At 36.3% G+C, this 144179-nt stretch overlaps 20 protein-coding genes across 22 annotated transcripts; 13 read left to right on the top strand and 7 right to left on the bottom strand.

Moving 5' to 3' along the window:
- Positions 1 to 79818: 79818 nt before the first annotated feature.
- Positions 79819 to 80121, top strand: BDCG_16989 (uncharacterized protein; the record flags this gene model as incomplete). The annotated part of the gene is made up of 1 exon (XM_045426162.1): positions 79819 to 80121. One exon carries the CDS (start codon positions 79819 to 79821, stop codon positions 80119 to 80121), a length of 303 nt encoding a protein of 100 aa, XP_045280963.1.
- Positions 80122 to 85795: 5674 nt separating this feature from the next.
- Positions 85796 to 86008, top strand: BDCG_16988 (uncharacterized protein; the record flags this gene model as incomplete). Its single annotated transcript, XM_045426161.1, has 1 exon — positions 85796 to 86008. One exon carries the CDS (start codon positions 85796 to 85798, stop codon positions 86006 to 86008), a length of 213 nt encoding a protein of 70 aa, XP_045280962.1.
- Positions 86009 to 88970: 2962 nt separating this feature from the next.
- On the top strand, positions 88971 to 89315 carry BDCG_04648 (uncharacterized protein; the record flags this gene model as incomplete). The annotated part of the gene is made up of 1 exon (XM_045420296.1): positions 88971 to 89315. The coding sequence occupies one exon, from the start codon at positions 88971 to 88973 to the stop codon at positions 89313 to 89315; it is 345 nt and encodes a 114-aa protein (XP_045276430.1).
- Positions 89316 to 92840: 3525 nt separating this feature from the next.
- Positions 92841 to 94336, bottom strand: BDCG_04647 (uncharacterized protein). The gene has a single exon (XM_045420295.1). It carries the CDS (start codon positions 93911 to 93913, stop codon positions 93707 to 93709), a length of 207 nt encoding a protein of 68 aa, XP_045276429.1. The 5' UTR covers positions 93914 to 94336; the 3' UTR covers positions 92841 to 93706.
- BDCG_04646 (gluconolactonase) lies at positions 92981 to 96310 on the top strand. Its single transcript, XM_045420294.1, has 2 exons — positions 92981 to 95142; positions 95261 to 96310. The coding sequence occupies exons 1-2, from the start codon at positions 94743 to 94745 to the stop codon at positions 95959 to 95961; spliced, it is 1101 nt and encodes a 366-aa protein (XP_045276428.1). The 5' UTR covers positions 92981 to 94742; the 3' UTR covers positions 95962 to 96310.
- A 48-nt stretch (positions 96311 to 96358) lies between these two features.
- Positions 96359 to 99415, top strand: BDCG_04645 (ABC transporter). Its single transcript, XM_045420293.1, has 2 exons — positions 96359 to 97312; positions 97395 to 99415. Exons 1-2 carry the CDS (start codon positions 96448 to 96450, stop codon positions 98930 to 98932), a joined length of 2403 nt encoding a protein of 800 aa, XP_045276427.1. The 5' UTR covers positions 96359 to 96447; the 3' UTR covers positions 98933 to 99415.
- Positions 98745 to 101894, bottom strand: BDCG_04644 (exocyst complex component exo84). The gene is made up of 3 exons (XM_045420292.1): positions 101367 to 101894; positions 100008 to 101280; positions 98745 to 99917 (listed from the first exon to the last, which is right to left on the bottom strand). Exons 1-3 carry the CDS (start codon positions 101785 to 101787, stop codon positions 99554 to 99556), a joined length of 2058 nt encoding a protein of 685 aa, XP_045276426.1. The 5' UTR covers positions 101788 to 101894; the 3' UTR covers positions 98745 to 99553.
- Positions 101895 to 102274: 380 nt separating this feature from the next.
- On the top strand, positions 102275 to 102968 carry BDCG_04643 (mitochondrial import receptor subunit Tom20; the record flags this gene model as incomplete). The annotated part of the gene is made up of 3 exons (XM_045420291.1): positions 102275 to 102332; positions 102417 to 102662; positions 102745 to 102968. 3 exons carry the CDS (start codon positions 102275 to 102277, stop codon positions 102966 to 102968), a joined length of 528 nt encoding a protein of 175 aa, XP_045276425.1.
- A 1287-nt stretch (positions 102969 to 104255) lies between these two features.
- BDCG_04641 (F-box and WD domain-containing protein) lies at positions 104256 to 110499 on the bottom strand. The gene is made up of 2 exons (XM_045420289.1): positions 109990 to 110499; positions 104256 to 109922 (listed from the first exon to the last, which is right to left on the bottom strand). The coding sequence occupies exons 1-2, from the start codon at positions 110351 to 110353 to the stop codon at positions 106897 to 106899; spliced, it is 3390 nt and encodes a 1129-aa protein (XP_045276423.1). The 5' UTR covers positions 110354 to 110499; the 3' UTR covers positions 104256 to 106896.
- Positions 104317 to 106054, top strand: BDCG_04642 (beta glucanosyltransferase Gel2p; the record flags this gene model as incomplete). The annotated part of the gene is made up of 5 exons (XM_045420290.1): positions 104317 to 104325; positions 104418 to 104545; positions 104628 to 104733; positions 104794 to 105078; positions 105167 to 106054. 5 exons carry the CDS (start codon positions 104317 to 104319, stop codon positions 106052 to 106054), a joined length of 1416 nt encoding a protein of 471 aa, XP_045276424.1.
- A 141-nt stretch (positions 110500 to 110640) lies between the features above and the next one.
- BDCG_04640 (double-strand break repair protein MRE11) lies at positions 110641 to 116242 on the top strand. Of its 3 annotated transcripts, XM_045420287.1 has the most exons (4): positions 110641 to 110859; positions 110929 to 110959; positions 111027 to 113434; positions 113490 to 116104. In XM_045420287.1, exons 2-3 carry the CDS (start codon positions 110944 to 110946, stop codon positions 113363 to 113365), a joined length of 2355 nt encoding a protein of 784 aa, XP_045280960.1. In that variant the 5' UTR covers positions 110641 to 110859; positions 110929 to 110943; the 3' UTR covers positions 113366 to 113434; positions 113490 to 116104. The 3 variants fall into 3 exon arrangements, with proteins under 3 accessions (XP_045280960.1, XP_045280959.1, XP_045280961.1); XM_045420286.1 differs by having other exon boundaries at positions 111027 to 116242; XM_045420288.1 differs by having other exon boundaries at positions 110648 to 110959; positions 111027 to 115906.
- Positions 113193 to 115780, bottom strand: BDCG_04639 (uncharacterized protein). Its single transcript, XM_045420285.1, has 3 exons — positions 115496 to 115780; positions 115114 to 115427; positions 113193 to 115029 (listed from the first exon to the last, which is right to left on the bottom strand). Exons 1-3 carry the CDS (start codon positions 115557 to 115559, stop codon positions 113503 to 113505), a joined length of 1905 nt encoding a protein of 634 aa, XP_045276422.1. The 5' UTR covers positions 115560 to 115780; the 3' UTR covers positions 113193 to 113502.
- On the bottom strand, positions 115962 to 117917 carry BDCG_04638 (Hsp90 cochaperone SBA1). The gene is made up of 4 exons (XM_045420284.1): positions 117699 to 117917; positions 117240 to 117568; positions 116986 to 117168; positions 115962 to 116900 (listed from the first exon to the last, which is right to left on the bottom strand). The coding sequence occupies exons 1-4, from the start codon at positions 117721 to 117723 to the stop codon at positions 116817 to 116819; spliced, it is 621 nt and encodes a 206-aa protein (XP_045276421.1). The 5' UTR covers positions 117724 to 117917; the 3' UTR covers positions 115962 to 116816.
- An 81-nt stretch (positions 117918 to 117998) lies between these two features.
- Positions 117999 to 119130, top strand: BDCG_04637 (vacuolar protein sorting protein 24; the record flags this gene model as incomplete). Its single annotated transcript, XM_045420283.1, has 4 exons — positions 117999 to 118046; positions 118231 to 118332; positions 118418 to 118790; positions 118868 to 119130. The coding sequence occupies 4 exons, from the start codon at positions 117999 to 118001 to the stop codon at positions 119128 to 119130; spliced, it is 786 nt and encodes a 261-aa protein (XP_045276420.1).
- Positions 119131 to 125754: 6624 nt separating this feature from the next.
- BDCG_16987 (uncharacterized protein) lies at positions 125755 to 126189 on the top strand (the record flags this gene model as incomplete). Its single annotated transcript, XM_045426160.1, has 2 exons — positions 125755 to 125830; positions 125924 to 126189. The coding sequence occupies 2 exons, from the start codon at positions 125755 to 125757 to the stop codon at positions 126187 to 126189; spliced, it is 342 nt and encodes a 113-aa protein (XP_045280958.1).
- Positions 126190 to 132344: 6155 nt separating this feature from the next.
- Positions 132345 to 132638, top strand: BDCG_16986 (uncharacterized protein; the record flags this gene model as incomplete). Its single annotated transcript, XM_045426159.1, has 1 exon — positions 132345 to 132638. The coding sequence occupies one exon, from the start codon at positions 132345 to 132347 to the stop codon at positions 132636 to 132638; it is 294 nt and encodes a 97-aa protein (XP_045280957.1).
- A 2033-nt stretch (positions 132639 to 134671) lies between these two features.
- Positions 134672 to 135019, top strand: BDCG_16985 (uncharacterized protein; the record flags this gene model as incomplete). The annotated part of the gene is made up of 1 exon (XM_045426158.1): positions 134672 to 135019. One exon carries the CDS (start codon positions 134672 to 134674, stop codon positions 135017 to 135019), a length of 348 nt encoding a protein of 115 aa, XP_045280956.1.
- An 854-nt stretch (positions 135020 to 135873) lies between these two features.
- Positions 135874 to 137630, bottom strand: BDCG_04636 (uncharacterized protein; the record flags this gene model as incomplete). Its single annotated transcript, XM_045420282.1, has 4 exons — positions 135874 to 136233; positions 136297 to 136833; positions 136891 to 137101; positions 137475 to 137630. The coding sequence occupies 3 exons, from the start codon at positions 137628 to 137630 to the stop codon at positions 136595 to 136597; spliced, it is 606 nt and encodes a 201-aa protein (XP_045276419.1). The 3' UTR covers positions 135874 to 136233; positions 136297 to 136594.
- Positions 137631 to 138638: 1008 nt separating this feature from the next.
- Positions 138639 to 139405, bottom strand: BDCG_04635 (uncharacterized protein; the record flags this gene model as incomplete). The annotated part of the gene is made up of 3 exons (XM_045420281.1): positions 138639 to 138671; positions 138724 to 139176; positions 139331 to 139405. 3 exons carry the CDS (start codon positions 139403 to 139405, stop codon positions 138639 to 138641), a joined length of 561 nt encoding a protein of 186 aa, XP_045276418.1.
- Positions 139406 to 140170: 765 nt separating this feature from the next.
- On the top strand, positions 140171 to 142302 carry BDCG_16984 (uncharacterized protein; the record flags this gene model as incomplete). The annotated part of the gene is made up of 5 exons (XM_045426157.1): positions 140171 to 140398; positions 140467 to 140496; positions 141678 to 141842; positions 141914 to 141984; positions 142059 to 142302. 5 exons carry the CDS (start codon positions 140171 to 140173, stop codon positions 142300 to 142302), a joined length of 738 nt encoding a protein of 245 aa, XP_045280955.1.
- Between the last annotated feature and the right edge of the window lie 1877 nt (positions 142303 to 144179).

The following is a 144179-nucleotide window of genomic DNA, read 5'->3' as shown; positions in this document are numbered from 1 at the left end:
ATCAGTCTTAGTATAAATGTATAAGATTATATCAGTCTGTTAGAGCTTAACTGATTCAAATGTATAATCAGATCAAGTGATTCAAATTGTAATATAATAAAACTGAAGCAGTGACTAGTCAGTGATATTATATAGAGATAGTTATTTAAGAAGCTGTATGAGTGAGCTTGACTATCTTACTTAAATAGCAAGCTTATAGACTACAGAGTTATTATGAGAATATCACAGATATAATACTTAGTATACTAAGAAGATTGTATGAGACACACAGTAACTCTTATATATATTTCAGTAGAAGAAAAATGAATTGCTGACTTCTTTTATAAGAAGTCAGCATCTAGCTATTCTATATAGACAATGAGTGAATACTCTTCTCTCATTTCATGAGTAAGAATAGTCAGAGTGATATCTCAGCAGCATCTCACTGTCAAGGAAAAGTAATCTGCTGACCTTGTATAGAAGCAGAGTTCTTATATTCATCAATTGAATCTTTCTATGATATATCTGAATGATGTCATAGAGTGGTTGGAAACTGGTTCGAACAGGATGAAATCATCCGCATGGAAGCGATGGGCCGTGTGGAACCGCAGCGGGGCCTTGGCGCGGCCGGGAGCATGACACAGAGAAACACTTCTCTTACAACATTCATCTCTAACTTCAACATCAAGATTCTAGAAGCAGATGATCAATCTTGAAAGAATTAAATAAAGATTAGCATGCTTAAGAAGACATTAACTTTTGAACTCTTACAGACTTTTGTAAGTGTAGACAAAGATCAGACTTATAAAGACTTCTACACACAGCTTCAGATAATAAATGACTGTCTTATCAAGCTCAAGAATATACAGAACAGTGGCAGAAGATATTACATCTCAGTGACTTATACACCCGCGCTGAGAAATAACAATGATGCAGATGCTATGAATTGAGTAGACTCAAATATCTACATATAAGCAAGAGTCTTTATTATCTGAACAGGCTTTCAAGTCTCTGAGATCACTTCTGAAGAAGTCATTAATCAACATCAATGTGAAGTATACATCAACTGTAATAAATCAGAATACATTGCTTTCAACTGCTGATCAATCTATGTGTCTTTATATTTGAGAGAAAGATCAGTGTCTTCTCATTCAAAGAATGAATCAGTGCCTGTCCATGTCAATCATATTATATTAGAGAAAGATTCAGAGAATAACTATGAGAATACTCTGATGAAACACAGAAAAGATTAGCTTCTGTTCAAATTCACAAACAGAAGCTTGAAGAGGTCAGATAATCACAATTTGAAGAGAAGATAATAATGAATGTAATTCTTGTATTTACTGTGATTAATAACATGTATAATATGAAGACCATGATAGACAGTGATCTATGTCACTATACAATGATAAAATCTTCAGTTGTAAGATATTATAATCTTTAGCATATTTCTCTATCAAAATCTCAACTTCTCACAGAATTTAATGATTTAAAAGACATTTGTATCTGTTACATAATAAAGCTAATCATAGATATAAAAGAATATTAACATAAAGATGTCTACATGTATGAAGTTGATAATCTTGATTACAATCTTATGTTAGAACTTGTCTGACTATCTGAACAAGACATCTTATTAAATACTTGAAACAGAAGCTTGATATTTCCTAACAATAATGAAGTTCATGAAGATGATATTCATAAGATCATGAATTTGACACAGATCTCTGTCAATGTGTATGAAATACTCTGAAAAAGAAGTTATTATCAAAATCACTGACAGAGTCACTGATAGCAGAATTATATGTCAATCTATTTCATCAGTCTGACTAATATTAAAAAGACTCTAGAAAAGTTATCTCATGTTATAATAACAGATTTTCATACAAAACTTTCTCAATAATATCATGAATATCTAGATATCTTCTGATAAGATAATATTATAAACATACTTCTCTTATAAGATTCTAAAGTAAATCACAGTATCAAGTTAGAGAAAAAGAATGATAAGAATCTTAAATTATTGTAAGACTCTCTTTATAATATATTCTGAGATGAACTTCTTCTTCTTTGAAAGACACTCAATGATCTGTTGAATAAAGAATTCATACACATTAGTAACTCTTTCATCACAGTCTCTATTCTCTTTGCAAAGAAATCAGATGAAGAACTCTGATTCTGCATGAACTATTGAGATTTGAACAGATTGATAAAGAAAGATTGATATCTCTTATCTCTCATCAATGAAACTCTAGCAAAGATCAGACAAGCTTAATAATTTATAAAACTAGATATCATTGCTGTGTTTCATAAGATTCATATCACTGAAGAAGATGAATGACTTACAGCATTCTGAACATATTATAACCTCTTTGAATGAATAGTCACACTCTTTGAACTGACTAACACTCTCAGTACATTTCAGAAGTATATCAACTGAATGCTCTGAGATTTTCTTAAGAAGTTTGTATCTACTTATCTAGATAACATCCTCATCTTCATCAATGAATTCAGAAAAGAATATCAAGAATATGTATGAAAGATATTATAATAACTATAAGAAGCAGAACTACTGATAGATATTGATAAGTATGATTTTAAAGTTAAGAGTATCAAGTATCTGAGTTTTATTATAGAAGCTGATAAGAGAATTTAAATGAATTCTGAGAAAGTCTTCATCATTCTTGAATGAGAAGCTCTGCATACTGTGAAAGATATATAAAGCTTCATCAGATTTGCTAACTTCTATCAGTGATTTATATAAAACTTCTCAAATATCATAAGATTACTTACAGATCTTACTAAGAAAGACTCAGTATTTTAATAATCAGCAGATGCTGAAGCTGCATTTACACAGATGAAGAAGATGTTTATTAATACCTCTCTGCTGATAATCTTTGATTCTGATTGTAAGACAGTTGTTGAAGCTGATTTCTCTGACTATATAACAGAAGAAGTGATATTATAATATAATGATGAAGATGTTCTACAATTATATATCTTCATATCTAAGAAACTGAGTCTCACTGAATGCAATTATAAGATCTATGATAAGAAACTTCTCACAATTATACACTGTTTAGAAGAATGAGACTCTGAACTTCAAAGTATCTCTGAGTTTGAGATAGTCACAGATCATAAGAATCTCAAATACTTTATAACTATCTATAAACTTACTGAATAACAGATGTAATAATCTGAGTTCTTAAGCTGCTTTTATTTTACAATACACTACTATTCTGACAGTTAGAACTTGATAGCAGATGCTCTCTCACAATGAGAGTAAGATATATCATTCAATGTAATAGATACTCACTGAATGAATCAAGAGCACTGACTCTTAAATTCAAAGATATTAGTGAATCAAGATAAAACAGCTCACAGCACTATACATACTTCTCTGATTAGAACTGTCACTGATATCTCAACTTCTTTCAAATCTATATTAGATGAGCTATAACATACAGCAGCTCAAACTGATGAACTTCTTTAAGTACTCACTGAAGCAGTATAATAAGAAGCACTCTGATTTCTCTCAGAATTATAAGTAAGAACTGACATCTCAGAATATTCAATCAATAATAATAACACTCTACAATTTTATAAACAATGCTGAGTCTCTCACTCTGAATTCTTACACATCTGAATAATGCAAGAGATATATAATTCATGTATAACTGATTATTCAGACTGTGAATAATTGTATAGAATAATCTTCTAAGAGTTCTATTAATCTGAGATATTAAACAGTATCAGACACTTTATATGAAACTGTAATCACTATTCTTTCATTATCTTATGAAAGAACTGTAGAAAAGATCTACTGAAATCACTTAATATTTCTGATAGAATCTGATAAGATGTAGTAATTGATTTCACTGTTAATCTATCTAAGAGCAAGAGTTGTAGAAACATTCTGATTATCATAATGTGGTTCGGAAGAACGTACGACCGTCGGATAATAACGCGGCCGCTTCCGAACTACTAGCGTACGCGGCCGCTTCCGAACTACTAGCGTACGCGTACGAGTGTAAAGGGGCCATAGCGGCCGCTAATTAAATTAGCATACGATATTACAATATATAAGAAGCCGGCATACGCCTGTAATCGTACACTGGCTTAAGCAACCTTTGAATCACATCTGATAGCATGTCTAAAAACTGGTGAGAAGTGCAGGCTCCTCCAGAGCATGATAATTCCATCTACAAAGTGATTTATAGTTATCATGTCAGTGTGGTTCTAGAATGTCTCAAAAGATAGTATATGAAGAGTAATAAGCAGAAAAGCATCTGATTAATACTGCTTCACTTATTGAGAAAAAACTCCACACTCAGATGAATACCACATATGTGAACAGATAAGATGTGAGAAAAGAGATGAGAGCAGTGAACCAGATTCAAAAAAGATCACTCTTCACTCAAAGAGATAAAAGAGAGGAATGACTATCACTGAAGTTATACAATGATAACAGAAATTATATAACAATATAGTGATATAGTAATATAGTGATAGAATAATATACTGATATAATAACACAGTGATATAATAATAGATATCATATGATCAATGAGAAATCACTAAAATGAATATCTTCTCTAGTTAATACAAACAACATTCTTCTCTGCTATCTGAACTGAAAGATATGCAGAACCTCTCAGAGAGTTTACTTGAAGCAGTAAGAAAAGCAGCTGAAATCACTGAACTGAAATCAAAGCTCTGTACACATAGACTGGCCGCTGGGACCATGAATTTCACATTTAATTCTATTTGATCTGGTCTCATACATTTCTTGGCGTGAATCCCGCTGGGACTGGCTATCAAAAAAACATGCAAAGTGACTATATATCAGATTTTAAAATGAGACCATGACTTGAAAAAAATGAGAAAGTGATCCCATTTGGTCCCATTTAGTCTCATTCTTGGCATAAAGTTACTATTTTTAGACATTTTAAGGTTTTTTTTAGACTATTTTTAATTTTTTAAAAAGTAACGCTTTTTGGTAACACTCAAATGAGATTTAAAGTCATTTAAAGCAATAAAAATAATTTAAATTGAGAAGTGGAAATCATGGTCCCATTTGGAAAATGTGACAAGAGTAGACAGTAAGTTTCACTGGGACAGTATGAGACTACTATCTAATGTTAAAACTGTGTAATGGGATCAGTCGAATTGGTAATGAGACTATCAAAAAATCTGGTTCTGATTCCAGACACGGTCACACGGTCAGTCTATGTACACATACAAGAATTCTAAACAAGATCAAGACCTTGTGTATGCAGTAGCAGACTGAGATGAAAGTCAAACAACAATTAGCATTCACTGCAGATCAGGTATTCACTATGAAGAGCTTCACTGATGTAATTATCATTATCAATAAGAATAGAGAAAACCAGATCTTAGGTCTGCAGTGAGAGATTAAATGTTTACACAGATAGATGACTACATCAAATCTGAAGATCTCATCATAATTATTCACAATCTCTTCAGAAGTGTATACATCATCAGAGATCACTGTACAGAATGAGAATCTGAGCATGAGATACATCAAGCTGAAAGATCTGTCAGAGCTATCAAGCTTTAATAGTGACTGAAAAAATAATGCTGTAATCAGCTGGCTAAGTCAGATGTAATCATATTATCAGATCAAACATGAACTCACAGACAGACAGTTAATAGAATTCTAACAAGTCTTAAGATCTACTGTATTTCTACATGAAAAAGCAAAGTCATTATGAATGACTGATAAAAAGATGAATCTCACAGACTCAGAGTGATATTCATTGTCATGAATATGAAATGAGTTTTTCAAATGAATCTTGCATAACTTTGAGAAAGTGAATACATGAGATAAGCATTATAAATACTTCACTGAGTGTAGACAAGTGAGCAATCTTACATTATACTTCACACACTTCAGTTTACACTATCTTATGTTGAATGAAGAGCTTTCAATATCTTTCTGTTTACAGATCTTCATTCATAATCTTACACCTGAGTTGAGAGTGAAATGAAAATGCTTAACCTCATAATCAGGCATAGTGAAAGAAGCATATAACATTCTCATTATATGAGAATAAGTAAGTCAATTGTAACAGAAAATACTACAATCAAGTATATCTCAGTGAAGAACAGATAATCAGACTTCTATAACACAAGTCACACATCTGAACACAATGAATCTAGATCTGAATACTATCACTAAAGTACTGAATCCTCTGAAAAAGAAATCCCCTGAATGAAAACCTTGATATTATAAGCATCAAGCTTGCTTCAACTGCAGACATTAAAATCATAATGCAAAAGATTGCACCCAGTATGCACAGTCAAGAGAAGCAAGAGAGTCAAAAAACTAGCAGAATCAGTGAGCTCAGAGACACTCACTGATATTCTATGAAAAGCCTTCAAAGTGAAAGAGATGCCTGTGTTAGATGATTCTCTGAATCCTGCAAATGCAAAGAGAAAGCAGACTTCTGACTGAGGTGCAGGCGAGGAAGTGAACACTCATCTCAATGCCTTGAGACTTGAAATGTTAATGTATAAGAAGCACTTGAATAAGAATTGAGAGATGACTATAAAAGTGTTAGTGAATACAGAAGCTTTAATACAATATATTAATGATTATATAATCTGAAGATTGAAAGAGGTTCACTGAGTGAAGAATCTCTGATGTATAAGATTATCTGATAACTGATATTTAATATCATCTGTAAAAGAAAGAGTTCTCTTGCACTTCAGAGAATGATCTTGCTATATTTAAGCATGAGAGCTGTAGAACATGAAATATGACCTTATTCTCAGACTTAATTAGTTTCAAAGATTCAATTCACAGATTCAATGATGTACATGTCATATACAGTTGACTGATAGGAAGAAAATGGTTCATACAATTCTATCAACTGATATGAGAAGGACATTCCACATCTCTGATATAGAAGGATTAAATCTGCTTACACATCAATAAGCAAAGAGAATGATTTGCAAGACCTCATCTGAAAGCATTCTGTATATCATACAGGACCTGAAAGTGAAGAAAACTAAGATAAAAGATATACAGAAGAACAAGCATATAAAGAAGCTTCTGAAAAAGCATGAGAAGGTCTTCTGAACAGATCTTTCACTGGAATTGCTGCTGAAATGAGAATTTGTACATGAGATTAACACAGGGAATGCAAAATCAGTCAATCAGAATGCATACTCTCTGTCACAAATGCATCTTGAAGAACAGAAGTATCAGATCACAGATCTTCTAGAACATGATCTCATATAATTCTCATCAAGTGTGTGAGACTTTTCAGTTCTATTCATGAAAAAGACAGATGAAGAGTGACAGATGTATATTAATTATTAAGCACTCAATAAGCTTATAATCAAGAATGAATATTCACTGCCATGAATTCAACAACAGTTAAATATAGTCAGAAACACCTGATATCTATCAAAGATTGATCTTCTCTCAGAATACTGACAGATCTGTGTAGATGAACTGTCAGTTCTGTGAATCACATTTAATACACAATGAGAGAAGTTTAAATTCCTAGCAATGTCATTCAGTCTGATAAATGCACTCACTATCTTTCAAATGATGATGAATACAATTCTTTATAAACAGAATAAAACCTCATGTCTCATATATCTCAATGATATTCTAGTCTTTTCAAACTCATATAATAAATATCTGAAGCATCTCAATGAAGTGCTTATAACTCTGACAGAGTATAAGCTCTACATCAAATCAATTAAGTGTGTGTTTGAAATGAAAGAGTTGAAGTTTATGAGATATGTAGTGAGTGATGACTGTATACATCACATTTCAGAGAAATTGAATGTCATAGTGAATTGATCACAGTCAAGAAATGTACATCATGTACAACAGTTTCTTAGATTGATCTCATACTACTGCAGATTCATCAAGAATTTCACATGAATATCTGCATCACTCTCAGATCTCTTAAGAGAAATAGATACAAATCTGCAAAAGAAGAAGTTTCATTCAATCATCTGAAATACTGTGTGCAAAGAGACTTTTCTCACACTGAGAGAATATGTAATAACATCTTCAGTGCTTATTTAATCAGATTGTAATAAACCTTTCTACATTGAGACAGATGCATCTGAATGAGCTATCAGAGACACCCTTCTACAGATAAGCAAGAACAGCAAGCTGCACTCAGTGATGTACAATGGTAGAAAACTATCAGATGCTGAGCTCAATTATTCAGTGTATGAAAAGAAATTACTAGTAATCAAGCACACACTAGTATTGTAGAATAGATATATCAATAACAGATATACAATAACAGTGATCACAGATCACAAAAGCCTCATCTATCTATAATCAATAATAAAATCTTTCAAATGCTTAGTATATTGAATCTCAGAGTTTCAAGTGTACAATCTTCATATTAAATACTGAAAGAGATCAGACACAGTGATATCTGATACAATCAGTCACAGATCTGATTTCATGAATAAGGATTCTGTGAATCAGGCACAAGAGATGTTTGTATTAAACATGCTGAGAGAATGCAAGGAATCAGAATGAGTGAACATCATAATCTCTCACTTAAAGAATGACAAGATGTTGAATGATAAGCATCTCATAAGAGTAGTAGAAGAGATGCTTCTGAACTTCAAGCTGAGAAAATTGAGAAAGAAAAATGATATTATACTTTATCACAATCTAGAATACATAGAAGCTCTCTATCTAAAATCTTCATTTCAACACAACTTGATGACTCACATGCACAAAGAATTCAGTCACTTAGAAAGCTCTGAACTCATAAGTATACTCAAATCAAGAGTATACTGGTCAAGCATGACTGAGGACATTCAGATGTATACTCATGAGTGCCTGAATTATCAGGTCACAAAAGAATCTAAGAAAGAGTTAGAATATAAGAAAGTACAATATCAGATGAAGTGTATAATACAACTATTCAAACAATGAGAAGTGAATCTCATAGACATATTACTGCAAACATTAAATGAAAATCAATGAATAATCACTGCTATTGATTACACTACTGACTGATCAGTTATGAAAGCAGTTTCAGAGGCAACAGAGAAGATGATGATGAAGTTCCTACATGATGAGATCTATGTCAACTATGAAATGCTGTGTGAGATTCTAACTGATAACAGTGTGAATCTTGTAGAAGAAGCATTGAGGCATTTTATAAGCTAGTTACAGACAAGACATTGTAGAACAACATCATATCACTCATGAATAAATAAGAAGATGAAACACTTGAATGGAATCTTGAGTAACATGCTGATGAAATATCTAGTGAGCAAGTCTACAAGATTATGAGATGAATATCTCAGACAGGTGCTATTAGCTATATGAATTTGACAGCATGCAGTCTTCAAGTATTCATCATTCTATCTGTTGTATGAATTGCATTCATGCATTCTGAAGAATGCTTCAGAAAAGGTGAGAGGGAAAGCAGTTGCAGATGCAGCAGAAACAGCAGTTGCAGATGCAGTAGAAACAGCAGTTACAGACACAGCAGTAGCAGTTGCAGATGTAACAGTCATGAATGCAGAATCAAGATTGAAAGAGATCAGTCATATACATATAAAAGCTAACAAGTTACTTCTGAATCAAGCAATTCAATTGAAAAGAATACAAGACTCACTTGTTAAGAAATCAAGTCTCAAGATGAGAACATGAGTTCTTGTATACAACAAGAGTTCTGAGAAGTTTCAATCTAGATGATTTGAGTCATATAAAATACTCAAATCATATTCTCTGAAAATGTATACATTGAAAGAATCAGAGAGACAGATCTTACACAACTTAATCAATGATTTATAACTTATAGAAGCAAAGATATAAGACTTGAGTAGATTATGATTATTCACAGCACTATCATCAGCATTGAAAAAGAAGAGACTTATAATTGAAAAGTCTCATGAAGTAAGAGAAATCATAGACACTTATGAATCAGATGATCTCACTTATTTTAATCTTTTCATAATTACAAGAAAAGAATGAGAAGAAATGAAGAAATCAGATAAATATCATACTCTGATAAGTGATGAGACTGTAGCTGATCATATGATAACACACTGCAGATAGCAGATGCAACACAGTAAAAAGCAGTCTTAAAGTAGCAGACTTACATATGAGTCAGATTGCAGAAGAAAAAGGAATTCAGAGTTGAATTCAACTGTTTACATCAGTTCAATTACAGAGATTACAGAGAATGAACTATCTGAAATATCTGTGAATATGTGAGACCAAGTCATCTTAACCCCTGAAGACACTCAGAGATCAGATAAGGTTAGTTTTGATGAGCTGTTCACTGTAGTGATCTGAGTGAGTGAAGAGAGACAGTATAATGTATGAGACAGAATCATAAAAGATGAAAGCTGCTGAATCTAGTCACTGAATACTGTATTATATAGAGGTCATGTAAGAGTAGTGACTAGCAGATAAAGAAAAAGTGTAAGAAAAGAGATAATGAATTAATCATCAATTATAAGAGTCAGCTGTAAAAGACAAATATTATTATACACACTTCATTCATTTTCATACATCATACATTAATCTATTTCCAATACCACATCATCTGAAAAACATCAAAAACAAAGGAAATCTCAAAACTCAAGATCTGTAAGAAATTCAAGAGCTGCAAGCTGCTCTTGTAACAATGCTGTGCATGTCTCTGATTCCTCTACTGCTCTGTATATGACATTAATGTCATTTATTACAAGATTGACTGGAATGTTAATATAGAAATGCATACATATATATGTAGAGAAATTGGAGAAGAGCGCGGGACCTGCAGGACCAGAAGTCAGAGCAGAGAGAATGAAGACAGAAGAAACAGAAGAGAGAGATGCAGGACTGAATGAACAATGAGAGTCATCTGAGACTGAATACTTATAACTCAGTGTGTACACAACCTTTCTCACAGAGAAGGGAGAGAAAGTGATGAGAGAAGCTTAAGAGTGAAAGAGAGTAGTCTCAGCAGTATTATCATCTTCAATCAGAATGACCTCTGACATCAGAGTAACTAAGAACTATTGTTAGTATATGAAAATTACAAAATCAGAGATGAGAACAGTTACTGAATGAACACTCACTGGCCTTAGAGTTATACATGCAATTACAACACGCATAAGGCTTCTCAGAAAGAGAGAGAGAGACACAGAGAAATGCAGGAAGCAGAATACAGTGTGTGAACAGCTCATTCTCATGATGATATCTCAGACAAGATGTATAAGCCTCATGCCTGTAGGTGTAAAAGAGTATGATATTCATATTCTCATTTCTGAAAACACAGATATTCTTCACCTGCATTATGAAGTTGAATAATAAATATCAGAGAATAGACTGATACAGATCAATCATTTCAAAGATATTCATCAGAGTAAATATACTTATAATATTGAATTTAATAGTTGTGAAAAGTTTCTTGATATCTGTGAACATCATGACTTCATATACAGTAAAATCTATAACAATTTTCTCTAAGAACAGAAAAATCAGCATCAGAAAGAAAAGATGAAAAGAAAAAGACTTATAATCTCAATACTGTTGAGAAGAGAAGTGATTCTCTGATATAAATGAACAATTTCTTTATCATGAATATTTAAAATGAACATAATAATCAGCATCTGTGACTGAGCTTCAGATAGTCATATCATACACTGTCTTTATACAATAAATTGTTCTGAGAGTCAGCAAGAAGGGTGAAAGTGTATGTGCTGAGAGAGGTGATTTATTAAGCCTATATAATATCTTCTTGAAATGAGGAGAGCTAGTAATGAAAGTAGAGATGATAAAACCAGAAGTAGCAGAAGTGAGAATCACAGAAACAGGGGTAGCAGGAGAGGAACCAGGCACAGAGACAGGTGTAGAAGATTGAGAGAGAGTGACAGAGAAAGAAACAGAAGAGACAGAGAAAAATACAGAAGACTCAGTTATACATAACACAGACAATTTCTTCATTATCATGTTCTTCAAGTTCTTGATCAATGATTCAACACTGAGTTCACTATCATAGATGAATATAAATCTGTCAATGTGTGAAGATTCTATATAAATAAAAACAAACATATCAGTATCTGTGTCTATGCAAAATTGTGTCAGAAAACATGATCAGAAACTCACTGAGAAGGAAATGATTGAAGGCATATGAGAAGATGAAGAAGATATGTTATCATTCATAATAATATGTTATTCTGACAATCATTAAAAGATAAACAAGTTCTGATTATGTTTTACAATGTGTTACACTTACTGTTAACAAACTGTCTGATATGAGCACTACAATAATACTTGTTATAGAAATGAGAGATTATTGTCAGAAACATGTATAATATAATAGATGAATAAATAGAAAGAGTTGAACAGAAGAAGAGATAGAAATCTTGAATGATTGTAATATTCAATGATAATGAAATGAAGAAGATGATTGAAGAATGAGAAAAGTTAGTGAATGAGTGATGTAATATAGTGAAAGTTTCTTTGTGAGAGTGTATGCAGAATGCTAGCCGAATCAGGGATAGATCACATGATTGTGAAACACTAGTGGTGAGCTAATCCACATGAAGCTAGAGTGTATGACATGATCATGTGGGCGTGACTGAATCTGGTGAGAAAGAGTGTAGTTCGGAAGAATGTACAACTGTTGAATAATAACACGGCCGCTTCCAAACTACTAGCGTACACAGCTGCTTCCGAACTACTAGTGTACGCGTACAAGTGTAAAGGGGCCATAGCGGCCGCTAATTAAATTAGCGTACGATATTACAATATATAAGAAGCCGGCGTACGCCTGTAATTGTACGCTGGCTTAAGCAACCTTTGAATCACAATAAATTGATTAAGCAAAGATATAATATTGAAATCTTATAATAAGATAAATACTGAACAAGTCACTGAAGCTTTTCTACAGAGCCTGTTCTATTAAATATATGAATTACTGAGATTCATAGTATCAGATCAGAGCTGTTAATTCATGAGCACTCTCTGAACTAGAATCTGTCAAGTTCTCAAGATTACACATCATCTGTTAACTGCTTATCATCTCAAGATCAATGATGTATCAGAATAGATAATTCAGACTGTAAAGAATTATCTTTATAAGTTCTGTAATCACTTATAAGATAATTGATATGATCTTCTTCTACATACAGAGATCACTATTAACAGTCAAGATGCTGTTTTAACAGATATAAGCCTGTTCTTTCTTATATATAGATATTATATGAAAGTGTTAAATCTTCTAGAGACTACACAGTTCACACTGAACTCTCACAGTTCAATTCAGATCACTGATAATATAGTAATAAAGCTCTGAGATATCTGTGATTGAGTAGAGATCTTCATAACAACTGTGAAACAAGATTAAGAGAATTAAATTAATATTCACTGAGACTTCACTGAATAATATAAGATAGAAGATCTGATATGATTGAATCTTAAGAACATATAAATTACATGTTCATTTCATACACTAGATTATCATCATATCAGATATAAAGTAATAGAAGTTTTAGATAGTTACAACTATCATCTTAACACATTATCAGAGATTCATGATATATTTCACATAAGCTTGCTTCACTGCATTATCACTGATTTATTCTCTTCTCAACTCACTTCTGACTGACAACTGTCAGAAATTATAGAAGAAGATAATGAACTTGAGTGAGTGATTAAAGAAATTCTCAATAAGAGATCATATAGTCACAGCTGATAATATCTTGTGAAATGAGTCAGCTACAATCAACTGATCTGAACTTCAAGTTTCACATTATCTGAAACAGCAGCTCTTGACTGATGAAAACTGCTTCTGAAAAGAGAGAGCTAATGTGACGGGCTGCGCCTGATCAATTATATAGACTATTTCATTACACTTCACAGATTTCATATACACTTCAATTCTCAGTTATTCTCAATCACTGATTCTCAGCTATTACAAACACATATACTCTGATTCTCAGTCATTCTTGATCATCAATTCTCAGCTGCTACAAACGCGTGTATATTCTTCTGCTCTGAAGCTCCACCGCGTACATCATTACATACACATATAAATATTCATCTTGATCACTGATTCTTGCACTTTCTCTTTCTTTCCTTCTTTAACATTTTTATCTTTGTTATATAAGACCTATAATATTATACTGATCTATTCGGCGTAGACCTCTTATAAGAAACAATTATTCACACATTATCTTCTCATTAGAAACAATTACTCACTGAGATATCTGAATATATAATGACATGTAAGAAATAGAGAAACAGTTAAATAGTTAAGTGAATACTGAGTTCTTAGATAGAAGCTTACTTGCCAGTTACTCTGACCTTATAATAAGATCTTATAAAGAGAATGTCAGTGAAAGACCTGAGAGTTCTGATCTCAGATATATGAGATATTTATATGATTACACTTCTACAGATATCATATATCTGATAAAGTGATATAATCATATCTAATAATAATATGAAACTCTCAAATATGAGCATAGATGTAATGTCACAGTGACTCTGAGCAATGTTGAAATTATAATAATAATAGATAGCAGATATACACGCAACTCAGCAACTTCAATATAAAGAAATTCAATAATTAACTCATGTAATTTCAACATCTACAGAATTGAATAGAAAAGCACTGAAAGAATGCTTAGATACTCTTATATATTTCAATACTTTCAATCTCACTCTCTACTCATCATGGAGAATGAAAATGCTCATGAAACTGAATATAGATAAAGATGTCATCAGTTCATTAATCAATCAAGATTAGTATATCAATGAATAATTGAAGAATCATGTGAAACAGAAGTTTTATTCATAAATGAAAGCATGTGAATCAGTATTATGAATAGCTGATAATATTAAGAAATATCTTGATATTCTGTTCTGAGACACTGTCATGTAACAGAAGATGTTAGATTAATTACAGAGTGTTTAACAGAGAAATATTTCTCTTATAAGATTCATTTCTGACTTCAATATCAAGATTCTAGAAGCAGATAATCAGTCTTGAGAAGATTAAATGAAGATTAGCATGCTCAAGAAGATATTGACTTTCAAAGTCTTACAGACTCTTATAAGTGTAGATAAAGATCAGACTTATAAAGACTTCTGCACACAGCTCTGAACATTAAATGATCATCTTATCAAGCTCAAGAGTATACAGAACAGTAATAGAAGATATTACATCTCAGTTACTTATATATCTGCACTGAAGAGAAGTAACAGCAATGATACAGATATCATGAATTGAATAGATTCAAATGTCTATACATAAGCAAGAGTTTTCATCATTTAAACAGGCTTCTGAGTTTCTGAAATCACCTCTGAAGAAGTCACTGATCAACATTAATATGAAGTGTATATCAACTGTAACTGATCAGAATACATTGCTTTCAACTACTAATTAGTCTACATATCTTCTCACTTGAAGAATGAATCAGTGTCTGTTCATGTCAATCACATTGCAGTGAAGAAAGATTCAGAAGATAACTATGAGAATGTTCTGATAAAACAGAGAAAAGATTAGCTTCTATTCAAATTTATAAATAGAAGCTTGAAGAGGTCAGATAATAATGATTTAAAGAGAAAATAATAATAAATGTAATTCTTATATCTACTGTGATTGATAATATATATAATATGAAAGTCATGATAGACAGTGATCTATGTCACTATACAATGATAAAATCTTCAGTTATAAGATATTATAATCTTTAGTGTATTCTCTTATCAAAACTCTGAATTTAATGATTCAAAAGACATTTGTATCTGTTACATGATGAAGTTAATCATAGATGTAAGAGAACACTAATATGAAGATGTCTATATATATGAAGTTAATAATCTTAATTATAATCTTATGTTAGAACTTATCTGACTATCTGAATAAGATATCTTATTGAACACTTAAAACAGATGCTTGATATTGTCTAACAATGATAGAATTTATAAAGATGATATTCATAAGATCATGAATTAAACACAGATCTCTGTTAACACATATGAAATACTCTGAAAAAGAAGTCACTGACAGTAGAATTATATAACAATCTATTCTATCAGTCTGACTGATATTAAAAAGACTCTAGAAAAGTTATTCTGTGTTACAATAACAGATTCTCATACAAAACTCTCTCAATAATATCATGAATATCTAGATATCTTTTAATAAGATAATATTATAAATATACTCTTCTTATAAGATTCTAGAGTGAATCACAGTATCAAGTTAGAGAAAAAGAATGATAAGAATCTCAAACTGTCATGAGACTCTCTTTATAACATGTCTTAAGATGAACTTCTTCTTCTTCAAAAGACACTTAATGATCTGTTGAATAAAGAATTCATATATATTAATAACTCTTTCACTGCAGCCTCTATTCTCTTTACAAAGAAATCAGATAAAGAACTTCAGTTCTGTATAAATTATTAAGAATTGAATAGATTAATAAAGAAGAACTGTTATTCTTTATCTCTTATCAATGAAACTCTAGCTTACATTGAACAAGCTCAATGATTTATAAAGTTATATGTTATCACTGTATTTCATAAGATCTGCATCACTGAAGAAGATAAGTAGCTTACAGCATTTCAAACATGATATAATCTCTTTAAATAAGTAGTCACACTCTTTGAACTGATCAATGTTCTCAGTACATTTCAGAAGTATATCAACTGAGTACTCTGAGATATTCTTAATAAGTTTGCATCTGCTTATCTAGGTGACATTCTCATCTTCACTGATGAATTCAGAAAAGAGTATCAAGAGTATGTATAAAGAGTATTACAATAACTATGAGAAGCAGAACTATCAATTGATATTGATAAGTATGATTTTGAAGTTAAGAGTACTAAATACTTAGATTTCATCATAGAAGCTGATAAGAGAATTTGAATGAATTCTGAGAAGATCTCTGTCATTCTCAAATAAGAAGCTTTATATACTGTGAAAGATGTATAAAGCTTCATTGAATTCACTAATTTCTATCAGTAATATATATGAAACTTCTCAGATATTATGAGATCACTTACAAATCTCATTAAGAAAGACTCAGTATTTCAATGATCAGCAGACACTGAAGCTGTATTTACACAGATGAAGAAGATATTCATTAATATCTTTCTACTGATAATATTCAATTCTGATTATAAGACAGTTATTGAGACTGATTTCTCTAGCTATATAATAGAAGAAGTGATATTGTAATATGATGATGAAGATGTTCTATAATCATGTGTCTTCATATCTAAGAAACTGAGTTCTGCTGAATATAATTATAAGATCTATAATAAGAAACTTCTTGTAATTGTACACTGTTTAGAAGAATGAGATTCTGAACTCTGAAGTATCTCTGAATTTGAGATAATCATAGATTATAAGAACTTTAAATACTTTATAACTATCTATAAACTCACTGAATAATAGATGCAATGATCTGAGTTCTTAAGTCACTTTTATTTTATAATACACTACTGTCTCAGTAGTCAGAACTTGATAACAGATGCTCTCTCATAATAAGAGTAAGATATGTCTTTCAATGTAGCAGACACTTATTGAATGAACTGAGAACATCAGCTTCTAGATCTGAAGATATTAGTTAATCAAGATGAAATAACTCATGATACTATACATACTTCTCTGATTAGAATACTCTCTCTCTGAACTGACACTGACACTGATATTAATATCTCAACTTCTTCTGAATCTACACTAGATGAATTATGACATGTAACAGCTTACACTGATAAACTTCTTCAAGCACTCACTGAAGCAGTACATCAAGAAGCATCTCAATTCCTCTCAGAACTACATATAAGAATCAACATCTTAGAATGTTCAATTAATGATAATAACACTCTATAATTTCATGAATGATACTGAGTCTCTCACTTCAAACTCTTATACACTCAGATAATGCAAGAGATGTATAATTTATATATAACTGATTATTCAGACTGTGAACAACTGTATAGAATAATCTTCTGAGAATTCTACTAATCTGAGATATTAAACAGTAGCAGACACTTTGTTTGAAACTGCAACTATTATTCTTCTATCATCTTATAAAAGAACTGTGGAAAAGATCTGCTGAAACTGCTCAATGTTTCTAATAGAATCTGATAAGATATGATAATTAACTTTACTATTAATCTCTCTAAGAGTAAGAGTTGTAAAAACATTCTGATCAGTATAAATTGATTAAGTAAAGATGTAATACTAAAATCTTGTGATAAAATGAATACTGAACAGATTGCTGAAGCTTTTCTACAGAGTCTATTCTATCAGATATATAAATTATCAAGATCTATAGTATCAGATTAAGACTGTCAATTTATAAGTACTCGCTGAACAAGAATCTGTCAAGTTCTTCAGATTATATGTCACTTGTTAACTATCTATCACTCTGAAACTGATAATGCATCAGAATGAATAATTCAGACTGTGAATAATTATCTTTATAAGTTCTGTAATTACTTATAAGATGATTGATATAATCTTCTTCTACATACAGAGATCACTATCAACAGTTAAGATGTTATTTCAACAGATGTAAGCTCATTCTTTCTTATATATAGATATTATATGAAAGTGTTAAATCTTCTAGAGATTATACAGTTTATACTGAACCTCTGCAGTCTGATTCAGATCACTGATAATATAGTAATGAAGCTCTGAGATGTCTGTGACTGAGCAAAGACCTTTATAATAACTGTGAAACAAGACTAAGAAGATCAAATTAACATCTGACAAGATCTCACAGAGCAGTATAAGATAGAAGATCTTATGTAATTAAATCTCAAGAATATATGAATCACATGTTCATCTCATACACTAGATTACTATCATGTCAGATATAAAGTGATATAAGTCTTAGATAGTAATAACTATTATCTTGACATATTATCAGAGATTTATGATGTTTTTCATACAAGCTTGCTCTATCACACTGTCACTGACTTATTCTCTTCTCAACTGACTTCTGACTGACAGCTGTCAGATATTATAGAAGAAGATAATAAGCTTGAGTAAGAGATTGAGAATATTCTCAATGAGAGATCTCACAGTCACAGTTAGTAATATCTCATGAAATGAGTTGACTATAATTAACTGATCTAAACTCTGAGTTTCACATTATTCAAAATAGCAGCTCTTGATTGATAAGAACTGCTTCTGAAAGAAAGAGACTAATATGATGAGCTGCACTTAATTAATTATATAGACTATTCTGTTACACTTCATAGATTCTTTCACTTCATTCTTGAATATATACACTTCAATTCTTAGTCATTCTTGATCACTGATTCTCAGCTGCTATGAACATGTATAGATTCTTTCATCTTGAAGCTTCACTGCTTACATTATTACATACATGTATAAATATTCACTCTTATCACTGATTCTCACACTTTCTCTTTCTTTTCTTCTCTAACATTTTTCTCTTTATTATATAAGATCTATCAATATTATACTGATCTATTCAGCGTAGACCTCTTACATTTATCTTATACACTGAATTACTGCTATGTTAAGTATAAAGTGATGAAAATTCTAGATAGTTACAACTATTATCTTGATATATTATCAGAGATTTATAATGTCTTTCATACAAGCTTACTCTGCTACACTATCACTGACTGATTCTCTTCTTAATTGACTTTCAACTGACAGCTGCCAGGCATTATAGAAGAAGACAATGAGCTTGAGTAAGAAATTGAGAATATTCTTGATAAGAGACTTCACAGCTGCAGTCAACAATATCTTATGAAATGAGTTAGATATAATCATCTGATCTGAACTCTGAGCTTCACATTGTTTAAAACAGTAGCTCTTGACTGATGAGAACTGCTTCTGAAAAGAAGAGACTAATGTGACAAGCTGCGCTCAATCAATTATATAGACTATTTCATTACACTTCACAGATTTCAATCATTTCATTCTCAAATGCATACACTACACTCTGATTCTCAGCTATTCTCAATCACTGATTCTCAGCTGCTATGAACACATATAGATTCTTCCGCTCTGAAGCTTCACTATGTACATTATCATATACATGTATAAATATTTACTTTAATCACTGATTCTTATACTTTTTCTTTCTTTTTCTTCTTTAACATTTTTCTCTTTGTTATATAAGACCTATCAATATAATACTGATCTATCCGGCGTAGACTGACCGTGTGACCGTGTCTGGGACCGGGACCAGATTTTTTGATAGTCTCATTACCAATTCAACTGATCTCATTACACAGTTTTAACATTAGATAGTAGTCTCATACTGTTCTAGTGAAACTTACTGTCTACTCTTGTCACATTTTTCAAATGAGATCATGATTTTCACTTCTCAATTTAAATTATTTTTATAGCTTTAAATGACTTTAAATCTCATTTGAGTGTTACCAAAAAGCGTTACTTTTTAAAAAATTAAAAATAGTCTAAAAAAAACCTTAAAATGTCTAAAAATAGTAACTTTATGCTAAGAATGGGACTAAATGAAATCAAATGGGATCACTTTCTCATTTTTTTCAATTCATGATTTCATTTTAAGATCTGATATATAGTCACTTTACATGTTTTTTTAATAGCCAGTCTCAGACTCCCAGCGGGATTCACGCCAAGAAATGTATGAGATCAGACCAAATGAGATCAAATACGAAATTCATGATCTCAGCGGCTAGTCTAGTCTGGGACCAGGACCAGATTTTTTGATAGTTTCATTACCAATTCAACTGATTCCATTACACAGTTTTAACATTAGATAGTAGTTTCATACTGTCTCAGTGAGACTTACTGTCTACTCTTATCACATTTTTCAAATGAGATCATGATTTTCACTTCTCAATTTAAATTATTTTTATTGCTTTAAATGACTTTAAATCTCATTTGAGCATTATCAAAAAGCGTTACTTTTTAAAAAATTAAAAATAGTCTAAAAAAAACCTTAAAATGTCTAAAAATAGTAACTTTATGCCAAGAATAAGACTAAATGAGACCAAATGAGATCACTTTCTCATTTTTTTCAAGTCATGATTTCATTTTAAGATCTGATATATAGTCACTTTACATGTTTTTTTGATAGTCAGTCCCAGCGGGATTCACGTCAAGAAATGTATGAGACCAGATCAAATGAGACTAAATGTGAAATTCATGATCTCAGCGGCCAGTCTAATCCGGCGTAGGCCTCTTACACATGCATATCAGCTATTTATTATTATTGTAATTTCAACATTACTCAGAGTCACTGTAATACTGTATTTAGACTGACTGTGTGACTGTGTCTGAGATCAGAATCAGATTTTTTAATAGTCTCATTATCAATTCAACTGATCTTATTACACAGTTTTAACATTTAATAGTAGTTTCATACTGTCTCAGTGAGACTTACTGTCTACTCTTATCACATTTTTCAAATGAGATCATGATTTTCACTTCTCAATTTAAATTATTTTTATTGCTTTAAATGACTTTAAATCTTATTTAAGTATCATCAAAAAGTGTTACTTTTTAAAAAATTAAAAATAGTCTAAAAAAAACCTTAAAATGTCTAAAAATAGTAACTTTATGCCAAGAATAAGACTAAATGAGACCAAATGAGATCACTTTCTCATTTTTTTCAAGTCATGGTTTCATTTTAAGATCTCATATATAGTCACTTTGCATGTTTTTTTAATGACTAGTCTCAGTGAGATTCATGCCAAGAAATGTATGAAATCAGATCAAATGAAACTAAATATGAAATTCATAATTCCGGCGGTTAGTTTAACTGTGTCTATACTTGTATTCAAGAGTTCTTCTATACTATTATTAGACATGATTATATTAATCATCAGATATATCATATCTGTGAAATCAGAAGAAGTCTAATTGTATGAATATCTCATATATCTGTAGTATTAGAACTCTCAGATCTTTCACTGATATTTTCTTTGTAAGATCTTGTTTTCTTTATAAGATCTTATTATGAGGTTAGAATGACTGATAAGCAAGCTTCTATCTGAGAACTCAGTATCTGCTTAACTGATTGACTGTTTCTCTATTTCTTACATATTGTTATGTGTTTAAATATCTTCTCAATGAATAATCATTTCTAATAACAAGATGATAAATGTTTTTCAAGTATAAGAAGCCTACACTGAATAGATTGATATAATATTTATAGATCTTATATAACAAAGTGAAAAATGTTAGAGAAGAAAAGAAAGAGAAAGTGTGAGAATCAGCAATCAGAGTGAATATTTATACACATACATAATGATATACATGATGAAACTTTAGAGCAGAAGAATAGAAGTTTTTATATACAGTGAAGCTTCAGAGTAGAAGAATAGAAATTCTGTAAATTTTCAGCTGAGAATCAGTGACTAAGAATCGGAGTGATAGAAATCTATGAAGTGTAACAGAATAGTTTATATAATTAATTAAATGCAGCTCATCACAGTTCTGATCTTTTATAAAGAGAAAGATAAAAGAATCTTGTTTAAATAAGTGAAATAAAAGCTGATAGAAACAAAAGAAGAGCATACATTATTCAAGATTTAAGATAAAATCAAAGTGAAAATCTTGTTTAATTAAATGTAAAAAGAAAATATTCTCATTTATAATTCAGCTGAAACTAGAACATGATTATTTTAAATTCTATATATAAAGATTTAATAATAGATTTGATTCAACTGAGTGCTTATTCTGCTGTGATTCAAAGGTTGCTTGAGTCAGTGTACGATTACAGGCGTACACTGGCTTCTTATATATCGTACGCTAAATTAATTAGTGGCTGCTATGGCCTCTTTACACTTGTAAGCAAGTTCAGAAGCGGCCGCGTTATTATCTGACAGTCATATGTTCTTCTGAACCACTGTACATTCTTCTGAATCACATTCTTTCTCACCAGATTCAGTCACACTCACATGATCATGTTGTACATTCTAGCTTCATGTGAATTAGCTCATCACTAGTATTTCACAATTATATAATCTATCTCTGATTCAGCTAGTATTCTGTGTATACTCTCACAAAGAAACTTTCACTATATTACATCACTCATTTACTAACTTTTCTCATTCTTCAATCATCTTCTTCATCATTGTCATCATTGAATGTCATCATCATTGTATTCAAGATTACTGCTTCTTCTTCTGTTCAACACCTTCTATCTGTTTATCTATCACATTGTATACATTTCTGGCAATGACTTCTCATTCTTATAACAAGTATCATCATAGTGCTCATATCAGGCAGTTTGTTAGCAGTAAGTGTAACATATTATGAAATATGATCAGAACTTATTTATTTTCTAACAATCATTAGAACTAGACTGACCGTGTGACCGTGTCTGGGACCAGGACCAGATTTTTTGATAGTCCCATTACCAATTCGACTGATCCCATTACACGGTTTTAACATTAGATAGTAGTCTCATACTGTCCCAGTGGGACTTACTGTCTACTCTTGTCACATTTTCCAAATGGGACCATGATTTCCACTTCTCAATTTAAATTATTTTTATTGCTTTAAATGACTTTAAATCTCATTTGAGTGTTACCAAAAAGCGTTACTTTTTAAAAAATTAAAAATAGTCTAAAAAAAACCTTAAAATGTCTAAAAATAGTAACTTTATGCCAAGAATGGAACTAAATGGAATCAAATGGGATCACTTTCTCATTTTTTTCAAGTCATGGTTTCATTTTAAGATCTCATATATAGTCACTTTACCTGTTTTTTTGATAGCCAGTCCCAGCGGGATTCACGCCAAGAAATGTATGGAACCAGATCAAATGAGATCAAACGTGAAATTCATGGTCCCGGCGGCCAGTCTAATTAGAACATACTATCATGAATGACACATCTTCTTCATCTTCTCATATGCTCTTAACTGTTTTTCTTCACAGCAGGTTTCTGATTGTGTTTTCTAGCATGATTTTACATAAACACAGATGCTGATATGTTTGTTTTTATTCACATAGAATCTTCACATGTTGACAGATTCACATTCACTGATAATAGTAAACTCAATGTTGAATCATTGATTGAAAACCTGAAGAACATGATAATGAAGAAATTATTCATACTATGTGTGACTGAGTCTTCTATGTTTCTCTCTGCTCTTTCTGTTTCTTTCTCTGTCACTTTTTCTTCTCAATCTTCTACACCTGTCTCTGTGTCTGATTCTCCCGCTTCTGCTACTTCTGCCTCTGTGTCTGATTCTCCCGCTTCTGCTACTTCTGCTCTCTCTGGTTCTGCCACCTCTGCTTTTGTTATCAGCTCTTCTCATTTCAAGAAGATATTACATAGACTCAGTGAACTGTGTTTCTCAGTGTATACACTTCTATTCTTCTTACTGATCTCTAGAATGATTTATTGTATAAAGATAGTATATAACACAACTATCTGAAGCTTGATTATAAACACTGATTATTATATTCATTTTAAATATTTATAATGAGATAATTATTCATTCATATCAGAGAATCATCTTCTCTCTCAACTAGACTGGCCGGCGGGACCATGAATTTCACATTTGGTCCCATTTGGTCTGGTCTCATACATTTCTTGGCGTGAGTCCCACCAGGACCAAGCCTCAAAAAAATCTGAAAATGGACCATTTCTGAGAGAAATGACGTGAAAAATGACCAGATTTAATTCAAGAACAGTGAAATGAGAGTAATTTTCCAGAATAAACTGTGAAAGATGATCATTCTTTCAAAATCAGAATGAGACTGAGACTGAAGATCAAAATCAGTCTCATTCAGTTCATTCAGTGATTGCTTATATAATCAGAATTTGGTAACAATTATTGATAACACTCATGAAACAACTAAATACATTCTTGTGCAAGTTTATTCTTCACTTTCTCATGAAAACTACACTTCTCTGATATACTGTGATCAGAGGTATTAAACTATCTGATAATTTCATGTTTTACAATCATGAGTTTCTTGATTGTTTCTCCTTGTAATTGTTCTCAGTAATAGTGATAAATATCTCAACTTGAGTTGAACTTTCACTCCATTCTCACCCCTGTCAATGAAATTGTCAGAATATTACACACCATCAGTGCAACAGTTGAATATGTACTCTCAACAATTTTCTATAACTCTAGAATTGATTTGGTGTGTAAATTCATCAGATCATCTTGAAGATAGCAGTCAAATTTAGTTTTACAAGCATGTAGTTTTGCCTGATTTTCAGTTGTAATCAATGTATACAAGTTCTGTTTCAAAGTTAGTATTATAGTTCTATGTGATATGAAGTGTTATCAAAGATTGTTACTTACTAGAGAATTGTATTTCACTGTCTCCACATCTTGAATATCTGCTCATTCAAATCTCTGATAGTTGGCATTGTAGTAGTCTCAGACTAATTTGACATATGAGTCTCATTTCTTCTCTGTTCAATCTTGAGAAGTGTAGATATTAACTCAACAGAAGAGATCTAGTAGAGCTGCTACAGCATAGTACTCTGCAAAAGATTGTTCTATTTTGCTGTAGTAATATGCCAGTTTATTTCTTACAGTAACAATAGCCTGCACTATAGCATCATCTCAGACTGAATTTCTTTTTGAGTGATTCAACTGCTTCTCAAGATGAGTAAATAAACTGTTATACATTCACCAGACTGACTGCAGCATTGATGTACAAGTGATTGAGACTGTCTTTATTATCTTATAAAACTGAAACAGTAAATCAATCACATATTTTAACTGAGTTCACTTCATATTAGAAAGTTTCAATATCTGAATCTTTTCTCAATCAGAGTGTTGCACTCAATGATCAATTATCTGACACAATTGAAGAGTCTGAACAGTTATCTCATATGTTAAACTTCACTGTGTTCTAACATTCTGTATCATATTCAGTGATGTGACTGATTTATTTGTTTATTGAATATCATGGAATCATTGTTGTTGTTTAGAAGAGATACAAATCACATTAGCAATGTTTCAAATCTATGATATTTAAATTATTAGTCAATCTATTCAAAATTAACAGTAGCATTATCAAAAAGCATTATCAAAAAGTAATATCAAAAAGTGTTGTCAAAAAACATTATCTTTTGCAAAGTGAATGCAAAAGTTACTTGAGTAATCACTTTCATCTCATTCTCATCTCAAGAATCAGCCATCTCATTATTCTTCATCTCAATGTTAAGATTCTTTATCAGTGTTTGTATCACAAGTTGAACCACATGAGCAATGCAGAGAATATGACCTTGTTTATCATTTCAGAAATGCAAAGTCAATTTTTGCTTCAAGCTCTTCATCATAGTGTAGTTATTCACAGCATTGTCAGTTGTAATTGTAAGAAGACTGAGACTAATATCTCAATAGTCATTTTTAATCACAGTCATTAATATCTCTGTTATATAATCCTCAGTATGACTACTGATCAATGATTCAAATTCAATTAATGTCTCTTAATAAGTTCAGTTCTCATCAATGTAATAACATGTAACTCTCATAAATGCAAGATTGTTTGTACTAGTTCATACATTCACTGTGAGAGACACTCTTCAATGATTCTTCAACTCTGATCCTAGATATTGCATATTAACTTTATAGTGTGTCTTGAGGTTGAACTGAAGACAGAATCAATGTGAAATATGAAGATTTGAATTAAGCATTTAAAGAAGTGTTCAGAATTCAGGGTTTTCAATTAATCAAAGAGAAAGATTCAGAGATATACACATGCAAAGTAATTGTTCATGAAAGTTATCAGATGAGAGTTGTGAAATCAGAGTACTGATATAAGATCATTTTCACATGATTTCCTTCAAATTAGAAAGTTAGTGTTATCAAAAATTGTTATCTGGTAGAGTAACTTACCAGCTCAGTAGTAATTTTCTGATTATTTTTCTTTTATTGTCTGTATTCTGATGACTTCAGATGTTGAAAAATTCCTTCAGAATCATGATCAGTTTATGATGAATGTTTCTGAATAAAGTTGCAGTGATTGTAGTAAAGAGATGACTCTTCAGTAATCTGCAATACAACCTGTTAATAATTATTTCATAGTTCATCTTAATATTTGTGTTGAGTTTTTCATAAATTTCATGACCTGGAATCAGATGTGAAGAATGAAGTGATCATTCATTATAATTGAAAGAGAGCATTCTGTGTTGAATTGTAAATAATATAGACTTTGTGATTCACAGTGATTTCTTGAAGAGTTTATGAATCTTCAATAGAAGTAAAAGAAGTGAAAGAAGTGAATTCAGAAGATATGATAATAATTTAAGAAAGATGACAATTTATTTTCAATAACTGATCACTGATGTGTGTAAGAAGAATTAATATAAGAGAAAATAATCTTGTTTCTTAGCTTAGTTATAATTTTAGTACTAACTCAGATTGAATATTATTGATGTATAAAAGTAAATAAACAATCTTGATTAATCTCTGTCATATTTCTTGAAATATATTAATATTGTAAAAGAGAGCATTATTAAATTGTGTTATCAGATGATATCATTAAAAATATATTAATATTATGAATATCAATGTTGAAAAAATGTTGATACTTATACATTATAGTGATTTGTGAATCATAATAGTTAAATATATATATATATATATATCATTCCTGACTTGATTACAACTTGTACAATAATTTTTGAAAACTCAAAATTAATTTTAATTATTAATAATTAAAAACTTAAACTTATAACTAACTAATATAAAAAGAAAAAAATCTACTTCTTCTCTTTCTCATTCTTCTTATCATTCTTTATAATTCACTTCTTATTCTTCTTCTTCTTCTTCTTCTTCTTCTTCTCCTCCTCATCTGAGATAATAATCATCTCAAAATCTCTCTCTGCTACCTTCTCAGAGAAGGGTTCTCACTGCTCTCTCTCAGCCAGGTCAATCTGCATCTCAAAATCCTGCATTTTCTGATCTGCTGTCTCAGGTTTCATCTCAGTGATAAGCAGATTGACATGCTCAGAGAGCAGAGCTGTCTTCTCAATATTCTGAATCATGAAGTGCATTCAAGACCTGAACAAGGCCTCAATTCCCTCCTTCTCTGTCAGCTCCTGCTAATCAATTAGAGAACAGAAGTGTTATTAAAAATCATTATCTCTTAATAAAAAACTTACCAGTTTTGACTTCTTTGTCTCTCACTCTAATATCTTCTCAATCTTCTTCTATCACTGCTTATTTACAGTAACACTCTTCTTCTCTCTCTCTCTCTTTATCTTGACCTCAAATCATTCTCAGAACTTCTTCTAGTTCTATCACTACTGCATGAGACTCTTCACTGTCTTCTTTTTCAATCTCTCACAGGCAGTGTCATCTGCATTATTTCTATACTTAGTTCAGTCTAAATCTATCAGAAGTATTACTTAAAATCATTATCATTCTGCTTTCTTACAGAGTCTCTTCAAGGCATCATAACATGCCTTGCAATCTGTCTTTCCATGCTTGAACACCTTCTTCTCCTCTCCCTTCAATCTGTGACAGCGCTCACGCGCCTTGATGGTCCACAGGACTGCAGAATATTTGAAGAGAGATGACATGATTAATTTTGATAAGTATTGAGAGAGAAGTGAAGGCAGGCAATGATATAATAATGATAATAATGATGATAATGATGATGATGATAGTGATGATGATGATGATAATGATAATGATGATAGTGATAATAATGATGATGATGATAATAATGATGATAATGAAAGAGAGAGTGCATCGGAATATATTATTGACTTATCAAACATAAAGAGATAAAGAAACTATTAACAGCTTTCAGAGATGTACAGAAACAGCTACAGTGTTGCATAGCAACATTATTTTCATTCAATACATGCACTATTGATATTCTTTATATACATTTATCATATAATCTATATCAGAAATACATGCAGAAAACAGATCTTTGTTATTAGAGAGAATGATTGCAGTGATTCTCTGTTTTTATATTATAAAGATAAGTTATTCTCATTTCTTTCTTCTCTCTTTTCTCTTCTTCTTCAATTCATCACTAAGTTCAAGCTGGTATGAAAACTATTAAAACACTCATAGAAATCCTCAAATTAAAGAGTATAAACTAATCAAATTTTAAATACAGATGAACTAAATTAATTTAATAATACTAATTATTCATCCTCCTCTTAATAAAACAACAGTCATGTCTTTCTTCCCCCCCCCTCAAATGAAACATGGCTCGTGAAAAGTGAGTACCACGCCAGGCCATAATGATCAACACAGTTCCAGCACACAGGGCTGTATACATGCAGTGTGTGCTGAACTGAAAGACTGTGTGAATTGCAAACTGACAGCAGCATTTCAGAGAGAGCTGTGCAGCATGAGAAAGTCACAACTCTCAGTCACATGCACAGAGAGTGAATCATCACAGTAAGTATATATGCATTGTATGAAAGTAACACTTTTTGATAACACTCAGTCTCTGATATTATGAAAATAGAGTCTCTCTGTGAGATTCATTTTTATCAGAAGTCAGAGAATTTTATATTTCTCAAAACCATCTTTACATGTCTTGTCTGTGAAATTGATGAGAGAAATCATTGATTTCAGCATTCTGCTCTTGATACTATTCAAGTGGCAGCAGAGTCCACCCTAGTCACACTTTTTAAGTGTATATTTTCTAATTATTCACATTTATACAGATATATACTGATTATTTATTAGATAATGTTAAGACAATAACTCATCACAGCTGTGTTACTCTCACTGTGAGAGATACATGATTGATGATGAATATTGCAAAGACTCTGAGAAGTGAGTATTTTGAGAGTGCTGCAGCTCTGCAATCTTGATTTTTATTGTTTTTATTTTTTGTTTTTTTCTTTTTCTTTTCTTTTTTTTTTTTTTTTAATGTGATTTTTTCTTGTGTTTGTTTTGTTTTTTGTTTTTTGTTTTTTTTTGTATTTTATGTTTTTTTCATAATTAAAATTATATGAATTATGATCTGTGTTCAGAAAAGTAATAATATTTGATAATACTCTCTGTTGAATTTTCAACAAATAAGTACTATGTTATAATATTATGTAAGTGAGAAGTGATTTCATAGTCTCATTTAATGTCATTCTCAATAATGAGATCAGAATGAAAATGTGACTAAGAATTCAAAACATATTCTTTATCTGAGACTAGATTTTTATTTGAAAAGTGAATCTGGGATCTTTAATATTTGAAATAACATGATTTAGAATCAATGTGATGAACACAAATCATGACCAGAAGTAATGCTTTTAGGCAACATGATAACTGTAAAGTTTGATCCTGGTCTCAGACACGGTCACACGGTCAGTCTACTCTCAACAGTGTTGAGATTATAAGTCTTTTTCTTTCTATCTTTTCTTTCTGACACTGATTTTCCTATTCTTAGAGGAAATCATTATGAGTTTTATTATATATGAAGTCATGATGTTCACAGACATTAAGAAGCTTTTTATAACTGTAAAGTTCAATATTACAGAGATATCTGCTCTGATAAATTTCTTCAGAATGATAGATTTATATCACTCTATTCTCTGACATCTGTTATCTGACTTCATGATACAGGCAAAAGATATCTGTGTTTTTCTAATTGCAAAGAAAAACATACATCTAGCTCAAAAGAATGTATGTTTGCTCCAAGAACTCAAAAGAACTGGAGAAAAGATGAAGCTCAGAGTAAACCTAGAACTGAAGAGAATAGTCAAGCCAGTAAACTCACAACTGCAAGCTCAAAAAGAAGAAACTCTCAACTGTCTAAGTCTTCAAACTTCAATTCTCCAGCTAAATGTAAACAGAATTTCAATCCTCAAACTTCTGTTAAGATTAGAGAATTGAGAAATGACTCTGGTGATAAACTAGATATAATGCAAGCAGTTGAGATTCCTACTTTTCAGAACAGTTATAATCTACTATCTGATGATAGTGATTAGATTCTACTCTACTCTCTTTTAGTATGAATATACAACAAAAACAACAAAAAAAGTTTAAAAACTCTTCAAAAATTACATTTATTCAAAATAATGTGAATAGAAACTCAAATTGCATTTATTCTTGTCTTCAAATCACATTTGAATAAAAAGTTGATTTTGTACTGCTTCAGGAGCCGAATTTTGATGCTGAGCAAAAATATATTATTTCTCATTCAAGCTACTACTGCTTTTTATCTCAAAAGTCTGAGATAAAGTCAAGAGTAGTGATCTATGAAAGAAAGAGATCAAGATATTAATTTAATCTAAGATTTGATATCATGTCTGACCCTGATATTCTGGTGAGTGATATTATAGATAAAGAAAATGAGTTTGATACTATACAGCTCATAAATATCTATAATGAAAAGTCATTGAAGAAAAATAACAATATCTGAACAATTGATAGAGGATTTCTGAACATAACTTCATCAAGAAACTCTATAATTGCAGAAGACTTCAATGCACATCATCTCTGATGAAATTCAGAATGCAAGAGAGTAGTGAGAGCTGATAATCTGATTGAATGAATCTTTGAGCATTCAATAGATTTGGTTAATAAGTCTGATCAACAAACATTCTTTAGAAAAGGCATGAAACAGAAGTCTATTATAGATCTAATCTTCATGTCACAAAATCTAATGAAAAGAAGACTTGTAAACTGATTTATTAATTCAAATGAGACATCAGGATCAGATCATGAGATTATTCAATTTGATATTGAACTGAGTGAAAAATAAATGAGTGAAAATCCTCTTCTCTCTAATCAGTATAACTTTGAAAAAGCTGATTGAAAAGCAGTTGAAGAAAGCATAAAACTGTTAAAATCTGAAAGACAGAATGAGCTATATTAGAATTCTGATCAAGATATCTCAAATGAAATGCTTAAGAATAGAGTGAAGCTTATTACATCTATTATTCTAACAAGTGTTAGAGATAATATTTCAAAGAGAAAATCTTCTGAGTATTCAAAACCTTGATGAAATGAGAATATCTCATCTAAAAGGAAAGAATTAGCTACTGCTAGAAGAGATTGAAAGAATGATATAATATCTGATGAAGAGTTCAAAGCTGTCAGAAATGAATATTTTTCAGATATTAAAAGAGCTAAAACAGACTGCTGGAATAAATTTCTTGAAGAAGTATAAGAGAAGGAAGTTTTTAAAGCTTTTAACTATACTAAAACAAGAAGTGTAGTAAAACTTCCAGCCTTAGAATATGAGTTTCAGAATGAATCATATACAGTAAACTCTTTTGAGGAAAAATGTCAAGCTTTCATGAGAATTCTCTTTCAGAACTCACCAGATTCAGATTCAGATTCAGAGAAAGAGAATATATCACTTCTCAACTACATTGATGAAAATGACTGAGAATGGCCTGATCTTACACAAGATGAATTAGAGTCAGCTATCTTCTCAAGTTCTGTTAAAACTGCTGCAGGTTCTGATTCAATTAATCACTTGATTATTCAGAATACATATTCCTACTTAAAGAATGAATATTTTGAGCTCTTTTTCAATCTCTTGAAAAATGAATATCATTCTGAATGCTGAAGAGAAGTCACTGAAGTGATTCTTGCAAAACCTAATAGAAAAACTTCAATTCCTAAGTCATATAGAGTAATATCTCTATTGAACTGTCTAGGAAAGGTTTTAGAAAAGATAATAGCTACTTAACTATCTTTTATAAGCTCTATAGATGATTCTCTTTTATTCAGTGAATAAATAGAAGATAGAAAACAGTGTTCTGCAATTGACACTGTTCTCTCAGTTATTCATGATATTCAAATAGCAAAGCATGAGAGTCTGGTCTCAACTGCAGTTTTTATTGATATAAAAGAGGCATTTGATCATGTTTCAAAGTCAAAGTTAATTCAGATATTGAAGATATTAAAACTGCCACTTTTTCTAATAAAATGAGTTAACTACTTTATATCTAAAAGAAGTATACAACTCTTCTTTGATGAAATGAAATAAGACAAGACTGAGATAAAAATAGGAGTATCACAGAGATCTTCAATTGTGATTCAAAGGTTGCTTAAGTCAGCGTATGATTACAGGCGTACGCCGGCTTCTTATATTGTAATCTCGTACGCTAAATTAATTAGTGTATGCTATGACTCCTTTACACTTGTACATGTACGCTAGTAGTTTGGAAGCGGCTGTGGTATTATCTGACAGTTGTACATTCTTTCAAATCACATCCTCTCTCACCAGATTCAGTCACACTCATGTGACCATGTTGTACACCCTAGCTTCATGCGGATTAGCTTGTCACTAGCATTTCATAATTGTGTGATCTATCTCTGATTTGGCTAGTATTCTGCATACACTCTCACAAAGAAACTTTCACTATATTATATCACTCATTCACTAACTTTTCTCATTCTTCAATCATCTTCTTCATCATCATCATCATTGAACATTACTATCTCATTCAAGATTTCTACCTCTTCTTCTGTCTAACTCTTTTCATCTGTTCATCTATCACATTGTACACATTTCTGACAATGACTCTCTGTTCTCATAATAAGTATCATCATAGTGCTTATACCAGACAGTTTATTAGTAGTAAGTGTAATGTGTTGTGAAACATGATCAGAACTTATTTATCTTCTAATAATTATCAGAACAACATATTATTATGAATGATGATATATCTTCTTATATATTCTTGACTATTTCTCTTCTCAGTGAGTTCCTGATCATATTTTCTAGCATGATTTTGCATAAACACAGATGCTGATATGTTTGTTTTTATTCATATAGAATTATCACACATTGACAGATCTGCATTCATCAATAATAGTGAACTCAATATTGAATCATTGATTGAGAACTTGAAGAATGTGATAATGAAGGAATTGTCTGTGCTATGTATGACTGAGTCTTCTACATCTTCTTCTTCTCTCTCTATTTCTTTCTCTGCTGCTCTCTCTCAATCTTCTACATCTGTCTCTGTGTCTGATTCTCCCACTTCTGCTATCTCTGTTCCTGTGATCCTCACTTCTGTCACTTCTGATTTTACTGTCTCTGCTTTTATTATCAGCTCTTCTCAATTCAAGAAGATATTGTGTAGACTTAATGAACTACATCTCTCAGTGTGTACACTCTTACCCTTCTTATCAACTCTCAGAATAATTTATTGTACAAAGACTGCATACAACATGACTATCTGAAGCTCAGCCATGAACATCAATTATTATGTTTATTTTAAATATTTATGATAAGACAATTATTCATTCATATCAGAGAATCACCTCTCTTCTCAACAGTGTTGAGATTGTAAGTCTTTTTCTTTTCATCTTTTCAATCTAATACTGATTTTTCTGTTCTTAGAGAAAATTGTTATGAGTTTTGCTGTGCATGAAGTTGTGACATTCACAGATATCAAGAAGCTTTTTATAATTGTAAAGTTCAACATTGCAGAAACATTCACTCTGATGAATTTCTTCAGAATGATTGATTTATATCAGCCTATTCTCTGACATCTGTCATTCAACTTCATGATGCAGGTGAAAGATATTCATATTTTCAGAAACAGGCATGCAGATGTCATACTCTTTTACACTCACAGGTGTGAGGCTTATACACCTTGTCTGAGATGTCATCATGAGAATGAGCTGTTCACATGCTGTGTTCTGCTTCCTGCATTCCCTCATATTCTTCTCTCTCTTCCTGAGAAGCCTTGTGCATGTTATAATTGTATGTACAATTCTAAGATCAGCAGATGTTTATTTGATAACTGTTCTCATCTCTGATTTTGTGATTTTCATACACTAACAATGATTCTTAGTTGCTCCAGCATCAGAGATCATTCTGATTGAAGATGATAACATCACTGAGACTACTCTCTTCTATTCTCAAGCTTCTTTCATCACTTTCTCTCCCTTCTCTGTGAAGAAGATTGTGTGCATATCAGATCATAAGTGTTTGATCTCAGATGACTCCTGTCATTTATCCAGTCCTGCACCTTCTCCTTCTTCTGTTTCTTTCACCTCTGTCCCTCCTGCCCCAGCTCCTGGTTCTGTGAGTCCCGCGCTCTCCTTCAATTTCTCTACACATACACATGTGTATTCCTATATTGGCATTTCAGTCAATCTTGTGATCAATGATATTAATGTTGTACACAGAGTGATAGAGAAATCAGAGACATGCATAGCATTGTTGCAAGAGTGACTTGTGACTCTCAAATTCCTTACAAATCTTGAGTTTTGAGATTGTCTTTGTTTTTGGCATTTTTCAGGTGGCGTGGTATTGAAAATAGATTAAATATGTGACATATGAAAATGAATGAGATATGTATGATAATATTTGTCTTTTGCAGTCAACTCTTACAGTTGATGATTAATTTATCATCTCTTTTCTTACACTTTTTCTCTATCTGCTAGTCACTACTCTTACACAATCTCTATATAATACAGCATTCAGTGACTAGATTCAGCAGCTTCTAACTTTTTGTAATTCTATCTCACACATTATACTGTCTCTCTTCACTCACTCAGATCACTACAGTAAACAGTTCATTGAAACTAACCTCATCTGACCTCTGAGTGTTCTCAGAGATTGAGATGGCTTGGTCCCACGCGTCCGCGGATGTTTCAGATAGTTCATTCTCTGTGATCTTCATAATTGAACTGATATAAACAGTTGAATTCAACTCTGAATTCCTTTTTCTTCTGTAACCTGACTCACATACAAGTCTGCTGCTTTAAGACTACTCTTTGTCATGTTACACTCACTGTCTGTGATGTGTTATCATACAACCAGCTACAGTCTCATCACTTATTGAAGTGTGATATTCATCTGATTTCTTCATTTCTTTTCATTCTTTTCTTATAATTGTGAAAAGATCAGAATAAGTGAGATCATCTAGTTTATAAGTATCTATGATTTCTCTTACTTTATAAGACTTTTTAATTGTAAGTCTCTTCTTTTTCAATACTAATGATAATGCTGTGAATAATCATAATTCACTCAGATCTTACATCTTTGCTTTCATAAGTCATGAATCATTGATTAAGTTGTATAAGATCTGTCCCTCTGATTCTTTCAATACATACATTTCTAGAGAATGTGATTTGAGTATCTTATATGACTCAAATCATCTAGATTGAAACTTCTCAGAACTCTCATTGTATACAAGAACTCACATTCTCATCTTGAGACTTAATTTCTTAATAAGTGAGTCTTATATTCTTTTCAATTGAATTACTCAGTTCAGCAGTAACTCATTAGCTTTTATACATGTGTGGCTAATCTCTTTCAATCTTGATTCTGTGTCTGTGACTGCTGTGTCTGCAACTGCTGTTCCTGCTGCATCTGCAACTGCTGTTCTCTTTTTCACCTTTTTCAAAGCATTCTCCAGAATGTGCAGATGCAATTCATATAACAGATAGAATGATGAACACTTGAAGACTGCATACTGTTGAATCTGCATAACTAATAGTGCCTGCCTGAGATATTTATCTCATAGTCTTGTAGACTTATTCACTAGATATTTTATCAGCATGTTGCTCAAGATTCCATTCAAGTGTTTCATCTTCTTATTCATCCGCGGATGATATGATGTTGTTCTACAATGTCTTGTCTGTAACTGGCTCATGAAATGCCTCACTGCTCCTTCTATAAGGTTTGCATCATTATCAGTTAGAATCTCACATGGCATTTCATAGTTGACATAGATCTTATTATGTAGAAACTTTGTCACTATCTCCTCTGTCACCTCTGAAACTGCTCTTGCAACTGGCCAGTCAGTAGTGTAATCAATAGCAGTGATTATTCATTAATTTTCATTTGATGTTCGCGGCAATATGTCTATGAGGTCCATCTCTCATCATTTGAACAGTTGTATCATACACTTCATCTGATGTTGTGCTTCCTTGCATTCTAACCCTTTCTTAGATCCTTTCATGACCTGGCAATTTGAGCACTCATGAGCATATGCCTGAATGTCCTCAGCCATGCTTGGCCAGTATACTCTTGATTTGAGTACACTCATGAGTTCAGGACTTTCTAAGTGACTGAATTCCTTGTGCATGCAAGCTATCAAGTCACATCTAAATGAAGATTCTAGATAGAGAGCTTCTGTGTATTCTAGATCACAGTAAAGCATAACATTATTTTTGTTTCTCAATTTTTCTAGCTTGAAGTTCAGAAGCATCTCTTCTACTACTCTCACAAGATACTTGTTATTCAATATCTTGTCATTCTTTAAGTAAGAGATCATGATGTTCACTCATTCTGATTTCTTACATCTTCTCAGCACATTTAACATGAACATCTCTTGTGTCTGATTCACAGAATTCTCATTCATGAAATCAGGTCTACAACTGATTGTGTCAGACATCACAGTGTTTAATCTCTTTCAGTATTTAATATGAAGATTGTATACTTAGAACTCTGAGATTCAACATACTAAGTGTTTGAAAGGTTTTATTATTGATTGTAGATAGATAAGGCTTTCATAATTCATAATCATCATTGTTGTATATCTGTTATCAATATATCTATCTCATAACATCAGTATGTACTTGATCACTAGTAATTTCTTTTCATATACTGAGTAATTGAGCTCAGTATCTGATAGTTTTCTATCATTATACATTATCAGATATAGCTTGCTATTCTTACTCATCTGTAGAAGAGTGTCTCTGATAGCTCATTCAGATGTGTCTGTCTCAATGTAGAAAGATTTATTACAATCTGATTGAATAAGTACTGAAAATGTTGTTACACATTTTCTCAGTGTGAGAAAAGCCTCTTTGCATGCAGCATTTCAGATGATTGAATGAAACTTCTTCTTTCACAGATTTGCATTCATTTCTCTTAAGAGATCTGAGAGTGATACAGATATTTATACAAAATCCTTGATGAATCTGCAGTAGTATGAGATCAACTCAAGAAACTGTTGTATATGATGTACATTTCTCAGCCACAGTCAATTCACTATGACATTCAATTTCTCTGAAATGAGATGTATACAGTCATCACTCACTACATATCTCACAAACTTCAACTCTTCTGTTTCAAACACACACTTGATTGATTTGATATAGAGCTTATACTCTGCCAGAGTTATAAGCACTTCATCAAGATACTTCAGATGTTTATCATATGAGTTTGAAAAGACTAGAATGTTATCAAGATATATGAGACATGAGGTTTCATTCTGTTTATAAAGAATTGTATTCATTATTATTTGAAAGATGACAGGTGCATTTGTCAGACTGAATGACATTGCCAGGAATTCAAACTTCTCTCATTGTGTATTAAACACAGTTCACAGAACTGACAGTTCATCTACACAGATCTGTCAGTATTCTGAGAGAAGATTGATCTTTGATAGATATCAGATGTTTCTGACTGTATTCAACTGTTATTGAATCTGTGATAGTGAATATTCATTCTTGATTGTAAGCTTATTGAGTGCTTGATAATTGATACACATTCATCACTTCTCATCTGCCTTTTTCATGAATAGAACTGAAAAGCCTCACATGCTTGATGAGAGTTGTATGAGACCATGTTCTAGAAGATCTATGATCTGACACTTCTGTTCTTTGAGATGTGTTTGTGACAGGGAATACACATTCTGGTTGACTGGTTTTGTGTTCTTCATGTTAATCTCATGTACAAATCCTCATTTCAGTGGCAATTCTGATGAAAGATCTGTTCAGAAGATCTTCTCATGCTTCTTCAGAAGCTTCTTCATATGCTTGTCCTTCTGCATATTCTTTATCTTGGTTTCCTCCACTTCCAGGTCCTGTATGACATACAGAATGCTTTTGAATGAGGTCTTGTGAATTGTTCTCTTTACTTGTTAATGTATAAGCAGATTTAACCCTTCTATATCAGAGACATGGAATGTCCTTCTCATATCAGTTGATAGAATTGTATGAATCATTTTCTTTCTATCAGTCAACTGCATATGACATGTATATCATTGAATCTGCGGGTTGAACCTTTGAAATCAATTGAGTTCAAGAATAAGATTGTATTCCACATTCTGCAGCTCTCACACTCAAATATAGCAAGATCATTCTCTGAAGTGCAAGGAAACTCTTACTCTTGCAGATGATATTAAATATCAGTTATCAGATAATCTTATATATTGAGAATTCTTCACTCAGCAGACTCTCTTCAATCTTCAGATCATATAATTCTCAATATATTGTATAGAAGCTTCTGTGTCTGCTAACACTTTTGCAGCCATCTCTCAATTCTTATTCAAGTGCTCTCTATACATTAACATTTCAGGCCTCAAGGCATTGAGATGAGTGTTCACTTCATCATTCTCACTCACATCTCATTCAGAAGCCTGCTTCTTCTTTGCATTCATAGGATTCAGAGAGTCATCTAATGCAAGCATCTCTTTCACTTTGAAGACTTTTCATAGAATATCAGTGAGTATCTCTGAGCTCACTGATTCAGCTAGTTTTTTGACTGTGTATGCTGAGTGCAATCTTTTGCATCATGATTTTAGCATCTGCAGTTGAAGTAAGCTTGATGCTCATGATATCAAGATTTTCACTCAGAGGATTTCTTTTTCAGAGAATTCAGTGCTTTAGCAATGACATTCAGATCTAGATTCATTGCATCTGAGTGTGTGACTTGTGTTATAGAAGTCTGATTACTCATTCTTCACTGAGATATACTCAATTGCAGTATTTTCTGTTGCAATTGACTCACTTGTTCCTGTATAATAAGAATATTGTATACTTTCTTCACTGTGCCTGGCTGTGAGATTAAGCATTTTCATTCTGCTCTCAACTCAGGTGTAAGATTATGAATGAAGATCTGTAAACAGAAAGATGTTGAAAGCTCTTCATTCAATGTAAGATAGTGTAAGCTGAAGTGTGTGAAGTACAATGTAAGATCACTCACTTATCTATACTCAGTGAAGTATTCATAACACTTGTCTTATGCATTCACTTTCTCAAAGTTGTGCAAGATTCACTTAGAAAACTCATTTCATATTTATGAAAATGAATATCACTTCAGATCTGTGAGATTCATCTTTTCATCAGTCATTTATAATGACTTCACTTTTCTGTGTAGAAACATGACAGATCTTAAGACTTGTTGAAATTCTGTTAACTGTCTGTCTGTGAGTTCATATTCAATTCAATAATATGATCACATCTGACTTAGTCAGCTGATTGCAGCATCATTTTTTCAGTCACTATTAAAGCTTGATGACTTCAGCAGATCTTCTGACTTGATATATTTCATACTTGAATTCTCATTCTGCACAGCAGTCTCTGATGATGTATACACTTCTGAAGAGATCATGAACAATTGTGATGAGATCTTCAGATTCAGTATAGTTATCTATCTGTGTAAACATTCAATCTTCTGCTGCAGGCCTAAGATCTGATTTTCTCTATTCTTATTGATGATGATAATTGCATCAGTGAAGCTCTTCATAGTGAATGCTTGATTCACAGTGAATGCCAATTGTTGTTTGACTTCTGTCTCAGCCTGTCACTGTGTACACAAGGCCTCAATCTCATTTAGAATCCTCATACACATACAGAGCTTTGATTTCAGTTTGACAGTCTCAGTCACTTTTCTTACTGCTTCAAGTAAACTCTCTGAGAGATTCTGCATATCTTTCAGTTCAGATAGCAGAGAAGAGTGTTATTCATATTGACTAGAGAAGATATTCATTTCAGTGATTGATTTCTGATTGATTGTACAATGTCTATCATTATATGATTTCTGTTATCATTGTACAACTTCAGTGATAGTCATCTTCTCTTTTATTCTTCTTTTGAGTAGAGAGTGAACTTCTTTGAATCTGATTCACTGCTCTCATTCTCTTTCTCACATCTCATCTGTTCATGTCTCATATGTGGCATGTGTCTGGGTGTGGAGTTTTTTCTCAACAAGTGAAGCAGTATCAATTGAATGCTCTTTCACTCATCACTCTTTATATGCTATCTTTTGAGGTGTTCTAGGACCACACTGACATGATAACTACAAATTACTTTGTAGATGGAATTATCATGCTCTGGAGGAGTCTGCACTTCTCACCAGTTTTTAGACATGCTATCAGATGTGATTCAAAGATTGCTTAAGCCAGTGTACAATTACAGATGTACACCGGCTTCTTATATTATAATCTCATATGCTAAATTAATTAGCATACACTATGGCCTCTTTACACTTGTACGCGTACGCTAGTAGTTCGGAAGCGGCCGCGGTATTATCCGACGGTCGTACGTTCTTCCGAACCACACAATCTCACTCATTTTATTTACAATATACACTGCATATCTATTTAAAAATAGAAATATGAGAATAGTGCAATCTCTAAGTTATGTGAATGATATTGATCTAGTCTACAGCTCAAAAACTATCAAAGAGAATTTGAAAGTAATTGAAGAAGCTGCAAAGAAAATCTTTGTTAGAGCAGATATCAATCAAATTCAATTTGATATGAATAAAACTGAGTTAATTCACTTCTTTCTGAGATTCAATGAGAAAGAACTATCTCTAACTGTTTTAAATAGAGAGATTAAACCCAGTGTAAATGTCAAATGATTAGAAGTATGATTAAACTTCAAGTTGAATTTTAAATATCACATTCAACAAAGAACTGTCAAGGCAGAAAGACTATTGAACAACATAATCAGACTATCAAATACAGAGAGAGGTCTATTCTTCCAGGCTATGAGACAGTTATATATAGCCTGTATTACATCAGTAGCTGATTATGAAGTTCAAGTTTGATGAAATAATTAAGGGAATTTCACTGAACTCTTTCAAAGTCTGCAAAACAGAGTCTTGAGAAGAATTCTGAAAGCATTCAAATCATCTTCTATTAAAGCAATGAAAATTGAAGCTTCAATTCCTTCTCCTGCTATTAGATTTGAAAAGACCTGTATGAACTATGCTCTGAGAGTTGTAAAGATGAGCTCAAATCATATAATCAGAGAAAGAGTCTCTTCTTCATTTCCATCAAGTAACTCTGGAAATGAACTGAATTGAAATAGATTTCTTGATTGAAATGAAAATAATTCTTCAAAGAAAATGCCTTCTTAACTGTACAGACTATGCTCTCTGATTAAAAATCAATTTTCTTCTTTAAATGTTGAAAAAGTTGATCATGAGAAGTTATCTCCCTGAAGAGAAAAGCTTGAATCTCTTATAGACTTATAAATAAGTGAACTATCAAAAGAGAAAGAATATGAATAGTATTTGAAGAGAATTTCTACAATCAATATAAAAGACTCTATTCTGATTTATTCAGATGGCTCAAAAAATGAGAACTTGAATAGATTAGGCGCAGACATTGCTTATACTGAAGATAATATCAATTTTATCTCAGATTTCTGAAATCTAGGCTCTGAATGTGAAGTCTTTGATGCTGAACTATTTACAATAGTGAAAGCTTTCAAACTCATTGAAATAAAATCTTATAAAAGAGGAAATTGTTTGAAAGAGGTATGAATATTCTCTGATAGTCAAGCTGCTTTAAAAAGACTTAGAAATAGTCAGATTCATAATAATTAAATGAATCTTGAACTGATCTTAAACTCTATTTTGAAAATTCAAAAGAGAAGAATATCAAAGCTGATAATTCATCTGCACTGAGTTCCTGCTCATATGAATATTCATGGCAATGAATTGACTGATTCAGCTGTAAAAAAGAGTGCAGAATTAAGCAGATCTATTCAAAAAATTGTGTCCTGGTCTTTTATAAAGAGAAAAATAAAAGAATCTTGTTTAGATAAGTGAAATGAAAGCTGGCAGAAACAAAAGAAGAGTATACATTATTCAAGATTTGAAACAAAACCCAAGTGAAAATCTTGTTCAATTAAATGTAAAAAGAAAATATTCTCATCTATAATACAGCTGAAACTAGGACATGGCTATTTCAAATCTTATATATAAAGATTTGATGATAGATTTGACTCAATAGAATGCTTATTCTGCAATACAAATGAGAATTCTGAGTATATTATAATGCACTGTGCATTATACAATAGTCTCAGAGCCAGATTGAAAGAGAAGTATAATCTAAATCAATTAAATATGAGATTCTTATTCTCAACTGAGACAGGAATTAAATACTTAATAGACTTTCTATCAGAAACTCAAGCAGCTACAAGAAAATGGCTAAATTCAGAATTATCTGAATATGAAGAGGAAGAAATCAATCAGATATAGTCTGTTAAAACAGCTATATACTATCTTTTAATAATTTGTTTTGTTACAGTCTTTCTTTATTTTATCTTTTTCTTTCAATTTCTTTCTGTCTATCTATTTAATGTGTCTATCTTTAAGACTGTGTTCTCTTTTCCTTTGTCATGATATTGTCAAATGGTTTCAAAGTATGAGATGATGTTAAAACACTGCAATTTGTAAACAGTTTTTGTATTCTGAGCTGGAATTTTCTGATTTTGCATATCTGAAATTGATGAATGTATAATAGTTAACTTTACAGATATAGGAAAAACCCTGAGAACTAAAAGTTCTCAGGTAGATGTCATAGTCTCTGACTGCATACATCTATAATTGAAGAATAATAATAATAATAATATATCTGTGTTTTCAGAAATAAAAATGCAGATGTTGTACTCTTTTACACTTACAGACATAAGACTTGTACATCTTGTCTGAAATATTGTCATAGAAATGAGCTGTTTATATACTGTGTTCTACTTTCTGTATTTCTCTGTGTTTCTCTCTCTCTTTCTAAGAAGCCTCATATGTGTTGTAATTACATATACAACTCTAAGATCAGCAGGTGTTTATTTGATAACTGTTCTCATCTCTGATTTTACAATTTTCATATACTAACAATAATTCTTAGTTACTTCAGTATCAGAGACTATTCTAATTAAAGATGATAATATCACTGAAACTATCTCTTTCTGTCTTTAAGCTTCTTCTGTCACTTTCTCTTTCTTCTCTGTGAGAAAGATTGTATGTATACTAAGTTATAAGTGTTCAGCTCTGAATAACTCTTATTATTATTTATTCAGTTCTGTATCTTCTTCTTCTTCAGTTTCTTTCATCTTCACTCTCTCTACTCTGACTTCTGATTCTGCAGGTTCTGCACTCTTCTTTAATTTTTCTATATATATGTGTATGCATTTCTATATTGACATTTCAGTCAATCTTGTGATAAATGACATCAATGTTGTATACAGAGTGATAGAGAAATCAGAGACATATACAGTGTTATTGTAAGAGCAGCTTACAGCTCTTGAATTTCTTACAGATCTTGAGTTTTGAGATTTTCTTTGTTTTTGATGTTTTTCAGATGATGTGATGTTGAAAATAGATTAAATATGTGATATATGAAAATAAGTGAGATATATATAATAATATTTATTCTTTGCAGCTGACTCTTACAGTTAATGATTAATTCATTATCTCTTTTCTTTTCTTACACTTTTTCTTTATCTATTAGTCACTACTCTTACACAATCTCTATATAATACAGTGTTCAGTGACTAGATTCAGCAGCTTTTATCTTTTGTGATTCTGTCTTATATATTATACTATCTCTCTTCACTCACTCAGATTACTACAGTGAACAGCTCATTAAAACTAATCTCATTCAATCTCTGAGCATTCTCAGAGATCAAGATAACTTAATCTTATACATTTATAAATGTTTCAGATAGTTCATTCTCTGTGATCTCTGTAATTGAACTGATATAAACAGTTGAATTTAACTCTGAATTTCTTTTTCTTCTGTGATCTGACTCATGTGTAAGTCTGCTACTTTAAGACTGCTCTTTACTGTGTTATACTCACTATCTACAGTGTATTATTGTATGATCAGCTACAGTCTCATTACTTATTAAAGTGTGATGTTCATCTAATTTCTTCACTACTTTTCATTCTTTTCTTATAAATATGAAAAGATCAGAATAAGTGAGATTATCTGATTTATAAGCATCTATGATTTCTCTTACTTCATGAGACTTTTCAATTATAAGTCTCTTCTTTTTCAATACTGATAATAGCGCTCTAGATGATTATAATTCACTCAGATCTTATATCTTTACTTTCACAAGTTATAAATTATTGATTAAGTTGTATAAGATCTGTCTCTCTGATTTCTTCAATGTATAAGTTCTCAGAGAATGTGATTTGAGTATTTTATAGAGTTTAAATTATCTAGATTAAAACTTCTCAGAACTCTCATTGCATACAAGAACTCATGTTCTTATCTTGAGACTTGATTTCTTAACTAGTGAGTCTCATATTCTTTTCAATTAAATTGCTTAGTTCAGAAGTAACTTATTAGCTTTTATATGTGCATAACTGATCTCTTTCAATCTTGATTTCATGTCTGTGACTGCTGTGTTTACAACTGCTACTACTGTGTCTGTAACTGCTGTTTTCTTCCTCATCTTTTTCAAAGCATTCTCTGAGATGCGCGGATACAATTTATATAACAGATAGAATGATGAATACTTAAAGACTGTATACTGCTGAATTCATGTGACTAATAGTGCCTGACTGAGATATTCATCTCATAATCTCATAGACTTATTCACTAGATATTTTATCAGCATGTTGCTCAAGATTTCATTCAAGTGTTTCATCATTCTATTTATTCATGAATAATATGATGTTGTTCTATAATATCTTGTCTGTAACTGACTTATGAAATGTCTCACTACTTCTTCTACAAGATTTACACTATTATCAGTTAAGATCTCACACAGTATTTCATAGTTAATATAGATCTCATTATGTAGAAACTTTATTATCATCTTCTCTATCATCTCTGAAACTGCTTTCATGACTGATCAGTCAGTAGTGTAATCAATAGCAGTAATTATTCATTAATTTTCATTTGATGTTCATGATAATATGTCTATGAGATTCATTTCTCATTGTTTAAACAGTTGTATTATACACTTTATCTGATATTGTACTTTCTCACATTCTAATTCTTTCTTAGATTCTTTCACAATCTGATAATTCAGGCACTTGTGAGTATACATCTGAATGTTCTCAGTCATACTTAGTTAGTATACTCTTGATTTGAGTACACTCATGAGTTCAGAGCTTTCTAAGTGATCAAATTTCTTATACATATAAGTCATCAAGTTATATCTAAATAAAGATTCTAGATAGAAAGCTTTTATATATTCTAGATTGTGATAAAGCATAACATCATTTTTTAATTTTCTCAGCTTGAAGTTCAGAAGTATCTCTTCTACTACTTTTATGAGATGCTTATCATCTGATATCTTGTCATTCTTCAAGTGAGAGATCATGATATTCACTTATTCTGATTTCTTGCATTTTCTCAGTGCATTTAATATAAACATATCTTATGCCTGATTCACAGAACTCTTATTCATGAAATCAGGTCTGCAACTGATTGTATCAGATATCACAGTATTCAATCTCTTTCAGTATTTAATATGAAGATTATACACTTAAAACTCTGAGATTTAACATACTAAGTGTTTAAAAGATTTTGTCATTAATTATAGATAGATGAGACTTTCATGATTTATGATCACTGTTATTGTATATCTGTTATTAATATATCTATTTCATAATATCAGTATATACTTGATTGCTAGCAATTTCTTTTCATGTACTGAGTAATTGAGCTCAGTATCTGATAGTTTTCTATCATTATATGTCACTGAGTGTAGCTTGCTATTCTTGCTCATCTGTAGAAGAGTGTCTCTGATAGCTCATTCAGATACATTTATCTTGATATAGAAAGATTTATTACAATCTAATTGAATAAGCACTGAAGATATTATTATATATTCTCTCAGTGTGAGAAAAGCCTCTTCACACACAGTATTTCAGATGATTGAATAAAACTTCTTCTTTCACAGATTTACATCTGTTTCTCTTAAGAGATCTGAGAGTGATGTAGATATTTATATCAAATTCTTGATGAATCTGCAGTAATATGAGATCAACTTAAGAAACTATTATATATAATATACATTTCTCAGCTGCAGTTAATTTACTATGATATTCAATTTCTTCAGAATGAGATGTATACAGTTATCACTCACTATATATTCTATAAACTTCAACTCTTTCATTTTAAACATACACTTTATTAATTTAATGTAGAGCTGATACTCTGTCAGAGTTATAAGCACTTTATCAAGATACTTTAGATATTCATTATATAAGTTTGAAAAGACTAGAATATCATTGAGATATATAAGATATAAGATTTCATTCTGTTTATGAAGAATTGTATTCATTATTATTTAAAAGATAACAGATGCATTTATCAGACTGAATGATATTATCAGAAATTTGAACTTCTCTCATTGTATATTAAATGCAGTTCACAGAACTGATAGTTTGTCTATACAGATCTGCTAGTATTCTGAGAGAAGATCAATCTTTAATAGATATTAAGCATTTTCAACTGTATTCAACTGTTGTTGAATCTGTGATAATAGATATTTGTTCTTGATTGTAAGCTTATTAAATGCTTGATAATTAATACATATTCATTACTTCTCATCTGTCTTTTTCATAAATAGAACTGAAAAGCCTCACACACTTGATAAGAATTGTATAAGATCATATTCTAGAAGGTCTGTGATCTGACACTTCTGTTCTTCAAGATGTATTTGTGACAGAGAGTACACATTCTGATTAACTGATTTTGCATTCTCTGTGTCAATCTCATATATGAATTCTTGTTTCAGCAGTAATTTCAGTGAAAGATCTGTTCAGAAGATCTTCTCATACTTCTTCAGAAGCTTCTTCATATACTTATTCTTCTGTATATTCTTTATCTTGATTTTCTTCACTTTCAGATTCTGTATGATATACAGAATGCTTTCAGATAAGATCTTATGAATTGTTCTCTTTACTTATTAATGTGTAAGCAGATTTAACTCTTCTATATCAGAGATGTGAAATGTTCTTCTTATATCAGTTAATAGAATTGTATGAACTGTTTTCTTTCTATCAGTCAACTATATATAACATGTATGCTATTGAATCTGTGAATTGAATCTTTGAAATTAATTAAGTTTAAGAATAAGATTGTATTTCATATTCTGCAGCTCCCGCGCTTAAATATAGTAAGATTATTCTCTGAAGTGCAAGGAAACTCTTACTCTTACAGATAATATCAAATATTAATTATCAGATAATCTTATATATCAGAGATTCTTCACTCAGCAGACTTCTTTCAGTCTTTAAATTATATAATTATTAATATATTGTGTAGAAGCTTTTGTATTCACTAATACTTTTACAGTTATCTCTCAATTCTTATCTAAGTGTCTCTTATACATTAACATTTCAGGTCTTAAGATATTGAGATAAGTATTCACTTTATCATTCTCATCTACATCTCATTCAGAAGTCTGCTTCTTCTTTATATTCACAGAATTCAGAGAATCATCTAACACAGACATCTCTTTCACTTTAAAAACTTTTCATAGAATATCAGTGAGTGTCTCTGAGCTTACTGATTCTGCTAGTTTTTTGACTCTCTTACTTCTCTTAACTGTGCATGCTGAGTGCAATCTTTTACATCATGACTTTAATATTTATAGTTGAAGCAAGCTTGATACTTATAATATCAAGATTTTCACTCAGAGAATCTCTATTTCAGAGAATTCAGCACTTTAGCAATGATATTCAGATCTAGATTCATTATATTCAGATATGTAACTTGTGTTGTAGAAGTCTGATTATCTGTTCTTCACTGAGACATACTCAATTGCAGTATTTTCTGTTATAATTGACTCACTTATTTCTGTATAATGAGAATATTATATGCTTTCTTCACTGTATCTGACTGTGAGATTAAGCATTTTCATTTCACTCTTAACTCAGATATAAGATTATGAATGAAGATCTATAAATAGAAAGATATTGAAAGCTCTTCATTCAATATAAGATAGTGTAAACTGAAGTATATAAAGTATAATATAAGATTACTCACTTATCTACACTCAGTGAAGTGTTTATAATACTTATCTTATACATTCACTTTCTCAAAGTTATACAAGATTCATTTGAAAATCTCATTTCATATTCATGAGAATGAATATTACTCTAAGTCTGTGAGATTCATCTTTTCATTAGTTATTTATAATGACTTCACTTTTCTGTGTAGAAATGTGATAGATCTTAAAAACTTGTTAAAATTCTGTTAACTATCTGTCTGTGAGTTCACATTTGATCTGATAATATAATTGCATCTGACTTAGTCAGCTGATTGCAGTATTATTTTTTCAGTTATTATTAAAGCTTAATAACTTCAACAGATCTTCTGACTTAATGTATTTCATGCTCAGATTCTTATTCTATGCAGTGATCTCTGATAATATATACACTTCTGAAGAGATTGTGAATAATTATAGTAAGATCTTCAGATTCAGTGTAGTTATTTATCTGTATAAACATTCAATCTCTCACTACAGGTCTAAGATCTGATTTTCTCTATTTTTATTAATAATAATAATTATGTTAGTGAAGCTCTTTATAGTGAATGCTTAATCTGCAGTGAATATCAATTGTTATTTAACTTTTATCTTAGTCTGTCACTGTATATACAAGATCTTGATCTTATTTAGAATTCTTGTATATATACAGAGCTTTGATTTCAGTTCAGTGATTTTAACTGCTTTTCTTACTACTTTAAGTAAACTCTCTAAGAGGTTCTGTATATCTTTCAGTTTAAATAGCAGAGAAGAGTGTTATTCATATTGTGATTCAAAGGTTGCTTAAGCCAGCGTACGATTACAGGCGTACGCCGGCTTCTTATATATTGAATCTCATACGCTAATTTAATTAGCGGCTGCTATGGCCCCTTTACACTTGTACGCGTACGCTAGTAGTTCAGAAGCGGCCGTGGTATTATCTGACAGTTGTACATTCTTCTGAACCACATTCTCCCCCACCAGATTCAGTCACGCTCATGTGACCATGTTATACACTCTAGCTTCATGCGGATTAGCTCATCACTAGTGTTTTATGATTGTGTGACCTATCTCTGATTCAGCTAGCATTCTGTATACACTCTTACAAAGAAACTTTCACTATATTACATTACTTATTCACTAACTTTTTTCATTCTTCAATCATCTTCTTCATTTCATCATCATCAAACATCATCATCATTCAAGATTTCTACTCCTTCTTCTGTTTAACTCTTTCTATCTGTTCATCTATCACATCATATGCATTTCTGGCAATGGCTCTCTGTTCTCACAACAAGTATTATCATAGTGCTCATATCAGGCAGTTCATTAGCAGTAAGTGTAACATGTTGTGAAATGTGATCAGGACTTGTTTATCTTCTAATGATTGTCAGAATGTACTATCATGAATAGCATATCTTCTTCATCTTCTCATACACTCTCTTCATCTTCTTGTACACTCTTGACTGTTTCTCTCTCAGCAGGTTTCTGATTGTGTTTTCTAGCATGATTTTGCATAAATGCAGATGCTGATATATTTGTTTTTATTTGTGTAGAATCTTCACATGTTGACAGATCTGTGTCTGCTGATGATAGTAAACTCAATGTTGAATCATTGATCAAGAACTTGAAGAATGTGATAATGAAGAAATTGCTCATGTCATGTGTGACTGAGTCTTCTACATTTCTCTCTGCTCCCTCTGTTTCTTTCTTCACTGCTTTCCCTCTATCTTCTACACCTGTCTCTGTGTCTGGTTCTCCCACTCTCACTACCTCTGTTCCCATGACTCTCACTCCTGCTACTTCTGGTTTTACTGTCTCTGCTTTTATTATCAGCTCTCCTCATTTCAAGAAGACATTATGTAGACTTAATGAATCATGTCTCTCAGTATGTACACTCCTGCTCTTCTTGCTGACTCTCAGAACAATTTATTGTACAAAGACTGCATATAACATAACTATCTGAAGCTCAGTCACAAACACTGATTATTATATTCATTTTAAATATTCATGATGAGACAATTATTCATTCATATCAGAGAATCATCTCTCTCTTTAACAGTGTTAAGATTATAAGTCTTTTTCTTTTCATCTTTTCAATCTAATGCTGATTTTTCTGTTCTTAGGAAAAATTGTTATGGGTTTTACTGTGTATAAAGTTATGATATTCACAGATATTAAGAAACTTTTCATAACTGTAAAGTTCAATATTACTGAGACATTCACTCTGACAAATTTCTTCAGAATGATAGATCTGTATGAGTCTATTCTCTGATATCTGTTATCTGACTTCATAATGCAGGTAAAAGATATCTGTGTTTTTGAGAACAGGAACACAGATGTTGTACTCTTTTACACTCACAGATGTGAGGCTCATACATCTTGTCTGAGATGTCATTGTGGAAATGAGTCATTCACACACTGTGTTCTGCTTTCTGCATTTCTCTGTGTTTCTCTCTCTCTTTCTGAGGAGCCTTGTGCATGTTGTAATTGTGTGTACAACTCTAAGATCAGCAGGTGTTCATTCAGTAACTGTTCTCACTTCTGATTTTGTGATTTTCATACACTAATAATGGTTCTTAGTTGCTTCAGTGTCAGAGGCCATTCTGATTGAAGATGACAACATCACTGAGACTACTCTCTCTCACTCTCAAGCTTCTTCTGTTGCTTTCTCTCTCTCTTCCTCTTCTGTAAGGAAGGTTGTGCGCACATCAGATTATAAGTGTTCAGCTCTGAGTGGCTTCTGTTGTTCATCTGATTCTGTACCTTCTTCTTCTGTTTCCTCTGCCTCTGTCTTTTCTTTCTTAACTTCTGATTCTGCAGGTTCTGTGCTCTTCTCCAATTTCTCTACGCGTACACGTGCGCATTTCTATATTGATATTCCAGTCAATCTTGCAATAAATGACATTAATGTTGTACACAGAGTGGTAGAGAAATCAGAGGCATGCATGACATTGTTGCAAGAGCAGCTTGCAGCCCTCAAATCTCTCATGAACCTTGAGTTTTGAGATTTTCTTTGTTTTTGATGTTTTTCAGGTGGCGTGGCATTGAAAATAGATTAAATGTGTGACATATAAAAATGAATGAGATGTGTATAATAATATTTGTCTTTTACAGCTGACTCTTACAGTTGATGATCAATTCATTATCTCTTTTCTTTTCTTATGCTTTTTCTTTATCTGCTAGTCACTACTCTTACACGACCTCTATATGATACAGCATTCAGTGACTAGGTTCAGCAGCTTTCATCTTTGTGATTCTGCCTTGCACATTATACTGTCTCTCTTCACTCACTCAGACCACTATAGTGAACAGCTCATTAAAACTAATCTCATCTGATCTCTGAGTGTCTTTAGAAGTTGAGATGACTTGATCTCACATGTCTGTGAATGTTTCAGATAGTTCATCCTCTGTGATCTTCATGATTGAATTGATGTAAACAGTCAAATTCAACTCTGAATTTCTTTTTCTTCTGTGATCTGACTCATGTACAAGTCTGTCACTTTGAGACTGCTCTTTGTCATGTTGTGTCTGCTGTCTGCAGTATATTATCATACAATTAGCTACAGTCTCATCACTTATTGAAGTGTGATATTTATCTGATTTCTTCATTTCTTCTCATTCTTTTCTTATAATTGTGGAAAGATCAGAATAAGTGAGATCATCTGATTTATAAACATCTATGATTTCTCTTACTTTGTAAGACTTTTCAATTATAAGTCTCTTCTTTTTCAACACTGATGATAGTGCTGTGAATAATCATAATTCACTCAGGTCTTGCATCTTTACTTTCATAAGTTATGAATTATTGATTAAGTTGTATAAGATCTGTTCCTCTGATTCTTTCAATGCATACATTTTCAGAGAATGTAATTTGAGTATCTTATATGACTTAAATTATCTAGATTGAAACTTCTCAGAACTCTCATTGCATATGAGAACTCATATTCTCATCTTGAGACTCAATTTCTTAATAAGTGAGTCTTGTATTCTTTTTGATTGAATTGCTCAGTTCAGGAGTAACTTGTTAGCTTTTGCACATGTATGACTGATCTCTTTCAATCTTGATTCTGTGTCTGTGACTGCTGTGTCTGCAACTGCTGTTCCTGCTGCATCTGTCACTGCTGTTCCCTCTCTCACCTTTTTCAAAGCATTCTCCAGAATGCGCGGATGCAATTCATACAACAGATAGAATGATGAACACTTGAAGACTGCATGCTGTCAAATCCGCGTGGTCAATAGTACCTGTCTGAGATATTCATCTCATAGTCTCATAGGCTTACTCACTAGATATTTCATCAGCATGTTGCTCAAGATTTCATTCAAGCATTTCATCTTTCTGTTTATCTGCAGATGATATGATGTTGTTCTATGATGTCTTGTCTGTAACTGACTCATGAAATGCCTCATCACTTCTTCTATGAGATTCACACTGTTATCAGTTAGAATCTCACACAGTATTTCATAGTTGACATAGATCTCATTATGTAGAAACTTCATCATCATCTTCTCTGTCATCTCTGAAACTGCTTTCATGACTGATCAGTCAGTAGTGTAATTAATAGCAGTGATTATTCATTGATTTTCATTTGATGTTCACAGTAATATGTCTATGAGGTTCATCTCTCATCATTTGAACAGTTGTATTGTACACTTCATCTGATGTTATACTTCTTCATGTTCTAACCCTTTCTTAGATTCTTTTGTGATCTGGTAATTCAGGCACTTGTGAGTGTACACCTGAATGTCCTCAGCCATACTTGACCAGTACACTCTTGATTTGAGTACACTCATGAGTTCAGGGCTTTCTAAGTGACTGAATTCCTTGTGCATATGAGCTATTAAGTCATGTCTAAATGAAGATTCTAGATAGGGAGCTTCCGTGTATTCTAGATTACAGTAAAACACAACATCATTTTTCAATTTTCTCAGCTTGAAGTTCAGAAGCATCTCTTCTACTACTTTCATGAGATGCTTATCATTCAACATCTTGTCATTCTTCAAGTGAGAGATTATAGCATTCACTCATTCTGATTCCTTGCATTCTCTCAGCATATTTAACACAAACATTTCTTGTACCTGGTTCACAGAACCCTTATTCATGAAATCAGGTCTGTGACTGATTGTGTTCAGTATCACTGCATTCAATTCTTTTCAGTATTTGATATGAAGATTGTATACTTGAAACTCTGAGATTCAATGTACTAAGTGTTTGAAAGGTTTTATTGTTGATTATAGATAGATGAGACTTTCATGATCTGTGATCACTGTTGTTGTATGCCTGTTATTGATATATCTATTTCATAATGCCAGTGTGTGCTTGATTGCTAGCAATTTCTTTTCATGCACTGAGTAATTAAGCTCAACACCTGATAGTTTCCTATCATCATACATTATCAGATGTAGCTTGCCATTCTTATTCATCTGTAGAAGAGCGTCTTCAATAGCTCATTCAGATATATCTGTCTCAATGTAGAAAGATTTATCACAATCTGATTGAATAAGCACTGAGAATGTTGTTATACATTCTCTCAGTGTGAGAAAAGCCTCTTCACATGCAACATTTCAGATAATTGAACAAAACTTCTTCTTTCACAGATTTATATCTGTTTCTCTTAAGAGATCTGAGAGTGATGCAGATATTCATGTGAAATTCTTGATGAATCTGCAGTAGTATAAGATTAACTCAAGAAACTATTGTATATGATGTATGTTTCTCAGCCACAGTCAATTTGCTATGACATTCAATTTCTCTGAAATAGAGTGTATACAGTCATCACTCACTACATGTTCTACAAACTCTAACTCTTTCATTTCAAACACACACTTGATTGATTTGATATAGAGCTTATACTCTGTCAGAGTTATAAGCACTTTATTAAGATGCTTCAGATGTTTATTGTATAAGTTTGAAAAGACTAGAATGTCATTGAGATATATGAGACATGAGGTTTCATTCTATTTATGAAGAATTATATTCATCATCATTTGAAAGATGACAGACATATTTGTCAGACTGAATGATATTGCTAGAAATTTGAACTTCTCTCATTGCATATTAAATGTGGTTCACAGAACTGACAGTTCATCTACATGAATCTGCCAGTATTCTGAGAGAAGATCAATCTTTGATAGATATCAAGCATTTTCAACTGTATTCAACTGTTGTTGAATCTGTGACAGTGAATATTCATTCTTAATCATAAGCTTGTTAAGTGCTCAGTAATCAATACACATCTGCCACTTCTCACCTGTCTTTTTCACAAATAGAACTGGAAAGTCCCACACACTTAATGAGAATTGTATGAGATCATGTTCTAGAAGATCAGTGATCTAACACTTCTGTTCTTCAAGGTGTGTTTGTGACAGAGAGTACACATTCTGGTTGACTGGTTTTGTGTTCTCTGTGTTAATCTCATATATGAATCCTCATTCTGGCAGCAATTCTGATGAAAGATCTGTTCAGAAGATCTTCTCATACTTCTTCAGAAGCTTCTTCATACACTTGTTCTTCTGCATATTCTTTATCTTGGTTTTCTCCACTTCTGAGTTCTGTATGACATACAGAATGCTTTTGAATGAGGTCTTGCAAATTGTTCTCTTTGCTTGTTAATATGTAAGCAGATTTAACCCTTCTATATCAGAAGCATGAAATGTTCTTCTCATATCAGTTAATAGAATTATATGAATCATTTTCTTCCTATCAGTCAACTGCATATGGCATGTACATCATTGAATCTGTGAATTGAATCTTTGAAATTAATCAAGTCTGAGAATAAGGTTGTATTTCATGTTCTGCAGCTCTCACGCCCAAATATAGCAAGATCATTCTCTGAAGTGCAAGGGAACTCTTACTCTTGCAGATGATATCAAATATTGATTATCAGATAATCTTATGTGTCAGAAATTCTTCACTCAGCAGATCTCTTTCAATCTTCAGATTATATAATTATCAATATATTACATAGAAGCTTCTATGTTTACTAACACTTTTGCAGCTATCTCTTGATTCTTATTCAATTGCTCTCTATACATTAACATTTCAGGTCTCAAGGCATTGAGATGAGTGTTCACTTCATCCTTGCCTGCATCTCATTCAGAAGCCTGCTTCTTCTTTGCATTTGCAAAATTCAGAGAATCATCTAACACAGATATCTCTTTCACTTTGAAGACTTTTCATAGAATATCAGTGAGTGTCTTCAAGCTCACTGATTCTGCTAGTTTTTTAACTCTCTTGCTTCTCTTGACTGTGCATGCTGAGTGCAATCTTTTATATCATGATTTTGATGTCTGCAGTTAAAGCAAGCTCAATGCTCATAACATCAAGATTTTCACTCAGAGAATCTCTTTTTCAGAGAATTCAGTGCTTTAGCAATAGCATTCAGATCTAGATTCATCACATTCAGATATGTGACTTGTGTCATAGAAGTCTGATTACTCATTCTCTGCTGAGACATACTTGATTGCAGTATTTTCTGTTACAATTGACTCACTTGTTTTCATATAATGAGAATGTTATATGCTTCTTTCACTGTGTCTGGTTATGAGATTAAGCATTTTCATTCCACTCTCAACTCAGATGTAAGATCATGAATAAAGATCTGTAAACAGAAAGATGTTGAAAGCTCTTTATTCAATATAAGATAGTGTAAGCTGAAGTGTGTGAAGTATAATATAAGATCACTCACTTGTCTACACTCAGTGAAGTGTTTATAACACTTGTCTTATATATTCACTTTCTCAAAGTTGTGCAAGATTCATTTGAAAAACTCATTTTATATTCATAAGAATGAATATCACTTCAGATCTGCAAGATTCATCTTTTCATCAGTCATTTATAATGACTTCACTTTTTCATATAGAAATGTGACAGATCTTAAGACTTGTTGAAATTCTGTTAACTGTCTGTCTGTGAGTTCATGTTCAATTCAATAATATGATTATATCTAACTTAGTCAGCTGATTACAGCATTATTTTTTCAGTTATTATTGAAGCTTAATGACTTCAGTAGATCTCTCAGCTTGATATATTCTATGCTCAGATTCTCATCCTGTGCAGTGATCTCTGATGATGTATATACTTTTGAAGAGGTTGTGAATAATTGTGATGAAATCTTCAGATTCAGTATAGTTATCTATCTGTATAAACATTCAATCTCTCACTGCAGATCTAAGATCTGGTTTTCTCTATTCTTATTGATGATGATGATTGCGTCAGTGAAGCTCTTTATAGTGAATGCTTGATTCACAGTGAATGTCAATTGTTATTTAGCTTCTGTCTCAGTCTGCCACTGTGTACACAAGGCCTCAATCTTGTTTAGAATTCTTGTATGTGTACAGAGCTTTAATTCTGGTTCAGCAGTTTCAGCTGCTTTTCTTACTGCTTTAAGTAAACTCTCTGAGAGATTCTGCATATCTTCCAGTTCAGGTAGCAGAGAAGGGTGTTATTTATATCAGCTAGAGAAGATATTCATTTCAGTGATTTCTGGTTAATTGTATAATATCTATTATTATATTGCTATATCACTGTATCATTATATTGCTATATTATTCTATTGCTATATTGTTATATAATTTCTGTTATCATCATACAACTTCAGTGATGACCATTCTTCTCTTTTATCTCTTTGAGTGAAGAGTGATCTTCTTTGAATCTGATTCATCACTCTCATTTCTTTTCTCACACCTCATCTGTTTGCATACATGGCATTCACCTGGGCATGGAGTTTTCCCTTAACAAGTGAAGCAGCAGCATTAATTGAATGCTCTTTCACTCATCACTCTTTGTACACTATCTTTTGAGGCATTCTAGGACCACACTGGCATGATAACTACAAATCACTTTGTAGGTGAAATTATCACATTCTGGAGAAGCCTGTGCTTCTCACTGGTTTTTAGACATGCTATCAGATGTGATTCAAAGGTTGCTTAAGCCAGTGTATGATTACAGGCGTACACCGGCTTCTTATATATTGAATCTTGTACACTAATTTAATTAGCGGCTGCTATGGCCCCTTTACACTCGTACGCGTACGCTAGTAGTTCGGAAGCGGCCGCGGTATTATCCGACGGTCGTACGTTCTTCCGAATCACAATATCAGTTAAAAAAGATATTCATTTTAGTAATTTCTTATTAATTATATAATGTCTATTATTATATTACTGTATTATTATATCACTATATTATTATATTACTATATTATTATATAATTTCTGTTATTATTATATAACTTCAGTGATAATCATTCTCTCTTTTATCTCTTTGAGTGAAGAGTAGTCTTCTTTGAATCTGATTCACTACTTTTATTTCTTTTCTCACATCTTATCTATTCATATATATGATATTTGTCTGAGTGTGAAGTTTTCTCTTAATAAGTGAAGTAGTATTAATTGAATACTCTTTCACTCACTGCTCTTTATATACTATCTTTTGAGATATTCTAGAATCACACTGATATGATAACTATAAATTACTTTATAGACAGAATTATCATGTTCTGAAGAAGTCTGTACTTCTTACTGATTTTTAGACATGCTATCAGATGTAGACTGACCGTGTGACTGTGTCTGAAACCAGGACCAGATTTTTTGATAGTCTCATTATCAATTCAACTGATTTCATTACACAGTTTTAACATTAGATAGTAGTTTCATACTGTCTCAGTGAGACTTACTGTCTACTCTTGTCACATTTTCCAAATGAGACCATAATTTTCACTTCTCAATTTAAATTATTTTTATTGCTTTAAATGACTTTAAATCTCATTTAAGTGTTATCAAAAAGCATTACTTTTTAAAAAATTAAAAATAGTCTAAAAAAAACCTTAAAATGTCTAAAAATAGTAACTTTATGCCAAGAATGAGACTAAATGGGATCAAATGGAATTACTTTCTCATTTTTTTCAAGTCATGGTTTCATTTTAAGATCTGATATATAGTCACTTTACATGTTTTTTTGATAGCCAGTCCCAGCGGGATTCACGCCAAGAAATGTATAAGACCAGACCAAATGAGACCAAATGTGAAATTCATGGTCTCAGCGGCCAGTCTAATCAGATGTGATTCAAAGGTTGCTTGAGTCAGTGTATAATTACAGGCGTACACTAGCTTCTTATATATTGTACACTAAATTAATTAGTGGCTGCTATGGCCCCTTTACACTCGTAAGCAAGTTCGGAAGCGGCCGCGTTATTATCCGACGGTCATACATTCTTCCGAATCACCGTACGTTCTTCCGAACCACACTGCAATACAAATGAAAATCCTGAGTATATTATAATATATTATACATTATACAATAGTCTCAGAGTCAGATTAAAGAAGAAGTATAATTTAAATTAATTAAATATAAGATTCTTATTCTTAACTAAGACAGGAATTAAATACTTAATAGACTTTCTATCAGAAACTTAAGTAGCTATAAGAAAATAACTGAATTCAGAAGTATCTGAATATGAAGAGATAAAACTTGATTAAATATAGTCTGTTAAAACAGCTATATACTATCTTTTAATAATTTTATTTTGTTATAGTCTCTCTTTACTATACTTATTTCTTTCTCTTCTTTTCTATTTATCTATTTAATATGTTTATCTTTAAGACTATATTCTCTTTTGCTTTGTCATGATATTTTCAAATAATTTCAAAGTATCAGAAGGTGTTGAAATACTGTAATTTATAAACAGTTTTTGTATTCTGAACTGAAATTTTCTGATTTTACATATCTGAAATTGATAAATGTATAATAGTTGACTCTATAGATATAGAAAAAACTCTGAGATCTAAAGATTCTCAGATAGATATCATAGTCTCTGACTGTATACATCTATAATTGAAGAATAATAATAATAATAATCAGTTAAAAATCTACAGAATTTTTATTCTTTCACTCTGAAGTTTTATTATGTATGAAAACCTCTATTCTTTCACTCTGAAGTTTCACTATGTACATCATCACATACATGTATAAATATTCACTTCAATTGCTGATTCTTACACTTTCTCTTTCTTTTCTTCTCTAATGTTTTTCTCTTTGTTATATAAGATCTATATATTATACTAATGTATTCAGTGTAGACCTCTTATATAAAGTATATTATTATTTCAGTAATCTTATCAGCAGAGCTATTTTAAGTAAGTGTAAAGTATTCTATTAAGAGAAAATCTTCTCTCTCTCTTATATTATAATCTGTGTTTATTTTAATTTAAATCTTTCAAGCTGTCTGAGATAATGATTGCAGCTTAAGCAACTCTTATTTAAGAGTATTATATATATATATTAACTGTATCAGATATCTTCTACTTCTAGTAATTAGTACAGATTTAAGTAAGATAATATTATCTTTAATAGTGAAACTGCTTGTAGAAGTATATTCACTGTCTATATTTCTATTCATATAAGAATATAAAGATTGCTTATGAACTTGTTATAAAAGTCTGTAGTAAGTTAATTGATTTTGAAATTAATAGAGTTCTTTTTAATTTAATTTATAATGAGTGACTGCAGAATTACTAATATAGTATTTCAGAATGTAATTAAATCTTCAATTTTAAAGCATGAAGTGTAAGAATTTGATTTTTAAGATAGTGAATTTTTATGTGCAAGAAGGAATATAATCTGATGAAGATAATATAATAAAGTATGTAATGAGCTGCGCCCGATCAATTATATAGACTATTTCATTACACTTCACAGATTTCAATCACTTTATTCTTGAACATATACACTTCAATTCTCAGTCATTCTCAATCACTGATTCTCAGCTGTCATGAATATGTACACTCTGATTCTCAGTCATTCTCAATCACTGCTCTGATTCTCAGTCATTCTCAATTAGACTGACCGCTGAGATCATGAATTTCACGTTTGATCTCATTTGATCTGGTCTCATACATTTCTTGGCGTGAATCCTGCTGAGACTGACTATCAAAAAAACATGTAAAGTGACTATATATCAGATCTTAAAATGAAATCATGACTTGAAAAAAATAAGAAAGTGGTCTCATTTAGTCTCATTTAGTCTCATTCTTAGCATAAAGTTACTATTTTTAGACATTTTAAGGTTTTTTTTAGACTATTTTTAATTTTTTAAAAAGTAACACTTTTTGATAACACTCAAATGAGATTTAAAGTCATTTAAAGCAATAAAAATAATTTAAATTGAGAAGTGAAAATTATAATCTCATTTGAAAAATGTCATAAGAGTAGACAGTAAGTCTCACTGAGACAGTATAAGACTACTATCTAATGTTAAAACTGTGTAATGTGATCAGTTGAATTAGTAATGAGACTATCAAAAAATCTGGTCCTGGTCTCAGACACGGTCACACGGTTAGTCTATTCTCAATCACTGATTCTCAGCTGCTATAAACATGTATATATTCTTTCACTCTGAAGCTCCACTGCATACATCATCATATATATGTATAAATATTTATCTTGATCACTGATTCTTGCACTTTCTCTTTCTTTTCTTCTTTAACATTTTTATCTTTGTTAAATAAGACCTATCAATATAATACTGATCTATTCAGTATAGGCCTCTTACACTATAAAAATGTTAAAGAAGGAAAGAAAGAGAAAGTATGAGAATCAGTGATTAAGATGAATATTTATACACATATGTAATGATGTATGCAGTGAAGCTTCAGAGTGAAAGAATATACATGCATTCATAGCAGTCAAGAATTGATAATTGAGAATGATCAAGAATCATAGCAGTGATTGAGAATGACTGAGAATCAGAGTGAATACATTCATAACAGCTGAGAATCAGTGATTGAGAATAGCTGAGAATCAGAGCATATATATTCAAGAATAAAGTGATTGAAATCTGTGAAGTATAATAGAATAGTCTATATAATTAATCAGACACAGTTTATCACATTAGTTCTCTCTTTTCAGAAGCAGTTCTCATCAGTTAAGAGCTGCTGTTTCAGATAATACAGAACTCAGAGTTCAGATCAGTTAATTATAATTAATTTATTTTATAAGATATTATCAGCTGTGACTGTATAATCTCTTATTAAGAATATCTTTAATCTCTTACTTAAGTTTATTATCTTCTTCTATAATCTCTGACAGTTGTCAGTCAGAAGTCAGTTAAGAAGAGAATAGATCAGTGATAGTATAGTAGAGTAAGCTTGTATAAAATATATTATAAATCTCTGATAATATATTAAGATAGTAGTTATAACTATCTAGAACTTCTATTACTTTATATCTGATATAATGATAATCTAGTGTATAAGATGAATATATAGTTTATATATTCTTAAGATTTAATTATATCAGATCTTCTATCTTATATTATTCAGCAGAGTCTCAGTGAATATTAATTTGCTTCTTTTAATCTTATTTCACAGTTACTATGAAGATCTCTGCTTAATTACAGATATTTCAGAGCTTTATTACTATATTATCAGCAATCTGAATTAGACTGCAAGAGTTCAGTGTGAACTGTGTAATCTCTAGAAGATTTAACACTTTCATATAATATCTATATATAAGAAAGAATGAGCTTACCTCTATTAAAATAGTATCTTGATTATTAATAGTAATCTCTGCATGTAGAAGAAGATTATATTAATTATCTTATAAGTGATTGTAGAACTTATAAAGATAATTCTTTATAATCTGAATTATTCATTCTGATGTATTATCAGTCTCAGAGTGATAAACAGTTAACAGATAATATATAATCTTAAGAACTTGACAGATTCTAGTTTAGAGAGTACTCATGAATTAACAGCTCTGATTCAATACTATAAATCTCAGTAATTCATATATCTGATAGAATAGACTTTATAAAAAAGCTTCAGTGACTTGTTCAGTATTTATCTTATTATAAGATTTCAATATTATATCTTTACTTAATTAATTCACAATGATCAGAATATTTCTATAACTCTTACTCTTAGATAAATTAATAGTGAAGTCAATTACTACATCTTATCAGATTCTATTAGAAATATTAAGTGATTTTAATAGATCTTTTCTACAGTTCTTTTATAAGATAATGAAAGAATAATAATTATAGTTTTAGATAAAGTATCTGATACTATTTAATATTTCAGATTAATAGAATTCTTGAAAGATTATTCTATACAGTTATTCACAGTCTGAATAATCAGTTATATATATATTATACATCTCTTATATTATCTAAGTATGTAAGAGTTCAGAGTGAGAGACTCAGTATCATTTATAGAATTATAGAGTATTATTATCATTAATTAAATATTCTAAGATATCAGTTCTTATATATAGTTCTGAGAGAATTTGAGATACTTTTTAATATACTGCTTTAATAAGAGTCTGAAGAAGTTCATCAGTCTGAGCTGCTGTATACTATAGTTCATTCAGTGTAGAGAAAGTGAAGATATCAATATCAGTTTAAAGAGAAAGTGTTCTAATCAGAAAAGTATGTATAATGCTATGAGTTATTCTATCTTAGTTAATCAATATCAAAGGCTCTTAGATCCGAAGATATTGATTGATTAAGATAGAACAACTTATAACACTATATATACTTCTTCAATTAGAACACTTTCTCTTTAAATTAATATTAATATCTTCACTTTCTCTACACTGAATAAACTGTGATATACAGCAGCTCAGACTGATGAACTTCTTCAGACTCTCATTAAAGTAGTATATTAAGAAGTATCTCAATTTCTCTCAGAACTATATATAAGAACTGATATCTTAGAATATTCAATTAATGATAATAATACTCTATAATTCTATAAATGATACTGAGTCTCTCACTCTGAACTCTTACACACTTAGATAATATAAAAGATGTATAATATATATATAACTGATTATTCAGGCTGTGAATAACTGTATAAAATAATCTTTCAAGAATTCTATTAATCTGAAATATTAAACAGTATCAGATACTTTATCTGAAACTACAATCATTATTCTTTCATTATCTTATAAAAGAACTGTAGAAAAGATCTACTGAAATCACTTAATATTTCTAATAGAATCTGATAATATGTAGTAATTAACTTCACTGTCAATCTATCTAAGAGTAAGAATTATAGAAGTATTCTAATTATTATAAATTAATTGAGTAAAGATATAATATTGAAATCTTGTAATAAGATAAATACTGAATAAGTTACTGAAGCTTTTCTACAGAGTCTATTCTATCAGATATATAAATTACTGAGATTTATAGTATCAGATCAAAGCTGTTAATTCATAAGTACTCTCTGAACTAGAATCTGTCAAGTTCTCAAAATTATATACTATCTATTAACTGTCTATCACTTCAAGACTGATAATACATCAGAATAGATAATTCAGACTGTAAAGAATTATCTTTATAAGTTCTATAATTATTTATAAGATAATTGATATAATCTTCTTCTATATACAGAGATTACTATCAACAGTTAAGATATTATTTTAATAGATATAAGCTTATTCTTTCTTATATATAGATATTATATGAAAGTGTTGAATCTTCTAGAGATTACACAGTTTATATTAAATCTCTGCAGTGTGATTCAAAGATTGCTTAAGCCAGCGTACGATTACAGGCGTACGCCGGCTTCTTATATTGTAATCTTGTATGCTAAATTAATTAGCGTACACTATGGTCCCTTTACACTCATATGCATACGCTAGTAGTTCGGAAGCGGCTGTGGTATTATTCAACAGTCATACATTCTTTCAAATCACATTCTCTCTCACCAGATTCAGTCACGCCCATGTGACCATGTCATACACTCTAGCTTCATGTGAATTAGCTCATCACTAGCATTTCATGATCATGTGATCTATTCCTGATTCAGCTAGCATTCTGTATACACTCTTACAAAGAAACTTTCACTATATTACATCACTCATTCACTAACTTTTCTCATTCTTCAATCATCTTCTTCATCATCATCATCATTGAACATCACTATCTCATTCAAGATTTCTACTCCTTCTTCTGTCTAACTCTTTTCATCTGTTTATCTATTATATTGTATACATTTCTGACAATGACTCTCTGTTCTCATAACAAGTGTCATCATAGTGCTTATATCAGGCAGTTCATTAGCAGTAAGTGTAACACATTATGAAATATAATCAGAACTTATTTATCTTCTAATGATCATCAGAATGATATATTACTATGAATAATGATATATCTTCTTATACACTCTTGACTGTTTCTCTTCTCAGTGAGTTTCTGATTGTGTTTTCTGGCACAATTTTGTGTGAATACAGATGCTGATATGTTTGTTTTTATTCACATAGAATTATTATACATTGACAGATTCACATCTGCTGATGATAGTGAACTCAATGTTGAATCATTGATCAAGAACTTGAAGAATGTGATAATGAAGAAATTGCTCATGTCATGTGTGACTGAGTCTTCTGCATTCTCTTCTTCTCTCTCTGTTCCTTTCTCTGCTGCTTTCTCTCAATCTTCTACACCTGTTTCTGTGTCTGATTCTCTCACTCTTACTACCTCTGTTCCTGCAACCCTCACTTCTGTCACTTCTGGTTTTACTGCCTCTGCTTTTGTTACCAGCTCTCCTTGATTCAAGGAGATGTTGTATAGACTTAATGAATCACATCTTTCAGTATGTACACTTTCATTCTTCTTATCAACTTTCAGAACAATTTATTGTATAAAGACTGTGTATGACACAACTATCTGAAGCTTGACTGCAGATGCTGATTATTACATTCATTTTAAATATTCATGATGAGATAATTATTCATTCATATCAGAGAATCACCTCTCTTCTTAACAGTATCAAGATTGTGAGTCTTTTTCTTTTCATCTTTTCAATCTAACACTGATTTTTCTGTTCTTAGAGAAAATTGTTATGATTTTTACTGTGCATGAAGTTGTGATATTCACAGACATCAAGAAGCTTTTTACAATTGTAAAGTTCAATATCACAGAGACATTCACTCTGATGAATTCCTTCAGAATAATTGATCTGTATCAGCCTATTCTCTGATATCTGTTATTCAACTTTGTAGTGCAGATGAAAGATATCTGTGTTTTCAGAAACAGGAATGCAGATGTTGTACTCTTTTACACTCACAGATGTGAGGCTCATATGCCTTGTCTGAGATGTTGTTATGAAAATGAGCTGTTCACACACTGCATTCTGCTTTCTGCATTTCCTCATGTCTCTCTCTCTCTTTCTGAGAAGTCTTGTGCATGTTATAATTGCACATACAATTCTAAGATCAGCAGATGTTCATTCAGTAACTGTTCTCACCTCTGATTTTGTGATTTTCATACACTAACAATGATTCTTAGTTGCTTCAGTGTCAGAGACCATTCTGATTGAAGATGATAACATCACTGAGACTACTCTCTTTCACTCTTAAGCTTCTTCTGTCACTTTCTCTTCCTCTTCTGTGAAGAAGGTTGTGCACACACTGAGTTGTAAGCATTTGACTCTGAGTGACTTCTGTCATTCATTCAGTTCTGTGTCTTCTTCTTCTTCTGTTTCTTCTGCCTCTGTCTTCTCTGCCCCAGCTTCTGATCCTGCAGGTCTCACACTCTTCTTCAATTTCTCTACATGTACATGTATGCATTTCTATATTAGCATTTCAGTCAATCTTGCAATCAATGACATTAATGTTGTACATAGAGCAGTAGAGAAATTGAAGACATGTACAGTGTTATTATGAGAGCAGCTTGTGACTCTTGAATCTCTTACAGATCTCAAGTTTTGAGATTTCCTTTATTTTTGATGTTTTTCAGGTGGTGTGGCATTGGAAATAGATTAAATATGTGATATATAAAAATGAATGAGATGTGTATAATAACATTTATCTTTTACAGTCAATTCTTACAGTTGATGATCAATTCATCATCTCTTTTCTTACACTTTTTCTCTATCTGCTAATCACTACTCTTACACAATCTCTATATAGTACAGCATTCAGTGACTAGATTCAGCAGCTTCTAACTTTTTGTAATTCTGTCTCACATATTATACTATCTCTCTTCACTCACTCAGATCACTACAGTGAACAGCTCATTGAAACTAATCTCACTCAATCTCTGAGTATTCTCAGGGGTCAAGATAACTTGGTCTCACACATTTATGAATGTTTCAGATAGTTCATTCTCTGTGATCTCTGTGATTGAACTGATGTAAACAGTTGAATTCAACTCTGAATTTCTTTTTCTTCTGTGACCTGACTCATGTGCAAGTCTGCTGCTTTGAGACTACTCTTTGTCACATTGCATTCACTGTCTGCAGTGCATTATCATATGATCAGCTACAGTCTCATCACTTATTGAAGTGTGATGTTTATCTGATTTCTTCATTTCTTCTCATTCTTTTCTTATAATTGTGAAAAGATCAGAATAAGTGAGATCATCTGATTTATAAGTGTCTATGATTTCTCTTACTTCATGAGACTTTTTAATTGTAAGTCTCTTCTTTTTCAATACTGATGATAGTGCTGCAGATAATCATAATTCACTTAAGTCTTATATCTTTGCTTTTATAAGTCATGAATCATTGATTAAGTTGTATAAGATCTGTTTCTCTGATTCTTTCAATACATATGTTCTCAGAGAATGTGATTTGAGTATCTTATATGACTTAAATCATCTAGATTAAAACTTCTCAGAACTCTCATTGTATACAAGAATTCATGTTCTTATCTTGAGACTTGATTTCTTAACAAGTGAGTCTTGTATTCTTTTTGATTGAATTGCTTAGTTCAGCAGTAACTCATTAGCTTTTACACATGTGTGACTGATCTCTTTCAATCTTGATTCTGTGTCTGTGACTGCTGTATCTGCAACTGCTGTTTCTGCTGTGTCTGCAACTACTGTTCTCTTTTTCACCTTTTTCAAAGCATTCTCTGAGATGTGCGGATGCAATTCATACAACAGGTAGAATGGTGAATGCTTGAAGACTGCATGCTGTTGAATTCATGTGATTAATAGCATCTGTCTGAGATATTCATTCTATAGTCTTATAGACTTACTCACTAGATATTTCATCAGCATGTTGCTCAAGATTTCATTCAAGTATTTCATCTTTCTGTTTATCTGTGAATGATATGACATTGTTCTATGATGTCTTGTCTGTAACTGGCTCATGAAATGCCTCACTACTTCTTCTATGAGATTCATACTATTATCAGTTAGAATCTCGCGCGGCATTCCATAGTTGATATAGATCTCATTATATAGAAACTTCATCATCACCTTCTCTGTTGTCTCTGAAACTGCTCTCACAACTGGCCAGTCAGTAGTGTAATCAATAGCAGTGATTATTCATTGATTTTCATTTGATGTTCATGGCAATATGTCTATGAGATTCATTTCTCATTGTTCAAATGATTGTATTGTACACTTCATCTGATGTTATACTTTCTTATATTCTAACTCTTTCTTAGATTCTTTTGCAACCTGGCAATTCAGGCACTTGTGAATGTACACCTGAATGTCCTTGGCCATGCTTGGCCAGTATACTCTTGATTTGAGTACATTCATGAGTTCAGGGCTTTCTAAGTGACTGAATTCCTTGTGCATGCGAGTCATCAAGTCATGTCTAAATGAAGGTTCTAGATAGAGAGCTTCTGCATATTCTAGATTGTGATAAAGCACAACATTGTTTTCATTTCTCAATTTCCTCAGCTTGAAGTTTGAAAGCATCTCTTCTACTACTCTCATAAGATACTTGTCATTTAACATCTTGTCATTCTTCAAGTGAGAGATCATGATATTCACTCATTCTGATTTCTTACATTCTCTCAGTGTATTTAATATGAATGTCTCTTGTGCCTGATTTGCAGAATCCTCATTCATGAAATTGAGTCTGTGACTGATTGTGTCAGATATCACAGCATTCAATTCCTTTCAGTATTTGATATGAAGATTGTATGCTTGAAACTCTGAGATTCAACATGCTAAGCATTTAAAAGATTTTATTATTAATTATAAGTAGATAAGGCTTTCATGATCTGTGATCATCATTGTCATATACCTGTTATTGATATATCTATCTCACAATGTCAGTGTGTGCTTGATCACTAGCAATTCCTTTTCATACACTGAGTAATTGAGCTCAGCATCTGATAGTTTTCTATCATTGTATATCACTGAGTGCAGCTTGCTGTTCTTGCTCATCTGTAGAAGAGCATCTCTGATAGCTTATTCAGATGCATCTGTCTTGATATAGAAAGATTTATTATGATCTGATTAAATAAGCACTGAAGATGTTGTTATATGTTCTCTCAGTGTGAGAAAAGCCTCTTCACACACAGCATTTCAGATGATTGAATGAAACTTCTTCTTTTGCAGATTTGCATCTATTTCTCTTAAGAGATCTGAGAGTGATGCAGATATTCATGTGAAATTCTTGATGAATCTGCAGTAGTATGAGACTAACTTAAGAAACTGTTATACATAATGTATATTTCTCAGCTGCAGTCAATTCACTATAACATTCAATTTCTCCAGAATGAGATGTATACAGTTATCACTCACTACATGTCTTATGAACTTCAACTCTTTCATTTCAAACACACACTTAATTGATTTGATGTAGAGCTTATGCTCTGTCAGAGTTATAAGCACTTTATCAAGATACTTCAGATGTTCATTGTATAAGTTTGAAAAGACTAGAATATTATCAAGGTATATGAGATATGAGATTTCATTCTGTTTATGAAGAATTGTATTCATCATTGTTTGAAAGATGGCAGATGCATTTATCAGACTGAATAACATTATCAGGAATTTGAACTTCTCTCATTATATATTAAATGCGGTTCATGGAACTGACAGTTTGTCTACATGAATCTATCAGTATTCTGAGAGAAGATTGATCTTTGATAGATATCAGGTGTTTCTGATCATATTCAACTGTTGTTGAATCTGTGATAGTGAATATTCATTCTTGATTATAAGCTTGTTGAGTGCTTAATAATCAATACACATTCACCACTCCTCATCTGTCTTTTTCATGAATAGGACTGGAAAGCCCCACGCGCTTGATGAGAATTGTATGAGACTATGTTCTAGAAGGTCTGTGATCTGATGCTTCTGTTCTTTGAGATGTGTTTGTAACAGAGAGTATGCATTCTGATTGACTGGTTTTACATCTCTCATATCAATCTCATGTATAAATCCTCATTCCAGTGACAATTCTGATGAAAGATCTGTTCAGAAGATCTTCTCATACTTCTTCAGAAGCTTCTTCATATGCTTGTTCTTCTGCATATTCTTTATCTTGATTTTCTCCACTTCTGGGTTCTGTATGACATACAGAATGCTTTCAGATGAGATCTTATAAATCATTCTCTTTGCTTATTAATGTGTAAGCAGATTTAACTCTTCTATATCAGAGACATGGAATGTTCTTCTCATATCAGTTGATAGAATTATATGAATCATTTTCTTTCTATCAGTCAACTGCATATGATATGTACATCATTGAATCTGCAGATTGAATCTTTGAAATCAATCAAGTTTGAGAATAAGATTGTATTTCATGTTCTGCAGCTCTCACACTCAAATATAGCAAGATCATTCTCTGAAGTGCAAGAGAACTCTTACTCTTGTAGATGATATCAAATATCAGTTATCAGATAATCTTATGCATCAGAGATTCTTCACTTAATAAACTCTCTTCAATCTTCAGATTATATGATTCTCAATATATTATATAGAAGCTTCTGTGTCTGCTAACACTTTTGCAGTCATCTCTTGATTCTTACTCAAGTGCTCTCTATACATTAACATTTCAGGTCTTAAGGTATTAAGATAAGTATTCACTTCATCATTCTTATCTGTACTCTATTCAGAAGTCTGCTTCTTCTTTGCATTCATAGAATTCAGAGAGTCATCTAATACAGGCATCTCTTTCACTTTGAAGACTTTTCATAGAATATCAGTAAGTATCTCTGAGCTCACTGATTCAGCTAGTTTTTTAACTGTGCATACTGAGTGCAATCTTTTACATCATGATTTTAATGTCTGCAGTTGAAGTAAGCTCAATACTCATGATATCAAGGTTTTCACCCAGGAAATTCCTTTTTCAGGGAATTCAGTGCTTTAGTGATGACATTCAGATCTAGATTTATTATGTCTGAGTGTGTGACTTGTGTTGTAGAAGTCTGATTACTCATTCTCTGCTGAGATATACTCAATTGCAGTATTTTCTGTCACAATTGACTCACTTGTTCTCATATAATGAGGATATTATATGCTTTCTTCACTGTGTCTGACTATGAGGTTAAGTATTTTCATTCTGCTCTCAACTCAGGCATAAGATTATGAATGAAGATCTGTAAATAGAAAGATGTTAAAAGCTCTTCATTCAATGTAAGATAGTATAAGCTAAAGTGTGTGAAGTATAATGTAAGATCACTCACTTGTCTACACTCAGTGAAGTGTTCATAACACTTATCTTACATATTCACTTTCTCAAAGTTATGCAAGATTCACTTGAAAAACTCATTTCATATTCATGAGAATGAATATCACTTCAAGTCTGTGAGATTCATCTTTTTATCAGTCATTTATAATGACTTCACTTTTTCATGTAGAAATGCAGCAGATCTTAAGACTTGTTGAAATTTTATTAACTATCTGTCTGTGAGTTCATATTTGATCTGATAATATGATTACATCTGACTTAGTCAGCTGATTGCAGCATCATTTTTTCAGTTGTCATTGAAGCTTGATGACTCTGACAGATCTCTCAGCTTAATATATCTTATACTTAAATTCTTATTCTGCACAGCAGTCTCTGATGATGTGTATGCTTCTGAAGAGATCATGAATAATCATAGTGAGATCTTCAGATTCAGTGTAGTTATCTGTCTGTGTAAATGTTTAATCTCCTGCTGCAGGCCTAAGATCTGGTTTTCTCTATTCTTATTGATGATGATGATTGTGTCAGTGAAGCTCTTCATAGTGAATGCTTGATTCACAGTGAATGTTAATTATTGTTTGACTTCTGTCTCAGCCTGTCACTGTGTACACAAGGTCTCAATCTCATTTAGAATCCTTATATGTATACAGAGCTTTAATTTCAGTTCAGTAATCTCAGCTGCTTTTCTTACTGCTTCAAGTAAACCCTCTAAGAGATTCTGCATATCTTTCAGTTCAGATAGCAGAGAAGAGTGTTGTTTATATTGACTAGAGAAGGTATTCATTTCAGTGATTAATTTCTGATTGATCATACAATATCTATCATTATATGATTTCTGTTATCATTGTATGACTTCAGTGATGATTATTCTCTCTTTTATTCTTCTTTTGAGTAGAAAGTGAACTTCTTTGAATCTGATTCACTGCTTTCATTTCCTTTCTCATATCTCATCTGTTTGTGTCTCATACATAACATGCATCTGAGTGTGGAGTTTTCTCTCAACAAGTGAAGCAGTATCAATCAGATGCTCTTTCACTCATCACTCTTCATACACTATCTTTTGAGACATTCTAGAATCACACTGGCATGATAACTATGAATCACTTTATAGACAGAATTATCATGTTCTGGAGGAGTCTGCACTTCTCACCAGTTTTTAGACATGCTATCAGATATGATTCAAAGGTTGCTTAAGTCAGTGTACAATTACAGATGTACACCAGCTTCTTATATTGTAATCTTGTATGCTAAATTAATTAGCATACACTATGACCTCTTTACACTTGTACGCGTACGCTAGTAGTTCGGAAGCGGCCGCGGTATTATCCGACGGTCGTACGTTCTTCCGAACCACAGCAGTCTGATTCAGATTACTGATAATATAGTAATAAAGCTTTAAAATATCTATGATTAAGCAGAGATCTTTATAATAACTATAAAATAAGATTAAAAGAATTAAATTAATATTCACTGAGATCTTATTAAATAATATAAGATAGAAGATCTGATATAATTGAATCTTAAGAATATATAAATTACATATTTATCTTATATATTAGATTACTGTTATATCAGGTATAAAGTAATAGAAGTTCTAGATAGTTATAACTATTATCTTAATATATTATCAGAAATTCATAATATATTTTATATAAGCTTGTTTTATTATACTATCACTGATCTGTTCTCTTCTTAACTGACTTTTAACTGATAATCATCAGAAATCATAGATTATTATTATTCTTCAATTATAGATGTATGTAGTCAGAGACTATGACATCTACCTGAGAACTTTAGTTCTCAGGGTTTTTTCTATGTCTGTAAAGTTAACTATTATACATTCATCAATTTCAGATATGCAAAATCAGAAAATTTCAGCTCAGAATACAAAAACTGTTTACAAATTGCAGTGTTTTAACATCTTTTGATACTTTGAAATCATTTGACAATATCATGACAAAAGAAAAGAGAAAAAGAACACAGTCTCAAAGATAGACACATTAAATAAATAGATAGAAAGAAATTGAAAGAAAAAGATAAAGAAAAAGATAAAGTAAAGAGAGACTATAACAAAACAAATTATTAAAAGAGAGTGTATAGCTGTTTTAACAGACTATATCTGATTAATTTCCTCCTCTTCATACTCAGATAATTCTGAATTTAGTCATTTTCTTGTAGCTGCTTGAGTTTCTGATAGAAAGTCTATTAAGTATTTAATTCCTGTCTCAGTTGAGAATAAGAATCTCATATTTAATTGATTTAGATCATACTTCTCTTTCAATCTGGCTCTGAGACTATTGTATAATGCACAGTGCATTACAATATACTCAGAATTCTCATTTGTATTGCAGAATGAGCATTCTATTGAGTCAAATCTATCATCAAATCTTTGTATATAAGATTTGAAATAGCCATGTTCTAGTTTTAGCTGTATTATAGATGAGAATATTTTCTTTTTACATTTAATTGAACAAGATTTTCACTTGGGTTTTGTTTCAAATCTTGAATAATGTATACTCTTCTTTTATTTCTGCCAGCTTTCATTTCACTTGTCTAAACAAGATTCTTTTATTTTTCTCTTTATAAAAGACCAGGACATAATTTTTTAAATAGATCTGCTTAATTCTGCACTCTTTTTTGCAGCTGAATCAGCCAATTTATTATCATGAATATTCATGTGAGCAGGAACTTAGTGCAGATGAATTATCAGCTTTGATATTCTTCTCTTTTGAATTTTCAAAACAGAGTTTAAGATCAGTTCAAGATTCATTTGATCATTATGAATCTGACTATTTCTAAGTCTTTTTAAAGCAGCTTGACTATCAGAGAATATTCATATCTCTTTCAAATAATTTCCTCTTTTATAAGATTTTATTTCAATGAGTTTGAAAGCTTTCACTATTGTAAATAGTTCAGCATCAAAGACTTTACATTCAGAGCCTAGATTTCAGAAATCTGAGATAAAATTAATATTATCTTCAGTATAAGCAATGCCTGCGCCTAATCTATTCAAGTTCTCATTTTTTGAGTCATCTGAATAAACCAGAATAGAGTCTTTTATATTGATTGTAGAAATTCTCTTCAAATGCTGTTCATATTCTTTCTCTTTTAATAGTTCACTTATTTATAAGTCTATAAGAGATTCAAGCTTTTCTCTTCAGAGAGATAACTTCTCATGATCAACTTTTTCAACATTTAAAGAAGAAAATTGATTTTTAATCAGAGAGCATAGTCTGTACAGTTGAGAAGGCATTTTCTTTGAAGAATTATTTTCATTTCAATTAAGAAATCTATTTCAATTCAGTTCATTTCCAGAGTTAATTGATGAAAATGAAGAAGAGACTCTTTCTCTGATTATATGATTTGAGCTCATCTTTACAACTCTCAGAGCATAGTTCATACAGGCCTTTTCAAATCTAATAGTAGAAGAAGGAATTAAAGCTTCAATTTCCATTGCTTTAATAGAAGATGATTTGAATGCTCTCAGAATTCTTCTCAAGACTCTGTTTTACAGACTTTGAAAGAGTTTGTCACGCTCCCGGCCGCGCCAAGGCCCCGCTGCGGTTCCACACGGCCCATCGCTTCCATGCGGATGATTCCATCCATCCCGCAGGCTGTCCGAACCGGTTTCCAACCGCCCTATGACATCATTCGGATATATCATAGAAAGATCTGATTGATGGATATGAGAACCCCGCTTCTATATGAGGTCAGCAGATTACTCTTCCTTGACAATGAGGCGCCGCTGAGGTATCACTCTGGCTATTCTCACCTGTGGAATGAGAGGAGGGTATTCACTCATTGTCTATATAGAATAGCTAGATACTGGCTCCTCATCAAAGAAGCCAGCAATTCATTTCTTTTCTTCTAGAGAAATAATATATATAAGAGTTACTGTGTGCCTCATACAATCTTCTTAGTATACTAAGTATCATATCTGTGATATCCTTGCAATAACTCTGTAGTCTACAAGCTCACTATTCAAGCAAGATAGTCAAGCTCACTTATACAACTTCTTAAACAACTATCTCTACATAACACTGCTGACTAGTCACTGCTTTGATTCTGTTATATTACAATTCAAATCACTTAACCTGATTACATGTTTGAATCAGTCAAGCTCTAACAGACTGATATAGCCTCATGCACCTGTGCTGGGACTGACCTGATCTCACTCTCTGAAGGAAACACTACATCATTCTCTAGAGTGTGTACATCTCTATCTCAGCAGGAATCTGAGATTTCTGAACTCACTGTGCATTTTGACATGGGCTCTTCAACCGCTCTGCCACTGTCACAGCCTCTACACACCTACATCTATCATGAAGATAGAGAGATTAAGATCAGAGATTCACTGAAATATAAGAAAAACATCTTGTCTGAATTTCACAGCTTTATCTGTACTCTTGAACAGAAATTTCACCTTAATCTGAGTCAGTATAATACTCATGAGATATGAGTAATATATGCTGTCAACCTTCTTGAAGGCATCTCTGCAACTACTTAAATTATCAAGAAGAGAGAGCTTGAGTGTATTAATGCTGTCATGACTTAAGAAGAATTCAAGAACTTTCTACTGAATCAAATTGAAGATCACTGTAACTGCAGCTTCACAGCAGTGCAGCAGTTCAACTCATTATATCAATGAGATGATGAAAATCCTTCTGATTTCAATGCAAGATTTGAAGAATATTGAGAGAAATTAACTGATGATTTGAATCAATTAAAAACACAGCTTTATCTTATGAAGCTGACTCACAAAGTGTGAATAATGATATCACAGTATCAGAGTTCATCAATCAATTGCACTGAGCTTGTCAACCTAACTTTCTGAATCTATTTAAATAATCAATTCTCTGAGAAAAAGATTAATAAGACTTCTTCTAAGTAATCAATGACAGAATCTAAATAATGTCATGATAGCTTCAGTGTGAAGAAAGTAAAGAAGAATTTCAAGTATTCTGATTCTTCACTCACTGTGAAGAAATATTAAAAAAGATTTAATAAAGATCTCTGTTTCAACTGCAGAGCTGATAATCACTATATCAGTGATTGTAAGAAGCTGAAGAAGGAAAGAAACTGAGAAGATATCTTCTCAAAGTTAACTTCTCTTCTGATAAATGTATCTGCAGAAGATAAAGAAGAGAAAGAAAAGAATTGATAATTCTTATATCTCTGAGTTCATGTTATAATCACAATGCATACTCTGAATGAGAAGATATCAGTGAGATGTCTACTTAACTTCAGAATAAATATTAACTTCATATTCTATTTCTTTTCTTTGATGAAGAATTAGAAGAAGATAGATCTGTCAGATCATGTGAAATTTACAGATGAAATGAAATATCATTATTTTAGCATAATTCAAGCAAAGTGTGTGATCACAGACTCAGAAGAAATCTTCAAGAAGAGCAGTCTGCTTCTCCATGCAGTCAATATTATAGATGAGAATGTCATTCTAGATCTTCTATGATTGAGAGAAAACAATTCTCTCATTAACTGAGTCACTCAGATGTGACAGTATCATCTCACTGATGAAGAGACAGTGATAGAGAAATCTGAAGAGTTTCATCAGAAGAATCTTGAGAAAAAGATTGAGTTGATATACTGTGTAGCAGGTGATTGAGACTTGAGAATAGATGAAGAAGTTATCATCCTTACTGCAAGATTAGCAGCAGTATCTATCATTGAAGATGAATGTACACAATGTCTCTTTACAGATTTTAAGAATATCTTTTTGAAAAAGAAAGTAGCAAAGTTTCCTGATATTAAGATGTAATATAAGATTCATCTTGAAGATGATGTAATGACACTGTACAGGCCTCTTTATAACTTATCTGTAAAGGAGTTGAATGTTCTGTGCAAATATCTTGAAGAAGTGCAATCAAAGAACTGAATATATTCATCAAAGAGTTCAGCAGAGGTGTCTATACTCTTTATGCTCAAGAAGAATGATAGACTATATCTATGTATAGACTACAGAGGCCTCAATAAGATGATGATTAAGAATTGCTATTTATTACTGTTAATTAATGAGATGATCAATTGATTATCTGAAGCAAAGATGTTCTTGAAGATTGATATACAGAATGTCTATCATAGAATCAGAGTTAATGAAGATGATGTTTGAAAAACAGCTTTTTATACTAAGTACAGTAATTTTGAATATCTTGTTTTATCTTTTGATCTTTATAATGCTTCAGTCATCTTTCAGATCTATATAAATGAGATGCTGTGAGGCCTTGTTAATGTCTTCTGCATAGTATATCTGGATGACATTTTAATCTTCTTGAAATCAGAGAAAGAACATAATATTCATGTTTGAGAAGTGTTGAGTTGCTTGAGACAGTATTAACTCTATACAAACACTGAAAAATGCTTATTCTACATGCAGAAGATTGATTTCTTAGGTTATATTATTGAGATGAATGATATTTCAATGAACAGAAGCTGAGTCTCTGCTATTGAGAACTGGCCAGCATCATGAATGTACTGTGAGATGCAGATGTTTCTAGAATTTGTAAATTTCTACAGATGATTTATCTATATATATTCATGAATTACTGCCTCTCTTATGAATCTGTTGAAGAGAAGTGTAAAAGACAGGAAAATGAGACTGTTTACTCTCACTCAAGACACTGCATAGATATTTGTGAAATTGAAACAAGCTTTCACAGATGTCATGATACTGAATTATTTTAATTCTGACTTACTCAGTCAGTGTGAGACTGATGTATCTGAGAATGAGATCTGTGAAATCTTTTCACAGTTGACACTGAAGACCTTTCAATATTGAAAGAATCAGAGAATAATCATCTCTGAAGAAACAGATAATAAATTGTCTATAAAAGAAGACTTTTTTACAGAGTCTATAAGATACTGTGAATAAAGATCAGTGACCTTCTTCTTTAAGAAGTTATCACTCACACAGAGAAGGTATGATACTCATGATCAGAAGATGTTAGTAATTGTTAAATTCTTTAAGATCTGATAATATTATCTTCAGAGTAGTAAGTACTCAGTGTAAGTTCTCACTAATCATGCAAATCTGTGTTACTTCTTGATAACAAAGAGCTTGACAGAATATCAAGTCAGATAAGTGAAGCTGCTTTCAGAGTATGATTTCTATATCTGATACTGTTCAGATCAGCTTAACCCTGCTGATATACTGTCTAGACAGCCTGATTATAATATTATTGATACAGAGAAGGATTTTATAAAAGAATCTCTGTCATCACTGCAGAAGAAGCTGGCTGCAGAGGGTTGAGATTCTCTAAAGCTCAGAAACAGCACTGAAGAGACAGCTGTGTGACTCAGTATAGAAGATGAAAGAGAATCTGAGTCTCTGTAGAAGACTGACACTGAAGATTATAAGCTTCTCATATTATATCTTACAATCATTGAATTGATAAAGAATAAAACAGTCTACAATCTTTCAATCTGACTACTTTTGAAATTTATTGATAAGTTATAGAAGAGAGATATCTCTACTACAGCTTGAATTCAAAAGTTGAAGAAGAAAGAATTCAGTTTGAACTTGAAAGAGACAGACTCTGAATGAAGTAATACTGCTAAGAAATCAAGTCACTGATAACTAGAAGAATGTAAACTTCTACTGCTGAATGATTCAGTCTTTGTCTCTTATAGCAGAGCAGTGTGCTAGAAGTTATTAAGAATTCATTATAATAATCTTCATACAGGGCACTTTGAGTTAGAGAAGACTGAGAAGCTTCTAAAATATAAATACACTTGAGACAAGCTCTGAGCAGATGTCAAAGAGTATGTTAAAACTTACAATATCTGTCAAAGAATAAAGATTCTGCAGTATAAGTAATACAGTAAGTTGATGTCACTATCTGTTTCAAAGAGTCTATGACAGAATCTATTGATGAATTTCATAGTTGATCTGCTGAAGTTGATAAGAGTTAAAGAATATAACTCAATTTTGATCATTGTTGATCACTTCATGAAGATAATCAGATATATTTCTATTTATAAAAAGATTAAAGCCTCTGAATTGACTGACCTGTTGTCACGCTCCCGGCCGCGCCAAGGCCCCGTTGCGGTTCCACACGGCCCATCGCTTCCATGCGGATGATTCCATCCATCCTGCATCCCGTCCGAACCGGTTTCCAACCGCCCTATGACATCATTCAGATATATCATAGGAAGATCCGATTGATGGGTATGAGAACCCTGCTTCTATACAAGGTCAGCAGATTACTCTTCCTTGACAATGAGGTGCTGCTGAGGTATCGCTCCGGCTATCCTCACTTATGGAATGAGAGGAGGGTATCCGCCCATTGTCTATATAGAATAGCTAGATGCTGGCTCCTCATCAAAGGAGTCAGTGATTCATTTTGCTGCTACTGGAATATACACAAGAGTTACTGTGTGCCTCATACAATCTTCTTAGTATACTAAGTACCATATCTGTGATATCCTCACAATAACCCTGTAGCCTATGAGCTCACTATTCAAGCAAGATAGTCAAGCTCACTTATACAGCTTCTCAAACAATCATCTCTACATATTGCTGCTGACTAGTCACTGCTTCAGTTTCATCACATTACAATTTGAATCACTTGACCTGATTACACATTTGAATCAGTCAAGCTCTAACAGACTGATATGGCCTCATGCACCCGCACTGAGACCAACCTGACCTCATCCTCTGAGGGAAACACTACACCATTTCCTAGAGTGTGTACACCTCTACCTCAGCAGGAATCTGAGATTCCTGAACCTGCTGCACATTTTGACATGGGCCCTTCAATCATCCTGCCACCGCTGCAGCCCCTACACACCTACATCTATTATAGAGATAGAGAGATTAAGATCAGAGATTCACTGAGATACAAGGAAAACATCTTGTCTGAATTCCACAGCTTTACTCATATTCTTGAATGGAAATTCCGCCTTAATCTGAGCTAGTATAATACTCATGAGATACAAGTAATATACACTGTCAACCTTCTTGAAGGCATCTCTGCAACTACTTGAGTCATCAAGGAGAGAAAGCTTGAGCATATCAATGCTGTCATGACTTGAGAAGAATTTAAGGACTTTCTACTGAATCAAATTAAAGATCACTGTAACTGCAGCTTCACAGCAGTGCAGTGATTTAACTTATTATATTAATAAGATGATGAAAATCCTTTCAATTTCAATGCAAGATTTGAAGAATATTGAGAGAAACTGATCAATGATTTGAATCAATTAAAAACACAGTTTTATCTTGTGAAGCTGACTCACAAGGTGTGAATAATAATATCACAATATCAGAGTTCATTAATCAATTGCACTGAGCTTGTCAACCTGGCTTTCTGAATCTATTTGAATAATCAATTCTCTGAGAAAAAGATCAATAAGATCTCTTCTAAGCAATCAATAACAGAATCTAAATGATGTCATGACAGCTTCAGTGTGAAGAAAGTAAAGAAGAATTCTAAGTGTTCTGATTCTTCACTCACTGTGAAGAAATGTTAAAAAAGATTTGATAAAGATCTCTGTTTCAACTGCAGAGCTGGTGATCACTATGCTAGTGATTATAAGAAGTCAAAGAAGAAAAGAAACTGAGAAGACATCTTCTCAAAGTTGACTTCTCTTCTGACAAATGTATTCACAGAAGATAAAGAAGAGAAAGAAAAGAATTGACAATTCTCATATCTCTGAGTTCATATTACAATCACAATGCATACTCTGAATAAGAAGATATCAGTGAGATGTCTACTCAACTTCAGAGTGAATATCAACTTCATATTCTATTTCTTTTCTTTAATGAAGAATTGAAAGAAGATAGATTTGTCAGACTATGTGAAATTTACAGATAAAACAAAATGCTACTATTTTGACATAATTCAAGCAAAGTGTGTGATCACAGACTCAGAAGAAATCTTCAAGAAGAGCAGTCTGCTTCTTCACACAGTTAACATCATAGATGAGAACATCATTCTAGATCTTCTGTGATTGAGAGAAAACAATTCTCTCATTGACTGAGTCACTCAGGTGTGATAGTACTGCCTCACTGATGAAGAGACAGTAATAGAGAAATCTGAAGAGTTTCATTGAAAGAATCTTGAGAAAAAGATTGAGTTAATATACTGTGTAGCAGGTGATTGAGACTTGAGAACAGATGAAGAAGTCATCACTCTCACTGCAAGATTAGCAGCAGTATTCATCATTGAAGATGAATGTACACAATGTCTCTTTACAGATTTTAAGAATGTCTTTTTGAAAAGAGAAGCAGTGAAGTTTCCTGATATCAAGATACAATATAAGATTTGTCTTGAAGATGATGCAACAGCACTGTACAGGTCTCTTTATAACTTGTCTGTAAAGAAGTTGAATGTTCTGTGCAAATATCTTGAAGAAGTGTAATCAAAGAACTGAATATATTCATCAAAGAGTCTGACAGGGGCGCCTATACTCTTTGTGCTCAAGAAGAATGATAGACTATGTCTATGTATAGACTACAGAGGCCTTAATAAGGTGACAGTTAAGAATTGCTATTTATTATCATTAATTAACAAGATGATTGATTGATTATCTGAAGTAAAGATGTTCTCAAAGATTGATATACAGAATGTCTATCATAGAATCAGAGTTAACAAAGACAATGTTTGAAAAACAGCTTTTTATACTAAGTACAGCAATTTTGAATATCTTGTTTTATCTTTTGATCTTTGTAATACTTCAGTCATCTTTCAGGCCTATATAAATGAGGTGCTGCAGGGCCTTGTCAACATCTCCTGCATAGTATATCTGAATGACATTTTAATCTTCTTGAAATCAGAGAAAGAATATGATACTCATGTTTGAGAAGTGTTGAGTTGCTTGAGACAGTATCAACTCTATGCAAATACTGAAAAATGCTCATTCTACATGCAGGAGATTGATTTCTTAGGTTATATTGTTAAGATGAATGGCATTTCAATGAACAGGAGTCAGGTCTCTGCCATTGAGAACTGGCTGGCGCTGCGGATGTACCGTGAGATGCAGGTATTTCTAGAATTTGTGAATTTCTACAGATGATTCATCTATGCATATTCATGAATTACTGCCCTTCTTACAGATCTGTTGAAGAAAAGTGTGAAAGACAGGAAAATGAGACTGTTTATCCTCACCCAAGACACTATGCAGGTGTTTGTGGAATTGAAACAAGCTTTCACAGATACTATGATACTGAATCATTTTAACTCTGACTTACTCAGTCAGTGTGAGACTGATGCATTTGAGAATGAAGTCTGTGAAATCTTTTCACAGTTGACATCAGAGGTCTTTCAATATTGAAAGAATCAGAGAATAATCATCTCTGAAGAAATAGATAATGAATTGTCTGTGAGAGAAGACTTTTTCACAGAGTCTACAAGATACTGTGAATGAAGATCAGTGACCTTCTTCTTCAAGAAGTTATCACTTATGCAGAGAAGGTATGATACTCATGATCAGAAGATGTTAGCAATTGTCAAATTCTTTAAGATCTGGTGACATTATCTTCAGAGTAGTAAGTACTCAGTGCAAGTTCTCACTGATCATGCAAATCTGTGTTACTTTTTAATAATAAAGAGCTTAACAGAACATTAAGCCAGGTGAGTGAAGCTGCTTTCAGAGTATGATTTCTATATCTGATATTATTCAGATCAGCTTAACCCTGCTGACACACTGTCTAGACAGCTCAATTATAATATTATTGATGCAGAGAAGGATTCTATAAAAGAATCTCTGTCATCACTGCAGAAGAAGCTGGCTGCAGGGGGTTGAGGTTCTCTAAAGCTCAGAAACAGCGCTGAAGAGGCAGCTGCACAACTCAGTATAGAAGATGAAAGAGAATCTGAGTCCTTACAGAGAACTGACACTGAAGATCATGAGCTTCTCATGTTATATCTTACAATCATTGAATTGATAAAGAACAAAACAGTCTATAATCTTTCAACTCAACTACTTTTGAAATTTATTGATAAGTTACAGAAGAGGAATATCTCTACTGCAGCTTGAATTCAAAAGTTGAAGAAGAAAGAATTCAGTTTGAACTTGAAAGAGACAGGCTCTGAGTGAGGCAGTGCTGCTAAGAAATCAAGTCACTGATAACTAGGAGAATGTGAACTTCTACTGCTGAATGATTCAGTCTTTGTCTCTCATAGCAGAACAGTGTGTCAGAAGTTATTGAGAATTCATCATAATGATCCCCATGCGGGGCACTTTGAGTTAGAGAAGACTGAGAAGCTTCTAAAATATAAATACACTTGAGACAAGCTCTGAACAGATGTCAAAGAGTATGTTGAAACTTGTGATGTCTGCTAAAGAATAAAGGTTTCATAATATAAGTAATACAGTGAGTTGACATCACTGCCTGTTTCAAAGAGCTCATGACAGAATCTATTGATGAATTTCATAGTTGATCTGCTGAAGTCAACAAGAGTCAAAGAATATGACTCAATTTTAGTCATTGTTAACTGCTTCATGAAGATGACCAGATATATCTCTACTCACAAAAAGGTTAAAGTCTCTGAATTGACTGACCTGTTTTTAGATATCATTATTCATGATCATGATGCTCTGAAATTGTTGATAATAGATTGAGAATCCCTCTTCATCAGCAAATACTGGTCGGCTTTTTACTATCATCTTATAATAAGATGTCTTCTCAGTACCGCATTTCACCCGCAGATCAATGGCCAGACTGAACACCAGAATCAGACACTAGAACAGCATCTTTAAGCATTCTGTTTATATTATCAGAATGATTGACTCAAACATCTTCTGATCACTGAATTTGTATATAACAATGCAAAGAATGCAATTTTAAAGATATCTCCTTTCTATACTTGTTATGAATATAATTCTTCATTACTCAGTGATGTCGCGGATGACATTTCAAAGAGAGAAATAGACAGTCAGAATGTCAGACAGATACAGAGAATGAAGTATCTCTCAGTGTCAGAAGTAAAAGTGAGATTGAAACTTTTGAATAAAATTCATGAGAAGGCAGTGAAAAGCATCTGCCATGTTCAGAAGTGATAGATGAAATACTATAATTAAAAATATCTTTCAATGAAGTTCTTAATAGAGAATCAAGTACTACTTTCAGCAAAGAATATCAAGATAATAAGACTGTGTAAGAAGCTCAGTGAGTGATGACTAGAATCTTTTCTGATAACAAGAGTGATGAGTAAGCAGATATATGAGTTGAAATTACTCACAGAATTGAAATCAATTCATTCTGTTTTTCACATTTTCTATTTAAAGCTTTATAAGTAATACTCTGAGGTGAAGCTGTCTTGACTGAATGATATCAAGATCAAGAGTGATACTGAATATCTTGTGAAGAAAATATTGAATAAGCAAACACATTACAGCAAGCTTCAATATCTTATTAAATAAGAAGATTATTCATCATCAGAGAATTTATGAGAACTGCTTAAGTATTTGAAAAATGCTGAGAAAGAGATTGCAATCTATAAGACAGCTAGTAGAGACTGCTCTATTACATATCAGAGATATTGAACAAGAAATACTGCTTAAGACTTCTCATTTTTCTCAAAGAGTTTTTTAGAGATGATCTCACAGTGATGAGCTGATGTCTTATAGGCTCTGTAGCACTCTTCTTCTATTTTCTCTTAAAGGATTTTTAGAAGTTTAATGAGACTATACAAGTGTAACATTTCTGAAGCAGTTAAAAGAAAAGAGATATTTGAAATTAATAAAAAGATTAATATTATTGATCTGCAGACTGCTGCTATTCTAATGAGGCTGCAGCCTGCTGAAAAAGTAAAAAGAGAGATCAGAGTCTACTTACTAATAATCACATTCTTATCAAACTCATTCTTCACTATTGAAGTCTCTGACACTGATATCTTTGTCTGCTGAGAAGTTAGCACTGCAGCACTGTAGAGAAGTATGCTACAGAAGAGCATGAGAGATGCTGAAAGTGTCAACTTATCAACTTATAAAGTATCTCAGTTATCTGCTTCAACTGAAGTGAGATTCTCTTCAATCAGTGATTGATCTTTATGATGCTTTCAATGATGATACTGACTAATCTCTTCTTAAGGCCAGTCATTCTGAGGTGTTTTTTTATCTCAGAGATTCACACTTTCACCTTCTTTTACAGATGAATAAGAAAGATCTTCTCAGTCTTGATAAAATTCATCAATACTTGAAGCTCTGAGACTCTTGCTCTGTACTGCTTAAGCATCTGAACTTCTTATCAGAGCTGACATAATGTCTTCTTATAAGATAGATAATACTTATAGAGAGACAGAAGTTGTTGTTACAAGTGCAATGAAAACAACAGAAGTGAGAGAAGAAGTGAATATATAAAATCCTTCTCTTCTTCAGCTGCTTGACACAGTGCAGACAAGTAGCAGTGCTGATCAGAGACTGCACTGAAGCCTTCTCACAGGGAGAAGATGAAGGAACTGTGAGACTCTGTGAACTCAACTCAGCAGTATTCTGAGCAGGGCTCAGATGTGCTGTGGAAGAGGAACTACAGATTGAGCTCCTCAGAGTCACTGTTCTCAGAATCAAGCTCTTCCCAGGTTCCTCTCCAAATGATCACACAGGGTCATATGCCACTGTATTGACTGGGGGGGGGGGCGGCGTTGCAATGGTGATGAGGGGGGTGAAGGATGAACTGAATACAGATACATCAGCCGGCAGAAGGGACAACACCTCACTGCAGGGCACAGCAACTTCCGCCGCAGCTGCAAGAGAAGCAGGAGAAGATGTGACAATGAAAGCAGTGCTCCCACGGCTCATTGATGCTGTCACCTTCAACCTGGCTTTCTTGACAGCCATGGAGGCCACTGCCGCACCATGAAGATGTTTATTACTCACTAGAAAATGTCAGAATAAGTCCTCTACTGTTCTTCAAGAATGATACTCTCATGCACTCACTATTACAGATGAGAGAGAGAAAAGAAAAATGTGTCATGAGAAGAAAAATCTTTCAAAAAAATCCTGTCACTACTGTTAGCTTTGCTTCTAAAATACATCACTTTTGCAGGGAATTTCATACATAGAATGAAATATATTAAGAGATCTGCAAGTCACTTGTTAACTACATTTTTTCACATTTCAAATTGATATATAAGAAACTCACTTATCATGCATTTGATTTGAATGAAAATGGAAAAAGAAAGATCTACACAGTCAGCAGAAAAACTCATCTTTGTGTCATATGCAGCACATGTGCTGTTAATTGATTGATAACTGTTACTATACAACAAAGATAATTCCTAATTCAGTAATCTTGAGAGCATAGAGACTATGCTCTTAAAGAAGAGAGTATTATCACACTTCTGACTGCATCAAGACCCTGTTACAGTTTCACACAGCTTATTACTTTCATGCAGATGATTTCATTCATTCTGCATTCTGTCTGAACTGATTTTCAATCACTCTATGACATCATTTGAATATATCATAGAAAGATCTGATTGATGAGTATGAGAACCTCACTTCTATATAAGATCAGCAGATTACTCTTTCTTGATAATGAGGTGCTGCTGAGGTATCACTCCAGCTATTCTCACTTATGAAATGAGAGAAGAATATCCGCTCATTGTCTATATAGAATAGCTAGATGCTGGCTCCTCATTAAAGAAGTCAGTGATTCATTTTACTGCTACTGAAATATACACAAGAGTTACTGTGTGTCTCATACAATCTTCTTAGTATACTAAGTACCATATCTGTGATATCCTCGCAATAACCCTGTAGTCTACAAGCTCGCTATTCAAGCAAGATAGTCAAGCCCACTCATACAGCTTCTCAAACAACCACCTCTACGTGTCGCCGCCGACTAGCCACCGCTTCGGTTCCGCCACGTTACACCTGTTTTTAGATATCATCATTTGTAATCACAGTGCTCTGAAATTGTTGATAACAGATCAAGAATTCCTCTTCATCAGCAAATACTGATCAGCTTTTTACTATTATCTTATAATAAGATATCTTCTCAGTATTGTATTTCATCTGCAGACTGATAGCCAGACTGAATGCCAGAATCAGACACTAGAACAGCATCTTTAAGTATTCTGTTCATATCATCAGAATGATTGACTTAAACATCTTCTGATCACTGAATTTATATATAACAATGCAAAGAATGCAATCTTAAAGATATCTTCTTTCTATACTTGTTATGAATATAATTCTTTGTTACTCAGTGATGTTGTGGACAACATTTCAAAGAGAGAGATAGACAGTCAGAATGTCAGACAGATACAGAGAATGAAGTATTTCTCAGTATCAGAAGTAAAAGTAAGATTAAAACTTTTAAACAAAATTCATGAGAAGATGATGAAAAGCATTTATCACACTCAGAAGTGATAGATAAAATACTATAATTAAAAACATCTTCTAATGAAGTTCTCAATAGAGAATCAAGTGCTACTTTCAGCAAAGAATATCAAGATAATGAGACTGTATAAGAAGCTCAGTGAGTGATAACTAGAATCTTTCTTAGTAATAAGAGTAGTAAGTAAGCAGATATATAAGTTGAAATTACTCACAGAATTAAAATCAATTCATTCTATTTTTCACATTTTCTATTTGAAGCTTTATAAGTAATACTCTGAGACAGAGCTGTCTCAGCTGAATGATATTGAGATTAAAAATGATACTGAATATCTTATGAAGAAAATATTGAATAAATGAATATATTACAGTAAGCTTCAATATCTTATTAAATGAAAAGAATATTCATTGTCAGAGAATTTATAAGAACTGCTTAAGTATTTGAAAAATGCTGAGAAAGAGATTGCAAGCTATAAGACAGCTAGTAAAGATTACTCTGTTACACATCAGAGATATTAAGTAAGAAATACTATTTAAAGACTTCTTATTTTTTTCAAAGAATTTTTTAGAGATGATCTCACAGTAATAAGCTGATATCTTATAGACTCTATAGCACTCTTCTTCTATTTTCTCTTAAAGAGTTTTTTAGAAGTTTAATGAGACTACACAAGTATAAAATTCCTGAAGTGATTAATAAGAAAAGAAAGAAATATTTAAAATTAATAAAAAGATTAATATTAATTGATCTGTGAGCTGCTGCTAATTTAATAAGACTGCAGCCTGTTGAAAAAGTAAAAAGAAGAAATCTCAGAGCCTACTTATCAATAATTATACTCTTATTAAACTCATTCTTCACTGTTAAAGTCTCTGACACTGATATCTTTATCTACTGAGAAGTTAGCACTGCAGCACTGCAGAAGAGCAGAAGAAATGTATAAAATATTAATTTATTAACTTATAAAGTATCTCAGTTATCTGCTTCAATTAAAGTGAGATTCTCTTTAATCAGTAATTAATCTCTATAATACTTTTAACAGCAGTACTAACTGACTTCTTCTTAGAGTCAGTTATTCTGAGATATTTTTTTATCTTGAAGATTCACACTTTCATCTTCTTTTACAGATAAGGAAGAGAGATCTTCTCAGTCTTAATAGAATCTATTAATACTTAAAGCTCTGAGACTCTTACTCTGTACTGCTTGAGTATCTAAACTTCTTATCAGAACTGATATAATATCTTTCTGTGAGATAATACTTACAGAGAGATAGAAGTCATTGTTACAGATATAATGAAAATAACAGAAGTAAGAGAAGAGATAGATATATAAAATCTCTCTCTTCTTCAGCTGCTTAGTACAGTGCAGATAAGTAGCAGTATCAGTCAGAGACTGCATCAGAGCCTTCTCACAGAGAGAAGATAAAGAAATCATAGAACTCTGCAGACTCAACTCAGCAGTATTTCAAGCAGGGCTCAGACATGCTATGAGAGAAGAACTACAGATTGAGCTTCTCAGAGTCACTGTCTCTGAAACCAAGCTCTCTCTGAGTTCCTCTCTGAATGATCACATGAGGTCATATATCACTGTATTGACTGAGAGGAGGGGCAGCGTCACAACGGTGGTGAGAAGAGCAGGGAACAGACTGGATGCAGATGCACCAGTTAGCAGAAGAGATGACATCTCACTGCAGAGCATGGCAACTTTCACTGCAGTCATAAGAGAAGCAGAAGAAGATGTGATGATGAGAGTGATGCTTCTGCAGCTCATTGACACTGTCACCTTCAATCTGGCTTTCTTGACAGTCACAGAGGCTGCTGCCACATCATGAAGACATTTATTACTCACTAGAAAATGTCAGAATAAGCTCTTGATTGTTCTTTAAGAATGATACTCTCATGCACTCACTGTTATAATTGAAGAGAGAGAAAAGAAAAATGTTTTATAAAGAGAAGAATCTTTTTAAAAAATTCTATTACTACTGTTAGCTTTGTCTCTAAAAATATATTACTTTTGCAGAGAATTCTATATATAGAATGAAATATGTTAAAAGATTTGTAAGTTACTTATTAATTATGTTTTTCATCTTTCAAATTAATATATAAGAAACTCACTTATAACATGTTTGATTTGAATGAAGATGAGAAAAGAAAGATCTATATAGTTAGTAGAAAAACTCATCTATTTCTTTATATCACATGTAATACATATACTGTCAATCAGTTAGTAATCATTGTTATACAACAAAGATAATTTCTAATCTGATAATCTTGAGAACATAGAGACTATGCTCTTAAAGAGAAGAGCATTATCACACTTCTGACTGTGTCAAGACTCTGCTGCAGTTTCACACAGCTCATTGCTTTTATATGAATGATTTCATTCATTCTACAGACTGTCTGAATCAGTTTTCAATCACTCTATGACATTATTCAGATATATCATAGAAAGATCTGATTGATAGATATAAGAACCTCACTTCTATATAAGGTCAGCAGATTACTCTTTCTTGACAATGAGGCACTGCTGAGGTATCACTCTGGCTATTCTCATCTGTGAAATAAGAGGAGAGTATTCACTCATTGTCTATATAGAATAGCTAGATGCTGGCTTCTCATCAAAGAAGCCAGCAATTTGTTTCTTTTCTTTTAGAAGAATAATATACACAAGAGTTACTGCATGTCTCATACAATCTTCTTAGTATACTAAGTATCATATCTGTGATATCCTTGCAATAACCCTGTAGCCTACAAGCTCGCTATTTAAGCAAGATAGTCAAGCTCACTCATACAGCTTCTCAAACAACTACCTCTACATGACACCGCCGACTAGCCACCGCTTCGGTTCCGCCACGTTACAGAGTTCAGTGAAATTCTCTTGATTATTTCATCAAACTTGAACTTCATAATCAGCTACTGATGTAATACAGGCTATATATAACTGTCTCATAGTCTGAAAGGATAGACCTCTCTCTGTATTTGATAGTCTGATTATGTTGTTTAATAGTCTTTCTGCCTTGACAGTTCTTTGTTGAATGTGATATTTAAAATTCAACTTGGAGTTTAATCATACTTCTAATCATTTGACATTTACACTGGGTTTAATCTCTCTATTTAAAAGAGTTAGAGATAGTTCTTTCTCATTGAGTCTAGAAAAGAAATGAATTAACTCAGTTTTATTCATATTAAATTGAATTTGATTGATATCTGCTCTAATAAAGATTTCCTTTACAGCTTCTTCAATTACTTTCAAATTCTCTTTGATAGTTTTTGAGCTGTAGACTAGACCAATATCATCCACATAACTTGGAGATCGCACTATTCTCATATTTCTATTTTTGAATAGATATGCAGTGTATATTGTAAATAAAATGAGTGAGATTGAAGATTTCTGTGGTACTTCTATTTTTATCTCAGTCTTGTCTTGTTTCATTCCATCAAAGAAGAGTTGTATAATTCTTTTAGACATAAAACAGTTAATTCATTTTATTAGAGAAAGTGGCAGTTTTAATATCTTCAATGTCTGAATTAACTTTGACTTTGAAACATGATCAAATGCTTTCTTTATATTAATAAAAACTGCAGTTGAGACCAGACCCTCATGCTTTGCTATTTGAATATCATGAACAACTGAGAGAACAGTGTCAATTGCAGAACACTGTTTTCTATCTCTCATTTATTCACTGAATAAAAGAGAATCATCTATAGAGCTTATAAAAGATAGTCAAGTAGCTATTATCTTTTCTAAAACCTTTTCTAAACAGTTCAATAGAGATATTACTCTATATGACTTAGGAATTGAAGTTTTTCTATTAGGTTTTGCAAGAATCACTCCAGTGGCTTCTCTCCAGCATTCAGAATGATATCCATTTTTCAAGAGATTGAAAAAGAGCTCAAAATATTCATTCTTTAAGTAGGAATATGTATTTTGAATAATCAAGTGATTAATTGAATCAGGACCTGCAGCAGTTTTAACAGAACTTGAGAAGATAGCTGACTCTAATTCATCTTGTGTAAGATCATAAAAAAATCATAGAAGAAGATAATGAACTTATATGAGAAATTGAAGATATTCTTGATAAGAGATTATATAGCTGCAGCTGATAATATCTTATGAAATAAATCAGTTATAATTAATTAATCTGAACTCTGAGTTCTGTATTATCTGAAACAGCGGTTCTTAATCAATGAGAACTGCTTCTGAAAAGAGAGAACTAATGTAACAGACTGCATCTGATTAATTATATAGACTATTTCATTACACTTCACAGATTTCAATTACTTCATTCTTGAATGTGTATACTTTAATTCTTAGTTATTTTTAATCATCAATTCTCAGTTATTATAAATATATACACTTCAATTCTTAGTCATTCTCAATCACTGCTCTGATTCTCAGTCATTCTCAATTATCAATTCTTAGTTACTATAAATGTGTGTATATTCTTCTGCTCTGAAGCTTCACTGTGTACACTATCATATATAAACTAGCTGTCAGAATCATGAATTTCACATTTAATCTTATTTAATCTGATCTCATACATTTCTTGATGTGAATCTCACTGAAACTGACTATTAAAAAAACATGTAAAGTGACTATATATCAGATCTTAAAATGAAATCATGACTTGAAAAAAATAAGAAAGTGATTTTATTTAGTCTTATTTAATCTCATTCTTAATATAAAGTTACTATTTTTAGACATTTTAAGATTTTTTTTAGACTATTTTTAATTTTTTAAAAAGTAACACTTTTTAATAACACTTAAATAAGATTTAAAGTTATTTAAAGCAATAAAAATAATTTAAATTGAGAAGTGAAAATCATAATCTTATTTGAAAAATGTGATAAGAGTAGACAGTAAGTCTCATTGAGACAGTATGAGATCACTATCTAATGTTAAAACTATGTAATGAAATCAGTTAAATTGATAATGAGACTATCAAAAAATCTGGTCCTGATCTCAGACACGGTCACACGGTCAGTCTAAGATTCACATATGTATATAAATATTCATCTCAATCACTGATTCTCACACTTTCTCTTTCTTTCCTTCTTTAACATTTTTATCTTTGTTAAATAAGACCTATCAATATAATACCGATCTATTCGGCGTAGGCCTCTTACAAAGTAGTTGATTATATTATTGAGATCTAGCTATTGTGTAGCCTTTTATGTGTGATGAGCATTTGCTGAGTGATTAGTGAACACCTCACTTATGCAGAAGCAGTCGGCCCGTAGAGAGGAAATCCGACAGAAAAAAAATACAGACTTTAATACAATTAATTTCATAGAAATTACAGACTGTGATTAAGATTAAAAATAAATCAATTAAATATTTTCTATTGATTCTAGCTATTTAAATCATGTCTATAAAGATATAATAAATACTTGATTGAGATTTTATTTCATTTTAAGAGTAGATGAGTAGAATAGAAATTCTCAGTGCTGAGTCTTTAATATGCTGACTTCTTGAACACTACTGTACATACATCAACACATACACATATGCACTTCAGGCCACTGAGGTTTGACAATGAAATAATTTCCTTGTTCAAAGTTCATTGTCACTGTTGTTTTGTTTTCTTGTCTTCTTCTCAGGGTCTCAAGCAGTGCCAATAATGACACATAACCTGCGCACTTTGATATATATCCATTCTATGTGGAGATAGTTCTGGCGGGGTGGTATTTTGAAAGAATACTCACTTACTGACCTTCCGGGCTTCCCTGATACTGATGTTACCATGGCTGTTGAATTGCTGTATTCTTTTAACAGTGCATCATTGTGTCTCATTCCCGCTCAAGGGTGTAAACAAGATCACTTGCTGCTACTGTTGTGGGGGTAGTAACCGCTGCAGAAAAAAAGCTGCATATCTCCCCATACTATAAACTATACTAACCCTGTCATGAAGAAGTGTGGATCCATCTTGTTTCTTCCCCAGTCTGAGACCCATTTCTTTCTTCTTTTCTTCTTTCTTTCTTCGCTCTCTTGTGCCGAAAGGCGGACTCTTCAGACAGGGAATATCTTTGTGATTGATAATGAGGACTCTCACCAATTTGCCAAGTAACTAATAGATGGGAAAAAGCAGCGGCAAAAAGCTCTCCCTCCAAATCCCTCGGTATGAAACTACCGTTGTTCTTCTACACCATCAATGAATAATAATCTCTTTGTTTGCTCTCACAGACCAGCTCATCCTTTTGAATGCCATTTTACTAGTAGCTCTCATGGCTCCGCCCATTGGGTGCTGTTGATGGTTTGTTCACCGTGCAACCGTAACGAGCTGTCCGTTTGATGCCCCATCTCAGGCAACCAGGAACCCGGCTGGCTGCGGTGTGTCTGATGCGGAAGGATTTTGCCGCCATTCAGTTTGAAGGTTTCGCCCCGGGCTGGGGCGCAGGTGAAATCCCTGCCCCGCCTAACTAATCGCATTGCGTCGCTGAACGGCCGGGGGTCGAAGTTGAAACTTTCGCGCTTGGATGACTGTTTTCCAGGAACAAGTCCTTCATTATTCGCTGAACCTCTACAGTGTGAGTGACAGAGGGCTCACGACTTTGTGTGTTCGAGGTGGCCTGGCGCATTTCGGGCGAAATTCTGGTGCGTCCACGTTTCACAATTTCAACCGGAACCAACCAGTTGTTCCCTGTCGAGGTTGCTCGTCTGGGGCAGACCGGCAGCTTATTACAATTTACCAGCCGTCTGCGGCTGTGGCACTTCTATGAAAGACCCGCTTTCGGGGGACGGGGACGGGGGGTGTTTTGTTCCCAAGGACAAAAAATGTCACTTGAAACTCTCCAGTGCTACGGAGCAAGCAAAGTCCCTGCACTCCACGCTCCATAACTCGCGATTCGCCGGTTCGTTGGGCTACTAAGCAACAAGAAGGATCATCCCCGTCATGTCCTTTATGGCTTAGCCGGCTAAGTTAAACTGCAGATCGTGGGGGCTGCGGATGGGATAAATATAGCTGGACCGGACCTCCTTATTTCTTCCCAGTCACTTTTTCTGTTTAATCATTTCTTCCTCTTCCGTTACATTGACTGCTTCTTTCTGCTTCCTCCTGCATCCACTTTCTTCCTCTATTCAATTTCTTTTTCGTCATTCACATTTAAGCAGTTCATATATCAAGAGCGCCTGGAGCACTTCTTCATTTCTCTTCATTTTCAACACTAAAAATTTTTGAGTTTTTTTCTCCCTCCATATCCTGTTCGAACGATCACTTCTTAAAAGTAATCTAGACGTGCATACACTGTCTCTGCCCACCATGACCAAGCACAGCACCCCGAATCCATTTTTAAAGCTTGCAATCGCAGCTTCCTTGATCACCGCAGCTTTCTCAACTCCTTTAGATCCCTCCAGGCTTGTGCCCAGAGGTGATACGACAAACGTTCAAACCACTGCAGCTAAGCAGCTTGATCTCGGGGGTGCCTTTGGCGGTTCAATTGAAGGTGCCTCCGTCAATAAGGCTGGCGATGTATTTGCGGTGGACTTCAGCGGAAAGGGCGCAACGACGACACCTACTTCCTTCGGCTTCTTTCACCAGGCAGATGATGGAGTGAGCGACGTTGCCGGTCAAGATCCTATAGTTATTGCCAAAGGGGCAAAGGATACCTTCCTTGCCGGCTCGCGATTTGTTAAGAAAGGGAAAAAAGTACTTCTAGCAGGTTGGTATCTCCTTTGATTAGCTATATCTTCCCTCGCCATTCATTCTCGATATATCTACAAATTCCTGTCACATGTAGTTTCCATTCCAGTAATGCTAAGGCACCATTGTCATTTTAGATGCCCAGAACAAACGCGTTATGTCCGTGGACGTCGCAACCAAGAAGGTCTCCGTCTTTTGTGAAAACGCTGGGATGCTCCAACCCAATGACATTGCCGTTTCCACCAAAAGAGACTGCTTGATTTACCTCTCCGGCCAAAAGTACGAGACGGATTCCATTGCCGGCGAGCATGGTGATCTCTGGATGTGTGATGGCAAGAAAGCAACTCAGTTTAGCCCTGCAATCCTCAAGAAGGCGGACATCCATCGCACAAACGGCATCGAAGTGGACCCCAAGGGCAAATTCCTCTATCTCACTTCCGCCGCAAACGTCAAGGGTGAAGTCGTTAACCTCAAAGTCTTCAAGTTCGCCTTGGACAAGAAGACAGGTGCAATACTCGAACAGGACCCAGTCGTCTTCCACGACTTCAGTCATGCAGAGAAAGGTACAGATCTCGATGGCATGCGCACAGATGTTGATGGCAACCTTTACGTTTCGCTCAACGCCGTGGGCAAAATCGCCAAGCTTGACCCCAGCGGCAAGCTTCTACAATACATCACCACCCCCGGTGTCAAGGGACCCAGCAATCTGGAGCTCGGTGGGGAGGACGGCAAGACTCTGTTCGCTGTTGGCAGATGTGAGAATGACCAGAAGGCTGGCTGTGCTGCCTCTATTGGTGTTGATAAACCTGGTAGAGCATTCGCTTCGCTTAACGCCTGACTGGCCGACAATAATGGAGCATCTCACTCTCTCTCACCACTGTCACCAACACCTTTGATTTCTCTCCTTTCTTTTTGTTTGAGCATTACGATTGTTTTCGCATGAATGACGTTTTCCTTTTAGACTCAATGGTCCTTTGCCTTTTTTCTTTTCTCTTCCCTTGTTCGCATTGTTTATGTGCTTATTCTTTGGTGCTGCTGCCCTGATCAAGAGTGGCTGGGGAAATAAATGAATTAAAAAGGGATCGGAGCATTTTAGAATATTCATTATCGAAATAAAAATCATTTTAATTAGTATCGTAACAACTGGGACACCATCTGGAGACTTTGTAGATTTGTCTTGGCAGTCGTATAACCTTCTATCCTGAGTCACGTGAATGATTTCCGACGTCACAATGTCAACCTCAAATGTTAGAGGATGGAAATGTAGATACCTATAATTGGCCTGGGTTTGGTGGATGGGCGATATCCAAGGCCTGGTAGCGGCATGTTGAAGTTCATAGCAGCCTCCATCCGGTCTGGTCGTGGTGGTGGTGCTATTACTCCCGTTTCATACAACCTAACCCGACTGTTCTCTTTAGCCAAATGTCCGCCGAAAAATACAGGGCCGGACAAAGCCTCGATAGGATTGCAGAATGGGATGTTAAGGCGAGAAGGAGACTGGTCATCTTCTTCCGTAGCATGTCCGCCAATCGTTAGCATTAGTAACGCGACCTTCTACCGCGAATATCCCACTCAGGTTTCCCCTAAGAAGGACAATCCTCCCTTATACCCTAACCTGACCTTTTCTCTTAAGTCACACATTCCAGCGAAAGCCGGAGAGCATCCTTCCTTGGACCATTGTGCCGTCATAGGCTCATCAGCCAAGTCGACCTTCCTTGACATTCTTCGCGGTCGGTATATCTGCATCCCACCAACTGCACGCTCATTCCCGTACCTGTTAGCGCTTGGAGCAGCGCGGGCGAAAGGTTCAAGTTCTTCTTCGCATGACGCGGCTCATGCGATCCAGTATGTTGGGTTCAAAGGTGACCAAAAACAAAGTGCTGGGGGTATTCGTGGTACATACATGAGCGCGAGATATGAAAGTAGAAGGGAGGAGACGGATTTCACGCTTCTACAGTATCTGAAGGATCAGATGTCCCTGAACCCACTAGTGCAGGAACTACTAGGCGATGGAAGCATTAACCCTTCGGAAAGTGATGAGCATCTAAATAAGATCATACGAGATTTCCAGTTGCAGGATCTTCTTGATATGCCAGTGGCCAACTTAAGTAATGGGCAAACAAGGCGGGCTAGGATTGCAAGAGCCCTTCTTATGAAGCCAGAAGTTCTTCTTCTGGATGAGCCTTTCAGTGAGTTCTTTACAATTATTTCCCCAGACTGCTACTTGGGAAATCCTATCGGAAACTTTAAGCCAATGCTCATCATTTACAGTGGGCCTGGATCGATCAACTGTCCCGATTTTATCCCACCTGCTCCGTCAGACTACCTTAAGTGGAACTCCCTGTATTGTTCTAGCTTTAAGGCCACAGGATCCAATTCCGGAATGGGTTTCTCAGATAGTCCTCTTGGGGCCGGATAATACCATTGCCCTTCAAGGCCCTCGTGATGAGGTATTCCGCACTCTCGAATTGTGGCAGGCTGTGGCCTCTCGAGGAGGTAAATCTACTCTCGTGAAAGGAAGCGGCGATGATAATTCTGGAATTTCTAGAAGTAGCCTGGCGTGTCCAGGGCGGCTTGAATTGATACCCCGCAACACCGATGAGGAACAAAGTTACCGCCTCCTGTCGCTTTCGCGGCGAAGGGAATATGATAGGTTAGAGCAGCTACGTGAAAGTGGCCAATTTGATGACTTTGCCAACATTCTACATGAAATGGGATTGCTGCATAAACAGGCTGAAAGAGTGGACAAAAAAATAACACCGTTAGGGGAGCCAATCGTGGAGATGGATGGTGTTCATGTCAAATATGGCGATAAAGTGGTATTGGGCGGCTGGACTCAAGCAGCCGACGGTCGCACGACAAAGGAAGGGCTATCCTGGAAGGTTCATCGCGGGCAGCGGTGGGGTGTGTTTGGCTCGAACGGCTCGGGGAAAACGACCCTCATATCCCTCATCACCTCGGACCACCCGCAAACATACTCGCAACCTATCAAACTATTTGGCCGCTCTCGTTTACCCGAACCCGGAAAGCCAGGGATATCAATTTTTAATTTACAGTCTCGCATAGGCCATTCGTCGCCGGAAATCCACGCCTTCTTCCCTCGACACCTTTCCATCCGCTCTTCTATCGTATCAGCCTGGGCGGAGACTTTCCTCTCGAAGCCAAATCTTACCCCGGAACGCGCCATGGATGTAGACTCGGCCTTGCGATTTTTCGAAGCAGATCTTAACCCCGACTTCGCCCCCAGGAGCGATCAAATACAAACAACCACCTCCTGGGCTGATTCCCTCCCCTTCTCTTCCCTCACCCCCGCTCAACAGCGCCTCACTCTCTTCCTACGTGCCCTCATCCACAAACCAGACCTGATAATCCTCGACGAAGCCTTCTCCAGCATGCAGTCCTCCCTACGTGACAAATGTCTCCACTTTCTGGAAGTCGGCGAGCAGCAGCACATGCCCAGCAGCGGCACCAGGAGAACACCTAACTACACGAAAGTGTGGCATTTGCCCCCGCCACCGTCCTCGTCGGGCCCGAAAATATGCCACACCGGCATCGCTGACCACCAAGCCCTGATCGTCATCAGTCATGTCAAAGAGGAGGTGCCCGATATCGTGGGTCAGTGGATGCGCCTGCCGACTCCCGCTAGGACGACGGACGAGCCGGGGTTGGTGATGGATTTTCAGATTGGTCAGTTGGCTGCTCAAGAATCCGTGGCGGTGGATGCGTGGGAGATGATTTGGAACCTTACGGCTGAGGGAAAGGGCGGGTTCGTTGAGGGAGATGAAAGAGAAGTGAGGTGTTGTGCGTGATGTGGTTTAACGTTGGTTTCTGTTGACCTTTTTGATTCATTTCTATGATTTCAATTTTATAGATGTTTTATATCCGCTATGAGTGGGTTAGCGATGGATAGGATATATTTTGTACATGTACATGTACATTACATATAGTAGGTGTAGTTTGATTGCTACAGAACTTAGATTAAATATAGATAATCCATAGATCACATTTAGAACATAACTTTGGCGGCAACTACTGGAATCCTTTTGATAGGTCTACCCTGTGGAGACTAACAAGCTAGACACAATAGACAACAGGACAATATATAGCGGATATCAAAGGAATACGGAATGAAATAGGGGTATGGTGCAGATGTAATATAGGATAAATCCTTAATTCAAAATGGACTCTGCGTCCGTTGAAGAAATGCCAGCTTTCCTCCTCATCTTGTGTTGCTATACCTAAAAACAAGAAAATATCAAAAAGAATTTGGAGCTAAAAAGCGTAGCAAGTGGGTCGTAAAAACTAAAATCATCAAGGAAAATAGTCCCATCCTACCATGAGAAAAGAGGGGAATTGTTTTCAAATAAGGCTGGTAGAACCCCAGTTGATATCCATCTTCAACACTGGCTGACTCAACCAACACCAACTGGTCAAGGAGTCGATGGCCTCTCGCCTACTGTGCTCGGGGCAGTGTTCACGGCTGTGCTGGTGGGTAACCCCTTCCCAACTAAATCCTTAAAATCAACCCCAACCTCCAGTAGCAACGCGGCGTGCTCATGTACTGTCTCCATACATCCTTGCCATACTGAGTTCTCAGGCTCCACACTGCTCAATTGTCGGACAAGAATTGCGTTGAAGCCGTCTAAGTGCTCTTTGGCCCATTTTATGCATGCGCTAGTCATGGGCGCCGGGAAGCACTGCTGGTAGATGGCAATGGTGTTTTTTATCAGTGTGAAATAGACGTAGGATACTTGGAAGATGTACAGTCGTAGGTCGCCTTCGAAAACGCATTGACTGGTTATATAAATTAGTTCCAAGGGCCTTTTTGGGGGGTTTTTGTTTGAGGGAGAGGATAGGAGAGTAGAGGAGGTGTGGGCAAAATACCGTGCGCGCTTTGTGATTACTTCCGTCCTGGTGTGTAAGAAGGCTTCGCGTGCTCTATCGTCGAAGCCTAGGCGGGAAAGCCAGGAAATGTTTGTCTTGGTCGCTGCAAGGAATGAATGAGTGTCCACCAAGGTACGGAGGATGGTCTCCGCCAGTTTTGTGGCACGTTCATCGATCTTTGACAGGATGATATCCTGGGCTGTTACGTTCCCCTTGATACTCTTTGCGAGTTTTCGCAGCTGTTCAACCCGCGACACTGCATTGTCGAAGCGTTGCAGGGCGGCATCAATATCAAGCTCGTCCAATTGACCTTCTACCCATCTCATATTTTGCTGCTTCCCGTCGACATCGATGAGTACATCGAGTTTATCGCGGGACGCGGTCCTACTATCGAAAATTTGAGAGCGTCTTGATAATGATAAGCGGTTGGTTGAAGGGTCGGGAGTCTTAGAACTGGATTCAGTTTCTGTCCGCATGAGCTTCCGTAAATCCTCGAGCGTTTTGCGAAATGTCATTAAGAGATCAACTTTGGCATTGCCCTCCCGTTTGTCGCTTCGATAGGTGAACGACTTCTGGCTATATCGGATATTAATAGCATTTGGAACTCCTCGCTCCTCGACATGTTGGTTCATTCCATTTGCGTCTAGATTAGTAGCGAGGTCTATCATATCGATATCCTGCAACGGCCAGCACTCCTCTGCAACTAATTTTGTGGGGGCAGGGCCCTTCATATTCTGACTATTCGGATCTACTCTTTTCCGTTTCTTCGCAGCCACGAGGAGATGGTCGTTGAGGAGGAAAATATGAACGGGCCGTTTAGGTTTCCACGTTGCAGAATCAAGCTCAACCCATTGGCCGCTTTCAAGTACGATATGGCGACCGGGGATAGCGGGTAAGAATTTCTGAGATCGCTCGACGGTCTTCCACAGTGTTTGGAGCTGAACATTCCACATGCTTTCGAGATTAGCAACGGAGCTACGATTTGGATGCCGTTTGACGGTCGAAGGCTCATCGAAGCCTGTGGCCATGGCACTGGAGCCATTTGTTGCGCTCGCCTGGCCTAGGGCCGTAGTGAGTTCCGACATGAGACCACGAAGCGTGATCATCTCTGCCTTAAGTTTTTCAGCTTCCTTGCTGATCTTGATGAACTGGGTGCGGTTCCTGTAGACATTTTGTTGTAGATCTGTGGAAGTTCTGTTCTTGAGTTTCCGTAGCTGAGCCTGATACGCGCGAATGTCTTCTTCAGAAGCATTTGCCAACAGAGTCGTGACATCTGATTCAAGAGGTTTTAGAGTTTGAAATGATGAACAACAAATATATATAGAGAGATATGTGTAGGCACTTTCCAGGGAGACGTACATTTTTCTACTGGCAGACTAGGGTTTTTCAACGCACTAAGCTCAACGCGGAGGGGTTGGCCAGAGGCTTCCGGCCCAATGCCAGCTGCGGATGCTTTCTGCGATCTGAACGCATCGACACCAGATGGCAGACTGGGAACATTCGGGATATCGAAATTGAGTTGCTGGTTGTATCGAGAGGAATATCGCCGCTTGACGAGGTCCGAGGTGGCACCGCTTGGTTGTGTTTTTCGAGGAGGGGAGGAATCTGCAACGCCAGATTTACCAGACGCAGTAGAGGGAATAGAAACAGCAGCGATCGCAGCGGGAGGAGGCCTATTGCTGCTACTTGCGGTCGAGCGAGGGTCGGAGATGGGCTGGGGAGCGCTAATCTGAGGCCTTCTGGATCCCTTGCTCCGGAGAGTCAAACCCCTTCCGTCCATATTTTCGTGTCAGGAATGGCGACAACGGCTGCAATCAGACAGGCTATATGTCAATGCCTGCTATACGCAGGTGTCGCAGTTCTGTATGGCGCAGGTTTTGGCTGTCGAGTCCTTCTGACGAAGTCCTTGCATTTGACTCCTTAATAAGCGGTGGACCAAGCTTGGCTTAGTCATGCACGGCTCAAGCTCCCAAAAAATTTGCCCGATCCAAGATTCAACGCGGATACTATTTACAAGAAAAAGATCAAGAAACAGCAAACCACCGCTCCGGGACCCAGATTGGAACACCTGAGAACGAACAACTCTCTTTGTACTGCTATTTAACTTATCCAGCTACTAGACTGTCAATTCTTGCGAACAATTAGAGGTTGCGACCAGTGCCATTCCAACTTCTTCCTTGTCCCACGCAGCCCTTTCCATCTCGGCCATCCAGTCTACGCAGACTGGGTATATTTAAAGGAGAACACATACCATTTCGAATTCGAATATGAAGACGACGACTATAGTTGCTGCCTCTGCAGGCACCATTGTGACCGGTCTTCTGGGTACGTGAACTATGCATCTCAGTCTTGTTCCGTTCAAATGATTTTCCTTAGTATAAGCAAGCCACTCATATTTCCCTGCTACAGCATATGCTATCTACTTCGACTACAAGCGGCATTCCGACGCTGAATTCCGAAGGAATCTGAAAAGAGACAACCGACGACTAGCCAGGGCAGTCCGCGAAGAATCAGCGGCTCAAGGCGCGCGTCAAATAGCCGAGATTAAACAAGCCGTCGCGGAAGCGAAGGCGGAGGGCTTCCCTACCGACCCTGATGACAAGGAGAGATTCTTCATGGGCCAGATTTCAAGGGGCGAGCAATTAGCTGCGGATGGTATGCCTTTTCTACGTGCTCTAACTAGCCTTTTAAGCCTGTTGCTATTGTTTCTCACTAACGGTATCTTGTTACAATTTAGGATCAAGTAACTTTGAAGCAGCCCTTGCATTCTACAAGGCTCTCAAAGTCTACCCACAACCGAAGGACCTGATCGCCATCTATGACACCACGGTTCCCAAGGACGTGCTGGAGATCCTGGCTGAGATGGTGGGCCAGGATACCACACTTCAACTGGGCTCGTTTACAGGTGGAAGCACAGCCGGGAGCAGCAGCGGAGGAGCGGACCAGCACGGGGTAGAATAAAAAGTCGACAAATTTCAACAAACAAATCGATAATCGACAAAAATCAACAAATGGAATAATTGATAACCTTGGATAAACAATTATATGTGCCGAACCAAAACGGTTGTCTCCGTCCTCACCGTGTTTTGTCCTTTGGTCCGCATTTTCCGCATTGATGATGGGCTTTTAATTGGAACTCATGACCTTTTTTCCTTGGTGTTGTTTCTTTTGTCACTCCCCCATGATTCCTCTCTCTCCCCCCTATATATTGTATATTTATTTCCCCTTGAATTGCTCTATTCACCGTACACTTCCTCCCCACATCAACTTGCTCAGTCAACATGGTACTTTTGCATCTGGCAGCGGTTATTGGAGCGCGAGCTGAGGTGTTCTCCGTTTAATTTATCGGGCGGGGTACCACCACTACTATCCTATCTCTTGCTGGATCGCCATGGTCACGTTTTCTTTTCTTTTCTTTTTTTTTCCCTCATTTATCATTTTTTTCGTCTTGCTTCGTTCTCTTCTAGTTCCATCGCTCTCGAACTATGGAAAGGTTGTTTGGATGCATGTACATGTACTTTTATTATGATAGTATCCATTTATTTTTAGACGCATGGATATGAGGAGGGCAAGTCTGTTTTCTTTTATACTGGATGCCCTAATAAAAAAGCATCATTGTACAGGCTTTAGTAGCGTGAAACATTCGCTAATCAGTTTGCTAGGTGATGGAATGGAACCGACCGGCAAGTTTCGATCACGGAACAGTCGACAGTTTTCTTCTACTCCTATTGAACGGTAGGAATTAGCTTAAAAACAAGTCCAACAACAACCCACCATAGGTGTAATCCGGATATGATGAATTGTAAATACTCAGGATGGAGGGCGAAGAACTTAAATAATAATAATAAGAGAAGAGCGGCATCTCACTCTCAACCTGAAACATGTCCTATTGTGATAGCGTCGAAATAAGCCAAGGTCCAAGCCGGGCAGATGATTGATGGGCCAATTGATGGCCATTAGTGGCTGCGTCTGATTTGATCGCTCAAACAGGTGTCTTACCACTTGTACTCCGTCTTCTGTATAATATATAATATTAAAAGGGAGGGACAGGAAGGGGAAGGGGAAGGGGTTGCTTTGTTTGCTTGGGTTGTAACTATTTTATATCGGAGCACAACTTTCTTTCAACCTCATTTTTTCCCGTTTCGTCTCTTTCTCTTCTTCTTCTTCTTTTCAACCTCACTCGCTCTCTATCCCCCCTTTTTTTTCTTTTTTTCTTTTTTTTTTTTTTTGATTGGTTTAATTCCCTTACCAAATACCCCTCTACATTGCCCACGACAGCAACAATTGTCGATTTTCCCCTGCTCCCAGCATGACTCTCGTATGTGATTGATTTGATTGAGTGATTGTCATAGAAAATAAAAAACCCGCTTTTCTCCCTATCATCGGCTAACCAAGTTTTCATCCTTGTAGATCCGCGTCTTTACGGCGCTCTTTGCCCTGCTGGCCTCCACTGTCGTTGCTGTCACGCCCATCGAAGTCGAGGGTTCGCAGTTTGTCAACTCCAAATCGAACAAGCGCTTCCAGATCATCGGGGTCGAGTACGTCGCTTGCAATCTATATACCCCGTCAAGTTACCACTATCTACCTCTTCGTGGACAGCCGCTGACGACACTCCCACAGTTACCAGCCAGGCGGGTCCGCTGGTTACGACGAGGAGAGCGGAGAAGATCCCCTCACTGATGCCGATATCTGCTTGCGTGATGCTGCTCTCCTCCAACGGTTGGGTGTATGTTAATATTGGAGTCGCATTTCTCTTCATGCATATAGCTTCACTAACGCAGCACAGGCCAACACTATTCGTATCTACAACCTCAACCCCAAATCCAACCATGATCTTTGCGTCTCCATCTTCAATGCTGCCGGTATCTACTTGATCCTCGATGTCAACTCGCCCATTGCCCACCAGAGCTTGAACCGCGCCGATCCCAGATCCACCTACCACAAGGGATACATGGAACGTGTCTTTGGTATCATCGAGGCTTTCAAGGACTATCCAAACACTCTAGCTTTCTTCGGCGGGAATGAAGTCATCAACGAAGAAGCCGTGAAGGAGGTTCCTGCCTACATTCGGGTAAGTTTGTATAGCTCCCGCCGTTACCACAGTTGCATGCGAAAGTTTATCTGTGCCGTTGTTTTCTCACACTCGCGCGATTTTCCAGGCCGTCCAACGTGATATGAAACAGTACATTGCCAACCATTCTCCTCGTCAAATCCCCGTTGGCTACTCTGCCGCCGATATTCGCGAGATTTTAGAGGACACCTGGGCTTACATGGCCTGTGAGATCGAAGACTCACCTGAATCCCGCTCCGACTTCTTCGGCCTCAACTCCTATTCCTGGTGCGGCAACGCTACGTACACCAGCAGTGGCTATGACAAGCTCGTCGAAAGGTTCTCTGAGACTTCCCTCCCCGTTTTCTTCTCCGAGTATGGCTGCAACGAAGTCCGTCCCCGCATTTTCACCGAGGTCGGCGCTCTCTACGGACCGGAAATGACCAAGGCTTTGGGCGGTGGTCTAGTTTATGAATACTCCCAGGAGAAGAACAACTACGGCCTCGTTGAGTTGAACGACAACAAGACCGCTACCCTCCGCGTCGACTACGGCAACCTGATGGAACAATACAGCCAAATCGACATCCCTCTCCTCGAATCCCTCGACCCGGCCGCCACTAGCGCCAAGCCCCCCAAGTGCTCCTCCGGTCTCATCAAGGACACCAAATACTTCGAGGACGACTTCAAAATCCCAGAGGCACCTGAGAGCGTCCCTGAGATGATTAAGAACGGCATCCGCAATCCGACTAAGGGCAAGCTTGTCGAGGTCACAGACACCAAGCCGAAATATGAGGTCTATGACAAGGAAGGCCGTGTGCTGGACGGTCTAGAGATTAAGAAGCTCGAAGATTTTCAGTCCAACCTTCCCGGTGAGAATACCTCTGGTGTGCCCGGTGCCTCGACAAATAACAAGAAGGCTGCTGCCAACACCGTGTCCAGCTCTAATGCTCTCTCCCTCGCCGCTGTTCTGGCTGGGTTGACTCTGCTGATGGTGTAGAGAAACTCAGAATGTATCTGTTAAAGTTCTCTCTTACTATTTCCCACGCGATTTCCAGCTGCTATATTAGTTAATTCAGCGCATCTTTCTTTGAAAAACTTTACTCTTCTCATCGCGTATACCCGCAATTTATTTCTTTCCTTGTATTATCTTGTTGAACCCCCGGTACGGTGGTTGTGATTGGCGAAATGGATTGTTTCAAGGTAGAACAAACCGCCCCCAAAAAACCAATCACGTCATGTTTAACCCCTCCTATTGCACAACGTACCCTGAAATGTTTTCTTTGGGCGCCTGTGTCAGTATGAGATATCAATTTTAATCTCTTATCACCGCCACCTCCTCCTCGTGAGATATAGCCCGCATCGCAGTTAGCGCCCCCGTCGTTTGCTCTCGTCTGTGGAATATGGGCTGACGTTCCCCTGTAAACCCCTCGTGGCGAAACATAAATACAGATCAAATGAACGCAAGGATGTTCTCACAGATTAATGTTTCACTGTTTGTTTGATGTTGCCACTGCCTCGCACTTACCCCCTGAACTTGCAATACATAGAGCAGAGATCAATAACGCCTGTCCTGCAGCTTAGGAGGTTGGAAGATACAGACGAGATTTGAGCCAATAGAGAGGAAGTGAAAAGTGTAATTCAGCTACAAGAAAGTGAGGTTTCTAAGATTATTGAATCAGAAAACAAGCGTAGCGTTTTCTTTGGTATCGAATGAAAGAGAAAAACATAAAAGTCAAGGAATCAGCTGGGATACAATATCACAAAACAACAAACACAGCACACAACTCGAATGGACAAAACTTAAACAAGAAACACAAATCTAACCACGACCGCACTCTACTAAGCTGCTTTTCCCTTCCCCTTCCGAATGCTAAGTAAAGACGCTCCACCAAGCGCCGGATACTCATCCCCATCCTCCATACCCCCTGTAGGAGGTTTAACATCCTCTGCTCTCCGGCTCACTTCCTCCACCAGACTAATTTGTAACGCATATTCCAGGTCATCGATTTCTTGCTTCATATTGCGTTCTACACCATTCGACAAACTCCCTCTGGATACGTCTTCCAACTTGAACGGACGGTCTGTTGCCGATGAAGATGAAGACCCGTCTAGAAGGCTAAGGCGGATGGCTTCCGCGATATCTGGATCTAACTCCTCGGTAACAGTGTCGAGAGTCGAGGACGAGCAGGTTGTAGATGCTAACTCGTGTGTAATAGAAATATCGTTGGGGGATATAGTTTCGCTCGAAGAACTACCTCCAGCACTACTTTCACTACCCCGTCTTTTGCGTTCGTCACTTGTATACGATTCCTCGCTTAGCATCTGCGCGTAGGCAAATAGTTCCTCTTCGCTAGCATCAGGCCCAAGAAGATCTATTCCGAACCGACCGCTTAGAAGTTCTCTTTCCTTTTGATCAGCTTTCTTTTGTCGCTCTAGTTCGTATCTTTCGTTCTCAATATAGTCCTGCAGTGCACCTCGGCCACTGTTACTGAATCGCTGGGTACCTGGAGAGCTATTACATACTCGGTGAGAACGACGTAGTCGACGCTTGTTGTTTTTGTATTGGTCGGCTGCGGATGAACTATACGACCAGTACCGAAGATGACTACCAAGGGATACAATGCCTCTTAGTACTGTTGGATCAGGGTCTAGGCAAATAGCACCAGCTGCAATATAGTTGTGCCCTACCCCTGCGGCGGAAGTCTCTGCTTGCAGCAGACGACGGCGAGCTCTCGTTGAGCAGCGAGAGTGTAGCGTTCGAATAGGCTGCGTGGACGATGCGAGTGGGTCCCATGCCTGAACTAGTCCATCACTTCCACCATGAACGAGGTAGAGAGAAGTCAAGGCGACACAGGACACCTGTGGGGAATCTGTGTGAATAATTCGAAGCGGCGAGACCTTATTTGTGATATCCGGCGTCTGAGAAGCGGCTGCTCTTATATCCCAAACATAAACTGAGCCTGCGGCGGTACCAACGGCCATGTAAGCAGCCCGTTTTCCCGGAATATCCGCGGGGGACGATAGATTTTGGCTCATCGAAGATAAGGGAGAAGACAATTGAGAGGATGTGGTGGATCCTCCACTCATTCCAATTAATGGGTCTTCCCATGTAGTCAACTGTGCAAACGTCGACGCGTCTAAAGCGCTGGCAGTGATTCGAGGCGGCTTTTGTTCTTCGAAAACAAAATCAGATACTCGCCATTCAATCGCAAGGGAAGAGTCCGTTTCTGCTTGCCGCTCGGAACTTAGGGAGGGCGGAGTGGTCGACGATGCTGAGCCGGAGCCAAGGGTGCCCCTGAAAATCGACCGGCTTGCAGTCGCTAATATTGAAGGGTAGGCCTCGTCAGAAGACTGAGGAATAGGAACATGCACCTTCTGCCGCATGAATCTTCGGATCGAGCTAGTCTGGTGCTCGCCGAAGCCGCAGTTAAAGACGATAACGGACTCTCCGGCGTTATGATAATTGTCCCCAGCGAAATCAACCTCCAACTTTCGTCTCATGTCCCAACCATCACAGACATTTCTAAAATGTTTTGGTTTAAAAGCAAGAAATTTCTCTATCTCTACGGTTTCCGCAGAAATCTGGTCTTTGGTAAGGCCCATAGAGTTTGACGAGGACCTTGGACTGTAGCTCCCATCCACCAAAAGTCTATTAAAAGGGTCAGGTCGAGCAACCCGCCGAGTGGCTTCTATAAGTTCCCAGCGCACGGTTCTTCCAGTCTCCCAAGCAACCCTGTCGAGCTCCTCAACGCTTGGTTTGGGTGTCAACTCCACTTGATGAGGAATATCTGTCAGGTAGAACACTTCACCTACTGAGTTCAAAACGACAGCCCAAACGCGTTGGTGCGAGCGACGTTTAGCAGAGTAATTTTCGTCGACCCTAATCGCAATTATAGGAATCCCTGGACACAGGGCCCATTTTGCGGTTACCTGGCCACGTTCAAAGCGTTGGTCGTATGAAGGGTTAGGTCCCAATGCATATGCAGTAAGTATGCCCAAGGATGAGCCGCAGAGAATACCACATAGACCATTCGTCATCTTGAGTATCTGAGGAGATTTGGCTATCCAGACAGAACAGATTGCAGTTCCGATGCTGCTTATGCTAGGGATACCAAGATGAGGCCGAGAGGTGGTGTCCGCCCCAGGCAAAAAACGACCATGCTTTTCACTCGAGGACAAATAATAGGTTCTCCCTTGAGGACAAGCTTCTCCATAAACCATGCCGTAGGGCTGGCTCACATCCATAACATTGGGCATACCCACCATATTGCCCGGACCTAGACCCCATTCAGCCTCACCGGGGAAAATATCGGAAAAATGTTTAAACATCTGTGGGAAGGAGAGACCCCAAGTGCCGGTGCCAGTTTTGCCAGAGGTAGGGTCGCTCATCGAAGCAACTCCCTGTTCGGCAGCGCCATGAATAAACAGAGGTGGTTTGTTGCCCAATGGCGAACCAAAAGTTCCGTCAATATGAGTAATTGGGTAGACGCACATCGAGCTGTATGTGACCACAGCCCTTGCAGTATGCGCAGATTGATGTCTGGTGGAGCCGCGCGGCGAAGGGGGCTCGGGTTCTGCAGGCTTACCCCGGGACAGTGCCCGTAGCAGTCTGGTTCGCAGAATGTATTCATTTCGCCAGGATGCCAGTGCCGTCAATCTGGAAAAGGTACGCCTCTGCGCAAGGATAAGTTCGTAGTCTTCTGTATGCGTGTCTTCCCTCAGGCTTGCGGGACCCCGAAAATAGCGAGAAAATGCGATTCTCCAGGCATGAGGAGTGGTCACGAGGCTATAAAAGCGGCGACTAACAAGGCTCATTGATGAGAGCGACGAAGGGGGCAAGTGAGACAGGATATGTGTCAAAACCTCTGTATATAAATAAATTAGCATCACGCAATGTTAGTTTCACACATTGTTTCAGTGTATTATGTGTACCATTAGGGAAGTCCTCGAGTGGTTGGTGAGAGAGTCTATTGACATTTGAAGCGGCGATTTCGAACCCGGAATCCTTAGCTTCCTTTGGGGAAGGAGTTAAAGAGTTTTCATTGTTACTGATGCGATCCACAGGGAACGTGGTGTTCAGTACAGGGTCAAGTGGTGATGGAGGTGGTGAGACCTCATCAGCCGCGTTTACAGAGCATTCGCGCACTCCATCCCTACTATTCTCCGGAGAGAAATAGCACGGAAGGTGCTCATCATGCTGCTGCTGGAGTCCATGTTGGGTAGAAGTGATCGGGTAGGGGGAAAACCGTGTATCGCGAGTTTCTGGATGAGAAGCTTGGGAGGGCTCTGGGTGCATAAAAAGTTGGAAAGGGAAAAGGAGAAAGTGAAGGACTGAGCCAGAGAGATTCCGGGTCAGTCTAGAGCAATGCGCGCGAGGAAATAGACCTTGATGGTGTGCTTAAATGCTGCTGCTAATCAGGCTTGATGTTTGAAGTTGAAGGGATGGAATATCAAGGGGAAAAAAGAGCGATCGGTGTGCGGCTCCGCGGGTTGGTGATGAGTAAGCTAAGAGCCGTAACTATGTCACATGACTACACGTCGGCCACGCGATGCAAAGACGTGACAATCAGAAGAGTGGAAGTTCTCTCTAGAAACCTTGGAACATAATAAATAGCACCTAATTCGGTATCAAGTTTGTTACCTAGGTAGGGGATGCATCATCGTTGCGTATCTTGAGCCCCATGCTCGATATGGCTGAATGAACTGAACCACCACCCACCCCCCCAGCTAGATTTTGTCCCAAGTGCCCTGTTGCCTTCCGGAATAAATGCAACACATACAACTATAGAGAGGCTGATAACAGTTTGTTCCAACACACATCCATAAGATTTATTCTTTGGAGGGATCCAATAGACCACTAATTTTGTCCAGATTACCTTCTCTACAATGCCCTCCCTCACAGGTAAGACAATCAGCGTTGAGTATTGGGCCTGTCACGACCAGAGAGCTAACAGAATCCCCAAAACTAGCCGCGGATACTATTCGTATTCTAGTCTCAACAGACAACCATGTCGGGTACAATGAGCGTGACCCAGTTCGCGGGGATGATAGCTGGAAAAGCTTTCATGAAGTGATGTGTCTAGCCAAGGAGCGGGACGTTGATATGGTTCTCCTGGCTGGCGATTTGTTCCATGAGAACAAACCATCCCGAAAGTCCATGTATCAGGTCATGCGGTCGCTACGGATGAACTGTTACGGCGACAAGCCTTGCGAACTGGAAATGCTGAGCGACGCAAGCGAGAATTTCCAGGGGGCATTTAACCACGTCAACTACGAGGATATGGATATCAATGTTGCCATCCCAGTTTTTTCAATACATGGCAACCATGATGATCCCTCCGGTGAAGGCCATCTAGCTGCCCTCGATATCCTACAAGTCTCCGGTCTAGTGAATTACTACGGTCGTACTCCAGAGTCAGACAATATCCAAGTGAAACCAGTTCTACTTCAGAAGGGTCGAACGAAGCTGGCCTTGTACGGTATGAGTAACGTGCGAGACGAGCGGCTTTTTAGAACTTTCCGAGACGGGAAAGTCAAATTCTTCCAACCATCACTTCAAAAATCCGACTGGTTCAATTTAATGAGCGTGCACCAAAATCATCATGCCCATACAGAAACCGGCTACCTACCCGAAAACTTCCTGCCCGATTTTCTCGACCTTGTTATTTGGGGCCATGAGCACGAGTGTATCATCGAACCTCGTTTAAACCCAGAAACAAATTTCCATGTTATGCAGCCAGGTTCATCCGTGGCCACCTCACTGGTCCCCGGAGAAGCGGTCCCCAAACAAGTGGCGATCCTCAGCATTACCGGGCGTGAATTCAAGACTGAACCGATTCGACTCAAAAGCGTCCGACCCTTCGTCACGAGGGAGATTGTTCTCCATGAAGAGAAAGAAGCACAGAGACTCGCAAAGAAGGAGAATAACCGCACGGAACTGACCCGTTTTCTTATCGGCGTTGTCGAGGAACTAATCGAGCAAGCGAAGAATGATTGGATTGAGGCACAGGAGGATGTGGATGACGAGGAACTTGAAATCCCACTACCTTTAGTTCGACTGAGAGTCGAGGTTTCAACGCCTGGTGGGGGGAGCTTTGATTGCGAAAATCCCCAACGGTTTTCGAATAGGTTCGTTGGCAAAGTTGCTAATGTCAACGACGTTATCCAATTTTACCGCAAGAAGAAAGCCGGCACAGCGCTCCGTCGCGGTGAGACAGATGCACCAGATGAAGCGGCTATCTCGCATCTCTCTTCACTGGATACAGTTAAAGTAGAAAAGCTGGTGCGGGAGTTCCTAACTGCACAGTCACTTACTATTCTACCCCAAAACTCGTTTGGAGATGCCGTTTCCCAATTTGTTGATAAGGACGACAAACACGCGATGGAAATGTTTGTGAACGAGTCGCTGGAGAGCCAAATAAAGCATCTCCTTGCTCTCGACCAGGAACAGGATGATGATGAAATAGACTATGGAGATGGGGAAGGGCGGAGCATTATTCAGGCTGCCATGGATAAATATCGAGCGCAGCTGGAAGATATGTTCGCTAAAGGCAGTCAGCGGCGTACCCGCGGACAGAGAAGGTTTAAACCAAAGCCTGATGGCTGGGACAGCGAGTTTGATGGCCCTTGGGAAGATCAGCCTGGTGCACTCATCATCTCCGATGATGAAGCCGATGAAGTCGTGGACGAGAACCCTCCTCCCCGGAGAGGAGCCACAACCACCACGGGACGAGGCAGAGGTCGAGGGGGTAGAACTGCAAGAGGATCTGCCCCGCGAGCTACAAGTACACGTAAAGCAGCCACTCCCACTACCAGCTCCAGCAGCCGCACCCGTCGTCGTCAAGCAGTGTCCGATGACGAGGACGAGGACGAGCAAGAGGATGCAATCATGCTGGACGACATCAGCGAGGATGGCGAGGAGAACTCTGACTCTCTATTCGTCAGACAAACTCCTGTTCCGCGCCAGGCTAGATCAACATCATCCACTACAAGCCGCGCACGGAAGCAAACCACTACAACGTCAACGGCCAGTGCGACCGCGACTGCGGCAGCTGGAAAGGCTCCCACTCGGAGCTCCGCAACTACCAGGTTTAAGCCGCCGCCGAAATCCACCAGGTCACAGATAAATGAAAGTCAAACACTAGGTGGCACAGACACAGGTTCCATGGTTGGTAAGCGGCCTAGTCGAGCTGCCGCGGCTCGGGCGACGAGAAGCGTCAGCGTCATGAGCGATGATATTGAAGATGATGACGACGCATTTGACCCTGCGCCGCCTGTGAGTAGCCTGCGGAGTTCGCGAAGGAGATAGCCACTCACACCAATACTTCACACGTAATATGCAGAACTGCGAGACATTCTGTAGGATACTACACAAAATGTGAAGAAACGATTCTACCCCATGAAACATACATGCATATAATCTAATTAAGAAGAAACTAAATATATCTACAACTTCCCTCTCCCCAAAAACTTGACCGGAATTTCCACCCATCTCGCCCGCAAATACTCCGCCACATTCTTCCCCAAGAAGTCCACCTTCCGCGTCACGCCAACCCCACGATCCAACAAGTTGCGGAAAAGGAAATGCACCCCGCGTAACTTAGGTAGCTCAAACAGCTCAATGCTCATCGTCCCATCTTCTCGCCACTCCCCACCCAACAACTCCTGCGCCTTTTCAGTCGACAACAGCGTCCGCAGCCATTCGTACTCATCATCGTGCCGCACCCAGAAGCCGCAGTTGGCGTCGGAACCCTTATCGCCCGAGCGTGCGTGCACGATCCAGCCCAGAGGCCCTCGCGTCATCGGGCCAAAGTCCGTCTCCAGATTGGCTGGGCGGGCGGTTACAGGCTGCGAGGGTTGTGGAGACGGCCAGATCTTCGTGGTGGCCGGTGGGGCGATGTCGATCGTTTTATTATCGTTAATGTCGTTGAGCCAGGGGAGGTGCGCTTGATGTTTCACGTCCGTCTGCGGGATGAGAGTGACGTAGTACTCAAACACGGGTTTGGGTACACCCTGGCGCATATCCAGATCGAACGTGGCGCCGGGATAGCCTTGCATGATATTATCGAAGATGAGTTTCATGAATTTGGTCGGAGCCAAATGTTCCTCCTTTGGTGCTTGGGCTAGTATGCGAAACGTCGTCGTCGCGCTGTTCTGGTCCCTGGGATCATCGGGCATGCTGCCCAGCAAAGAAAAATCGAGCACTGTGTAATTCTTCGAATGCGGTGCCAGTAGTCGGCGGATCTGCGTTTCCAACATGCGCACTTTGGCGGGGATGTCCAGCCCTACCATGAAATAGCTCGCTTGCGCCTGATACCCGCCTCGTGCTGTTATGCCCACTTTTGTAGTTGGAGGGGGCAAACCCGCCTTGACGCCGCACACTGCGACGCGGTTTGTGGACAGCTGCTCGAAATATATCCCGTCAAGAATCGCCGTGACATCTGAGTTGAAATACCATGGCCCCTGAATCTCATACAACAGTTGGGACGTGCATGTATCTACCGTCACAACTCCTCCGGTAGTAATCCCCGATTGTTTCGTGATAACCACCTCCCCGGCCGCGGAGATCTCAGCAATAGGGTACCCAATGTCTGCCCATCCACCCTCACTACTCTCGAGTGCCTTGAAGCCCGTGAAGTTCCCGCCGCAGACATAATTACTGCACTCGATCAGGTGGCCTGCAACAAGGGCGTTGGCTAGTTTGTTCAACTCGTGCCGGCCCCAGTTATGCCACCAGTATGCCGCGCCGATGACAGGGCTCGCGTCGGATACACGGCCGCAGAGGACGATGTCGGCGCCGTTGGCGAACGCTGCTGCGATACCCAGCCCTCCCAGGTAGGCCTGGGCGTATATGGGCTCGAATGACCAGTCCGCCAGGTTCTGGCCGGTGTAAATGTTCTTGAGCGGGGATTTCCCCGAGGCGAGTGCCTGAGTTACGGCGGGGAGGACCTCGTCGCCGGAGATCCAAGCCACCTATTTAAATCCACCGATAGTTATGTTAGAAATTTTGCGGGACGACATAAAAAAATATAAAAAAATATAAAAATAAAAAGATACCTTCAACCCCAATCCCCTCTCCCTCACTACTCTCTCGACAACCGTATATAGCCCTTGAACATCCGCCACGCCGGCATTCACCGCAACGCGAATCCCATGGCGCGCCAGATCCCCCAGGGCCGGCAGCAGCGACTCCAGAAACGACATCTCATACGCGGCCACGTCGTCGTCATCGCCCACGCGCTTAGCAGCGGCGGTCGCCATGTTGTACTCGCTCATGTAGTCGGAGATGATCACGTCGATGGGGTCGTTGGGATGGTTGCGGACGAAGCTGGCGAGGGCGTGGCGCCGGTCAGAGGCGGAGCCGGAAGCGCCTGGGTTGGGGATTTATTTTGTCAGTGTACATATACGAATAGATAGATATTGTTGGGGGGTAGCATACCGGCGATACGAATGGGGCGGTTTCTGGTGGACATGGTTTGTCGCTTTGGGTGTAACATGCACATGCGCCGTATAGGAGAAGATTCATGTGCTTTGTTTTTTTTTGTGGGTTTGAACCAAGCAACTGTTTACATATGTGACGGATGTTGTTAATTTATTTTTTTAAAGAATAAGTTTAGCATGTTTCAGGGTGGCCATTGCGGCCGCATTATGTTATCTACTCCGTACATCGCTCTCCATTCTTCATTCTGACTTGATAGTGGAGCAGCTATGGATTTCTGGACTTGTATATCTTCGGCCCGGCAGTCGGTCCGAGGCATCGGCATGAGATAGTCGTAGCAGTAGGAGATGGGGTGAATTAACACTAGTATTATTTATTATCTGCCAATTGATTTAACAAAAAATGAACAGCACTAGCCTTCTGAAGGTGAGGTGGTCAATGGTTCCAAGGTTCTCTCTGTAGGAGAATCAACATTGTTGTCATTATAATCTATCTACTCCATAGTGAGGTTTTCATATATAGAATGTGGGACATGTGAGTGCAGTAGTCAACAATCAGTGACACACATCTACCTTCTCACTATCAATTTCTTTACTGCTATTCTTCTTCTTCTTCTTCTTCCTCTTCAATTAGTTACTGTTAATTTAATATTTATGTCAGCAGTTTTCGGGGCGCCCTATTACAGCATATACCCATTGCCCAGGAAAAAGATAGATGATCATGAAAACAACAATAGTTCGAAAATTCGGGTCGATTTCATACATCAACTATCTGAATGGAGCCTCTGGTATCTCCTAACTAATTTACAAAAAATGCGTTTTGTTTTATTTTTTTATTTTTTTCCTTTTTCCCCTTTTTCCCTTTTTCCTTTTTATTTTTTATATTTTATATTTTTTGTCTTCGTAAAGTAAACTATTTGCTTGTGGCGCTAAGGTCCCTTCAAGCCAAACTCGGGGGGTGGGGGTGGCATGACAGATTTGGATTGAGGTAAAAGGTTGCCAAACAAAACAGTGTGAAGAAGTGAAAGGGCTTCGGCCCACCCCCTGACCCGGGCCATGCACCGTAAAAAACTCCTAAAGCCTCGAAAAGAACTAAGAAATTGAGTTGGCCGTTGATTGTTGACCGTTGCAAGGACATGATGACATGTCGACATTCGCCGGTGAAACATGCACACAAGAAAAAGAATAGGAAGTTGGAAGGTCACCGGGCAGTCAACGTAATATTAGAAAAACTGGCGATACAGAGCTGACTGGAAAGGACAAAAAACCGTAAACCACACACAAGCCATTAAAAAAAAAAGAGAGAGAGATTAGGAACATGTTTAGGCCACCTCCTCGATCTTAGGCTTTGAATCCGTGGGGCTGGCGTCCGTTCCCTCCTCTTCCAATGGCGGCATTTCGTCGTCCTAAAGATCAGATTTCGTTAGCAATTTACCTCTATTTTCCTCTATGTTTTATCAACAAGACTTCGGCGGGTTGTTTGTCACATACCGATCCATCATCCTCACCACCTTCACCCATTGCACCCATGTCACCCATATCAGGCATCCCGCCCAAACCTGCGCCTAGTTTCGAGAAGTCAATGCCACCCATTCCGCCACCCATGCCACCCATGTCGTCCAAGTTGCCGAAGTCATCAGCATCTGCGGCGTTTTGTTCGTCCTCATCGACCCACTACACCACCGTTGTCAGTAGAGCATCTTACAATGTATATATATATATTAAAGCCAAGCAATTGTTCTAACCTTATCGAAGTCTGTCTTGAGGAAATGGACCTTCTTCGATTCCTTCAAGAAGCGGGGCCAGTATTCCTCCTTGGCTTCCTTCTTTCTTAGCACGAGGTCGACGCCGCGCGGGGTGTGACTCGATTTGGAGTTATCGACGTCGATCTCATCGTACAACTCTAGGTCAACCTTGTAGTCAACCTTCTTGGTGTCTGAGTGGCCCGAGAAGGAAATGGAGGTTGGAGTGAGGGAGAGTTTTGCGGAGGTGGGGGAGACATCGGGCACACCGAGGTGGACGAAAAGGATATTTTTTTCGGGTTCAGTGCTCGACGAGCGCTGGGCCCAGAGGACTGTATCAAGGATATACTGTTAGAATGGTGGTCTATGGCAATTCATAATTCTGTAGGGAGACATAGGTAGGTATAAAAAGGACAGCTCCATATTGAGGGGTTATCTGAGCGTTCTAGCCAAGGGCCATACCTTCCGGGGTTTGCGTATCAGCCATTGTGGAAAGTATGCGTAAGAGAGAATCGGAACACAAGGAGCTCAAGATGTATGAGAAGGGAGTAGGAAGGGGGTTACAACAGTAGGTGAAGCTGGGAGTTGTTGTTGTTGTTGGTGTAGTAATAGTAGTAGTAGTAGTTCAAATGTTGATCGTTCAAAATTGTGCCACTGATGCCGCCGTTTGGAAAGTACTGGAACCGCGTAGACAACAGTCACGTGGCAAGACGGCATCCTGACTCAGCAGCCCATGTGACTTGCCTAGCCTGGCGGGCGATGATGTCGGCAGGAGAGGAACAAGACGAACAAGACGAACAAGACGAACAGGTAAATATCGGTATTGGCAGAAGCATCCTCTAGTACAGAAGGGCTCAACTTATCTCCTACTACTTTCTCTTCCCTAACCAGCTATTCCGATACACCAATAACCAACATTTACAATTTCAAACCAACGACGAGGGGCAATGAACACTACCGCCATCGCGCTCTCCATATATATATAGACCCATAGTTGCTCGTGAGCCATTCGCACAAATCCCCAGGCCTTGTGGCTAGTTTCCTCTCAATGGAGTCCCTCAAAGCAGTGTTTTTCGGCCCCGACCCCGCCGCCCAGGTATGCGACTGTCCATATACATCCAATCTCTCCCTTCTCCAACAATCGCTTGCCCGCAGTTAGCGCTAATGTAACGAATTGACAGATGAGAAAATGCAACAGTCTCATCCGCGCCAACGCCCGCAAGCTGGATCGGGACATTGCCCAACTTAAAGCCCTCGAAATCAAAACGAAACAATATATTGTCGCCGCCTCGCGACGGGCAGAACGCAACCCATCCCAGGCCGCGCAGGCCGCCAAGGAGTCCCGCATATTCGCCCGCGAGATGATCCGCATCCGGAAACAGAGCAGCCGGCTGACAACGAGTAAGGCACAGCTAGAGAGCGTGAAAATGCAGGTCAACGAAGCGTTCTCTGTGCGGAAGATTGAGGGGAGTCTCAGGGCTTCGACGGGGATCATGAAGAATGTCAATCATCTCGTGCGGTTACCGGAGCTTGCAGGCACTATGCAACAGTTGAGTATGTATACTTCCCAAATTTCGGTGATTATGATAGTTCCTGTGGATTTTCGGTCACTAATGGGGCGATACAATTAGGCATGGAACTGGTCAAGGCTGGTATAATCGAAGAACTCGTCGACGACATGATCCCGCAAGAACAGTTATTAGAAGGCGAAGAGGAAGAGGCAGATTCTGAAGTTGACAAGGTCCTTCAAGAAATTCTACAGGGCAAACTGGCGAAAGTGGAAGGGCTCAAGCCGGAAAACCAGGTAGAAGAGGAGCCGGTGGAGGAAGAATTCGAGGACCAGGAAGAGACGCTTGCTCAGATGAGAGGGCGACTGGAGGCGTTAAAGAGCTGAGACGGATATTACCTTATATACTTTGACTTGATCGTTTCCCGATTATTTATTTGAGCATGTCGCAGTGAGAGTATGATTATAGCTTTCCCCTGGGCGTTTTGGCTGGCGGTTATTTACTACTCTGGTATAATTATAACGGCATAGATGACAGTTATGACTCAGATGTTTCAATGTTGATATTCCCACTGGTATATTTATGTTGATACGCCTTATCCATACTTTACACCCATCCGCTTGAATTCTACGCTGAAGGGTATCGTATCGCAGACTCATTTTTATGTCCGCGCTACCTTCGGATTAGGAGTTGTTCCGATGCCCTAAGCCCTAGTCGCTACATCCTCGCACTGCGGTGCAGATTATGTACATACATACATACTGTGCGTACATGCTTCACCATGGCCGGTTCAACCATACGGCCTCTTAGTCCCTGTGGCTGTGAAGTCCACCAGGTTCTTCAACTGCATGGCCTGTTTGATCTCATGGCTGTCAAGTCCACAGATCTACATTCTTTGAGTCTTACAAAAGTGAATGCTTAGAAAGCCTAACCGAAAAGTTTTACATAGAATTGTCATCTATTTAGTTCCAGGCTCTACAGGCATCATCTTGAGAAAGGACCTTCCAATCTGCAGCTTTCTACCGGCAAAACAAGAGAGCCAAGTCGGCCAGCCATGGTGGAGTTATGGAGTCCCCGAGGGGTCGCCCGTCTACCGTCTTTCATTCTAGTCGCTTGTCTTTCAGCTTTCTTCCAGCCTTGGCGTCTTGGAGAGATTTTCGTGACATTTCACTGGGGGCCTTAAGCCATGGAATTCAGGCTGATGATAATGAAAAGCACTTCTCCTTCCCTCAATTAATCCATAGGGGAAGAACGTAGGGTTAATTTACGGTGATTACACCGTGGATCCACCATTCCACCCGTGTCACGTGTCGCCGATCGTAACACATGTTCCACCATTATATTCAGCGACACGTCACCGAATATTAAACATCAAGATGGCATTGAAACAGCACAGGACTTCTTGACACCATCAGGGGACAGCTCAGTCACCATGTAATCAGCGGATGCCACAATCAAGATACTACTGAGATACTGTGAGCCATGATATACTGTTCTGTCAGCAAAATCAATGCTTGTATACTATTCAGCTAGACTAGTTAACTACTTCATACAAATCAAATTACTATCTAAAGAAACAAGACATTCCAAGTGTAATGTAAATATCTTATTGTCTGAGATTCATACACCAAACAATCATCATTTTCATCAGTATTCAGTATTGAAATGTCATGCAATGCTGTCTTTTGAATCACTGAAAGTCTGATAATAGTGTAACTGTTGAAATTCTCTTGTAAAATCAGCAGATTCAGCAGATGATCCTGTCCAACATGATATAGAGAAGTAAGTGTAAAGAAAATCCACTTAATCTTCTTCATTTCATAGACAAAGATAGTTATAATTCAGTCAAGATCAGCTCTCTGATATTGAAGAATATTCCTCTTCATAAGAGAGATTCAGTGAACACACTCTCTGATTTATATATTAATAAGTTAATAACTGATTGATTGATTAGTTGAAGAGATATACTGAACTGAGAATATCAACTTATTATAGAAAAGAATCAGACAGTGATCTAGTTTCAAAACTGAGAGCTTATTTCAATCAGTGTCATAGAATTCTCACAGATTATTGAGAAATGAATGAAGCAATTCAAGCTTGAAGAGATTTGTAAATTGTATACTGACTTTCTCTGATATCTTACTTGATAATAGACAACTAAAAATCTTCAGAATAATATGATCTTTTATTGACTCTAACTTGACAGAGTAGTTCAGTGAATCATTATTATTATCTGATTCTTCATTCATTCTCAGAAGATTATTGAACAGTGCTGAATAAACTGTATATAGCTGTTGAATCTTCTGTATCAGACACAAGTCAGATCTGTCAAAAGAATCTCTTAATACTAGTTACAAGATGCAGTGAAAGCTCTTCTGCAAGAGCAGTGTCTTCTTCACATCTTGATAATTTATTCACTACACTAGATTCTTGTAGTCTCAATGCTTGTTCTTCTCTGTCAGAACATTACAGTTGTTAAATACAGTGTATTCTTTAATCAGCTTAACATAGTGTAAATCAATATGCATATTCAGTCAATTCTTCATATATCATATAAGCTTTGCTTTTTTGATATAATCACTGATATGTGTAGCAACTGTGCTCATTGTTAGAGCAGGGGATGACTGATGACTAACAACTGAACCAGCTCAGAATAATTCAAATGTCACTGCTGCTCTTGCTGCAGCTTCAATAAGAAATTGTAGCTGTCAGCAGACTGTAAGTATGATTTGATGAGTCACTTCAGAATCATTTTCTCTCAGAGATTGAGACATCAATAGACTATTGCTCCTTGCAATGACTGCATATACCTGAATAATAAGATTAATAGATGATTGATTTAATGCTGAAAATGCTGCAGAAATAATCTGCTTAATCACTGAACTGAGTCATTTCTCTCTGAGCTCACATCACAAGATAAGAGATATAATGATTGAAGCTCAAGCATGTTCTTGAAGCTAATACTTCTTGAGATAAGTGATCAGTGACTGCAGATGATTTCAACTGTGAGAAAAAGAAAATGTCTGTAACATTTGAAAGTATTCTAGCTGATCATGCAGTGATAAGACAGTACTGATCAGCAATAAGTGTGAAATCTCTGATATATCAGTGAACTCACTATAACATGAATCAGAAGGAAAAAAGAAGATCAAATTCAAACTTAAGTATATTTGAAAAAGAGACACTGTCTGTGCTGTCATGTTCTGCTCTTGACACATTTGCTCTCTGCATGTGAGATTCAGCAGGTCATTCAGTTTAGACTGAAGATGTTGTATATGATGATGAAATCAGCTGTTATTACATAGATTGTAGTTCAGATTCAGCTGATTTTTATCATTAATAAAGCAGCTTCAGCATGATCTTCTTACAGTTGATTCTTTGATCTCTGCATTGCTATTTTACTGCAGCATATCTTCAAGAAATACAATACAAGATGCAACAATTCTCATCTTTTCTTCACTGATATTCATCATAACTCTCTCACAATTCAATGTAGATAAGCCATGCAACAATGCAGTGACAGTGTCAGAAAAATTGATATTATGAGAATCAAAGATTAGAATAAAAATATTGTTTCACTTCAAGCACTCAACAGCACTCAGTGCAGAAATCATATAAAAACTCATCAAGCTTTGATACATGTTCTGATATAAATCAAATCCATCAATAAATAATTGATATGACAGGGAAATAACTTGTATATCAGAGTAAAATATGCTTTTCAAAAGATCTCAACCATGTGCTGCAATTTTCAACTCAGCCTGAATTGGCGAAGATTTGCAATATGATCATATCTCAACAACTTCAGTTTTGATTCTCATGATCTGATGAAGAAAATACTGACCTTGACTCTCATATGCTAGTAGATCAGAACCTGATTCAAATGCTGTATTTATATGAACATCAAGTTGATCAAGAACTTGAATAATTGAGATATATTTCATCTCATTCTTCATTGTGATTATTTTGAAGGGACTAAATGATGAATTCAAGAACAGTAATCTTTGTGCAGTCTGCAGAGTATAGTGAACAGCTTCTTGAACTTTCAGAACTATCATATAAGATCTCATGTCTGAATGTCAGTGATCATGTCTGACAAAACACACTCTTTCAATATAAGATATATCATTCAACTCTGATTTGCAGTAGCATTCAAGATTCCCACACTGATACTGAATAAAATCAGAAGAAAAAAGAGGTTTATTTATTGATGAATATCACATGAAGTCACTGAAATAATATTTGACAGAGCTTTCTCAACTGTGAGATTATCATAACTCTGTAGAATTGTTGACAATTTCTGCCATTTCTATATACATTTATCACCAGAAAGTTGAGAATTTGAGAAGAGCAGATATCAAGGAAATCAGATTTTAAAAGTAGAGTGATCTCATGAAGAATTCAGCGAGATTTTTCTGAGCAGAACTCAGAGTTGATATTTGCATTGATGACACTATTGAAATTGAGGTTTTCTTGACTGATAAAATCAGAAATTGTGCTCTGTATTGCTTTTTCAGAGTTGATAGACCTTCAGAGAGCAGACTTATCAGCAATGTATTCTTCAATAAACACAGAATTTGCAGTAGTAATTTGTAGTTTTTTCAGGAAATATCTGACTCTTCAGCTCAGAGTCTCATTGCCAGAACAAATGAATTCATTTCAAAGTTACTGTGTTTGTGAGGTATATCAATTGCTGGATCAGAATCAACAAATTAATCAGTAATAGTAACAGCAATTGCATCAGCAGCTGGTATTTCAATATCATCAGTAACTGACTCATCAGAATCCTCTTGATCATCATTTTCAGAAATATTCTCCTCAGCAGCTGCTTTCAAAAGCCACTTAATATGCTCAATATTATCAGCAGCATTCTCATTATATGGCTCTGCCTTTAGAGAATGTTAGTTTTTATAATAATAGAGACATCAAAAGTGATAAACTTACTGAGAATAGCAATGCTTCTTCACTGAGAGCATCATTGTCTGAATCACTGTCAGTGAAATCTTCATTTGCAGTTTTCAGGAAAGAGAGGCTCTGATGTTGGAATTTTAATTGATCATCTCCAGATTCTTGTCTAGAGACAGATAGCAGATAGTGTTTCAGATTTCAATTAAACAGACATGACATTTTGCTTTCTGATATAATTTGTAGAAAAAAGTTGTGTAGTTGAAAAGATATGAATGAAGTGAATGAGCAGTCTTGATAAAATAAAGAGATAAGGTTGAATTACTGAAAAGAAATATATCAATAAGAGTCATAATCAGTGACAAACATCATCTTAATATTAATAACCATACTTTCTTTGTTATATTCCTGCAAGTAGCTGATTATTTTATCAGAATACTATCAAAATTCTATCAAAATCCTGAAAATAAGCATGGTCATAGATCTCAGTTTAATAGATCTCTCCGAACTCTCCCATCTGATAGGTTTACTGAGACAAATCACCAATTTCAAAAGAAATCATATATTGATATATCTGTATCATAGAATGAACATAATGGCATCAATGAAGAATATCAGACAGATGAGAAATCAAACTCATTCCTAATATTCAGTGATCTGTCAAAGAGACATCACTGAATTCAGCACTCAGATGCAGAAGTGTATGAGAAGGAAATTCAGCTGACAGAATAAAAGCTCTGTGTTGAAACCAGATAAATGTATTTTCTTACATTCTCAAAGAATAATCTGGACAAGACAGTCACAGAGATGATGAAAACAAAGAATAAAACCTCATACATATTCTCATCAAGTCAAATTACAATGCTTGATGCAATAAAGACATGGAAGTCAAGAACATTGAAAGAAATGAAGATAAGTATTTTCAGTATTTCAGATCTTAGCAAAAATCTCAACTTTTCAGTGAGATATATCAAGTCTCTGATGAGATATCTTGACCTTTCAGTGAGAAATCTTAGACAAATCTAAACTTTTCAGTGAGATATCAAAACTTGTCTGATCAACTTAACTAATCATTTATTGATATAGAATTATGTTCAACAGAAGAAGGCAAAAAGCAGAGAAAGTTCAGTGATAATCAGATTGCATAACTGCTATGAAGAGTCAACAATCTTTGACTATTTTTGTGATTTATTTACTGCTGAAAAGTTCTTCTTGATTTTTTACTGAGTGCAGAGAATCATTGACTTTGATCAATTCTCTGAGTGAGAACAATGATATATGAAATGTAAGTTAACATCAGTTTGAAAAACATCAGACTGAGAAACAAGAAACTGATTCTGAAAAATAGAGATATATACAAACCTGGCAACTCAAGTCAAAATATTTGATAATGCTGATATAAATGAAAATTCCACTGAAGCTATGCTGCAATTGTGGTTCGGAAGAACGTACGACTGTCGGATAATAACACGGCCGCTTCCGAACTACTAGCGTACGCGTGTAAAGGGGCCATAGCATACACTAATTAATTTAGCATATGAGATTACAATATAAGAAGCCGGCATACACCTGTAATTATACACTGGCTTAAGCAACCTTTGAATCACATCTGATAGCATGTCTAAAAACTAGTGAGAAGTGCAGGCTCCTTCAGAGCATGATAATTCCATCTATGAAGCAATTCATAGTTATCATGCCAGTGTGGTTCTAGAACACCTCAAAAAATAGTGTACAAAGAGCAGTGAGTGAAAGAGCATCTGATTGATGCTGCTGCTTTGCTTGTTGAGGGAAAACTCCACACTCAGACAAATGCCATGTATGCGAATGAATGAGGTATGAGAAAAGAAATGAAAGCAGTGAACCAGATTCAAAGAAGACTGCTCTTCACTCAAAGAGATAAAAGAAGGGAATGACCATCATCAGAGTTGTATAATGATAACAGAAATCATATAATGATATAGTGATAGAATGATATAGTGATATAACAATACAGCAATATAGTGATATAACAATAGACATTATACAATCAACTAGAAATCACTGAAATGAATACCTCTTCTAGCTGATACAAACAATACCCTTATCTGCTACCTGAATCAGAAGATATGCAGAACCTTTCAGAGAGTTTACTTAAAGCAGTAAGAAAAGTGACTGAAACTGCTGAATCAGAATTGAAGCTCTGTATGTGTATAAGAATTCTAAACAAGATTGAGGCCTTGCATACGCAGTGACAGGCTGAGATGAAGGCTAAACAACAATTGACATTTGCTGCAGATCAAGCATTCACTATGAAGAGCTTCACTGACACAATCACCATCATCAATAAGAATAGAGAAAACCAGATCTTAGGTCTGCAGCAGGAGATCAAATGTTTACACAGACAGATAACTACATCAAATCTGAAGATTTCATCACAATTGTTCACAATCTCTTCAGGAGTGTACACATCATCAGAGACTGCTGCACAGGATGAGAATTCAAGCATGAAATATATCAAGTCAGAAGATCTGCTGAAGCCATCAAGCTTCAATAGTAACTGAAAAAATGATGCTGTAATCAGCTGGCTAAGTCAGATGCAATCATATTATCAGATCAAACATGAACTCACAGGCAGGTAGTCAATGAAATTTCAACAAGTCTTAAGATCTGCCGCGTTTCTATGTGGAAAAGCGAAGTCATTATAAATGACTGATGAAAAGATAAATCTCACAGACCTGAAGCAATATTCATTCCTATGAATATGAAATGAGTTTTCCAAGTGAATCTTACACAACTTCAAGAAAGTGAACATATGAGATAAGTGTTATAAATGCTTCACTGAGTGTAGATAAGTGAGTGATCTTATATTATACTTCACACACTTCAGCTTATACTATCTTATATTGAATGAAGAGCTTTCAACATCTTTCTGTTTACAGATCTTCATTCATGGTCTTACACCTGAGTTGAGAGTGAAATGAAAATGCTTAACCTCACAGTCAGGCACAGTGAAGAAAGCATATAATATTCTCATTATACAGGAACAAGTGAGTCAATTGTAACAGAAAATACTATAATTGAGTATGCTTCAGCAGAGAATGAGTAATCAGACTTCTACAACACAAGTCATACACTCAGACATGATGAATCTAGATCTGAATACTATCACTAAAGTGCTGAATCCTCTGAAAAAGAGATTCTCTGAGTGAAAATCTTGGTATTGTGAGCATTGAGCTTGTTTCAACTGCAGACACTAAAATCATGATGCAAAAGATTGCACTCAGTATGCACAGTCAAAAAACTAGCAGAATCAGTGAGCTCAGAGACACTCACTGATATTCTATGAAAAGTCTTCAAAGTGAAAGAGATGTCTGTGTTAGATGACTCTCTGAATTCTATAAATGCAAAGAAGAAGCAGGCTTCTGAATGAAGTGTGAGTGAGAATGATAAAGTGAATACTCATCTCAATGCCTTGAGACCTGAAATGTTAATGTATAGAGAGCACTTGAGTAAGAATTGAGAGATGACTGTAAAAGTGTTAGCAGACACAGAAGCTTCTACATAATATATTAATGATTATATGATCTGAAGATTGAAAGAGGTCTGCTAAGTGAAGAATCCCTGATGCATAAGATTATCTGATAACTGATATCTGATATCATCTGTAAAAGTAAGAGTTCTCTTGCACTTCAGAGAATGATCTTGCTATATTTGAGTGTGAGAGCTGCAGAATATGAAATACAATCTTATTCTCAAACTCAATTGGTTTCAAAGGTTCAATTCGCAGATTCAATGATGTACATGCTATATGCAGTTGACTGATAGAAAGAAAATGATTCATATGATTCTATCAACTGATATGAGAAGGACATTTCACATCTCTGATATAGAAGGGTTAAATCTGCTTACACATCAATAAGTAAAGAGAATAATTCACAAGATCTTATCTGAAAGCATTCTGTATGTCATACAGAACCCGGAAGCAGAGAAAATCAAGATAAAAGATATGCAGGAGAATAAGTGTATGAAGAAGCTTCTGAAGAAGTATGAAAAGATCTTCTGAACAGATCTTTCACTGAAATTGCCACTGGAACAAGAATTCATACATGAGATTGACACAGGAAATGCAAAACCAGTCAATCAGAATGTGTATTCTCTGTCACAAACACATCTTGAAGAACAGAAGTGTCAGATCACTGACCTTCTAGAACATGATCTCATATGACTCTTATTAAGTGTGTGAGGCTTTTCAGTTCTATTCATGAAAAAGGTGAGTGAGAAGTGACAGATGTGTATTGATTACTGAGCACTCAATAAGCTTACAATCAAGAATGAATATTCACTGCCACAGATTCAATAACAGTTGAATACAGTTGGAAACACTCAATATCTATCAAAGATCAATCTTCTCTCAGAATACTGGCAGATTCATGTAGATGAACTGTCAGTCCCATGAACCACATTTAATACATAATGAGAGAAGTTCAAATTCCTAGCAATGTCATTCAGTCTGACAAATGCACCTGTCATCTTCTAAATAATGATGAATATGATTCTTCATAAACAGAATGAAACCTCATGTCTCATATATCTCAATGATATTCTAGTCTTTTCAAACTCATACAACAAACATCTGAAGCATCTCAATGAAGTGCTTACAACTCTGACAGAGTATAAGCTCTATATCAAATCAATCAAGTGTGTGTTTGAAACAGAAGAGTTGAAGTTCATGAGACATGTAGTGAGTGATGACTGTATACATCTTATTCTGGAGAAATTGAATGTCATAGCAAATTGACCACAGCTGAGAAATGTACATCATGTACAACAGTTTCTTGAGTTGGCCTTATATTATCACAGATTCATCAAGGATTTCACATGAATATCTACATCACTCTCAGATCTCTTAAGAGAAATAGATGCAAATCTGCAAAAGAAGAAGTTTCATTCAATCATCTGAAATACTGTATGTGAAGAGACTTTTCTCACACTGAGAGAATGCATAATAACATTCTCAGTGCTTATTCAATCAGATCATGATAAACCTTTCTACATTGAGACAGATGCATTCAAATGAGCTATCAGAGACACTCTTCTACAGATGAGTAAGAACAGCAAGCTGCATCTGATGATGTACAATGATAGAAAACTATCAGGCATCAAGCTCAATTACTCAGTGTATGAAAAGAAATTGCTAGTAATTAAGCACATGCTGATGTTGTGAGATAGATATATCAATAACAAGCATATGACAACAGTGATCACAGATCACAAAAGCCTCATCTATCTATAATCAATAACAAAACCTTTCAAATGTTTAGCATGTTGAATCTCGGAGTTCCAAGTGTATAATCTTCATATCAAATACTGAAAGGAATTGAATGCAGTGATGCTAAATGCAATCAGTCACAGATCTGATTTCATGAGTGAGAGTTCTGTGAACCAGGCACAAGAGATGTTCACATTAAACATGCTGAGGAAATGCAAGAAATCAGAATGAATGAATGCCATGATCTCTCACTTGAAGAATGACAAGATGTTGAATGACAAGTGTCTTGTGAAAGTAGTAGAAGAGATGCTTCTGAACTTCAAGCTGAGAAAATTGAAAAACAATGTTATGCTTTATCACAATCTAGAATACACAGAAGCTCTCTATCTAGAATCTTCATTTTATTGTGACTTGATGGCTCACATGCACAAGGAATTCAGCCACTTAGAAAGCTCTGAACTCATGAGTGTACTTGAATCAAGAGCATACTGGCCAAGTATGGCCGAGGACATTCAGGTGTATGCTCACAAGTGCCTGAATTGTCAGGTTGTGAAAGAATCTAAGAAAGGGTTAGAATATGAGAAAGCATAACATCAGATGAAGTGTATGATACAATCATTTGAATGATGAGAGGTGGATCTCATAGACATATTATTATGAATGTCAAATGAAAATTGATGAATAATCACTGCTATTGACTATGCTACTGGCTGGTCAGTCATGAAAGCAGTTTCAGAGGCAACAGAGAAGATGATGGCAAAGTTTCTATATGATGAGATCTATGTCAACTATGAAATGCCGCGCGAGATTCTAACTGATAATAGTGTGAATCTCATGAAAGAAGTGGTGAGGCATTTCATGAGCCAGTTACAGACAAGACATTGTAGAACAACATCATATCATCCATGGATGAATGAGAAGATGGAACACTTGAATGAAATCTTGGGCAACATGCTGATAAAATATCTAGTGAGCAAGCCTATAAGACTATGAGATGAATATCTCAGACAGGTGCTGTTGATCACGCGGATTCAACAGCATGCAGTCTTCAAGCATTCACCATTCTATCTGTTGTATGAATTGCATCCGCGCATCCCGGAGAATGCTTTGGAAAAGGTGAGAGAGAGAGCAGTTGCAGATGCAGCAGGAACAACAGTTGCAGATGCAGTAGAAATAGCAGTTGCAGACACAACAGTTGCAGACGCGGAATCAAGATTGAAAGAGATCAGTCATACACATGCAAAAGCTAACAAGTTACTCCTGAACTAAGCAATTCAATTGAAAAGAATATGAGACTCACTTATTAAGAAATCAAGTCTCAAGATAAGAACATGAGTTCTCATACATAATGAGAGTTCTGAGAAGTTCCAACCTAGGTGATTTGAGTCATATAAGATACTCAAATCACATTCTCTGAGAATGTATGCATTGGAAGAATCAGAGAGACAGATCTTATACAACTTAATCAATAATTCATGACTTGTAAAAGCAAAGATGCAAGATCTGAGCAGATTATAATTATCTGCAGCACTATTATCAGTGTTGAAAAAGAAGAAGCTTACAATTAAAAAGCCTTGCAAAGTAAGAGAAATCATAGATGCTTATGAACCAGATAATCTCACTTATTCCAATCTTTTCACAATTATAAGAAAAGAATGGAAAGAAATGAAGAAATCAGGTGAACATCATACTTCAATAAGTGATGAGACTGTAGTCAGTTGTACAATAACATGTCACAGACAGCAGGCATAATATGGTAAAGAGCAGTCTCAGAGTAGCAGACTTATATATGAGTCAGATCACAGAAGAAAAAGAAATTCAGAGTTGAATTTGACTGTTTACATCAGTTCAATCACAGAGATCACAGAAGATGAACTATCTGAAACATCTGCAGACACGTGAGATCAAGTCATCTCAATCTCTGAGAATGCTCAGAGGTCGGGTGAGATTAGTTTCAATGAACTGTTTACTGTAGTGATCTGAGTGAGTGAAGAGAGATAGTATAATGTGTGAGACAGAATCACAAAAGATGAAAGCTGCTGAACCTAGTCACTGAATACTGTATTATATAGAGATCATATAAGAGTGATGACTAGCAGACAAAGAAAAAGTGTAAGAAAAGAAAAGAGATAATGAATTGATCATCAATCATAAGAGTCAGCCACAAAAGACAAATGTTATTATACACATCTCATTCATTTTCATACATCACATATTAATCTATTTTCAATGCTACATCATCTGAAAAACATCAAAAATAAAGGAAATCTCAAAACTCGAGGTTCACAAGAGATTCAAGAGCTGTAAGTCACTCTCACAACAACACTGTACATATCTCTGATTCCTCTATCACTCTGTGTACAACATTAATGTCATTTATCACAAGATTGGCTGAAATGCCAATATAGAAATGTGTACATGTATACATAGAGAAATTGAAGAAGAGCACAGAACCTGCAGGATCAGAAGCCAGGGCAGGGAAGACAGAGGCAGAAGAAACAGAAGAAGAAGGTGCAGAACTGAATGAATGACAGCAGGAGTCACTCAGAGCTGAACACTTACAACTCAGTGTGCACACAATCTTCTCTGCAGAGAAGGGAGAGAGAGAGAAAGCAACAGAAGAAGCTTAGAGATGAAAGAGAGTAGTCTTGATGATGTTATTATCTTTGATTAAAATGGCCTCTGGCGCCGGAGCAACTAAGAACTATTGTTAGTGTATGAAACTGTAAAAACAGAGATAACAATTATCAAATGAACATCTGCTAACCTTAGAATTGTATGTGCAATTACAACACACATGAGACTTCTCAGGAAGAGAGAGAGAGACACAGGGGAATGCAGGAAGCAGAATGCAGCATGTGAATGACTCATTTCCATGACAACATCTCAGACAAGGTGTATGAGCCTCACGCCCGCGGGTGTAAAAGAGTACAATATTCATGTTTCTGTTTCTGAAAACACAGATATCTTTCACCTGCATCACAAAGTCAGACAACAGACACTAGAGAATAGGCTGATACAGATCAATCATTCTGAAGGAATTCATTAGAGCAGATGTCTTCATGATGTTGAACTTTACAGTTATAAAAAGTTCCTTAATATCTGTGAACACTATGACTTTGTGCACAGTAAAACCTATAATAATTTCCTCTAAGAACAGAAAAATCAGTGTTAGAAAGAAAAGATGAAAAAGAAAAAGACTTACAATCTTGATATTGTTGAGAAGAGAGATGATTCTCTGAGATGAATAGATGATTATCTCATCACAAATATTTAAAATGAATATAATAATCAGCATCTGTGACTGAGCTTCAGATAGTTGTGTCATATGCAGTCTTCATACAATAAATTGTTCTGAGAGTTGACAAGAAGGGCAGGAGCATATGCACTGGAAGACATGATTCATTAAGTCTACACAACATCTCCTTGAAATGAGAAGAGCTAGTAATGAAAGTAGAGGTGGTAAAACCAGGGGTCGTGGGAACAGGGGTAGCAGGAGCGGGAGAACCAGACACAGGGGCAAGTGTAGAAGATTGGGGAGTGGTAGAGGAAGAGACAGAGAGAGGAGCAGCAGAGGAAGAAGCAGCAGAAGAGGCAAGAGAGAATGCAGAAGACCTGGCCACACATGACACAGACAATTTCTTCATTATCATGTTCTTCAAGTTCTCAATCAAGGATGCAACATCAGGTTCACTATCATTGATGAATGCAGATCTGTCAACATGTGAAGATTCTATATGAATAAAAACAAACATATCAGCATCTGTGTTCATATAAAATTGTGTCAGAAAATATGATCAGAAACTCACTGAGAAGAAGAAACAGTCAAGGACATATAAGAAGATGAAGAAGATGTGTTATTATTCATGATAATACATTGTTCTGATGATCATTAGAAGATAAACAAGTCCTGATCATGTTTCACAATGTGTTACACTTACTGCTAATGAACTGCCTGATATGAGCACTACAATGACACTTGCTGTGAGAACAGAGGGCCATTGTCAGAAACATGTACAATGTGATAGATGAACAGATGAAAAGAGTTGAACAGAAGAAGGAGTAGAAATCTTGAATAAGATGATGATGTTCAATGATGACAATGATGAAGATGATGATTGAAGAATGAGAAAAGTTAGTGAATGAGTGATGTAATATAGTGGAAGTTTCTTTGTAAGGACATACACAGAACACTAGCTGAATCAGAGATAGGTCACACAATTGTAAAACACTAGTGATGAGCTAATCTGCATGAAGCTAGGATGTACAACATGGTCACATAAGCGTGACCAAATCTGGTGAGAAAGAATGTGATTCAGAAGAATGTACAACTGTTGAATAATAACGCGGCCGCTTCCGAACTACTAGCATATGCATGTAAAGGGGCCATAGTGTACACTAATTAATTTAGCATATGAGATTACAATATAAGAAGCCGGTGTACACCTGTAATTGTACACTGGCTTAAGCAATCTTTGAATCACACAATGGCAAGATATTCTGACATTTTGAGATCTTATGAGTGATGTTCTTAAATATCAACAAATTGCTAGAGATGATTTTACAGAGACAATTCAGAATACTCTGACAGTCAAAAAAAAATGTATGATGAAAGATGCGCGGGAGAAGATGTGAAAAAAGGTAAAATTTTCAGATGCACTTCTGACAAAAGACAGGCCTGTGATGTAGAGTGTTCAGTGACACAGAGAGTTCTGACACAACTTATTTCTATTTCAATATATTTAGTTTTCTATGAGTTTTATATATAAATTAGTTAATATATACTTTAATATATATAATTAGAATATACCTGCCTTGATATTTGCTGATGAAAATTGTCATATTCTCTAAAATTTGTATGATTATGACTGCAGCAGAATCACTGATTTCACTGCATCAGAAAATCTTCTTATTCATCTGAAATTCTGTAGATATATTTCTGACAGCATGTTGAACACTTGTTTCTGATTAATAGAAATGATTTTATATTCAAAATAGCTGTAGTTCATTTAATAATAGTCTGCACAGAAAGTATTTGTTCTGAAAATAAGATATGAATAGAATCTGTCAGATATGCTGATTGATTGTGTTCAGAAGTCTTCTGAAATATGAAAGCATTACAAAAGAATCAATAACATATATAAAGAAGATGTCAACTTGTCATTCTTCTTTTCTTTTCTTTCTTCTTTCTTCTCACAATCATATCACAACACAAACATTGATTTATCAGCTCACTCAGCTCATTCAGCCTTTCTTCATCTTCAGTAAGATTAGTATCCTGCCAGTTGCAATAGAAAGCTTTAAGAATCAAAAGTTCTAATATAAGATACTGTGTGTGCACAGTACAGCAAGAATATCAGTGAATCATCACATCAGCATCAATAACAGCATCAATAACAGCATTAATAACAGCATTAATAACAGCATCAATAACAGCATCAATAACAGCAATAACAATAACAACAGCAGCACAAATAATCAGCAACACTCTCAAGTGTATGTGTGCAGCAGCTGCAAAAGCACAAGAGAAAGAGACAGTGATCAGGCTGAAAACTCTTCATCAGTCAGATAAGCTAACAATGTGTGAACATTGTATCTTATATATCTTTCTTCATCATATTGATACTGTTTGTGACAAAGTTGAAGAAAGCACAAAGTCATGTTCAAACTGCAATTATGAAAAGAAAGATTATGTAATATGTTCTGATGAATTCAAAGATGAAATTGAAAACCTAGTCTGAACTCATGAGTTTTATCTTGCCATCTCAACAGTTATGAAGAAATCAGTCAAGTCAGTCATGCTGAAGATGATGAAGAATTTATTCAAGCAAATCAAGAAAGCAAAGACACATCAGCAGAAAGCAGAAAATCAAAAAATGAAGAGTGTAGCTATCACATTGAAAGTCTTAAATACATCTATCAGTTCTGCTGAAAAAGTCAAACTTGAAATTAAGAAGATCAAGTTGAATATTGAAAGAGTCAAATTGAAGATTGAAAAGAAGAAAATCACTATGAAGAAGAAGAAAATTATCATTGAAAAGATAAAATTAAATGTTGAAAACATGAAGCTTGCTATTCAGCAGAAGATCTTGAGATCAGTTAACAATCATTATAAGAATTAAAAAGCAGTGATGAAGAATCTCACAAACTTGATTAACAGTGTCAGAGAGAAAGTGCAGTGTATTTTCATTGAAATGTATGAAATAATAAACTGATTTAAAATAATTATCAAACTTCTCAGTAATACAGTCAATGAGAGCAGTAGTGATAAGAAATCTATTAACAGTGATAATTCTCTTCTTCTCTCTGTAACTCTCATCAGCCTCTCTATCACTGCTGCTAATTCTTTCTCTCTCTTCTTCTTCAATCTTCTGACTCTGATGAGTGTTCTGAGTTCTCAGACTTATGAAACAATCACTGAAACAGTAAGCTAGAGTCAGTGAAATGATTTTCAGATTTATTCAGAGATTAATAATTATATAGACTTTTAAACATTCAGTGCCTGATCACTCTGAAACCTCAACTCTCAAATGTCAGATGACTGATGACAGTGTCTCCCAGATCATGACTAATCTGCAAACCTCAATTCACAAGTTCAGTGATGTGGTCAATGAGAGCAACATGACTGAGAATGAAGACTATGAAAGAAACTTGATTCAGTCAATTCAGAAGAATTTAGATAGAAGTGTCTGTGATTTCCAATAGAGGATGATACCGGCAAATGAGATGATTTTAAGAATTAGTGATTATGTAGATTGGATTCAGCAACATCACTAATATGATAATTGATTTTTTCAGTTTACCACTTATTTACAGTGATTTCATCATTCATCCACCATTATACTATGATTTACAGCTCGGCGACCGTGTCGCCGATTGAAATGGTGGAACAACCATAATCCGGTCGTGTAATAACCCTACGTTCTTCCCGTATGGATCATATTTGCATCACATGATCTAATAGCACCACCAATAACTGCCGGTCCCCTTCACCAGTTGTTGAAACTGTCCTTCTGGGTAGGAAATGGAAGGGCAAAAAAAGGCCCAAATGCATACCGCGAGGAAAGCATGACAGGCGTCATCAGACAGCGTAAAGCGAGGCAGATAACTTACCTATGGAGGCGGTCGTCGGAGCATTGAAATCTCACTGGGAGGGCAACGGTTTCAGTCAGCGCTCCGGCTGCATCCCAGAGGATTAGACGTTGACTGATAGAGGACGCGCAGGCGGCGTAGACGATGCGCCCAACGCCCCAGTTGTACTCTCATCGATACCCCGGATTAACCTCCCGTGCAACTGCGGAAGCGTGACCTCGAAGAAAGGCGGACGAAAGACTTACTGAATAAATTAGCAATGAAATTGTCATAGCGCAGGGCATGGTTGGCAGCTAGAGTACTGTACATTCCCATTTTGATCTCTTTCTGCCTTTTTGTGTTTCTGACTTTCGTTCACATTTAGGACACCCCGGAATAATGTAGGTTTGACCTGCAACCAGACCTCAACTATCACCCATTCAGGGGCTAGGCCACTGCATCGAGCCAAGGCTTAGCAAGTAAATCCATCGTTGTCTTCCTCTCTTTCGGATCAATCTTCATGAGCGATCTTAAGAACATAATAAATATCTTTTTGTTTTCCCCATTCAATTCCCCGAGAAATGCCTCCGATTCCAGCCCCGGACGGTTGAGTGGAGGCAAATTTTTTATCCTTTCCTCACTGTCAAAGTATCCTTGGACAAGCTCTTGGTCACCTTTTTGCAGAAATGATCTTGGAAATGGCCCAAATAAATCCACAATTTCATGGAGGTGGAACCGAACCTTGTAATAACCATATGGTGGACCTCTCCTACTAAACATGTGTACAGCGCGGAACACTTCCAAACAACAGCTCCTAAATTCCAGAGATCGGCAGCTGGGCCCCAGGGAGCTCTGATGAGTACTTCTGGAGCTCAAAGAGCTACAGGCTGAATTAGCTCGGAAAGGTGAGAATCAGTCCAACTAGCGACACCCCAGTCACCCAATGCAATATTAAACTTCATGAGATTTGCTCCCTTCCGGAAGTAATCCCACTTAAGAGGCTGAGACCGGATGGTTGAGGGATCAGTTGACGTGTCAAAGTCTGCCAGATCAGCAGGGTTATTTGGCAGGTATAGTTCTGAAATTAGCGAATAATCCTGGATCTGGAAGAAAAATGTTATCAGGTTTGATGTCTGGGTGAAGTGGTTAGCAGGTGGGTAGATAATAATAGTAGAAGGCAAATGGAAGATTTACCAGTGTGAATGACACCACAATCATGAGCATAATCCAGCACCAGGAGGAGCTGGATAGTGAAAGGCCGCATAATGTTGTTGGGAATCATTTGGTCTTCAAACCAGGTTTCAAAGCTCCGGAGCATCTCGCCCATAACCGGGAAGACAAGTCAGATATGGTATCCATTTGGACCTATGTGTCCTTTTCACCCCCATAACACTCCGCACTCAAAACTTTTAATCCCCTAAGATTTCCTCTGAATATGGCTGTTATTTACTGTATGCTTGCTGGCTGGATGGAGGGAACCGATCTTGTACTTTGAACAAGCCACACCGTTGAATATCTCCCGAAGCCTAGTTTCCTCAGCACTTTGTGTTTCCCATCGTACACCTCTCCAAGATGAACAGGGTGGAAACCACTAGGACGATACACCTGTGGCCCTTCCTCTGCTTTGAGAGGCGGGGTAAACTCCTGGGTATTGCTGGACATTTTCTCGCCGCAAGATCAGATGTTGACCAGTCTGTGATTGAACAGCTCAGGTATGAGCGTAGCTAATCCTCCTAGAGCCCCCAAAACCATACGCTTTCTAAGAGTATCGGCCTCTTAAGTTGGCATAGTGGATGAGAATTTACCTCTATCAATTGGCTACATTGGAATATGGCTAAGTAAACATTCTCAACATGATGCTAGAGCATGATGCAAGCTAGGTAAGCTACTTATTGACGATCACTCAATGCCAACCACAATGCCACATTGAGGGCAACTAGTCACCTAAGCGCTATCTCAATGATAGCCAGTCAAGATCATGGAGAACAGAGAAATGGTGGATCTCAATGGTTTCCTTCTTTCTGATTTGTGCCCGCTTCATCTAGGAAAGCAAATTCCTCTTGGCGAAGATCTGGCGATGAGCTGGGGGCTGGCTGACGAGCCAAACCCCCCTCATTTATTTATACTGAAGCGCACCAAGCGATTCGTCTTGTATTCAACCCATAGTATATCCTATGATATTCAGACCTGCTAAGTCGGAGCACATACACTTCGCCTAAGTTAGTTCTATTCTCGTAGCAAGCTACTCGACAGTTCATCGACATATTCCAGTACTACTACTTCGACGTGAGATCCTCGCTAGTGATTCTCCCCTATTGCAAGGAGACAGGGTATACACTACATAGATGCAAACAGTTAGAGGTTGGATTGGTAGCGGACAAAGTGAGGGAGACTACATACCAGGGTACGTGACATAGGGGAAGCATATCATCCAACAGAAAAAGAGTGGTTCTGTGTGTGAACCTCTCTTCAAAAAGCAGCAGTGGTTTTCACGCTGGTCTCTTCTGCCATCTTAGCAGGACACTGATTAGGTAAGTTAACTAAGGAAATTTCCTTGCTGCAATGAAGGAATACTCTTGAAACTTCCAAAGCCATTTTGGTACATTTATTTCAAATAACAGACCCAGGTTCTCACAGTGAAGGTAATGGCACATGAGACTCTTGCTGGTGTTAGCTACTCAATCCATCAACTGTCCTAACGGCCTAGAAAATAAGAGTGGTTCAGCCAATGAGAAAAGGATGCAATGAAACTGACCTGATCGCTAAACAGGGATTGACAGGCGCGACTTGGGTGCCATCTGCCATTGTCGGTTAGTTGCTGTAACCACTGAGAAATGCTTGTAACACGGTTTGCAGCAGCATCACGATCAAGCACAACCAATTCTCCATCATCACCGTCATCATTTCTACCCACCTCATCTCGAGCTTCGGCAGCCCCGCTCATCCCTGCGACCCTTTGTAGATGCCACTGTAATTCGAGAAGGGGCCAGCTTGGAAGCGGACGTTTAGCGACATCATCTGTGGTAAGAGTGATAACCTGCCCTGAAATGAGAGCTCCGTATTCCGGCTGACCATCCATCTTACGTTTGCCTGTAGCAACCGGCGAACCTTCTCCACCGTCATAATCATATAGCCCTTCGGACGTTGCTGGCGCTTTGAGGAGGTCGATTTCCTTTACCGTGGAATCCCAAGCGAGGAACAAGAGATTCTAGAGAGACGTGGTTGGAGAGTAAAAGAAAGGGGAAAAGATAATGGCATCCAACCAAATGGATAGAATTGGAGGAGGAGCGGGAATGGTGCCAGTTGAGCCAACAAGAGGCCTGAATTAAAGCAAAGTCGAGGGTACAGAGTACAGTACGTACTGCGCTGTGAGTTGCGGGTGAATGATGAATGGTGAATGGTGGGGAGTAAACAAGGCGGCGGGAGAGGGTCGACATGGCGCTTTACCCGATCGGGCGGCACCAAACCCTGTCCGCCTAATAATACAGATGAATGTCTACGGGTTATCTCCTTGTTTGGGGGCGGCGAGCACTATTTAGCGTGGTTTTTTTGGCTGTACATTAGCGTATTAAATACAGCAATTTCATTGATTAATAAGTGCGATCACTAAAAAGTAGCTGTATTTGACTGTTATAGTTCAAGAAAGCGGCATTGTTGCGCTAAACCATACAAGGCAAGGTATACCTGGGTAGTTCATCAAAGCGGTGATATGGAGCCTTACCCGATTAATGCGGCGCTAAACCCTGTGGAGCAATCTCCCAAGATACGGGAGTTTAATAAGACACAACCCATCTAGTAGATAAATCTACTAAGCCTATATTGATCTAGTGAGACGCTTAGTCATACATTCCTTTGTTGTTCCCTTCAGGCGGCAAAGTCAACGTCCTCAACTCTCGCACTCTCTTCGTTTTCGAACATCCCCAACATCTCGATTCACTCGTCATCCACAGAGTTTGCTTCTTCGCCATCCACAGAAACCGGTGACTGAAACCCTTCTCTGCTACTATCTCTCCAAGTCGCTATCAGACTGCTTCTATCTTTCCTCTTTGTCATAATCAGGCTCTCCCCACCAACATCCATCGCCACGTCAATCAGGAACGACAGCCTGGTATTGGCGTAGAGTCGGCTCTATTCTCCCCGCGCATCCTCCCTAGCTTCAGTGAAATTATCTCGTTTCGCGACATCACTATTACTACATAACAATGGCCGACAAGCTGGACAAGTCTCTTGACGATATCCTCAGCACCAGGCGTGCCGCCCGTCGTGGCTCCCAGCGACGTCGCGATACCAGGGCCTCGAGGGCCTCTCAAAACGCTGCCCCAGTAGGCGGCGTCAAAAAGACCGTCAGGAATGCGAAATCTACTTCCAAGGCTACCCCCACCGGCCCATCTATGGGTCTGGGCGAAAGCAAGATCATCGTGAGCGGCTTGGTAAGCCCTTTTCTTCCTTTTTTTCTCCTACCCGCTGTTAGAATAATGCAGACGCTAACTTCTTTCAGCCCTCCGATGTCAATGAAGCGAATATCAAGGTATGTTGATAGAGGGTATCTTTCTGGGTTTCCATCGCCGTCTCCGTTCGAGATATATCCCCTTCGAAATGTCACGAACGAAATCGTCGCTCCTTTTTCCTTTTCCCAAAGTCGCATCTTGCCTATTCTGTGGCGTGTACACTCTCATTGCCGTTGTTGCTTTCGCAACACGAGACAGTTTGGCATCCTCGCCGCTTTTGCTCGCCGGTCATTGGCCTGATGCAAAGCATAGCAAGTTGAGCCCTGTCATCATCTCGCGACTCCTCTGCGCCCCAATGCTCGTCTGGCTGCTACTCTTCACATGTCTCTTGAGCCAACTGGGGCTCAGGCCGTGTGAAAAGATAAGTTGGCGTGGGGACCAACTCTACATGTAACCATGGATCGCGTGGATGTAAACCACTATTTTTCTTCCTGGAGTGAGGCGTATCAGCGAGCGCAGAAGTGATTGAAGCAACACAGTACACAGAGCCTAGCTATCACTCGCCTCGAGATTCCGACGCGACTTTAGCCACACATCACAAGGCGAAACACAAATCGATTGAGGACCTCCAAGAAAAGGAAGGGATGAAGTCGATCATTGCCATCAGCTTTCGAGCAAGTCATGGTCTCTAGAGCTGAGCCATGTCCTGCATACAATATCTGCTTGACACCGTGTCACATGTGCAAATTTGAGAAAGGACATATTCTCACTCCGCGATTCATTTTTGCCTTGTTTGCATCTAGTCAGCGGAATCGTTGCTCGACAGCTAGCAGCAGGTGGCCCCAAGATCTTGTATTACGGAGCCCTACCTTCTACGCTCTTGCACCTGGCTGCGGGGAAATTTGTGGTTTTCTATCGTGGATTGGGTAATTCTGGGTGGATACCGCTTGGCCTTGGTAGTACATGGCGCGGACTCGTCTGAGACAGGACTGCTTGCTTTAAGGAGAGGGAAACGGAAGGATTAAACCGGAGTTTCGCGATATACCCCCCGCGCACCGCCTACCCCGTTCTACTTGGGATTCGATACTGACTACTAACGCTGTGCTGTCACTCTGTGCTCGCTGACCCGCATTCAAGAGGTCGATGACGGGGCTTTGTGTTGAAAATTCCCTGTTTTTTGAGATTGGACCGTGGATGCAGCTCGTAAATCAAACCGATGCGCATTTTAAAATACTGATGTCTTATCTTGGCATTGCCTTAGGAATATTTCCACAAGTCCGCCGGACCTGTAAAGAAGGTCATGCTCACCTATAACCAGAACGGTACTAGCCGCGGCATTGCCGCCATTACCTTCGTTCGTCCAGATACTGCCGCCAAAGCCGCAAAGGAACTAAATGGTTTACTCATCGACAAGCGACCCATCAAGGTATGATGAGGTATACCCAGAAATATATATATTAAATATGGAGGTTATGCACGCTAACATTGGGTCGATAGATTGAGGTGGTTCTTGATGCCTCCCGTGCTCCCACTCTGCCTGCAGTGAAACCTCTGACTGAACGTGTCGCGTAAGTTTTTGTGAAGTCGCAATCCCACTTGCACCGCGCATCCCACGTACCATTCTAACATGAACATAAATCAGTCAACCAAAGCCTCAACCCAAACCCGTATCAGCCACAAAGGCCAGCGCGGGTTCAAAGCGTGGCCGTTCCCGCCGCGGACGCAACGCTGGTCGCCCAAAGCCCAAGTCAGTCGCAGAGCTCGATGCTGAGATGGAAGATTACTTCCCGACAACGAATGCTGCTCCTGCCGCGACCAACGGAGCCGCACCACCAGCTGCGACTGGCGGTGAAGATCTTGGAATGGATGAGATCTCTGTACGTTGAAATACATAGTTTCCCACACTGGCGAATCCGCCTAGTCGGGTTAATCAGGGACACATTTGGCTAATTTATGATGTGGCAGTAAACCGATCAATGATAAGCACACCGCACCGCATAGCGTTTGAAATAAAAGGAATAAAAGCACACTCTTCCTTTTTCTGTAGTTTTAACTTTCGCCGCGGTCTTAATTCCTTACTGCCATCTACTGGACGATGATTTGTCAGGGACAGGACTGTGATCTTTTCTCGATCGAGCATATCAAAATCGCTGTTCTGTGCGCGGGACAATCTTCGTTCAATCAAATGAGCATGCCTTACATACATCCCCACTTCGCAATTCGTCCCATTTTATCCTGCGGCTGTGCTTATGCTTGTTATTTATGCACGGAGTTATTTTCTTCTGTTGGGGAGCCGGGTTTTCTTTTTTAAGTTATTTCTTTTGTGTGTTGATTCTGATCCTACTGGACCAAAGATAACCGACGTTGATAGCAGGTATCACTCAATTATCGATTCCATGACGGTCATACATTTGGGAAGTTCAGCTATTGAGGGGGATTCATGGAATAGAATGGATTGCGTGCGTCTAGGTTTTGGGTTTGGCTGGGTTGAGTACCGAGTTTCGTTCGGGCCGTACTGTTTTTTTTTTTTTTTTTTTTTATTAGCAAACCAGGTTGTGATTTAAAATTTATTCTTTTCATCTCCTGTTCCCTGGGAAAATCAAATCACTATTTTATATATTATTATATGGCGCGCCCCTTTGCCGGTTTCATATCGGACCTTTTTGATCTTTCGAGAGCTACGGAGTACTACGTACGTACCATTATCTCAACCGTCAAGAAGCCGCACGTGGTGACAACCGAAGGCTAATTACAATAATGAACTGACACTGTCACATTGCCCACTCCAACCATTACAGCGAATATACCACCCAGCAACACGCTCCTCATACCGGTGCACGAGCCTCGGCTGTTAGTTAGATAGATGTTATGGTTTTGTCGGCATCTGACCTGGGTTGATTGTGGAAGTATGTAAGCATTCCAGAGTATGATCTCCGATATTTTGGCCCAGGGTTCATTTTCATTCCATTGAAACTAGCGGGAGTAAATAGAATGAGAGAGCGCATGGGACTGACTAGCCATGGAACTACGGTTGATCGCGAAGCTGGGATATTATCTACCAACAACAACCTACATAGCTATAGATTTTACCGGGCTGTTTCCATCCATGGGGATACCGTATCTCATGCTGATTACGAGGGCAGACGCGCCCCCTGTTTTTATTTTACATCAGTACAGCAGTTTCGAAGCCATCCATGGCGCTGGGTGCATCCTGATAGTTATAAAGAAGTATAGGAACTAGGTAGGAATCACTGCCAGATGAGGGGACAACCCAACCGGAGCGAGCCTCTTCTCCTGCTTTTCGGGATAGAGGTGGGAGAGAAGAGAGAGGTTTGGAATCGCCGCTTTCTTTCAAGAGAATGTACGCAGTAAGGGGAAATGAAGCCGGAACTTTGTTTTCTGCTCATCCCATCCCTCCATCCCTCTCTCTAAATTTAACCTACGTGCAGACAAGATAACAGAGATCGGTGCGCATACTCTGGGTCCCGAAACAAAAAAGAAAAAAAAGGATACAGTGATACAGTGATACGTGTAAAGGGGAGAGAGAGCCGCAGATGCATGCCCAACGGACGAAGAAGTATAAAATATCTTTATTATTATTTATATTTTATATTTTATATTTTTTTGCAAAAAGTAAAATCAAACCCCCAATCAAATGCAACGGAATGAATGCAAAACAATGACGGCCTACCTATTCGATTCGGCGATTTCCATGTGCGGATATATGTATGATATGTAACTTAACCCAACCCATTGCGGCACA

This window comes from Blastomyces dermatitidis (assembly GCF_000003525.1).
Source record: "Blastomyces dermatitidis ER-3 genomic scaffold supercont1.4, whole genome shotgun sequence".
NCBI classification, from domain to species: Eukaryota; Fungi; Ascomycota; class Eurotiomycetes; order Onygenales; family Ajellomycetaceae; genus Blastomyces; species Blastomyces dermatitidis.
Note: the sequence above shows the minus strand (reverse complement) of the source record. Positions and strands in the feature narration are given on the sequence as shown.

Excerpts from the sequence above, each read along its gene's own strand:
- BDCG_04638 (XM_045420284.1), bottom strand. The coding sequence starts at position 117,723 with ATGGCTGATACGCAAACCCCGGAAG. Across the intron at positions 117,569-117,698 it reads TGATACGCAAACCCCGGAAG|TCCTCTGGGCCCAGCGCTCG; the intron begins GTATGGCCCTTG and ends TCCTTGATACAG. Across the intron at positions 116,901-116,985 it reads GTGGTGAGGATGATGGATCG|GACGACGAAATGCCGCCATT; the intron begins GTATGTGACAAA and ends TCTGATCTTTAG.
- BDCG_04641 (XM_045420289.1), bottom strand. The coding sequence starts at position 110,353 with ATGCACCCAGAGCCCTCCCAAGCTTCTCATCCAGAAACTCGCGATACA. Across the intron at positions 109,923-109,989 it reads ACTCGAGGACTTCCCTAATG|AGGTTTTGACACATATCCTG; the intron begins GTACACATAATA and ends ATTTATATACAG.
- BDCG_04644 (XM_045420292.1), bottom strand. The coding sequence starts at position 101,787 with ATGGACGGAAGGGGTTTGACTCTCCGGAGCAAGGGATCCAGAAGGCCT. Across the intron at positions 101,281-101,366 it reads TAGTCTGCCAGTAGAAAAAT|ATGTCACGACTCTGTTGGCA; the intron begins GTACGTCTCCCT and ends CTCTTGAATCAG. Across the intron at positions 99,918-100,007 it reads GTAATCACAAAGCGCGCACG|TCAATGCGTTTTCGAAGGCG; the intron begins GTATTTTGCCCA and ends TTATATAACCAG.
- BDCG_04645 (XM_045420293.1), top strand. The coding sequence starts at position 96,448 with ATGTTGAAGTTCATAGCAGCCTCCATCCGGTCTGGTCGTGGTGGTGGT. Across the intron at positions 97,313-97,394 it reads TCTTCTGGATGAGCCTTTCA|TGGGCCTGGATCGATCAACT; the intron begins GTGAGTTCTTTA and ends CATCATTTACAG.
- BDCG_04639 (XM_045420285.1), bottom strand. The coding sequence starts at position 115,559 with ATGTGCATGTTACACCCAAAGCGACAAACCATGTCCACCAGAAACCGC. Across the intron at positions 115,428-115,495 it reads CCGCCCCATTCGTATCGCCG|GCGCTTCCGGCTCCGCCTCT; the intron begins GTATGCTACCCC and ends TCCCCAACCCAG. Across the intron at positions 115,030-115,113 it reads AGAGGGGATTGGGGTTGAAG|GTGGCTTGGATCTCCGGCGA; the intron begins GTATCTTTTTAT and ends GGATTTAAATAG.
- BDCG_04647 (XM_045420295.1), bottom strand. The coding sequence starts at position 93,913 with ATGCGATTAGTTAGGCGGGGCAGGGATTTCACCTGCGCCCCAGCCCGG.
- BDCG_04646 (XM_045420294.1), top strand. The coding sequence starts at position 94,743 with ATGACCAAGCACAGCACCCCGAATCCATTTTTAAAGCTTGCAATCGCA. Across the intron at positions 95,143-95,260 it reads GAAAAAAGTACTTCTAGCAG|ATGCCCAGAACAAACGCGTT; the intron begins GTTGGTATCTCC and ends TTGTCATTTTAG.